Here is a 143008-nt window from a genome sequence, read left to right on the forward strand (position 1 = left end):
ATTCAGTGGCCGCTGGAGCCTCCTGCTTTATCCAGTGGACCCTGGTGCCTTCTGCTGTATCCAGTGGCCCCCGGAGCCTCCTGCTGTATTCAGTGGCCCCTGGAGCCTCCTGCTGTATCCAGTGGACCCTGGAGCCTCCTGCTGTATCCAGTGGCCCCTGGAGCCTCCTGCTTTATCCAGTGGCCGCTGGAACCTCCTGCGGTATCCAGTGGCCCCTGGAGCCCCCTGCGGTATCCAGTGGCCCCTGGAGCCCCCTGCTGTATCCAGTGGCCCTCAAAGCCTCCTTGTGTATCCAGTGGCCCCTGGAGCCTCCTGCTGTATCCAGTGCCCCCTGGAGCCCCCTGCTGTATCCAGTGGCCCTCAAAGCCTCCTTGTGTATCCAGTGGCCCCTGGAGCCTCCTGCTGTATCCAGTGCCCCCTGGAGCCGCCTGCTGTATCCAGTGGCTCCTGGAGCCTCCTGCTGTATCCAGTGGCCCCTGGAGCCTTCTGCTGTATCCAGTGGCCTCTGGAGCCTCCTGCTGTATCCAGTGGCCCCTGGAGCCTTCTGCTGTATCCAGTGGCTCCTGGAGCCTCCTGCTGTATCCAGTGGCCCCTGGAGCCTTCTGCTGTATCCAGTGGCTCCTGGAGCCTCCTGCTGTATCCAGTGGCCCCTGGAGCCTTCTGCTGTATCCAGTGGCCCCTGGAGCCTCCTGCTTTATCCTGTGGCCCCTGGAGCCTTCTGCTGTATCCAGTGGCCCCTGGAGCCTCCTGCTGTATCCAGTGGCCCCTGGAGCCCCCTGCTGTATCCAGTGGCCCCTGGAGCCCCATGCTGTATCCAGTGGCCCTTGGAGCCTCCTGCTTTATCCAGTGGCCCCATAGCCTACTGCGGTATCCAGTGGCCCCTGGAGCCCCCTGCGGTATCCAGTGGCCCCTGGAGCCCCCTGCTGTATCCTGTGGCCCCCGAAGCCTCCTGCTGTATCCAGTGGCCCCTGGAGCCTGCTGCTTTATCCAGTGGCCCCTGGAGCCTCCTGCTGTATCCAGTGGCCCCTGGAGCCTCCTGCTGTATCCAGTGGCCCCTGGAGCCCCTCTGCTGTATCCAGTGGCACCTGGAGCCTCCTGCTGTATCCAGTGGCCCCTGGAGCCCCCTGCTGTATCCAGTGGCCCCTGGAGCCCCCTGCTGTATCCAGTGGCCCTCAAAGCCTCCTTGTGTATCCAGTGGCCCCTGGAGCCCCCTGCTTTATCCAGTGGCCTCTGGAGCCTCCTGCTGTATCCAGTGGCCCCTGGAGCCTTCTGCTGTATCCAGTGGCTCCTGGAGCCTCCTGCTGTATCCAGTGGCCCCTGGAGCCTTCTGCTGTATCCAGTGGCTCCTGGAGCCTCCTGCTGTATCCAGTGGCCCCTGGAGCCTTCTGCTGTATCCAGTGGCCCCTGGAGCCTCCTGCTTTATCCTGTGGCCCCTGGAGCCTTCTGCTGTATCCAGTGGCCCCTGGAGCCTCCTGCTGTATCCAGTGGCCCCTGGAGCCCCCTGCTGTATCCAGTGGCCCCTGGAGCCCCATGCTGTATCCAGTGGCCCTTGGAGCCTCCTGCTTTATCCAGTGGCCCCATAGCCTACTGCGGTATCCAGTGGCCCCTGGAGCCCCCTGCGGTATCCAGTGGCCCCTGGAGCCCCCTGCTGTATCCTGTGGCCCCCGAAGCCTCCTGCTGTATCCAGTTGCCCCTGGAGCCTGCTGCTTTATCCAGTGGCCCCTGGAGCCTCCTGCTGTATCCAGTGGCCCCTGGAGCCTCCTGCTGTATCCAGTGGCCCCTGGAGCCCCTCTGCTGTATCCAGTGGCCCCTGGAGCCTCCTGCTGTATCCAGTCGCCCCTGGAGCCCCCTGCTGTATCCAGTGGCCCCTGGAGCCCCCTGCTGTATCCAGTGGCCCCTGGAGCCTCCTGCTGTATCCAGTGGCCCCTGGAGCCTTCTGCTGTATCCAGTGGTCCCTGGAGCCTCCTGCTGTATCCAGTGGCCCGTGGAGCCCCCTGCTTTATCCAGTGGCGCCGAAGGGGTACATACTTCATGATAAATGCCCCCATAGATGCAGAATCTCGCAGCATATAGAAGGACATCACTGTCCTGGATGTCAAGGTTGGTGCTAGTGTAAAACACTACAGATCTTCTGCCTGCAGCTACTTACTGGGAAATCTTCAATGTTTCTCAGGGGAAAATTCACAATAAAATGTAATAGTTTTGTAAAAGATGAAGGTAACAAAAGGCATAAAACTGAAGAGACTGCACAGTGCGCAGCCCTCTATGTGAGACTCCTGGTCGCTGATTGGCCGCTTCCCTCCTGTGCAGCAGACACAGGTAGTCTAGCGCACTTCCTCCTCACCTGCTGGCCTTCCCGGAATAGTCCATAGCCATGAACCAATCAGCCCGAGCTGTAGGTGGGGCGACACACTGTAGGTGACAGGAGAAGCCAATCGGAAACAAGTGGGCGTGGAAGAGGTGAGAGCCGGCAGAAGGTTGTGTGTAGTAGCCAGTGTTAGTTTTCCATAGACTGTTGTGAGGCTGCTGCAGCTCCTGTCACACGCGCCTGCTACTGCTGTGTCCAGAATGGAGCTGAGGGAAGCGGGGCTGCGCCGCCAGGCAGTCAAGAGGCATCTGCACAAGCACAACCTGAAGCACCGCTATGAGTTCCTGGAGACCCTGGGGAAGGGCACGTACGGCACCGTGAAGAGAGCTCGGGACAAGCAGGGGAAGGAGGTGAGAGCCGCACAATGTGAGCTGTATGTATGGAGAGCGCCATGTGTCCCTGTGGTGTGCCCACGCTGCCTTGTCACTGCTGCAGCCCTGGCACAATGTGTCATGTGCTCCCCTAGGAGTTATTCCTGCATACACTCAGTACCTGTACACAAAGGGAGTGATAGAGGGTAACCATAGCGCCCCATATGCCAGTACAGCAGTGCCCATCCTGCCTTGTCACTGCTGCAGCACTGGCACAATGTGTCATGTGCTCCCCTATGAGTTATTCCTGCATACACTCAGTACCTGTACACAGACAAAGAGAGTGATAAAAGGTAACCACAGAGCAGCCATATGCCAGTACGGCAGTGCCCATCCTGCCTTGTCACTGCTGCAGCCCTGGCACAATGTGTCATGTGTTACCCTATGAGTTATTCCTGCATACCCTCAGCACCTGTACACAGGCACCAGAACTGATATTGGGTAACCATAGAGCAGCCATATGCCGGTGCAGTGATGCCCATCCTGCCTTGTCACTGCTGCAGCCCTGGCACAATGTGATATGTGCTCCCCCATGAATTATTGCTGAATGCATTTAGCACCTTTTACACAAACACGGGGAGTGATATTAGGTAACCACAGGCCACCCATATGTCAGTACAGCAGGGCCCATCCTGCCATGTCACTGCTGCAGCCCTGGCACAATGTGATATATGATCTAGCAGTGTCATGTGCTCCCACATGAATTATTCCTAAATGCATTCAGGACCTGTACACAGACACAGGGCATGAGGCACGTTAATAAACTTTAGAGTGCCCATATGGCTATACTGCGATGCCCATGGCTGTTCATGTGTCCCCCACCATATACCCAAAGACCTACAACCTAAGGGTCAGAGCAAGTTTTAGCAGAGAATGGTGCATATTATATAACTGAAATGACCTGCTATCCAAGAAATGGTTGAATTTCCCTTTTTATATCTAGATGCTGGGGCATTGGCCCTGGTCATATATACTTGGGAATGCCCTCAGTTTCTGGACCGCACCACCCATATACAAGTCCCTTGCGCTGATCCACGCATTCCCAGGCATTACTATCTACTTGGCAATGCATGCACCTTGCCCTTTACACTTGTTGACAGGCGGATTCTGTGAGGGGATGTGATTCCAGAATTTCTACTTCCTTATTTCCAGAACTAACGATAATCTGGGGGTTACGTTAATGAACTATTATAGAGCCCTGTGTGACCTCTGTATGTGTAGTGGAGACGGGTGTTTGTTTCTGTCCATTCTCTGTATACATCTCTGTATTTTCTGGGGGGTTTTCTTTGTTTTTCTTGTAAGTTATAGTGGGGACATGTATCAATGGGCTGCCTATGAGCAACAGTTCTTAGACTGTATTTGGGGCTCTGCTGCCCCTCAGATTTATTAAAGTGTCTTTGGCCCTCTATTAAATCTGTCTGCAGTATTCTTTTGCTCTGCTGTGGAGTTTTTTTTTGGTGACTTTTTAAAAAGTCCCTGTTTGTAAATTGGGCAATGATACAGTAACGCGGCTCCTTTCCATGAGTATTGCCCCCGAGTAAGTGTGTATTTCAGATTCTCCTGAGTTTACTGTCTAGTGCGGGCACAGTACAAAGAGATGCCCACATGAATGTCTCCATAGAGAAGGTGACTTGTTACAGCTTGTTGTTTGCTACATTAAGTGACATTGCCTTGACTTGGAAACGTGTTGTGCTGTGTCATAGTGTTGGTTGATAACTGGATCCAGTGCCTGGTGATGGCGGCACTACAGATGGAAATGCTCTTTGCTGTTGCACGGTTACCCACAATAGCCGGTTGGCTTGCAAACATTTGCACTAGCCGCTAATCTGTGGATAAAGCCTCAGCCTCCTTTATGAAGCAAATTCCAGGCTGTGTCCTGGTCTACAGTCACACGCTCTCTGCTCTTAACCCCTTCCTGATACCACTCTACTTATGATATAAAATATAGCCATACTGGCTGTAAGACTGAGCTGATGGGCTACCTGTCAGTCATAAGCGATCATGCTTTGGGATATCCTCTGCATATAAAAGCCTCCTTTGTCATTTGCCCCTATCTGTCTCCTGATCGTGCAGTTGTGTCCTTTCTATCAACACAATGACACATTGCAGAGCTGGGAACGGGCCAACTTGTGGCAAGTGAGCAGAGCGTGGGCGCAGCAGACTTGTTAAAAATAGCCGGCCAGTTTCGTCACTCCTGTTTTTCTTTGGGGTATTTCTCTTTTACAACTGTTGACTTTTCCACATTGGATGAACTCACAAATTCACGACTGTTTTAGGAGCAGTGACAACAGGTGCTGCTCACATTGGCCGCCCCTGGAAACTACTGACAACTATACTTAGAGGCTTTAGCTGTTCTGTTGGTTTTTATTTATTTGGTGGTTATTGTCTGTACAAAACCAAGTTTCTCTTCTGACATCATAAGAGGAACAGATGACACCCAAACATTTATAAAGGACAAACAAGACATTCATTGACACAAATAGTTTTTCATGTTAAAGCCAGTCTGATGTATCTGGCCTCAAAAGAATTTCCAAGTAGAGAGCCACACAGTTTTGCAGACTATTTCTGGTATGGCAGCTCTACCAGTTCCAAATTCAGTACATCCCTCCATACCCCTTGTTTAGTATGGTGTAACATCTTGAGGTAGTTATATTACATTTATCATTCTTCTGTACTAATCCACATTCTTGGGTGAAAACCTGGTGCAATGTTCCCATTCTTCTACCTTATAATGGTTATTATATGGTCAGCTGCAGGGGAGTCAGCTTCTATAGAGGACCCCATATATACACCCATCCATTGTTCATCCATTATATGGATGAACCATCTGTACCCCATACAGCATACCCATACAAACTTTCCATTTTTATAAAAAATTATAATTTATTTCTAGTGATGGAAAAGGCCAGAATCTGTCATGGACTGCTTTTCTTTTACTTGACAGTACTTATATTAAAGGGAACCTGTCCTAATAAACCACTACCAGTATGTTGTCAAGCAGCTGACACTCCTTCTAGATCATGTTTCTTTCATGACCCAATGTGGTGGCATCATCCAGAAAATCTGCTTTGAAGATGATGTAAATTTGTTGTATAAATTCAAGAGATTTTAACACTGAAGTCAAGGTCTCTTTCTCAGAACAACCCCTTCACTGTAATTGATGGTCCTGCGTCCAGAGACATTGCTAACCAGATCTCTATGATTTCTGTGACAGAGCGGGAGGCGGTCAGAGCTCCCCACCTTGACTTCAGTGTTGAACTCTCCTCCTCCATGACTCCGTACAACCAATATACAGCTCACTTCAAAGTTGATTTTCTGGAAAATATTACCACACTGGGTCACGAAAAAAAAAATTAGATGGTGTCATGCTGCTTGGGAATATTCTAGTGGTTTGTTGATGACAGGTTCCCTTTAAGGTCCTTTAACATTCCTCTAGAAGTGTGTTATATTAATAGAAGTGCTTGGTATCATCCATAAACATAATAATCCACCATAATTTATAGTCGTGTCTGTCAGACCCTGACCATACTATTCTTTGATAATAACCCGGTAATGATGACCCAGTGGACAGATCTATTTGGTGCAGTATTGAGGATACATGGTCCGCAGACCACATAAATGAGATATCCTTGTGTGTGTAATTCTGGGGAGGGTACGACATGTCTCTCCATCCCTCCACTACTTAGAATAGAATGCGGATGAAACCTCAACATGACCGATTTTCCCAGCCACATAAACAAAGCCAGTAATTGAATCCAGTGAGTGATGTAAGACATTTTCCACTCCTGAGCACCCAGGGTGTTCCCACCTGCAACAACAAGAAGCATTTCTTCACCAAACGTTGTCACAGCCCTACATGATGTGAGCACCCTGTGACAACAGTCGTCTTGGAAATAGGGAAATTTGAGGTTAGAATGGCCCCCACCCCCATGTATGACACACATCCTCTGTCCTTGTCTGTCTGTCTGTGGGACTCTGTTACTTCCGCATTCCTGCTCCTACAATAGATTCGGAGCTTCTTTGTTTTCCCTTTGTTTTGTTTTCATTTATAACTTACCCCCCCCCCCCCCCCCCCAGCCTAAGACTCCAGAAGCAGATGAAGAAGGAAGTCTAAGATTAGGCTGCAGAGCATCTCACTAAAACTGAATGTGCTGCTCCTGGCACCTGTAATGCTTTATGAATAGAAAACCTATTAACCAGGTTTGTTTCTATAGAATTAGCTGTCTCGCCCTGCTTCACAGTCTATTAAAAGGTGCTTATTGTAAACTTGTAACAGACAGGTGCAAGGTGTAAATATCCTTCTTATACACTCACAAACTACTCTCCGTCTGTGCGCTGCTAAATTGAAAACTTTTGTGCTTCCAGTAAACATCGCTTGTTCTGAAAGGATAAAGCTCCTTTCTTGGCAGCCTGACACAGTCTCGCCTTCCAGTGCCATGACCCTTACTGTGGAGAGCTGTGAAGATCAGGTTCTGTCTTACCTGCCAGACGATGAAAACTGAGAGCAAAAAATATGTACAAAAAATGCTAAAGAGAATCAGTCTTTTAATTAGCAGATGGAGTTCTGCAGACATTGGGAGCTGTTGTGTCATACATTTAAGTGTGAATTTAGTAGAAGCAATCCTGTGAAAAATGGATTTATATTCCAGACTTGTAGCAGGACTTGATGCACTTCTTTGTGACATTTCTGCACTAAACTGCTCTATAACTGCTCTCACTCATAGCAGAGGGGAGGGACTGTGCTGTGTTCAGTGAAGCGATCTCGCACACCATTGCATCAGAGTGCTGCAATCCTGGATTATAAATCCATTTCTCACAGTCCTGCTGCTACTAAGTATATGTAAGTGAACATTGAGCACCAGAGGTGTCGCTCATATGACCGGACTAGCACTACAGAATGGCTCTCCTGCAGGGGGAAGAAATCAGTTTCTCTTATTGGAGGTTGCTACCCTACAAGGCACACTAATGATTTAGCATTGTGCCGTGATTTTGGTTTATTACAAAACCCATAATACAGATGTGTGCAGACTAAGGCCTCGGGCTGATGACTGTTCGCTTTTCCCTCAAGCTACCTGCACAAACTGTGGCTAACACCTAGTCCGTTGCTTGCGTTTGTGTACATGAGGCCTAACAGAAGGTCAATAAATAGGTAAAATAGGCTCCCTGTTAGATGGATCATGGTTTACCTTTGTATATATAACCTTAGATAATATAATGGGGAAACTCGAAGTGTTGTAGATGGTCATAAAAATGTACACTACAGTTAACTTAAACTATTCTTTCTTACTTTTCATTACCAGGTGGCTATTAAATCAATTCGCAAGGACCGGATAAAAGATGAGCAGGATATGCTACATATTCGAAGAGAGACGGAGATTATGAGTTCGCTGTGCCATCCTCATATCATTTCTATATATGAAGGTAAGAAGAACAAAACAAATATCCACACTAGGAATATTCATAATTCCACCAAGAGTAAATGTAACTGAATACAGGATGAGTAATAAAAGCCATGTGAGCTTTCCGAATGTTGCTATAATAATACTGATGCCCCGTGGCCTCACATGGACAATATAAAGTAACATAATTGTCCTATGAGTAACGATCTCAGAAAAAACATCCACACCTCTCCCACACACATTGCCTGCATGCTAGCACAGGTAGAGTAGCTGCAGGGTACGTGGCAGGCCTGTGCCGGTGTACTGCATCATCTCCTCCCAGCGGGTCTATGCGGGGGAGTAACGTGAAGACTGGATACAGAGACGAACAAATGACTTGCACATTACTCATCAGGGCTCTTACCAAGTAAATGGGACTTTTATATGTGACTTCAGCGCTGCCTTCTAGAAAGTGAAAATAATGGTAATACACACCAGCAATTCTGAAACTAGATGCTAGTTATTACACATGTCAGTTCTATACCTCTAATAATAGTTGTACTTTAGATCAACCTAACCTTGTTTTTTATGTGGCGGTTCCTGGTACGGAACTTTGCATCATTCGCTCTTTTTCAGTAGGCCACATAGTCTAATCACTATATAATAGAGTGACTTGAGCATGCTGATACCAGCTGTGGAGTTTCTGTTACCTTTCTGTACCAGAGCGAAAGTGCAGGTCATAGAAAGAATATAGAACAGCTGCTTATCAGGCTAGGAAGATAACAAGGCTATAAAGATATAAAGATGGCCAGCCACCTGGAACTAGTACACAAAGGGCAGCTTCTTACTCTCTATGATATTCCTGATCTTGAGCCTTTCCTGCAGACTGCACGCCCTACATTGCACAATGGCTTTGTGAAGATTAATTTGGGTTCTCCTTATGGAGAGTTTGCCAATTAAGGCGTGTGAGACCTGTAACCATTGATACTCCACCAAGGGATTCTGGGAAATATGAAAATATGTTTTCCAAGGTATGAAATGTAAAACGGTGCCTCTTTTTTTCTACCTTGAAAAGGCAGCCCCCTTGACACCAAGCATGATTTATAAGAAATTTTATTAAATTGATGTGGGCTTTAGCCAAACCAGTATATCTATTCCAGAAGGAACAGACTCCCAACTGTAGACAGAACAGTTTCGACCTGGTTGGGTCTCCTCAGTTACATGGCCACATTATACCTTGATCAAAAGGGAACCTAAAGGACATCTAGCACGAAGATCAAAGATTGTAAACCAAGCACACTGACATAATGGTTGTGCTCCCTGTGTCAGGATCTGCTGCTCTTCTTTTAGCTTCTTGTTTACTGTTTTTCTTACAAAAAAGGGATTAAGAATAAAAGGCTTTAAAAATTATGCAAATGAGCCTTGGGCTCCGTGCCACATAGGTTTTAATTGAGTCTGGAACCCCTCAGGCTCATTTGCATAATTTTTAAAGCATTTTATTGTTAAAACCAAGGGCATAAGAAGCTTAAAGAAAAATGAATGCTGTCAGACAGGGCATACACCAGTATGGTTTACAATCCTTGATCCTGGTGGTAGATGTCCTTTAAATTAGGAACATGTATATCAATTCATTTACATCTATTATTCTGATAATACAGCCACTTATGATATAGATTCCCTGTAAGCACAGGGTACATGCTTAAGGTGCTAAAGTACATGAATAAGGTGACTTCTTGTATACAGTATGGGTGGATACGTGTGTAATATTGGAGCAGGCTAGATATAAGGTGGAGCAGACATTTTATTAGTTTTTCTTTTAAGTCGTACTGTACATGTTGCCGCTGGTGCGATATCACGTGGTCTGGCATTAAAAATCCTTCCATGTGATGGCACACCCATTGCAGGTACAGTAGATCCGCCTTTGCATCTGTGCTTTCTCTAAACGTGTTATTGGGAAATCGGGAATAATTACACCCTGAACTTTTGGCTCTTTGTGGAAGCCACGTGTTTCTGCTCCACCCTCATTTTCTATCTTTAGCTTCTTAGTCTCCATAGAATATTCTATATTTTCTTATAGAAAGTGTAAGGACCTCTATTTAATCCGGAAATACTTTACATTTCGGAGAATTAATTTCTGCAAGTTATGGGTGGAAAATCTGGCTAAAGGTGGTCATGGGTGTGATTTTTAAAAAGTAATGCTTGTTAAAGGGACTTTCCGGGAACACTGATTCATCCACAGGAATACCCCCCAAAAACAAGAAAAAACACAGTGGCACAAATTGTCCTATGACCGCTTATTAAATCTTGTTGTTTTCCTGCTATTGTTATTCTCTTTCAGTATTATAACCTCTGGCACACTGGGAAACTATTCTCAACAATAAAGTTTATCACATTGTGGTAGATACTCTTTAGTTTTTGTATGTTATTGAATCTTCTATAAATAAAAATCGGTGAACAAAATGTAAAACATACTTTGGGCACCCATAACAGAACATTGACATGTTCTCTTGAGGGATTTTCCACAAATCTGCCTGCTTGTTTTTATTTGTTATCCGAGTCCAAAATCTGTAAATTTTTATTATTTGTTTTCCTTTATCTTCTGCTACAGTGTTTGAGAACAGCAGCAAGATTGTCATTGTGATGGAGTATGCCAGCCAAGGTGACCTCTATGATTATATCAGTGAACGGCAGCGGCTCAGTGAGCAGGAGGCGAGGAGATTCTTCCGGCAGATTGTATCTGCTGTTCAATACTGTCATGCGGTATGTTTTAGGCTAGAATTGAACATAAGAAAGCTGTGTCGCTTCTTCTGTGGTCAATCGCTCATTTGTGAATCTGTATGTCTCTTTTCAGAATGGTATTGTGCATCGTGACCTCAAGCTAGAAAATATTCTTCTGGATGAAAATAGAAATGTGAAGGTGAGCAATGCTTATAACTTTTCAGCATTTATGCATTTGTTTCATTAGGAAGCATGTGATTATCCACATTGATACAAGGCTGCAGTGCTTCCCTGTTCCCAAAATCGCAAGCGGTCGACAGAAAGACCTAGTGCACCAGATTTATGAAGTGTCTAATTCTCATTAAGTACTTTAGGCTAACTTTGCATTTTCCATTATTTGTCTTATGCAAACATAATTTTTGCTGCATTTGTATAATTATTGGTTAATGCTCCTTTCTAAAAACTGTCTAAAACCCTTGATACATTTTTTGGACAAATGAAGCGAATTCTTTTGTAAATCTGTCACACTGTATGTATTTTGTATTTGACTGTACAGTTTAAAAATAACATCTTCCCATCATATACTTGACCTTGAAAAAACACAGCAAAACAATGTTATTTCACCCATTCAAAGTGTTTAAAAGAATGGCTAACGCGTGTGTAACCTAACCCTGCTGACCTTGCTTATTTGGTTGAACTTGCTTTGACAACACTGAGCAGCGATCTCACACCCATTATATTGCTGCAGTAATAACTACTCCCAGAAGGAATAATCAGGGACAGCACATCGCTGGCTCTGCTGGAAGGCCCGGAAAAAAATGCCATTAGCTTTAAACCGGGAATTCCCCTCTGGAACTGCTAAGTCACTTTATCGCTGTTACTTGCTGAACCTATGATAATATACCAAGGTCATTCAAGACAGAGGTAAGGCAGTACATAACTTATTGTACTTGGCACGCTTGGTTATTGGGGCCTATAGCCGTTAAGGCTTCAGCCACAGATATTTAAATTGGCGGAAGAACAGGAATGAAATCTTATATTGTTCATGTTAACGTGTGTCCCCACTGGTTACATTATTTGAAAAAGGCTCATAAGTTGTTTGTCCTGAGAAATCAGGAGCCAGATGGACCGATGCTGTAAGGGGATTGGTAAATGAGTGTGGATTATTTTAATATTTTAAACTATTTTAGAAATAGTTATATATTTTGTTAATGGACAGACAACCCTTTCAGAAAAATAATAATCATTGCTTATGTATGCTGGATACAAATGTCCAACATTTCTTCAGTTCTCACTTCATGTGTTTTTCTTCTGACATCTATTCATGGTGCAAGAGAAATGGCCTTTAACCAAAATTCAGCATCTTTCAAATGAACTTGTTTTTGTGCCGTTTGTGGACTTTATCCTCCTGCAGGAGAGCTGCTTGAATGTTCCATGTTGGCAGAAGTCCAGTATGTCTATGCAAACATAGGAGGGAGGGGAGCGAGAAAGAATGTTCCTAATTCATTTACATACAGGATCCTGAATGCTGTAAATGATCACCTCATCCTAGTATGTGCCTGCAGCACCGAACTATTTAACCTTTTCTTTCTTAATAATATGTCATTTATGTTTTGTTTTTAGATTGCAGATTTTGGTCTTTCCAACATTTACCACTCGGACAGCTATCTTCAGACTTACTGTGGCAGCCCGCTGTATGCATCCCCTGAAATAGTTAATGGAAGACCATATGTAGGACCTGAGGTGAGATTACAAATCTTGTGTGCTCTTAATGACACTTCTGCATTAACTTATTCTTGGTTCTCCAGTTGTCACCCAAACTCCTATAAAATTGATTCAGATATGTGATGGGAGAATAAGGGACAGGTATTTTAAATGATATAAATGATGAAAATAAACTTGTATACCATGCTAATTTTAAGGCTGGCCATTACAACCACAACAAGACTATACTTCGGTTTTATTTAATCACCTAGTTCCCCAATCACTATCTCTTTTATATGAATGTGCAAAACCTACCTGAAGGCTATCCCTTGCTGCCGCAAAATATAAATGCATTCTTGCTTTGGACTAGTATGCAGTTATTCACAATAGGAAAAGGGAAATCCAACAGCTTGGTACTTTTCAAAATATAGTAGTGTTTGCCATATGTATATCTGCATGCCTTTTATTTGGTAGGGTTGGCCTTTTCAACAACTTCTTTTCATACGTAAATCTGAATCTTTTGGTAAAATATTAAAGGGTAAATGTTACTACTGTAAACCTGATTCTGCTTTTTTTCAGTCTGGGGGATTAGAGATGGACCATTGTATTTTCTATTGGTGTGGATGGGCCTGCTTCTGTTGTCAAAGATGTGTTGTGTATATAATCGAGTATAAGCCGAGGTTCCTAATTTTACCACGAAAAACTGTGACTCGAGTCAATACGAGAAATGTAGCCGCTACTCTCTAATAAAATGTCCAGCAGAGTGCCCCCTTAAAAAAAAAAAAAAAAATGTTATTACTCACCCTCTGGCGCTGACCCCCGGCGTCCTGTTCTCCCTGCACAACCTTTTCATCATAGTTTCTGTGCTGGCAGATCACATAGACGTTTATCTGCCGGGCCCGGACGGGAACCCAAAGAGGATGAGTGTTTATTAGCGATTTGATTATATGGCTCCTATTAAGTCCTATTTATGCTGGAGTAAGACCTGTTGGGATATGTTTTGTATGTAAATGTACAAATAACGCTTGTCCTGTTTTGTAGGTAGACAGCTGGTCCTTAGGAGTTCTACTCTACATTCTGGTCCATGGTTGCATGCCATTTGATGGGCAGGATTACAAGAAGCTGGTGACACAAATCAGCTGTGGTGCCTATAAAGAGCCAAGCCAGCCCTCTGGTAAGTAACCTGGGTACTCTGGAGGAACGTCTGAGCTTGTTTGTACGTATGCATTGAGTTTGTGTGATCTGCAAATAATGCTGTATTGACATTTCAGGTGTTGCTCTTGTGTTGTTTACACTGTTCTATTGTTACTAATTCCTGTTTGTAACTGTACTCCTGTTTGCAGATGCTTGCGGGCTGATTCGTTGGCTTTTAATGGTAAATCCTGAGAGGAGGGCTACCCTGGCTGATGTTGCTTCTCACTGGTGGGTGAACTGGGGATACCAACAGCCACTTAGTGAACCAGAAGCAACCAAAGACTCTCCATTTTCAATAGTTGGTGGATGGCTTCGCAAATCCTCACGACCTTTGTGGGATAATGGCTCTAAGATGCGTTCATTTTTACGTCAACATCTTCCAGGAGCCACTGTTACCCGCCAGCGCTCTTTAAAGCGATCCAAGAGAGAAAATATGAGTCAGGTAATGGCACCTCAAAACTCCCAGGAACAGCCAACTACTGTGCCACCTGCCCCTAAAAAAGGTATTTTAAAGAAGCCTCCTCAGCGAGAATCTGGGTACTACTCTTCGCCGGAGCACAATGAGAGCTCACCAATGGAAGAAAATGATGCCACTCCTGTATTTACTGTGCCAACAGGTAATGAAGCCTTAAATGCCAGAAGCAATGGGCAACAAGAACCAGCCACCAATGTGGTGAGGAAAGGAATTCTCAAGCGTAACGGAAAGTTTTCTTCTCCAGGGGCAGCACCTGAATTGACTTTTGATGCTGTAGACTGTTCTTTAGGGAATCAAAAATTACCCATGGGCATGTTAACACGTGTAAAAGTGCCAACTACTGTTAGCCAAGAAAGCATTCTCTCCACTGAGTCTTTTGAACTGCTTGACTTTCCTACTCGATACAGAGACCATTCAAAAGGCAAAAACAGATCTATGAGGGTTAGTGTCTCTGCAGAAGATCTTCTGAAATTGGACTTGGATGAGGACAATGAAAAGGATGGTTCTAGACTATGGGATATGGGGTGCTATCGGGCACGGGTAGCAGAGAGCTGCCTGACTTTAGGTGTGGCAGAAGAAGAAGCAATGCAGGTTTACAGGACCGCGGTGCTCATTGGTCGAGAACTGAGCTAACCTACCTACTGTGTATACTTGCTGTTGAAAAGCGTTGTCTGACATTAAAAGGAGAGAGGTCACAGACACAGAGGTTTTACCTGAAAATCTAAGTGTTGCCTTACAGTTGATGGAAGGGTGTTTTAGTAGGCTCATTGTTGAAATCATTCTGTAATCAAAGTTAAAACCAGACTTGGCAACGAAGGTGACTCCTCCAGGTTTTGCACTAAGAGTCAGGGCATGTGATGTACTGCACAGTTCAGGTTAAGCTGCTGCCCTATTGTAAGCATACAATACAAGATACATATTGTATCAGCTTGCACTTTGTACATCCATATACTGCTGTATACTACACTATGGTTATGAATCCTTAGAATTGGATGACGGTAACTTGAATATTCAATATGCTGTGGATGAATCTTTCCATTCTACTTGAAAATATTGCAGTTGTCGTGTAATACCCCAGTCTACATCCAAAGCCAAGGTTACACAGGCTAAGGATTGCAACAAAAATAACTTGATCGCACTAAAAGTTTTGAGGTTGGAGAAAACAAGGTGATCAGTCCAAGAATCTCTGTGGGAGGTGTTCTATGGGAAAATGAGTAATTGAATTTGCACAGTGTTTGGTCTCGAGCAGTAATCCAGTGCAAACATTTTTCTATGGGTAAACATGAATATGCGTGTGATTTATATTTATAGCTGTGCACACCCACATGATCTTGAGACTTTATGTGGAATTTTTTTTTTTTTTTTTTTTTAGGAATGAATAAAAATTTACCTAAAACAAATTAGCAGTAGAAATATGCACATGTCATGAGCGAAAAAACTAAAATGTACCCCTTTTTTAACTTAATGCTATTATATTTATTTTTTATTACTTTCTAGTAAATATTTTTGGCAATATTTTTGTGCCTTTTAACCTAAATCTTAATAGTTAATACATCACTTTCATCCCACAAGTCTTTTCAGGATAAAATTTGTATCAAAGAGTAGATCAAGAGCGTTTTCCTCTTTCTCAAGTTGCATTTTTGATACCTCCCCTTTAAAATGTAGTGGGGAAGAAAAGAATTTCCATATTTAATGTAAAAGACGCCTTACACTTAGAAAAAAAAAAATGGTTTGGGATTGGTGTATATTAAAAAGCGGGAGAGTCGTCATTGTCTTTTTGTATTTAATTTTATTTTTTCTTTTGGTCCAGATATTTTCAGCAAATATAAACCAAAATTAAACCAAATGATAAAATCCTATTATAGTGCATTGTGTTTATTTAGTAGGATTGATGAAGGTAAAACGCAGGGATCAATAAAGGTGTCACCATGGAGCTCCTGGGTCTCCTAACCCAAAAAAAGGCCACAATCCGTATTTGTAAGACAAAGCTAAGGGTTATTTTACCGAATACAGTAATATTTTTATGTGCCAGACTATCTATTCCATAAGAAATGGAACAGCCTGTCAAATATATGTATCATATTATAGATGGATGGTTACAATCTCTATTAAATATGTGGTTCTTTCCATTCAGAGTGACCCACATAAGTAAGACAAGATGAGATAAATGTAACAAACATGGAGAATATGCTGCACCAGCTATGTTTACTATAGATTTAGCATATCAGTCACCTTAGCATCATCGGGGTCTTTGGCATAATTTTAACCCCTTAAGGACACAGCCCATTTATGTTTTTACGATCCATTTTTTACTCCCCACATTCAAAATTCCGTAACTTTTTTTACATTTTTCTATATGCAGATTGTACTTCCTTGTGATGGTATTGAATATTCCATACCACATACTGGAAAACAAAAAATTCCAAATCCGATGAAAATGATGAATAAACACATTTGTGCAGGTGTTTTTTTTCCTTCTATTTTTTTGTTTATGGCATTCATTGTGTGATCCAAATTGCCCATGGACTCTCTGTATTATATTGCCCTCTTTTGCATTTGTCTTTTGGGGGCGACCAGCCTTCTTGGGGGACTTGATTGAGTTTGTGATGTTGTAAAGATGCAATATGCAGGAAATGACAAACCTGGAATTGACCAACTTCTCTTGCTATGGTTGATGGTGTTGACCCTTTGGCCTTTATCTGGACAACCTGCTGACAGAGGGTTTCAGTTACTTTAGAACAGAACACCATTTTTGCAAAGTCCATGACAACTGGAAAGTTAGGCTGCCTGTTAAATATGATTTGTCAGATTACCGAAATTAGTACCAGGTGCCAGATTAACACAAATAACATGCAGGTATCTGAAAGTGTTCTATAATTTTGATTAGTTTTCTTTTACAATTTATAATTTGCATTTTTATTCTTTGCTTTAGAATATATACAAATTATGACGTAAGTTTTTAAAGGAAATCTACCATTTGATGCATTATGAAGCAAACATTCCTTGAGAATTCTGTGGCTACACTGATGCAGCAACATATCTTGTTTAATTCCTCAGTTTAGTGGTTTTGCTAGAAAAACAATGATAAAATTCAGGATAATGAGGCTAATTTACTCATGTTAGGATATATTCACATAGGACTACACAATGACATTTTAGGAAACTGTGTGGTATTCTCTTATTTTGATCTCCAGTGTATGTATATAAAACAGGCCAATATAGTGTGTCAGTGAATCCTGGACTACACAGATCGAACACTGGCAAAGACAGGACTCCAATGCCTAGTAATATATAATGCAAGGGGTCCCGTGTTCATATATGACTAAGATGCTTGTCCTTGGCACAATGATCGGCCAGTGTAATCTGGTCAGTGCAAGGTCCACGAGTTATGGACTGACCACAGTTGTGTGTTTTTTAGCCATAATTTGTAGTTTGAATAATTCCTAATAGATCTTGTCCTGTAAAGTAAATCACCTGGCACATCTATAACAGTGATCCTCTATAACAGTGATGGCGAACCTTTTAGAGACTGAGTGCCCAAACTACAACAGAAAGCCACATATTTTTCACAAAGTGCCAAATGCAAATTTAAAGTAGCTTATTGCTCCCTGCTGTGTCACAGATTCAAGTGTATTGGAGCCCTAAAGACACCAAATACAGTAGAATGATGGAGAAATTCGGATTATAATTTTAGCTTCCCTCTAAGGTCCCCTTAACAGGATGAATCGCAGGCCCTGAGAAGGGGCTTCAATGATAATCCAGCGCTGCCCACTCCTCCTTGCTCCTCCCTTACTCTTCAAGTCACTTTAAAATTGTGCTGAACATGGCACGTTCTGGGGTGCCTGTGACTGCAGGAGGTGGAGTCCTGAATGGTGACCTTTGTGCTGGGTGATGGCCTGGGTGCCCACAGAGAGGGCTCCGAGTGCCACCTCTGGCACCCGTGCCATAGGTTCGCCACCACTGCTCTATAACCTAGTGAATACACGTCAGTATATTGATGGATTATTACAAAGGATTTAATTGAACCAGAAAGCGTAGACAATCAGCTTTTGCACAATATTAGGTACACTTTGATATACATCATGTTACAGGACAACTTTTATACTTGCATTGTAATGACCACACCATAGTTAATTTACTTGAAGTTCTAATTAACATGCTTTGGATCTCTAGAGAAAGCCTACACATTTATTAGTCTGCATAGTTGGCTCCATGTGCCGTGTTTTAGACACACATTGGATTTTGCATGCCAGTACTTGTTCATTTGCCATTTTATAGTTTGGTTTTGTATAATGTTGTTTTTGTTGGCTAAAGACAAATATTTCGGCTGGCCAAACTGAATAGGTGAGCCTAAAGATGTTCTACTTATATTATTCAACATTAAACGCTGATTCATCTTTTTTGGGTATGGTAGTGATGATACTAGAATAAGAAGTTAAAAGAAGGTACAGTATATGAGCTCTGCCTTACACAATTTGCTTGGGGGGGGGTCAGAAAAACTTTTATATATTTTCCAAACTATGCCAATGAATTTGTGGAATAGAAGAGGAGTAAGTAATTTTACATTGCTACAGGTCCCTAGAAACCCCAGCATTCTTTAGCTCAACATTGCGGCAGGCACAATTACAAATAGGTAATCTTTCGGTATTCCCCAACCATGTGATTGCCTTAAGAGAAATCTACCACTTAAAAAAAAAAAAAAAAAACACTCACACATACTCACCTTCCCTCCTCCGTATCCCAATGTCAGCGCTTGTATTCGCTAATCGTGACATGCTGGGATCACCTAAAATAGATCACTCCGGACTTCTTATTACTCACGCCTCTTCCACCTCCCTTTCCTCCTGTTACTGGTAGGTTTTGTTGATGTGTGGCCCATATTAGGATGTCCCGCATACCTTCCAGCAGGTTCAAGGAAACACTTGAAAGTACTAACACTACATAAAGCAGTTCCCACCTTAGCCTGAAGGTGTCACTGTTTCCAGTATGTCTGTGTGTAGTGTTTCAATGTAGCCAACTATCTGCCTACCAATTACAGTGGTTCAACGTAGTAGAGCCTGCTCTTGTGGCTCCTGAACGGCTCCCTATTAAATATATAATAGGGACCCGCAAGCCAGTCAGTCACCCTACACCACTTTTAACCCGATTTTATCGGGTTAAAGGGGGCCTGGTGAGCCATTTAGGGGCGGGGTTTAGTGAGCCATCGGCCTCGAATGGCCCATCACTAGTTCAAGGAATACAAAACACAGTTTACATAAGAACATGTTACCTCATAAAATAATACTTGAGCACAGGTGCCATCCTAGGCACAGCTGCAGGAATTGCTCTCTGGTACATTGCAGAGAGAGGGTAGGGTCAGATGGGAGAAGGAGGAGAGGTCCCAGTAAAGGTCATATGCTCTCCCCTCTTGGCTGGTCTGCCCCACTGTAGTGTAATCTGAAGTAAAAGGCTCACTGACTCTCATTGTTCACTGCAAAGAGCTGTCTATTAGTGTCTCTGCTCAGTAATTGTAAGAAGCAGCTCTGCTCTGTCTACACTCTGTTCTCATGTTTCCACAGCAGTCCACCTCCTCACCCTGCAGCTGCTCAATTTTATAAAGAATCTATTATCATCCATAAGCTTTTCCTGCACACAACCAACTTCTCTCTAGGCTTTGACAAGGCTATAGTCAGCAGGGGATTATATCTGCACAGAACTGTAAGTGCTATAGAGGAGAGCTCAGCATTAAGGGAAGTGAGGGAAGTTGCTCTGGTCTCAGTGGCCTTAGCTGATGTCATAACCAGGAAGTGCCACCTACTTCAGAAGAAGCTGTAGAGGATTTTATAACTAATTTTGATGGATATACCAGGATGAAACTTGTGCTAGGAGGAAAACCGCAGAATGATTTTAATTGTTGTCATCGGCTCTCCAGTTCTACAACTATTTTTGGCCAGGTAAGTTCAGGGTTAAGCTTTAAGTTTCTTCTTTGTACTAACCAGTACATATCCTTGCATTGTATTCTTGGCCTTGTGACAGCCCTATATTTCAGTTCTAGCCTATCTACCTCCATCATAGGGGGTAGCAATAGATCCTGTAGCCAGGTATGTCGTGTAATGTTTTAGGAAAGCCTTGGTGTAAGGTTGGCATTTTATCTATTGCAGCCCATCATCCTTGTTCATCTAGTAACATCTTCCAGTAAAGTACAATCAATTCATTCTAAACCCTTAGTATCACATGATGGAAGGCAGAATTCATTTCCCATGCTATATTCTCTTTATTTTTGTGTTACTATGGAGTCGTCAATCTAAAGACTGGAAATGTCAAAGCAGGCTTTATTCACCAACAGGCAAAGGTCACTGAGCACACCCATAGCACGTCTAATCCCATTATTGCAGATGTTTAAGAGCAGCCTCAGCAGTAATGTATTCATTCTTCACTAGGATGTAGGGCTATATGGCTATTCATTCACAGCTCTGGATATTTTAAGGCAGCTTGGAAATTTCACAGAACATTTTTAGGAACATCTGTGTGTCAATCCACAAAAATAACTGTATAGCTGCATTACATAATATAAATTCTAAATGGAGTACGGCCGCATTGCAAATTGCGGAACCCTGAGTGGGGTGGCAGATCGCCAGCAGTATGGACTTGCCAAGTGCTGGCAAGTCCATACAAACTGAAAAATAAATCAACATTGTCATTGTTAAGACACTGATGTAATTGTCCGGCAGAGTGGTGCAGCACAGACTCTCTTGTATGCACTGCTCAGTACAACACCGGTCAGCACGTCATCATGAACGCCAGCCTCTGTCATGGCAGAGAAGATGTGGCTGCTGGCAGGAGAAGAGGATGAGACGACAGCAGTGGGTAGTGCTGAGGCTGGAACCCGAAGATAAGTACGGTATAAGATTTTCACTTGCCATATGGGAGGTTACTTGCAGTCTCTATGAAGTCTATGGGGGTCTGGTTGTATGTATTATGTATATTCCATATATGGGGGTGTCTGTCTCTATATTTTATCTATGGGAGGTACTTGCAGTATACTATCTAATTTATGGTGAGGTGGTCTGGCAGTATATACCATCTACTGGGAGTGACTGACTGTATAATTTCTACAGAGGAAAAACAACAAAAACTGAAAATAAGAAATACAAGAAAATATCAAGAAAAGTATTTAGACCCTTTACTGTGACACTCATATTTAACTCAAATGCTGTCCATTTTCTTCTGATCCTCTGTGAGGTGGTTCTACTCCTCTATTGGAGCAGTGTTTTATTAAACTAATTGGACTTGATTAGGAAAGGTACACACCTGTCTAATACAATCTCACAGCTCACAGTGCATTTTATAGCACATAAGAATCATGAGGTCTAAGGAACTGTCCAGGGAGTCCAGAGACAGAATTGTGACAAGGCACAGATCTGGCCAAGATTACATAAGAATTTCAGCAGCATTTAAGGTTCCTAAGAGCGCAGTGACCTCCATAACCCTTAAATGGAAAAAGTTTGAGATGCCCACAACTATTCCTCGACCTGACCATCCAGCCAAACTAAGCAATTGTGGGAGAAGAGCCTTGGTGAGAGAAGAACCCCAAGATCACTGTGGCTTAGCTTCAGAGATGTAGTAGGAGATGGGAGAAAGTTCCACAAAGTTAACTATCACTGCAGCCCTCCACCCTTCAGGGCTTTATGGCAGAGTGGAAGTCTCTCCTAGTGCAAGACATATGAAAGCCTGCATACAGTTTGCAAAAAAGCACATGAAGGACTCCCAGACTGAAAGAAATAAGATTCTCTGATAAGACGAAGATTGAAAATTTTGTGCTAATTCTAAGCGGTATGTGTGGAGAAAAGCAGGCACTGCTCATCACCTGCCAAATACAATCACAACAGTGACACATGGCAGGGACAGCATCATGATATGGGAGTGTTTTTCAGCTGCAGGGTCAGGATGACTGGTTGCAATTGAAGGAAAGATGAATGCGGCAAAGTACAGAGATATCCTGGATGAAAACCGCTTCCAGAGTGCTCTGGACCTCAGACTGGGCCCCAGGTTCACCTTCCAACAAGACAACGATCCTAAGCACACAGTTTAAATAACAAAGCAGTGTATTCAGAACAACTCTCTGACCATTCTTATCTGGCCCAGCCAGAGCCCTGACCTAAACCCAATTGAGCATCTCTGGAAATACTTGAAAATGACAGTTCGCCAACGTTCATGATCCAATCTGAGGGAACTGAAGAGTACCTGTAAGGAAGAATGGGAAAAAACTTGTTGCATCATTCCCAAGAAGACTCATGGCTGTACTCACTCAAAAGTTGCTTCAACTCAATACTGAGCAAAGGGTCTGAATACTTATGACCACATGATATTTCAGTTTTTCTTGATTAAAAAAATTAGCAAAAATAACTACATTTTTGGTAAGGAATAATTTTCTGTACCCAATGTATTTTAATTATGGGGTTCTGTATGTAATCAGTTCAGGGGATCTGGTATATATAATAAATTGTGGGTGCTGTACATACTATAATTTATTTGGAGGACTATGTTAACAATGTTTTATGTGAGGAATAGTGTATTAATTCGTGTTGTAAGGATAATATATATTTAGGAACACAATTCATTATAACGTAAGGCACTATGGTTTTTTTGGAGCGCAGTGTGGAGATGTACTGCATTGCCATCTGGAGGGGAATTTAACAGTGATAAAGCAAGTTTGGAGTAGATTGTGTCCTGTTAGGTACTAGATCCCACTAATGCCTGTGTCACTAACTGACCTACTAATGTGTGAAGCAGCTCTCAGCATGTATTGTGTCAGCGAGCTGGTGATGCTGTTTGATCATGTTATCAATTGTTATTAATGTTGTCAGCATACACTAAAATGGTTGTATATGCTTTTTTAAAGATTTCCCTAAAGATGTGTCTGCAATCTCCCCCTAACATTGTGGCCCCCACATATTGTGTCCCCTCGGTCCCCCTGATACTGTGCCTCCCCCAAGCTTTACTTCATATTGTTTCCTACCTGGCTCCTCCTTGTTGCTGCTTAATAAAAAAGAATAACAAATGAGACTGTGGCCGCTCAAGTGCTATTCAAATGGGTAAAACAAATTCCAATGATAGCTGCATCTTTCAGATACAGTAGTCATTGATGATCACCGTGACATCATATGGGTGTTTGGGATGGCTGCCTGGGACCCAATGGCCCTGATGGGCTCATCTCTGCCTGAATTGCCCATATTATAATCCGGGCTTTCTCTGGATTGGCTCAGTCTCCCCGCCTCTGCTTAACCGTCCAGTACGTTACACACTGCATTGGTGTCTATGGCAGAGCAAGGGAGTAATAAATTCCCTGCCCTGTGGCACAGTGATATTACACACAGCGACGCCTGCGCCAGACATCTGAGTGATAAAAGAGCAGAAGGCCGCGCTGCACTCCAGGGGAGCTGGGTAAGGTAAGTACAGTTTTATTTTTTGTTATTGCTGCACTGAAGATCTATATTGGGGGCCTGGAGCTATATACTTGGAGCAAGAACTATACTGGGGGTCTGGAGCTATATACTTGTGGGCTGAAGCTATATGCTGGGGGCTGGAGCTATATACTGGGGAAAAGATATAGTATATACTGGGGGCTGGAACTATATACTAGAGGGCTGGAGCTATATACTGGGGGATGGATATAGTATACACTAGGGGTGTTGGTTCTATATTTCGGGGGGGGCTGGCTATGGTAATTAGGGGGGAAAATTGGTAGACATGTGCAACATCCCCCACCGGGGCCTAGCCCTTGAGGTGAGGCCTGGGGACAGCCGGGGCCCGCGGTACCGGAGTGGCTGGCGGTTGCGGCCTAAGCACGCTATTGTCACGGTGCTTGGTACGGGGGAACCGGAGGGCTGTCCTACAGCCTGGCAGGTCTCCAGCAGGGTGGTGTTGGCAAGAAATGATGAGGGAGCGGCTGCTATAGCGGATCTCCCTGGGGCAACCCCTTAATGTCCCGAGTGTGAGTCTCTGGGTGATGGACAGGGTGCCGGTGATGATGGTAGTTGTAGTAGCAGGGACCAGACGGAGACAGAAGTTGAAGAAAACAACTTACAGTTCGTTTATTGCAACCGGCAGGAACTGCAGAAAACGTGTCTTTAACAGGTGGAGTACTGGAGAGGTATTTGGAGGTAGCCACAGGATGTAGTTCACCAGCCTGGATGTATAGGGCAGGCTGGGAGGCAGCTGTGTCCTTAGAGGAGGCTTCAGCTCGGTCCTGGATCTCTTCAGGTATCACCCTTGAAGGTAGGAATGATACCCCTTTCCTCACTACACTAACTCTAGTCTTATTGCTCCACTTCAGGCAGGGGCTAGGCTCTTCCTGCACTGGTCTGGTGTGCTAGAGACTCTGAGCTACTGCTCAGCTACCTACTCTCTGCTTGTGTCCTGCAGACCCAGAGGGCCTGACTAGGACCGGTCTCTTCTCCCTTCTGGGAGAGACTGCTCTCTTCTCTCTCTCTGGGGAGAGACTCCTCTAGAACATTCTTGGCTAGGGGGTTTTATTACCTCCCTTAGGTCAGGTGGTGGCTGCTCCTCCAATTACCTCTCAGTGCACAGTGACAGGATGTAACACAGACATTGGTCAATAGCATCTTGCATTATACAAAATACTTAACCTCTGCCTTGCCAGGCAGGATTAACCACTGCAATTTCCCCTTGATCCTATAAGGACCATGTAGTGTAATGCGATGTTACCTACAGGTGGGACGTATTCGCAAGCACTACCTCGCCATTGCATCGGCGAGGGTGTTGCATACCCCGGGGGCAATTGAAAGAGCCGCCCTCGGCTCGACTACAGATGTTTTGGGGCACAGAGGGGGCTAAGGGCACTTCTAGGAAGTGCAGGCTGTGTGAGGTGTAGGGACAAACCGCCCATGGTCCTGGAGACAGGCACCTGGGTTGGTGTCGGACTAAGACAAAAATATATGTAGCTGTATGACAGTTGGTCGCTGACGCCATTAAACCGAACTGTACAGTAGGAAAGGTGTGGTGTCATGTCCTGTAATCCACTCCTTGCACCAAGGCCTGTATATTTGTTTTATCAACACTTCTTCCCTGGCGGCAATTATATGGTGTCTATCTGCATTGCATGAGCATATGCGACACGAGTACCTCCTGACTGACAACCTTACCCATGTATGAGTGGCATCCAGGTGCTATCTGTGTAACACCCCCGGTCCCCTAAAGACCCGCAGTTTACGGACTACCCCCATGTGCAAACCTCAGTTTGAGGGATCAGGTAGCGGTCAGTGTTTTACACAAAAAGACGGTCCGACACAGCCACACTACAACCTGAAAAGCCTATGAAAGGGTTAATGCAGACTACTGGCAGATATGACAGTGTGCAAATATTTGGCAAAATCACATTGGCTTAGGAGCCCAATGGGTACATATCTTATAACATTACAAACGTTACAGATAGATAGGCTACTCAGAGTAGCATGGTAGCAAATGTCTCTTTACCTAAAAAGGAAAGGCATAAAAAAGTGCAAGCAGAATGTCCATACCTAGAAAGGAAGGCATTAAGTGCAAAATGATAATAGATTACATTGCAACTTTTCCTGGAGGTTGGCAAAAGTCTCTCAGAAGGTCTCTAGTAACAAAGTCCATCTTCTGGGTACAGCCCTTGATGTGGGGAAAAGTACAATGAAGAAACAAAGGGTCTCCTCTATTTGGAGAGGGACAGAGTCCTTTGAAGAAATCTCTGCTGCGACAGAGGAAGGGTGCTATCATAGCACATAATCTCTTGACTGAGATAAATAAGGGTAAGAGTCTCAGGAAAGTCTCTGGCTCTTTGGGGTAAATGGAGATAAATACACATATATTTACAATGGACAAAGTACCTGGAGAAGGCTTTCAGCCCTTCAGGGATTAGTCAGCATCTTCGCTGGGTTCCACAGGGACAGGATCCAGAGTCAATAAGGAATCCTGTGCTTCCTCAGCGGGAGTAGGTGCCGGCTGGGGACACCCGGTGGCAGCAGTGGGTACTGCAGGTGCAGCAACATCCTCCGAACCTTCAGGGGGAGGAGCACTGTCGCCCGGGGTGTCGGCTGTTCCAGCCGGGGGCTCAACTGAGCCAGGGACCACAGAGGGGTCCATGAAGACATAAATGGGAACCTGCGGCAGCGCCGCGGCTCCTTCCGGCTCCGGTTCTTCTGGGACCGGGTCATCACCCCACTGGTAGGTGACAACTGGAGAAGAGGGCCTAGTGGAAGCCTCCGGACAAGGCTCACCAGCCGGGATGTCCTCACCCACGGAGGAGCCGTGGGACCTGACAATGCTCCCAGCAGGGGAACCGGTGGGGGTGGCACCCTGTATCATGCCCGGCCCATGGATGGCAATGGGACCCGTACTCACGATTACCGTGGATGGGGCATTCACATGGGTCACCGCCCGGGGACTCGCAGCCGAGGAAGAGGAGGTGTTCGGGGACTCCGGCCACTCGTCGTCCTCATACCAGTCATCCTGCGGGTAGTAGCGGTCCTCATCGGAGTCGGGGATCCGGATCACACCAGCCGCCCAGGGTCCACGCGGTCCTTCCTGCAGGGAGAACTCTATGCACTCGCCTGGCTTGAGGTTGTGCTGGCTCTCCGGCAGATCAGGCCTCTTGACGGACCGGCGGGGTATAAATACTTCCCGTCCGGTATAGTCCTGTGTAGCGAAACCATAGCCCTTTCGCTTGTCGAAGAACCTGACCATGCCGGTGGTGCGGTTCTTCTCGACCCAAGCTCCCGCTGTGGATCTGCCGGCCATATACCGCTGGGCCTCCTTCTCTCGGCGTCGCTGCTCCGAGACAGCGTCTCGGAGTCGCCGGCGGGTGGCCTCACCTCGGCCTCGAGGCTGCGGAGGTTCCGGTGCTGGGGCTCGAGGCTCCGGTTCGGGTTCGGATCTCCTTGGGCGACAGGTAGGTGCCGGAACAGGAGCAGGAACCACCGGAGGGTCAGGAACCACCATAGCGGGGCTAGCAGGCCGCGTAGCCGGAGGGGTTGGCCTCGGAGCAGGTGGGACGGCCATACCAGGCCCAGGCGTTGGCTCCGCAGGAGTCGGGGCCTCTCCACGTGGCACCTCCACGTGGGCCCGCGCTACCGGAATGGCAGCCGGGATAGGGACGAGGATCCGCCCGGGTGGAATCGGGTACTGCGTCACCGTGTGGTAGCAGGTCCGGGTGACGAAAGCCCGAGTAATTCCTCGGTGCAGCCGATGTCCCGCGGAAGGTCTTCGGACGGGCTGCGCGGAGACTACCACCATCGTCTCTAGGACTTCATAAAACTCAGGACGCTCCACAGGAGGGAAGAGCGGAGGACCCCACATGATGTAGTCCTCTCTGCTCAACATCCACTTGAGGTCTGGCGCTTCTCTGAGGCAGGGCAGGACGTCCGCCTCGGGCCAGGGGGTGGAGTCTGAGTCCTTCCCGCCAAGAGCTGTGGCGGGCTCTAATTTTTCCTGCGCCACAGGAGGCGGGGTTCGCGCCATTCGCGCGTGGGTGGAGTTTTGTGCGTCATCTGGATTTCCCGCCAGGGAAGGTTTTGGCGGGCTGGAATTATTTGCTGCGCCACAGTTTCTGAGGTAAAAATCTTCAGGCGCGGCAGCGCCGGATGTAGCAGAGCTGGTACAGTTCTTGCCAGGATTAACCTCTGGAGTGCGGGAGCGGCGCTCGACAGCACGTGGCAGCAGTATAACACAGTTCATTCCAGAAGCACACAAAGTCTTGGGCCTAAACCCGGATGGCAGCAGGGTTAGGCAGCACAGTCTTTTTCTTAATAAAGTACAGTCTTTAGTGCCAGGATAAGGCACAGAAGTATATATCCTGTTCGTGACGCCACTTGCAACATCCCCCACCGGGGCCTAGCCCTTGAGGTGAGGCCTGGAGACAGCCGGGGCCCGCGGTACCGGAGTGGCTGGCGGTTGCGGCCTAAGCACGCTATTGTCACGGTGCTTGGTACGGGGGAACCAGAGGGCTGTCCTACAGCCTGGCAGGTCTCCAGCAGGGTGGTGTTGGCAAGAAATGATGAGGGAGCGGCTGCTATAGCGGATCTCCCTGGGGCAACCCCTTAATGTCCCGAGTGTGAGTCTCTGGGTGATGGACAGGGTGCCGGTGATGATGGTAGTTGTAGTAGCAGGGACCAGACGGAGACAGAAGTTGAAGAAAACAACTTACAGTTCGTTTATTGCAACCGGCAGGAACTGCAGAAAACGTGTCTTTAACAGGTGGAGTACTGGAGAGGTATTTGGAGGTAGCCACAGGATGTAGTTCACCAGCCTGGATGTATAGGGCAGGCTGGGAGGCAGCTGTGTCCTTAGAGGAGGCTTCAGCTCGGTCCTGGATCTCTTCAGGTATCACCCTTGAAGGTAGGAATGATACCCCTTTCCTCACTACACTAACTCTAGTCTTATTGCTCCACTTCAGGCAGGGGCTAGGCTCTTCCTGCACTGGTCTGGTGTGCTAGAGACTCTGAGCTACTGCTCAGCTACCTACTCTCTGCTTGTGTCCTGCAGACCCAGAGGGCCTGACTAGGACCGGTCTCTTCTCCCTTCTGGGAGAGACTGCTCTCTTCTCTCTCTCTGGGGAGAGACTCCTCTAGAACATTCTTGGCTAGGGGGTTTTATTACCTCCCTTAGGTCAGGTGGTGGCTGCTCCTCCAATTACCTCTCAGTGCACAGTGACAGGATGTAACACAGACATTGGTCAATAGCATCTTGCATTATACAAAATACTTAACCTCTGCCTTGCCAGGCAGGATTAACCACTGCAATTTCCCCTTGATCCTATAAGGACCATGTAGTGTAATGCGATGTTACCTACAGGTGGGACGTATTCGCAAGCACTACCTCGCCATTGCATCGGCGAGGGTGTTGCACATGTTGTAAGGTTATAGGTAGCAGGCTACATTTGTGTATTTGAAAACTGTATTTAAATTTTTGTATTTAAAAACAGGTAGGGGGCCCATGGTAGTCTTAATCAACCACTGCTTGGCCCTAGGCTTCCCGCCACATGTCACACTCTGACCCCGGATGTGCGGCACGTGATGACAGCATCACAGGGCCGCACATCCTGTTCCAGTGTGTTGTGACTCCCACCACAGGGAGACCCAACAAGTCCTGCACAGAAAAGTGATTTTTTCTTCACTAGAGTCCAAGGTGGGGGGGGGGGGCAATATTTATAACAAGAATGTAAAGAGGAAGTATGTATATAATGAGGTGGGAAATATTTATAATGGCAGAAGGGGTGGCTGTATTCATAACATGAAAGGGGTATGTATAAAATGGAAGAAGGGGGCTGTATATATAAAATGAAAGGAGTGGAGTGAGTATAGTACTGTATTGTTAATTTAGAGCTGATGTTTAGGGATGTAATTTGATGTAATTCATTGTAATTTTTATGTGTTCAGGGGTACAGCATGATTTTATTATGGGGGAGTATATTTGATAAATGTGCGGGGTACAGTCTAGTCAGTTGTGTTGTTAAGATTAAATATTCTTTAGGAGCACAATGTGGGACATTGTTAAGCAGGTGACATTATAGGTAATCTTAAGGACACATTGCTGAGGTGCACTGCATGGAGAGTAAGATATCTGGGGGAAAACTCTGCAACGATAATTACGTCTGGAAGATGTCATCATGCATATCTGAACCCAAAGGAGAAGACAGGTCATCTGTGAGGTACAAGATCTAGATCTGCCAGTGGTACACTGAAATAGATGATTTGTCCCCAATTCCCATATAGGGCTGTACTGTAGTAAAGTACTTTAGGGGTTCTGAAAAATAGTAAAGGAAAAAAAAAATAATAATTCAAATCACCATACTTTTCCTAGAACTGATATAACAAAAAACAGTAAAATCATAAACATGTTAGGTATCTCTGCAGCCCAAAATGTCTGATTTGTTAAAATATCAAAGATATTATTAAATATAAATTTGCAACACGTAATAAAAAGTGATCAAAAGGTCGTACTGTCCCCAAAATAGTAGCAAAGAAAATTGTCAACTTATACTGTAAAAAAATGACACACACATCTACGTACACTGAAGTATGAAAAAATTATTAGTGCCAGAAGGTGGCAAAATGAAGAAATTTTTTTCGTATGGAAGGTTTTCATTTTTTTTATGTATTCAGACACAATAAAACCTATTTAAATTTGGCATTCCTGTTTTCGTTCCGAACCAAAGAATAAAGGAGACATGTGATTAAGGGCGCACAGACTAGACACAACTAGACGGTTGGGAGGTATGAACAGAATATTTATATTAAATATCATATGCTAACATGGCCATAGACTGAAGTTTGGGGCTGTTTATTTAGGTTTATGGGAGAGTGTTTTAGACATGCTCTGTGGCCTGTGTAGGGAGATGTGGTATGTGATGTGTGACAATAATCTGTTGTAAATAGTAGATTCTATAATAGAGGTGTTATTCTTATATAGGTATATACCTAAAAAGACAAATATGTATGAAATAGTAGTAAATATCTACTTAAAGGAAATTCATCAGCATTTTTCATCAGTATTTATGAGCAAAAACTAAATATGAAAACTACAGAGTGAAAAACTATCTTACTAGATTGCAAGATTAAAAAATACTGATACAAAATACCAACTGCAATTATAAAAGGTTGGCCACTATTACAAACCCTTACTAGTAAGTATGAGACCTCAATAGGGTCACCATTATCTTATATACCAGGTAAAGGTTGCTCCATCATAACAACTCCTATATCAGTGGTTGGATACATCTGCCCCTCCTACCAATGATATGGGTTTTGTGACCAGGTGTGCATTCAGTAATGATAACACAAACCCCGCCAACTGCCAGAAACCAGCAGGACACAGGATGTCACAGGAAGTCCTGCTGCCAGAGGGTCATGTGATCTATGTCCCATGGTGTCTACCAACAAACTTTACCAGGTTAAATATGATATGGGTGACACTATTTGGGTCTTATACTTACCCTGGTAAAGTTTAGCATAAGTGGCCAACCACTTTTAGGCAGAAGCAAACAACGTAAAAATGACATGCCATGTACCATCCATCCATTTTTAGAACAAGTAGCACATGGCTGAACTATATGCAATATAATTAGTGGATCAGTGCCCATTGCAAATATTTTAAAGGACTGTTTGGACACTCTGTTAAAAGTAGTGCATCTCCTAGTCAGAACTGTAGACAATAGTTCATGAAGATCCATAAAAAATGTCAATGTCCTTTTTTATGGACAATCTTTACAATATTTGTGTGCTGGTAGCCTTAAAGAGGACCTGTCACCCACATTTTCGGCACTAGGAGCTGCTTACTAAAGTAAGCAGCTCCTAGTGCTTGAACAAACGCCGCAGGGGAACAGTGTAATCATCGGACCGCTCGCAAAGCAGTCTGATGTATTCATGAGGGGGTGGTCTGAGGCGCTGCCTCTTCCCCGGACCGCCCCTCTCGCACCAGGCGGCAGTCACCGCCCCTAGCCACGACCAAACCCCGCCCCAACCCAGCCCCTTCTTGAATACGTCGGACAGCTTTGCCAGCTGTCCGACAATTACACTGTAGTGTTTGATAGTGTTACTGGAGGTTTCCGGTAACGCTATCACTCTAACACTGCGGTGTTTGTTCAAGCACTAGGAGCTGCTTACTTTACCATAGTTTAATTAGCTAATATGCTAATTAGACTCTCTACTGTCAGGTGGGTCGTCCAGTGGGGTGGAGCTGACCAACATTTTGACATTGATTGCTGGGGAAAGGTGTTTGCTAGAGAGATATTTCCAGCTACACTGGAAGTATAGTGGTGTAGCACCTGCTAAAGGGTAGGTTTAGGCAACAAGTAAGAGCCCATCACCAATAATTGTTGTGCTTGACTGGTGTATGCCAGGAATGTTGGTCAGACTGGTTCAATGCACAGCTGCTACAGGTTGTGCAAACAAAAGCCTACCCATACACTGATGTCATGACCATGGCTTAACCTGTATGAACATACCGGTCCCTAATACCATGGTTTTCTTTGTGACACAATGAGAATTTCTGTAGAACAGCAATAGAATAGGATATCTCACCACTCCACATAAACTCTCATGCCCGGACTGATTCACTGATTCTAGTACCACTAAATGTACAGAGGGAAAGATACTACTTATTAGCTACTTAGCTACCTGTTCTTAGACAGTGTGTTTAGGCGGTACTCTACGCTGGGTTATTTTTAACATAGGTGTCATTTCTCCTGAGTCACAGATTGAGTCACAACTACTAAAAAGAATAACAGACAGGTGGAATGAGCTTGTGTTAAAGGATTTTTTGGCCTTTTCTTCCAGGTGACTAAGAGGGAAAAGTTTTAAGTTTGTGGTGTTTTTACATACAATCAGTGATGAGTTTATATGCGATAATAGAATAAACATTTTAGGGAGATTTATTTAATCTGCTAAAGTTACCTAAATAATTGTTTCATTTGAAAACGAAAGAAAACTGGGTCACAACTTGTGTATTAACTATGTGATTCATCTACAAAGAAGGCAAATATTTTCAACAATTTTGAAACAAATTTCTGGTACATAGCAATAGATAGTACAAATGTGGAACAGGCAGTCTGAAGAGATACCTAATATCCTAACCAACAGTAAGCCTCTGCTAAATCTGGCACTTTGTCTGGCTACACTTTAGATGAGAAAATTAATTTTGCCCCATTCATTAAAGATTTTGAACAATATTTAGGAGCAGATTTATCAAGGGCTGGAGCTCTGTGTGTCTTGATGTATGCAGCCACTTCATATATCTGGCGAGGTGGAAGCCCTGCATAGTTCTATGCTAAGTCCTGCCTGGCGTAGAATTGCACTATGGACCTTGTGGGGGTAAAAGGGAAATAGTCGTAATTCCTGGCTGTATGCCAGAAATTTAGTCTGTATTCTGGCATACATGCCTAAATGTTTACATAAATTTCCAAAAACGTTACCCATTTGTTTCCATCCAAGTTCTTTGCTAATCGCTGATTCAGCTTTTATCGTCCTGTGATCCGGTTGTGGGCCATCTGAAGGCAGCTTACCATTACACTCAACACTGACCTGAATCGGGGTGTGGGGGGATGGGTGTTATTTATCATTAGTTTTTGCTTGACTTTTTTTTGCCACTTTTCCCTGCTAAAATGCCGCACGGGACTATTCTCGCCGCTTCACTATTCTGGTGTAAGCAAAGCCAGATTCATGACTTTTTTAAAAAGTCACAAAAAGTCTCATAGTTACTCCAGTCCCCTGCTGGCATCAATGTTAAAAAATAAATTCTTATATAGAAATATATTATACGAAGTTATGCATATAAGGTGCCACCCTATATTGAGCCGAGTCCAGCTAAACTAGTGTGTCTTTACAATCTTAAACAGTTTTTTAACAGGATAAGGCAGTTCACTTCTCTTCACATGTCAAGGTTGTTCTCTGTTTAGCAGTTTTAATATTGTGACACGCTATTATTATTATTATTATTATTATCTCAAATTACATTTCTTTAATCTCTGGCTTAAAACATTGTCATTGGAATCTGCTCATCTTTTGAATGTGTCATTCATCGAGACTTGGGAGGAACAATGTAATGAAATAGGCAGTAAGTTATGCTGGAAATGTAAGTTATCTGCCCTGGCAAGGAGACAATTCTGCCTAATTACCAATAAAGTAAATGAAAAGAGATGACTTTTCATGTAATTATATCACATATTCTGCAATGCTGTCCTATTAACTGGACAAACAGTACTAGAGTGTAGTTCAGAGTAGCAGACCCGCTTCTTTGACTCGGCAGGGCGCGCACCAGCAAAAAAAAGATAACAGCAGTACTCACCTCCCATTGCTCTGGGGACAGTGTGCAAATGGTAGTACCCCCACCACTCATGCCATTTCCTCCACTGGGTGGTGCCCTGTAAGTACAGTTATTCTTTTTTTTATGTGCTGGGGTCAGTGTGCTGGCTGCCTATATACCGGGTGGGGGTGGGGGGGCGGTACAGTGTGCTGGCTATCTATATACTTGGGGGTGGAGGTGGGGCAGTGTGCTGGCCAACTATATACTGGGGGGAGGGGGTTGTGTGCTGGCTATCTATACACTGGGGTTTCAGTGTGCCAGCTATCTATATACCTGGGGGAAAAGTGCAGTATGCTGGATACCTATATATTGGGGGTGCAGTGTTCTGGGCTACCTATATATTGGGGGGCAGTGTGTTGGCTTCCTATATACTGGGGAAAAGGGGGCAGTGTTCTGGCTACCTATATACTGGGGGGCAGTGTTCTGGCTACCTATATACCGGAGGGGTAGGGCATTGTTCTGGCTACCTATACACTGGGGGGAGGGTACAGTGTACTGGATACCTATATACTGGGGGGGCAGTGTGCTTCATAACTATATACTGCAGCGGGCAGTGGTGCAGTGTGCTTCATACCTATATACTGGGGAGGAGGGGGCAGTGTGCTGACTACCTATATACTGGGGGGGGGGTGACAGTGTTCTGGCTACCTATATACTAGAGGGGTGCAGTGTGCTGGCTACCTATCTAATATATAAAGCTGAGTGTATGTGTGTGTGTGTATGTTTGTATGTATGTCCGCTAAAGGAATCTGCACCATCGCATTTACAATCGCAAAATTTTGCAGAGCCGCTCACTGTGACTCAGGGACTACGTTTTGAGCTGAAATTTTCACCCCACACTTTCCAGAATTCACTTTTTAACCACCATGTACAGGAGCCATTGTCTGCTGCTGCTGTGGCAGTTAGAAGCTGAGCCGTGATTGGTTGCTATTCTGCTCCAGGTCATTAATGTGAGCTCTGAGCTTTGATTGGCTACTATAGGCAATGAGTATAAGCCAGCTCATCTGTGAGGTAAGATGGTTAGAGACAGAGAGACAGGCAGGGAGATTGAGTGTAACACAGACAGGGAGAATGAGTGACAAAGAGACAGACAGGGAGAATGAGTGACAGAGAGACAGACAGGGAGAATGAGTGACAGAGAGACAGAAAGGGAGAATGAGTGACAGATAGACAGAAAGGGAGAATGAGTGACAGAGAGACAGGCAGGGATAGTGAGTGACAGAGAGACAGACAGGGAGAACGAGTGAAAGAGAGACAGATAGGGAGTGTGAGTGACAGAGAAAAAGACAGGGATAGTAAGTGACAGAGAGACAGACAGGGAGAATGAGTGACAGAAAGACAGATAGGGAGTGTGAGTGACAAAGAAAAAGACAGGGAGAGTGAGTGAATGAAAAACAGACAGAGAGACGGGCAGGGATAGTGAGTGAGTGACAGAGAGAAAGCCAGTGAGTGAGAGACAGGGAGAGTAACTTAGAGACAGGCAGGGAAAGTGAGTGAGAGACAGAGAGACAGGCAGGGATAGTGAGTAAGTGACAGACACAGAGAGATAGATAGATGCATGGATAGATATATATTATTTTTTGTAAAAGGGGTGTTCCCATGAAGACAAGTTTCTTAAATGTACTCAGACTAACAAAATAACACTTTCTGTTATTCACTGTAATTAACGAAAATACAGCATTTCACAGATATATGCCAACTTGTCTCTATCAGTCCTGATGTATACAATTTCAGTTGCCTCTAGACACGACCAATTAACTTCCGACTTAAGGTCAGGCCACCATCTTGAATTCCTGTGAGATTTCTGTCTCTTTGTGATCAGTGCCTGTAGCCATAGCCCCTGCAGTCCTAGCAAGGATCTCAAAGACACTCACTTCTTCACCAGCACATTGTGAGAGGGGCACGGGGGCACCGGTGACACTCTATATGGAGTTTTGCTGCTAAACACCAAACTAGCCATGCATCAAAAATAACCATGTTTTCCGCATTTAAGAAAAGTAAAGACAAAAATACTGGCATATGGGTGTGACTGGTAATCCACACATTAGAATGATGGTAAAGTAAAATTAAAATATTTTTAATAATTTAAAATATATCTTATAATATCTTGTTTCAAAATTCGGACAGTTTTCGGGATTAAAAATTAACTGGGAAAAAACAGTACTACTCCCGTTTTACGGAGAAATAACTGACTTGGGAATGCAAGTAGAGGTACTGCATAAAGAAGATGCCATTAAATATCTAGGGGTTATGGTTACATCTGATTTGAACAAATACATGGAATTGAATATCACCCCAATATTGGAAAAAATGTGGCATAATATTACCAATTGGCTTAGAATGCTCTTTTCGAGAGCTGACAGGGTTGGACTGATAAAGATGCTTTTACTACCACAATTACTATATCCACTAATGGTCTGCCCAGTATGGATCCCCAAAAAATTGTTCAAAGTAATAGACTCTATTTTGAGTGAACTGATTTGGGAAAAAAAAGGGCTAGGATGAAATTCACTAATACGTGCAGGACAGTAGAACAAGGGGGAATGGGAATCCCATGGATTTTTGGTTACTATATAGCAGCCCAATTGAAATTTCTAGTTAGCAGACGCAATTGCGATGCGTATCATAGGTTAGTTAGTTTAAGTGTAGGAAGTAGGGACTCAATTTTCACGTTATTAGAGAGTGGGGAACTCACACAGGGACGATATAGAGGTATGCATATTGCAAGGTTGTTGAATAAAGTTTTGAAGGCACTGAAAGAGTTGTTAAATTTGAAGGGGATTTTCCCGTTCTCACCAATATGGGATAATTTCAATTTTGAAAAATTTAGATTGATCACTGAGAAGGATGTTTTGAGACAGAGGGGATTGAATTCATTGGCACAAATATGTTCAGAAACCCGTATGTTAAGTTTAGAAGAAATGCAAATACAATTTGGGAATAGGGATTATAGCTTTTTTTAAAAATATCTTCAATTATATTATGCCTATATAAGATCCGATGATAGGAGTATGTTTAAAGTAGAGACAAATCAGTGTATTGAGTTTCTGACAAACTCTTTAGTCACTATCACGTCACATTTATATAAAATGATACTGCATGTATGGGCTGGAAGGGAAATAATACCCTCGAGTAAAAAATGGGAAAAGGTAATTGGTAGCATGTCTAAGGAATTTTGGAAACAATGTTATAAAGGAATTACACTTTCATCTATGTCATGGAATCATAGAATGACTCAGTTTAACTTCGTACATCAACTATATTACACCCCTAAGGCATTATACGATATGAATTTGAGGGAAAATTCTACTTTTCAACGTTGTTTGGAAGAGGAAGCAGATTTCATACATGTAGCCTGGCCCTGCCCTGAATTAGGGAATTTTTGGAGGCAAGTTTTTCAATTTGTGGAAAAAGAATTGCTGATATCTCTCCCCTGCTCATCCCAAGTTGCTATTTTGGGGGTCTATGCATTAAATCGGCAGGAAACGGGCAAAAACCGCGTGATTAGTAAGATCTTGCTGTTAGCAAGATTGGGAATAGCCAAAAAATGGGGTAGCACGCAATCTCCCACCTTTATGGAATGGATTGAAATGATCAGAAAAGTTGATTGAAAAACTATGTTATTAAGATTTTAAAAGAGTTGTAAATAGAGATGAGCGAGCACTAAAATGCTCGGGTACTCGTTATTCGAGACGAACTTTTCCCGATGCTCGAGTGCTCGTTTCGAGTAACGAGCCCCATTGAAGTCAATGGGAGACTCGAGCATTTTTCAAGGGGACCAAGGCTCTGCACAGGGAAGCTTGGCCAAACACCTGGGAACCTCAGAAAAGGATGGAAACACCACGGAAATGGACAGGAAACAGCAGGGGCAGCATGCATGGATGCCTCTGAGGCTGCTTAAATGCACCATTATGCCAAAATTATGGGCAACAGCATGGCCATGACAGAGTGACAGAATGAAGCTAGATAGCATCTAAAACATCCAATAATTGACCCTGACACTATAGGGGACGGCATGCAGAGGCAGCGGCAGCAGCGGAAGGCTAGAGAGTGGCATGGCGACATACCCTAAATGGACTCAGGCTTCAAACCAATGGGTAGCAGAGAGGAACCAAAGGAGGTGAGCAAGAAGCGCTCAAATAATATCGGTACATGATAAAAGTTTGCCAGTATATTTTGTGGATTACACAGCAGGGTGGCGACAAAGTTAACATGGAAGCCATGAAAACAATCCAAAATTCTGCCTGACACAGCTCGTTTGATAAGGGGACTAGTAGTAGATTAAAGGTGCTGCAGTTAAAACTATGTTAGTTGTTTCTTGGCATGGAGCTGGCGCTCCGCTGCCAGGCGAGCTTTCGCCAATCCAAGCCCCTGTCTCTAGGCTACTCCCCAAACAGCACTTCTAAGAACCTTTCGGATAAGATCAAGTGTAGTAGCGTTCTTATAAGTTTGGGATATGGCGGGTGAGGGGAATGTAAACATCTGCGCAAGAAGCGCTGAAATAATATCCGTAAATGAAAAAAGTTTTCCAGTATATTTTGTGGCTTACACAGCAGGGTGGCGACAAAGTTAACAAGTTTGATGTGGAATGCCCTGCAATAGCTCTTGGGCGGTGTGCCTTTTATCACCTAGGCTCAGCAGTCTGAGCACCGCCTGCTGTCGCTTAGCGACGGCACTGCTGCTGTGCCTAGAGCTACCGACTGATGGCGCCATGCCCACGGATGGTAATTCGGAGGAGGTGGAGGAGGGGTGGGAGGATTTGGAGGTATTGTAGGCCTTTGAGACCTGGACCGAGGTAGGCCCCGCAATCCTCTGCGTCGGCAGTATATGACCAGCCCCAGGGTCAGACTCGGTCCCAGCCTGCACCAAGTTAAGTGTAGTAGCGTTCTTATAAGTTTGGGATATGGCGGGTGAGGGGAATGTAAACAGATGCGCAAGAAGCGCTGAAATAATATCCGTAAATGGTAAAAGTTTGCCAGTATATTTTGTGGATTACACAGCAGGGTGGCGACAAAGTTAACAAGTTTGTTGTGGAAGCCATGAAAACAACCCAAAATTCTGCCTGACACAGCACGTTTGATAAGGCGGGCATGTATGGAGGCAGTGAACTAGTAGTAGATTAAAGGTGCTGCAGTTAAAACTATGTTAGTTGGATCTTGGCATGGAGCTGGCGCTCCGCTGCCAGGCGAGCTTTCGCCAATCCAAGCCCCTGTCTCTAGGCTACTCCCCAAACAGCACTTCTAAGAACCTTTTGTATAAGATCAAGTGTAGTAGCGTTCTTATAAGTTTGGGATATGGCGGGTGAGGGGAATGTAAACAGATGCGCAAGAAGCGCTGGAATAATATCCGTAAATGGTAAAAGTTTGCCAGTGTATTTTGTGGATAACACAGCAGGGTGGCGACAAAGTTAACAACTTTGATGTGGAATCCATGAAAACAACCCAAATTTCGGCCTGACACAGCACGTTTGATAAGGCGGGCATGTATGGAGGCAGTGAACTAGTAGTAGATTAAAGGTGCTGCAGTTAAAACTATGTTAGTTGGATCTTGGCATGGAGCTGGCGCTCCGCTGCCAGGCGAGCTTTCGCCAATCCAAGCCCCTGTCTCTAGGCTACTCCCCAAACAGCACTTCTAAGAACCTTTTGTATAAGATCAAGTGTAGTAGCGTTCTTATAAGTTTGGGATATGGCGGGTGAGGGGAATGTAAACAGATGCGCAAGAAGCGCTGAAATAATATCCGTAAATGGTAAAAGTTTGCCAGTGTATTTTGTGGATAACACAGCAGGGTGGCGACAAAGTTAACAACTTTGATGTGGAATCCATGAAAACAACCCAAATTTCGGCCTGACAAACCTCGTTTGATAAAGGGACGATGTATGGAGGCAGCTATATGGACGACTTTTGGAGGTAGCAATGGAGACAACGTGTGGAGGCTGCTATGGAGACAATTCAATTTGGATAGTGCCTGTATGTGGCAGTCCAAAAAATTTTTCAAACCAGAGGAGCAGGTAGGTGGCCCTCCAGAAAAATGGAATAGATTGAGTGCCTGTATGTGGCAGTCCAAAAAAGTTTTTAAACCAGAGGAGCAGGTAGGTGGCCCTCCAGAAAAATGGAATAGATTGAGTGCCTGTATGTGGCAGTCCAAAAAAGTTTTTAAACCAGAGGAGCAGGTAGGTGGCCCTCCAGAAAAATGGAATAGATTGAGTGCCTGTATGTGTCAGTCCAAAAAAGTTTTTAAACCAGAGGAGCAGGTAGGTGGCCCTCCAGAAAAAATTGAATAGATTGAGTGCCTGTATGTGGCAGTCCAAAAAAGTTTTTAAACCAGAGGAGCAGGTAGGTGGCCCTCCAGAAAAATGGAATAGATTGAGTGCCTGTATGTGGCAGTCCAAAAAAATTTTCAAACCAGAGGAGCAGGTAGGTGGAGCTCCAGAAAAATTGAATAGATTGAGTGCCTGTATGTGGCACTCCCAAAAATTGTTTAAAACAGAGGACCGGGTCGGTGGCCCTCCAGAAAAATTAAATGCATAAAGTACTATAGCTAGAGCCAGTGGGCCCTGTCAAAAAATAGCCAGTTTCCTCTGCTTTACTGTACAAAGAGCAGGAGAAGGAGGAAAATGAGGAGGAGGAGGAGGAGTGGATAAATTATTCAGTTTGAGCTTCCTTCACCTGCTGGAGATTGGAAATTAGGAGAAATCCATGCTTTATTCATCTTGATAAGCGTCAGCCTGTCAGCGCTGTCAGTCGACAGGCGTGTACGCTTATCGGTGATGATGCCACCAGCTGCACTGAAAACCCGCTCGGACAAGACGCTAGCGGCAGGGCAGGCAAGAACCTCCAAGGCGTACAGCGCCAGTTCGTGCCACATGTCCAGCTTTGAAACCCAGTAGTTGTAGGGAGCTGTGTGATCATTTAGGACGATGGTATGGTCAGCTACGTACTCCCTCACCATCTTTCTGTAAAGATCAGCCCTACTCTGCCGAGACTGGGGACAGGTGACAGTGTCTTGCTGGGGTGACATAAAGCTGGCAAAAGCCTTGTAAAGCGTACCCTTGCCAGTGCTGGACAAGCTGCCTGCTCGCCTACTCTCCCTCGCTACTTGTCCCGCAGAACTACGCACTTTGCCGCTAGCGCTGTCAGAAGGGAAATACTGTTTCAGCTTGTGCACCAGGGCCTGCTGGTATTCATGCATTCTCACACTCCTTTCCTCTCCAGGGATGAGAGTGGAAAGATTTTGCTTGTACCGTGGGTCCAGGAGAGTGAACACCCAGTAATCGGTGCTGGAATAAATTCTTTGAACGCGAGGGTCACGGGATAGGCAGCCTAGCATGAAATCTGCCATATGCGCCAGAGTACCAACGCGTAAGAATTCGCTCCCCTCACTGGCCTGACTGTCCATTTCCTCCTCCTCCAACTCCTCCAATTCCTCTTCTTCTGCCCATACACGCTCAACAGTGAAGGACTCAACAATGGTCCCCTCTTGTGTCTCGCCAACATTCTCCTCCTCTTCCTCCTCATCCTCCTCCACCTCCACCTCCTCCGATATGCGCTGAGAAACAGACCTAAGGGTGCTTTGGCTATCAACAAGGGAATCTTCTTCCCCTGTCTCTTGTGAGGAGCGCAAAGCTTCCGACTTCATGCTGACCAGAGAGTTTTTCAACAGGCCAAGCAGCGGGATGGTGAGGCTGATGATGGCGGCATCGCCACTGACCATCTGTGTTGACTCCTCAAAGTTACTCAGCACCTGACAGATATCAGACATCCACGTCCACTCCTCATTGTAGACTTGAGGAAGCTGACTGACCTGACTACCAGTTCTGGTGGAAGTTGACATCTGGCAGTCTACAATCGCTCGGCGCTGCTGGTAAACTCTGGATAACATGGTCAGTGTTGAATTCCACCTCGTGGGCACGTCGCACAACAGTCGGTGAGCGGGCAGTTGGAGGCGGCGCTGCGCTGCTCTGAGAGTGGCAGCATCTGTGCTGGACTTCCTGAAATGCGCACAGATGCGGCGCACCTTCGTGAGCAAATCAGACAGATTGGGGTATGTCTTGAGGAAACGCTGAACTATCAGATTTAACACATGGGCCAGGCATGGCACATGTGTCAGTCTGCCGAGTTGCAGAGCCGCCACCAGGTTACGGCCGTTGTCACACACAACCATGCCTGGCTTCAGGTTCAGCGGTGCCAGCCACAGATCAGTCTGCGCCGTGATGCCCTGTAATAGTTCTTGGGCGGTGTGCCTTTTATCGCCTAGGCTCAGCAGTTTGAGCACCGCCTGCTGTCGCTTAGCGACGGCACTGCTGCTGTGCCTAGAGCTACCGACTGATGGCGCCATGCCCACGGATGGTCGTTCGGAGGAGGAGGTGGAGGAGGGGTGGGAGGAGGAGGAGGCATAGTAGGCCTGAAACACCTGGACCGAGGTAGGCCCCGCAATCCTCGGCGTCGGCAGTATATGACCAGCCGCAGGGTCAGACTCGGTCCCAGCCTCCACCAAGTTAACCCAATGTGCCGTCAGCGATATATAGTGGCCCTGCCCGGCAGCACTCGTCCACGTGTCCGTGGTCAGGTGGACCTTGTCAGAAACGGCGTTGGTCAGGGCACGGATTATGTTGTCTGACACGTGCTGGTGCAGGGCTGGGACGGCACATCGGGAAAAGTAGTGGCGGCTGGGGACCGAATACCGAGGGGCGGCCGCCGCCATGAGGCTGCGAAAGGCCTCGGTCTCTACTAGCCTATAGGGCAGCATCTCCAGGCTTAGCAATCTGGAGATGTGCACATTAAGGGCTTGGGCGTGCGGGTGGGTTGCACTATATTTGCGTTTCCGCTCCAGCGTCTGGGGTATGGAGAGCTGAACGCTGGTGGATGCTGTGGAGGATCGTGGAGCTGACTATAAGCTGACACAGGGGAAGGAGCAGTGGTGTGCACGGCCGGAGGTGAACGCGCTTGTTGCCACTGAGTGGGGTGTTTAGCATTCATATGCCTGCGCATACTGGTGGTAGTTAAGCTATTAGTGGTGGAACCCCTGCTGATCCTGGTTTGGCAAATGTGGCACACCACAGTCCGTCGGTCATCCGGTGTTTCCTTAAAGAACCTCCAGACTTCTGAAAATCTAGCCCTCGCCGCAGGAGCCCTCGCCACGGGAGCTTCACTAGTTGACACATTTGGCGCTGATGCACCAGCTCTGGCCCTGCCTCTCCGTCTGGCCCCACCACTGCCTCTTCCAACCTGTTCTGGTCGAGGACTCTCCTCCGTCTCAGAAGCACTGTGTTCACCCGGCCTCTCAACCCAGCTTGGGTCTGTCACCTCATCATCCTCCGATCCCTCAGTCTGCTCCCCCCTCGGACTTCCTGTCCTGACAACAACTTCCCCACTGTCTGACAACCGTGTCTCCTCATCGTCGGACACCTCTTTACACACTTCTTCCAGTACGTCAACAAGGTCATCATCACCCACAGACTGCGACTGGTGGAAAACCTGGGCATCGGAAAATTGCTCATCAGCAACCGGACAAGTGGTTTGTGACTGTGGGAAGGGTCCAGAAAACAGTTCCTCAGAGTATGCCGGTTCAAATGGCAAATTTTGCTGGGAGGGGGCAGACTGGGGGGGAGGAGGCTGAGGTGCAGGAGCTGGAGGAGTGCCGATTTCGGTGACATGGGTGGACTGCGTGGAAGACTGACTGGTGGACAAATTGCTCGAAGCATTGTCGGCAATCCACGACATCACCTGTTCGCACTGTTCTGGCCTCAACAGTGCTCTACCACGAGTCCCAGTAACTTCAGACATGAACCTAGGGAGTGTAGCTCTGCGGCGTTCCCCTGCTCCCTCATATGCAGGTGGTGTCTCACCCCGCCCAGGACCACGGCCTCTGACCCCTGCAGTAGTTGGACGCCCACGTCCCCGCCCTCATCCTCTACCCCTAGCCCTCGGGTTAAACATTTTGAAAATGAGAGTTATAACTTTTTTTTTTTTTTTTAAACTTTTTTTTGTTTTTTTTTGTTTTTTTGTGTTTTTTAGTTTTTAAAACCAAACGATGCTATCCTATTGCTATGGCTATTTTCTAGCCAAGTATGAAAGCACACTGCTATGCCAGATGAGATGACGCTGAGTAATGAAAAAAATAAAGGTAAAATAAAAAAGGAAATGGCAGACTGTGCCTAATTGAAATACAACCCCGGGCCCTAATAAATTTTCCCACTTCGGTCTTTGCGATGGATATGTGCGTCACTAAGCGCAAAACACAGTGGTCGCAAGTCTCACTACAAATTGCTCACAATTTGATAGTAGATGCACTGCAGCAACTACAGCCACCAGCAGATCAACCAGAAATCAAATATATATAACGCTACTGTAGGCATAAGTAAGACGTTTGGATTCTCCTATGGCTATTTTCTAGCCAAGTATTAAAGCACACTACTATGCCAGATGAGATGACGCTGAGTAATGAAAAAAATAAAGGTAAAATAAAAAAGGAAATGGCAGACTGTGCCTAATTGAAATACAACCCCGGCCCTAATAAATTTTCCCACTTCGGTCTTTGCGATGGATATGTGCGTCACTAAGCGCAAAACACAGTGGTCGCAAGTCTCACTACAAATTGCTCACAATTTGCTAGTAGATGCACTGCAGCAACTACAGCCACCAGCAGATCAACCAGAAATCAAATATATATAACGCTACTGTAGGCGTAAGTAAGACGTTTGGATTCTCCTATGGCTATTTTCTAGCCAAGTATTAAAGCACACTACTATGCCAGATGAGATGACGCTGAGTAATGAAAAAAATAAAGGTAAAATAAAAAAGGAAATGGCAGACTGTGCCTAATTGAAATACAACCCCGGGCCCTAATAAATTTTCCCACTTCGGTCTTTGCGATGGATATGTGCGTCACTAAGCGCAAAACACAGTGGTCGCAAGTCTCACTACAAATTGCTCACAATTTGCTAGTAGATGCACTGCAGCAACTACAGCCACCAGCAGATCAACCAGAAATCAAATATATATAACGCTACTGTAGGCGTAAGTAAGACGTTTGGATTCTCCTATGGCTATTTTCTAGCCAAGTATTAAAGCACACTACTATGCCAGATGAGATGACGCTGAGTAATGAAAAAAATAAACGTAAAATAAAAAAGGAAATGGCAGACTGTGCCTAATTGAAATACAACCCCGGGCCCTAATAAATTTTCCCACTTCGGTCTTTGCGATGGATATGTGCGTCACTAAGCGCAAAACACAGTGGTCGCAAGTCTCACTACAAATTGCTCACAATTTGCTAGTAGATGCACTGCAGCAACTACAGCCACCAGCAGATCAACCAGAAATCAAATATATATAACGCTACTGTAGGCGTAAGTAAGACGTTTGGATTCTCCTATGGCTATTTTCTAGCCAAGTATTAAAGCACACTACTATGCCAGATGAGATGACGCTGAGTAATGAAAAAAATAAACGTAAAATAAAAAAGGAAATGGCAGACTGTGCCTAATTGAAATACAACCCCGGGCCCTAATAAATTTTCCCACTTCGGTCTTTGCGATGGATATGTGCGTCACTAAGCGCAAAACACAGTGGTCGCAAGTCTCACTACAAATTGCTCACAATTTGCTAGTAGATGCACTGCAGCAACTACAGCCACCAGCAGATCAACCAGAAATCAAATATATATAACGCTACTGTAGGCGTAAGTAAGACGTTTGGATTCTCCTATGGCTATTTTCTAGCCAAGTATGAAAGCACACTACTATGCAAGATGAGATGACACTGAGTTATTAAAAAAATAAACCTAAAATAAAAAGAAACTGGCAGACTGTGCCTAATTGAAATCAAACCCCTAATAAATTTTCCCACTTTGGTGTTTGAGGTGGATATGTGTGTCACTAAGAGCTAAACACAACGGTAGCAAGTCCCCCTGCTAATTCCTCACAATATGGTACTAGCTGCAAATAAATAAAAAAAAAATGTATAACGTTATTGTAGCCCTAAGAAGGGCTGTTGGGTTCTTGTTGGAGAATCACTCCTGCCTAACAGTAAGCTAATAGAACAGCCTAACGCTTTCCCTGACCAGCAGCAGCTCTCTCCCTAGCGGCATCCAGACAGAGAATGATCCGAGCAGCGCGGGCAGCGGCTAGTCTATCCCAGGGTCACCTGATCTGGCCAGCCAACCACTGCTATCTACGTGTAAGGGTACCACGTCATGCTGGGTGGAGTGCAGAGTCTCCTGGCTTGTGATTGGCTCTGTTTCTGGCCGCCAAAAAGCAAAACGGCGGGAGCTGCCATTTTCTCGAGCGGGCAAAATACTCGTCCGAGCAACGAGCAGTTACGAGTACACTAATGCTCGATCGAGCATCAAGCTCGGACGAGTATGTTCGCTCATCTCTAGTTGTAAACTCTAGATTTGTATGTTCTATTTTTGTATATTGAAGAAAAATTAAAAAAAAAAAAATATGATCTAATATCTAATATGATACATATTTTAATATTTCAAACCCAATTAAAAAATAAATAAAAAATAACCATCACAGTCAATAAAAATATCATCACAATCAATACGAATGGTAGTACAGTTAACCAGAGAATAGCTCTGTTTTTTATTATCTTTGTATTGAGCCTTGTTCACATTTCAAATGTAAAGAAGACTCAAAGATACACAAAGAACCAGAGTTATTATCTGTTTATTGACTATAGGGAATAGGGATGGATGGGCTAAACACATTGCAGCTTCCATGCATGCACCTGTTTGTTTACAGGGGCACAGACCGGAGAGATGGCAGCGCAGGACCCTGGGAAGGACAGCGGAAGTAAGTAAATGTTTCTTTTCTTTTAAAGGACACCTGTCATCAGGTCTGTGTCACTTGTCCTGTCACCACTACCTGTTGGAGCAGCTCACAAGGATCCCATCACAGCCTTTATCTAGTTATTTCATACATGAATCATTATAAAATAATCTATTCTTTATTATGTAAATGAGCCTGGTCACATGGTCAGAGGCAGTGATGTCACCCATGTTACCACTCCCCTCTCCTCCCCCTGCTCATGTCTGCGTGCAATGTATAGTAAATCATTGCTAATGTCTGTGCTGCATCTGCTGACATGCTGCATCCTCCTAATACACAGAGACACTGACATCAGCTACACAAGTACCTGACATGTTCTGCTATAACATGGCTACCTGGAGCTGTATCTCTCCTATACACACACAGGATGCAGGGGCCGCCAGCACCAGGAAGCACATCATTATACAGCCTCACATCATTATACAGGCTGTCAGTCAAGCACTGGGGGTGTGTCTGTACCGCCCACTCATGAATAAGCTGGACAGCTTGAATATGCTAATGACTCATTGGACATTGCACAGGTCATTTGCATACAGCTTTAGGACCTCATTGCTTGGGTTTACAGGCATATAGAGGGGCAATGAAGAGATAGAGGCAATGCTTTCTAATGGCAGTTTATGAAAATATATTTAGGGGGGTTATTTTGCATGACGGGTTCTCTTTAAGCAGCCCCCTCCTGGCCTCCCAGACAACCCCTTTAATAAATTTCCATTGTGATATCTGATGGATGACTGTCTGACTTCCTTCTTTCAGACACCAGATACAAAATATACCCATCAGTATAGAATGGAAAGGTGCTCTGCAAAGTTTGCCAATCTTTTTACACTTTACCATTTGTCTAGGCTACTCTGTCAGAGCACTTTATTAAGCACTATATATATGTCAGTTAGATGAGCCTTATCAAATAGCTGATAATCTGTATGCACTGCCTAGCCATATTTAGCTTTAGTCATATAGTAATAAATAGCAGCCATATCTAATATTGGTTTTACACAGTGACATCTTTAGGAGGAGTGCCCTAGTTTTAATATGCCACATTTTCACCAGTTTAACCAGTTCAGGACCAGGATAATTAGTGCCTTCAGGACCAGACACAATTTTTCTTTTTTTGCACGTGTTATTAAAATGGCTCTAACTTTTCTGGCGTTTTTTTTCTTGAATAACACAGGATACTTATTTTATTTCTTTCTATAGATTTTTACTTTTTAGTACAAAATGTCATGCTTAAAAGCTCATAAAATAGTAAAAATTTGCATTTTTGTCTGACTGTAACAAATTGTTAACGTAAAACAGACATTATTATTGTTTAGTGCTTTGTGCCAAACTTTTTTATATAGCACATATATGTTTTAGGGTAAGTGGGTGTTGTATAGCGTGACATTAGTGACTGGAGGTCACAAGGTTTTTGTGGTATATTAATTTTTTAAATATATTTTTGATCTTTTATTTATACTTTAGCCATGTTGTCATTTAGAACTGAGATACCTGTCCATGAATACAACCACCGCTGCTGGCGTGATTCCACAACAAAACAAATTTTTTTTCCCATATGAAATGGCCGGTAATTACTGTATGTCTCATAGCCGTCCTGTGGTCAGGTACTTCAATAGTGCATATGTGGTAACCTCTGCCAGTCTGTACGGTGGTCACATCCAAGGACAGCTACCCGAATCCTCATCGGACATTACGGATCGGTGGAATCAACGGGAGAGGTAAGTAAATGTGCCCCATAATCTTCACACAGGTTCCTTTAAAAAAAAAATAATCTACTTAAAAAGAAATCCCATGGAAAACAGAAGTGATGTCCTATGGTCCGAGGTTGCCATTCATTGGATGAAGCTGGTCCTGTGACTCAGCAGAACCTCCACACAGGCAAAAGCCTGACAAAGCACAGCTTTAGCAGGACATGAATGCATACTTTCTTTTTCCTTACCACAACCCCTTGGGGGTTTCCATATTCCTGTAAAAGCCCTTTAAATTAAAGTCAAGTTTGACTCCATTCAGCACTTCATTCCGGAACAGCTATATCCCTCTGTCCCAAAAAAGTCAATAGAGTGCACCAACATGAGCATCAACTTTCCATTCTGCAACACTTGCCACTCCTCCTGCTTGCTGGAGACCCAAATAGTCCAACCCCTAAACAGGCAGTGAAGTGAAGGATCTTCCATAAATAAATATTGCTGCAACAGGTTAACAAATGTTCCTTATGGACTGAAAAAGTGTGCTGAGTGGGCGGTGAAGTAAATGACAGGTGGCTAAGCTGTTGGAAACATTCTTGCATTAAGCAAACATATGTGAAAATAGTAGTTCTGAATCTATACACTGGGAACGCAATTCATGATACACTGCACACACTCAAAAGAAAATTGCACATACAGGCAGTCCTCAGGTTACATACAAGATAGTGTCTGTAGATTTGTTCTTAAGTTGAATTTGTATGTAAGTCGGAACTGTATACTTTACACCAGTCAATTTTTTTTGGTCTCTGTGACAATTGGATTTTAAAAATGTTGGATTGTCATAAGAACCAGGATTAATAATAAAGCTTCATTGCAGACACCTGTGATAACTGTTATAGCTGTTTATTGTGGCCTAAGGCTAAAGTACAGTAAATTGCCAAAATCCAGAGGTCCGTTTGTAACTAGGGGTCGTATATAAGTCAGGTGTTCTTAAGTAGGGGACCGTCTGTATATAGCGATCTTTGAAGATTTTGTGACAAACTAGATCTTACATTTTGCTGGATACGTCACCTTGATAGATCCCTGGCTATAGCAGATGGTTTCACAACCTGGATAGAATGGAGTGCTCTATGGAGAGGTTAAAGGCCATGTTTTATTTGAACAGTGATACTTTGATGTGTGCTTTTTTTATATATGCAGGCTAATAATAATAAACTTAAAGGGGTATCCTGGGAATATGAACATCTGATACAAAAATCCATAATGCTATAAATAAATGAATTATAACACAACTAAATGTCATTAGTCAGAAATTGCAGCTTTAATAGTTTAATTTTATGATTCACTAAATGTTGTGGGCTTTCAAAAGTAGGCAGAGTTATCTTCAAGATGGCCACCACTGGAAACTACAAGTCCCATGATCCATTAGTTCTCAGTAACTCATCCTCCCTCTTATGCTCTGCTCCCAGTGATGATGTAACAGACTGTCCTGCTCTGTTGTCATGGTAATGATGTGTGTAACTGCCATCACTGCACATTACCTCACTGAGATGACGCCTCACCACAACACTGGCCATACTGCATGCACTGCAGCCAATGCACCACAGCCAAACATAGTGATGACCACATGCAGGTGCAGGACGTGTGATGTGGACACAGCGGCCATCTTCTGTCCTGTGTCTGTTCCACGCAGAGAAAATAAACGGACTGATTAACCCCATAGCACAATAAGACGTACCCTTAAGTCTTGCTGCGCATGGGGGAGTATGAAGAGGGCTCACGGGCGGAGCCCTCTTCATACTCAACGGGTATTTGCTTCATAATGAAGCAAACGCCCGTCGCTAACACCCGCGATCGGTGCTTGCACCATTCGCGGGTGTTAACCCTTTGATCGCCGGCGGCATTAAAGAGTCGGTGGCACATGGGCCACACCGGGGAGCTGCGATCTGTTGTCATGACAGACTCGGATCACACAAAGATCCGAGGCTATCATGATCGAGGCTCTCTATTACAATGTGCGATCTGCACACTGTAATAGATGGTATGCAAAATCCCCATATACTGCCATACTGTAGTATGGCAGTGTATGGTAGGATCAATCAGACAACCTAGGGTTAAAGTACCCTAGGGAGTCTGAAAAATAGTAAAAAAAAAACTAAAAAAAAGTTAAAAAAAAATTATATTAAAAAAACATAAAAATCCCCCCCTTTCCCTAGAACTGATATAAATATAAATAAAGAGTAAAAATCATAAACACATTAGGTATTGCCGTGTCCGAAAATGCCCGATCTATCAAAATATAATAACCGTTTTTCACTGTGTTTAACCCCGTAGTGGAAAATAGCTCCCGAAGTCACAAATGGCATTTTTTGCCATTTTGAAAAATAGAAAAAATTCTCTAAAAAGTGATCAAAAGGTCGCACAGTCCTAAAAATAGAAGCATTGAAAACTTCATCAAAATTCGCAAAAAATGACACCACTCACAGCTCTGTACACTAAAGTATGAAAAAGTTATTAGCGCAAGAACACGGCAAAATGAAGAATTTTTTTTCTGTACAGGAGGTTTTAATTTTTGTAAATGTATGAAAACATTATAAAACCTATACAAATTTGGTATCCCCGTGATCGTATTGACCCAATGAATGACAGGTCATTTGGGGAGCACAGTGAAAGCTGTAAAAACCAAGCCCACAAAAAATGCCGCAAATGTGTTTTTTCATCATTTTCACTGCATTTAGAATTTTTTTCCTGCTTCCCAGTACACGGCATGGAATATTTAATACCATCACTACGAAGTGCAATTTGTTACGCAGAAAATAAGCCATCACACATGTACATGGAAAAATAAAAAAGTAATAGATTTTTGAAGGTGGGGAGTGAAAAATAAAAACGCAAAAACAAAAAAGGGCCTGGTCCTTAAGGGGTTAAAGGGCCATTAGCATTTTAATTCTTCATTATAGTCTATGTCAACAACATTTTTCTGCTAAGAGGAGCAACATTTTTAATAACAACAAATTACATATAAGCTCATATTTCAATGATCAATTTGTATATGAATTATGCTGATTCCTGGAATACCCCTTTAACCCCCAATATACCAAGATATTTTATGCATAACAGTCCAAATAATTTTAACATTTTTATTTTTACATGCAAGAGTTATAACCTAATTATATTATATATATAGCTATATGCGGTTTTGTTTAAATGGAATGAGTTGTATTTTTAAATTGTTCCAATTTGGGCTACATATAATGTATTGATTAACTATTGCAAGCCTTTTTCTGAGTGGTGTATTTTTGTTTTACCAGTATTCAAAGTGAAAAATCCTTTTTTGTGTGCCATATATGAATAGCACATTACATATATAGCCAATTAGCATTTTACACTACACAGGCCTTTTTTAGTCCCATAAATGGACTCAAATAACCATTGCTAAAATAATATACTGCTGTACTTCTGTATTGCTCTGTAATATGTGTCAGTTTTACACTCCTAGGCCCTAAGCCGGAACCTGGACTCATATGTAATTATCTGAACATTATTGAGTTCCTTATATTACAAAAAAATGTTTACAATGCTATAGCAGTTCAAATATTTATGTGCTGCAGGTATAGTGCATAAGCCTCCTGGATTTCGATCCACCCATTTGTTTACAACTATTGTGCAATTGTTGTGCACCTATTTTTATGAATGTGTAAGCATTTTTCTATTTTTTTATTAAGCTTTTTTCTTTATTTTTATTTTTTTTACAATTTTGAGCATTATTACTCATAATACAGAGAAAAATATTGTGTGACTTTATAACTGTTGACAGTGAAAATTACCACATAATTATAATAATTATCATAATAATACTGCAGATAGAGATTTTCTATAACAATAACTTTCTGCAACTTTTTGTGCTCTGTATCATAAGTACAATATAGAATATATTCTGGTTATTTTATGAATTTTGTATGAATTTTATATATTTAAATGGGTAATAAGATTAAATAACTTTAATGTTTGTATACAATGACTAATAATTTATTGGAATCACTTGATTCTGGTACATTTATGTTTAAGGACCATACATAATCCCAAATCTTCTATATCTAGTTATGTTCAGTCCAACCCTGTATTATTGTGTATTTACTGTATTTTTGGGACAACAGGAAAGTGACTTTTTTAATTTGGTCAAATAAAATATTGGGAAACGGACAGATGTAAAGTCACTCTGTAATGTAGAACTGCAGAGGTGTGGAGTGAAGTGCTTGGGGTGCCTTCTGTAGGTGTAGTTGTGTTTTGGGATAGGTTTAATAAACATGCCTGGTGTGAGGACTGGATTTAGCATGTTTGATCGGGGTGGAGTAGAGAGCTAGTACATCAACAGTATGAAGAAAGACAAAGGAAAGAATTTTGATGCATAGAAAATAGCAAGATGGTTAGATCTTGGAAACCTAAACATTGGTCATAACAAAACAGAACATGACCATACCTCCAAGGCATAGACACATAAAGTATGGTTAACCCAACAAACAACTTGCAAACCTACTTGAGTAAGATGAAAAGAATGAAAAGTGCCTACAGTAGAAGTCTGACAGCTGTGACCCCAACAACCTGTAGCAGATTAAAGCAGAATCACTCGTGCATGAACCCTTTCCTTTGTACTGAGGAGTTGTGGAAAACTATAAATAGTTTCAGTTCCTTTCATTTTATACATTTATTTGTAATTTGCTATGCAATATAATATGTATGTATCAAAAACTGCCCCATGAAGGCCCAAATAAGGCAAAAATGAGGGTCTAAATTCTTCCCCAGAATACTCCTCTAAAGGGTTTTCACATAGTTGATATTGAGGATTTATCCTTAGGGGTTTAACATATTATACTTTTTGCAGATAACATTAAAATTTGTCATCCATATAGATTTCAAGTTTCTACTGTTCTTAATAGTCTTTATTTTTTATAGGTAACTTATATTCCATTAGAAATGAGGGCCCTGCTCACAAGAACTTTCAGTCTACAAGCAAATAGGAGCAATTATAAGATAAACTGTACAAAAATAAAATATAATACAGTGATCCCACATTTAAAGGACGAGTAAGCCCCAGTTCACATGAGCGGATTACGGTTACATTAAAGCAAAACACAAACTAAATACTGAAGGTGAACTGGAAGGTCCTCTGTTCACCTTATCTTCTCTTTAGGAAGGGAACCTTCCTTTATGCTCCCATTATTTATAATAAGTGATGTGCATAAAGGAAAGGGGCGAAATGATGATGTGAACTTAGCCAAATAATAGTCTAAGCTTAGCATAATAGCACAGACTAATGCATACTGATGCCTCAATCAAGATAAGAAGCACAGCATAAAAATACAGTTAGCCATTATGTGGCAATATGGCTGTTCAGACCCTTAGCCCCAGGTTTCACTGCAACCTCAGCAACCCCTATATTTCCCCCTTTCTATATAGATAATGGGGGAGATTTATCAAGCTACCTAAGAGTAAGAATGTGCTTAGTTTCCCCTGGCAACTAATTACAGCTCCCCTTTAACATATTCATGAGCAATGAAAGCTGAGCTGTGATTGGTTGCCATGGGCAACTAGAAAAGTTCTGCTTTAAAAGATAAATCTCCCCCATTGAGTGGTGACAATGAGTGAGTTTTATCTAAATTGTGAACTTTTCCAGTGCTCAAGGATAGTAGAATTGCTAAATGAGACTATATTGTCTTGTGTAACGTATTTGGTAGATAGCATGAATTATTTATATGTATACGTTGTTCATTTGAGGCAGATTACTATCGGAAAATATTTTCTGTGAGAGAGGTGATACTGATTTGTAATTTTTCCTGTTAAGCTTGCTTCTTAATATTTATGGAACAATTCCCAAACCTTCACTGAAATAAATATGACTCCAGTACTTCCTTGACTGATCAGTTTAAAGCACCAAATGAAATACCAACTTTCAACATGTTGTGCTGTATAGTGCTAAACTTCCTGCCTAAAGAAGGGGTTAAGTATCTGCCATTTCAGGACAGAGGAGGAGTATACTACTATTGTTATGATGGTGAGTCAGCACCGCACCTCAGCTACTCTCTCAGTATGTTGAAAACAAAATTAGCTTAACATTAGAAGAGAAAGGACTTACACAGAAAGCTTACATTACTTTAAATATATAATAAAGAGATAATTATGTATTAAAAATGGGGCATTACACTGCATATAAAACTTACTATAAAACTAGTATAAGTTACATACACTATTAAAGAATATGGAGGGCACTATACATGAAATCAATCTGAAATTATTTATAGGGGTAATATATATCAAAGGTGGTCACTTTAAACAGACAGTCCCCTACTTAAGAACATCTGACTAACAGACGACGGCCCTCTGGATGTTGGTAATTTACTGTACTTTAGTCCCAGGATACAATAAACAGTTCTAACAGTTATCAAAGATGTCTGAAATAAAAGGGCTTTTCCCAGGAACAAAAGTTAGGCCTTATCCAGGTTCTACAGGTTTGTTCTTAAAGGAGTTGTCTAAGAATAATACAAATAACTTACAAATAATAGCAAGGTGGCCAGGGTGTAAGTGGGGGCTGCATAAATAAATAAATGTGTACTTACCTACTTCTTCCCTCCCAGGGTCCCACACATTGGACCCTCCATGCTGTGCCCCTGTCTGTTTGCTTTACAGGGGCAGGGAAGCTCTACTCCAACAGCTTCCAGGTGGCCAGGCACGCCCAATCCAACCCTGTGCCAGAGTTTTTTTGGTGCCTGTAACAATTAGATTTGAAACATTTTTGGTTGACAAGGGAACAAGGATCAACTATAAAGAATCAATGCAGAGACCTTACAGTTGTTCATTGCAGCCTGGGACTAAAGTAAAAGCTGCCGGAGAGCTTCACCAGAGGTCACAGTGGGTAGAGAGGTTCTGTTTGTAACTAGGGGTGGTCTGTTTATCGGATGTTTATCGAGACTGCCTGTACTGGTATTTGGACTCAAAGGCACGGTCATTCAGGGTCAAATCAAGACCAAAACTAAAAATGGCAACACACTCTATGGGGCAAATACTGCAGCATCAGTTGGGGTATGTTCATTACTGTTCAAGTTGGAGGCACATAGATTTAGTGTTTTGGGTGTATATGTGTCTTTGTTTTGGATATATCGTATATACTCGAGTATAAGCCAAGTTTTTCAGCACAATTTTTGTGATGAAATTTCCCCATTCGGCTTATACTCAGGTATATAAAAAAAATAATAAACTCAGTACTTAACATTCCTATGGCCCGGGCCGCCCAGCTTCCATCTGCATGCCCGCGGCAGGTCCGTCTGCAGCGCCTCTTCTTTCTTCAGGTGGCACCAGGACTTCGACGCCTCCGTCCACACGGCCTGGCCAGCGCACTCTGTGATGTCAGCAGTGGCTGTGTACTTGACTTGACTGACAAATAATGAACAACAGTTGATGACACTGTCCTAGCATTGTCCTTGTACAGTAGTAAGGGGCAGTATTTGGAGTGTCCTGTAATTATATGGTAGACAGCAATGTACACATTGTCCCTCAGGCAAACATATTACTTGTGAGCTAATCTTGTTCTTGTCTTATGTAATACATATGAATGTTATTGCACAAAGTACTATGTCCTTACATCCTATATAATGTTTCCTCACAGTCATTTTCTCAGCTTCATATATTGTAGTGGATTGTGAAATACATGTTATATATTACAGTTAGAGGTGTAGCTAGGGTTGAGCATGAGGAGGGAACAAAACCCACCCAAGTGGGCCCCCAAGTGATAGATAGTGGTAATCCTCAACCCTCCTTATTAACAGGATATAACATTGTGGTGACTTATAGGAGACATTTCTGTACTATATACGTTTCATGTCTCTTGCGCTTGACCAGTGCCGCTTTGACATCTACCAGGTTAGGTTACTAAACACATCCTTATGGGGCAATTATACTTAGCTAGATGTAAGTCCGATGAGACATATCAATTTATGTAGAATACACATCACTCCTAGTGGTTAAGAGGTGCCTGAGTAGGATATCACTGCAGAAATTCAGCATTCAGGTTCAATGAATGTGATAATTACTTTATTCACAAATTGTGAATTCCATAGTAAATTATGAGACGCCAGGGACATCTGGAGCTCCCGGTGCCTCCGCTTTCAATGCCTCAATGACTCATACTGGCTTCATTGTGCACGCTGCATACTGTTACAAGTGCTCCTGCGACCCAAACCTCGGGTCACAGGCGCACCCATGTCCCTCCGTGCAACGGCACCCCAGCGCGGCAGCCATTTTTATCTATCCAAGCTCCATCGACGGCTCCTGTGCTGTGGCACGTGTGTCCCGCCCCCTAGGGCACGTGCGCGGTGGCTCTGTGAAATTTAAAGGGACAGCGCGCTGATAATTGGCGGTGGCCGATTGCTGCCTTGATATATTGCCTGCCTTTTCCTGTGACCCCTGCCGACTCTTTGTGCCTTGATGCTTGAGAGAAAGCTTGTTTTGAGACAAAACAAGAAGAAATGTACAAGAAACGCTACAATCAGCTGCTCAAAGTTACCCTCAAATAACAGCTAAAGTGGTGGACACATTCACACCATTCAAACTTTATGAAGACTGGCCCCATGTCCAGTAAGTTCCAATGGATGTTGGCATGGTTTGTCTTCTGTTTCTCAATAAGTATTAGTGCTTTGCTCAAACATACTGTACCTCTTATTCCAGTCCCTTTGAAAGGATACTTTCCCAAATGTTCTTTACCTGCATTGTGATGTCTGGGTATAGTGAGCTGTCACATCTAATACTGCAGCAAGCATATGCAAAGCACAGTGAATTAACAGCAAACAATAGGGCCTGCAGACTATGATTCCTTCAATAACTGGGTGTTGGTGTTATATGGTATCCTGTTTACTTCCTATAAGGGAGGAATGGGACACAGTGTACCGGCAGAGTCTACAAGCCTGAGCTTTCCTCTCTTTTTGTGAATTCCAGATACTATAGGGGTTTTCCAAGACTATAATTAAGCATTAAGTGCCAGAGAACAAAACAAAAACATACATTCCTTAATGATTTGGTGATGTCTACATAGCTTAATGTCAGGTCTTATTGTTATGTGATGTCCAGTAAAGAATGTCTGCCATTATGTTATATCCATTTCTGGCTTCCTGTGATGACATAATGAGATGTGACATACATGTGACATCATCATATACAGTCGATAAACAAGGCAGACTGGAGAACATCCTCTAGTGTCGGAATCAACAAAAAGAAATACTTTATGGGAGAAAATGGAAAAAAACAATGGCGCTCAGAATCCATTATAAGTAAAATGTTAAATTCAATTAAGGCTCCATTCGCACGTCTGTATATGGGCTCCCTCTGGAGAGGAGATGGATGTTACATGAGTGGCAGCATATGAAACATAAATTTACACATTATTCTTTAAAGGAAACCTACCACTTGAAGTGGCAGGTTTCCGATGGCAATACCGGGCACCAGCTCAGGGTGAGCTGGTGCCGGAGCTTATTTTAGTTAGTGTTTTAAACCGCGGTATCGCGGTTTAAAACACTTTTTAAACTTTATAGCCAGCGCAGGCAGGTACGCGCTCGGCGCTTGCCATGCGCGCGGCTCTCATTCACTTCCTATGTAGCCGCGCGCACGGTAAGTGCCGAGCGCGTACCTGCCTGCGCCGGCTATAAAGTTTAAAAAGTGTTTTAAACCGCGATACCGCGGTTTAAAACACTAACTAAAATAAGCTCCGGCACCAGCTCACCCTGAGCTGGTGCCCGGTATTGCCATCGGAAACCTGCCACTTCAAGTGGTAGGTTTCCTTTAAGTCAGTATGAGTATGGAGATACCAAATGTATGTCATTTTCTATTGTTTTAGTACGTTTGGGAAAAAATAGTATATCATGCCTTGCCAATACCTTTATAAACTTTGGTGTACAAACCTGGGTGCTTAAACTCTGGAAGGTCTGTGTCTCCATCTTCCAAAGGGCATAACATTTTACCTTTTGAGGTTGTTTGAGTGCTGGGAGGTCTGCTTGTTCATACAATATACTGCTTCTTTATTCAACAATACCACTGCTTCTGGCATGGTCTATTATAGATTTGTCTATTACAAATAGCCCTATAGTCTATAGCCCTATATCTATACTGGGCTAAGGGGAGGCCCTATATCTATACTGGGCTAAGGGGAGACCCTGTATCTATACTGGGGTGAGGGGATTACCTATATCTATACTGGGGTGAGGGGAGGCCCGGGACTATGCTGGCTACTGGGGGGGAGGCCCGGGATTATGCTGGCTACTGGGGGGAGGCTCGGTGGACTATACTGGCTACTGGGGGGAGGCCCGGTGACTATGCTGGCTACTGGGGGGAGGCCCGGTGACTATTCTGGCCATGATAACAATACTGGCTACAGTGGGGTCATCATTGTAAAATTGCCCACTTTGGGACACTGTTTATGAAGTGAGGAGCCTAAAATGTTTTTGTGTTCTACAGAATCTACAGAAAAAAAGCTTGGGGGCTTCATGAAGCTGACACAGCAGGCTATGTCATAGAAGAAGATGAAAGCTAGATTTATAGTAAGTGTTGGTGTTACCCCTAAACTCACAATGCTGCCGCATCTCTCCTGTGCTGTGTTATTTTCTCCTAAGAGGTGAAAATCAGCTCTTTTTACTCAAAGAGCTACAGCCGCAGTACACAGCCACACATGGAGCTACAGCCGCAGTACACAGCCACACGTGGAGCTACAGCCGCAGTACACAGCCACACATGGTGCTACAGCCGCAGTACACAGCCATACATGGAGCTACAGCCACAGTACACAGCCACACATGGAGCTACAGCCGCAGTACACAGCCACACATGGAGCTACAGCCGCAGTGCACAGCCACACATGGAGCTACAGCCGCAGTACACAGCCACACATGGAGCTACAGCCGCAGTACACAGCCACACATGGTGCTACAGCCGCAGTACACAGCCACACATGGAGCTACAGCCGCAGTGCACACTCACACATGGAGCTACAGCCGCAGTACACAGCCACACATGGAGCTACAGCCGCAGTACACAGCCACACATGGAGCTACTGCCGCAGTACACAGCCATACATGGAGCTACAGCCGCAGTACACAGCCACACATGGTGCTACAGCCGCAGTACACAGCCACACATGGTGCTACAGCCGCAGTACACAGCCACACATGGTGCTACAGCCGCAGTACACAGCCACACATGGTGCTACAGCCGCAGTACACAGCCACATATGGAGCTACAGCCGCAGTACACAGCCACACATGGAGCTACAGCCGCAGTACACAGCCATACATGGAGCTACAGCCGCAGTACACAGCACCGCTCCTCACTTCTAATAAATTTGCCAGAACGTGTTTAACACTTCAATTACGAGAAGTCTGGTAGTCTTTCTTTTTACATGAAGGGTGGGCCCCCCCAAAAAATTTTCTCTGGTGGGCCCAAGGTACTCCAGTCCGACACTGTAAGCAAGTGATGCCCCCTCCCCATATATGTAATATATCAGGGAGTGTCAGGACCAGATCCATCATTTTGGTTTGGTGTAAAAATAAAGCAATGCAAAATGCATACAGCGTGCCGCCATATAGTATAAGATAGATAAAGTGTACCGCCATGTAGTATAAAATGCATACAGCGTGCTGCCATGTAGTATAAAGTGCATACAGCGTATCACCATGAAGCGTATCAATCCGGGAGCGGGTGTCGGGCCAGGAGCGGGGGCCATTGCCGGGAGAGGGGAGCGGAGGTATGCGGGGAATGGGAACACAGTGCCGGACAGAGTACTGAAACGTGCGGGCGGGAGTTCATTGCAGCACGGTGCCAGACCGAGTACTGAAACGGCGGCCGGGAGTTCAATGTCGGCCAGCGGGACTGGCAGGGAACATAATGCCGGACGGAGGGTGGGTTGAGCTGGGAGCATGGTGCTGGACGGGAGACAGGAGCGGAGGGGGGTTGAACCTGGAGTAGGGGTATGCAGGAAGTGGGGGTGGGAGCACAGTGTCGGCCACCGGACAGAGCGTGAGAGTTCTATGCCGGCTGGCGGGGGGGAGGAGAGTGGAAGCACTGTGGAGGTGGGGGGCCGGTGCACGGCAAGATGCTCAACTTGCCTCATGGCAGGTGTGCGCCCCTCGAAGAGCAGATGAGCCACAATATGAGGGGAATATGAGAGGACCATAGTATGAAGGGGAGATGAGAGGCTACAACATGAGGGGGAGATGTGAAGGGGCCATAAGAGGAGCTGGCATAGGCACTGATTATACCGATAGGTCCTACCTAATGCTGGAGCTTACATCCATCTTCACAAGATTGAATTACATTTTAGGTGCATCTGGAGAATCTCCTCCCTGAATACAGATCTATTTAGACTTTACGTCTAAACTCAGATGCTCTTAAAAAGCATTTTAAAACACAATTCAATTGCATCTTGTGCACATGGTCTTAAGTTTAAGCTGCGCCCGATCATGTGCCTGATATCCTGCATGTGTCGCTCTCCGCTCAGGAGTTCACCATCTTCTTCCCGGTGCATGTAAGTGCTTGGCTTGCGACACAATTTTAAAGTTAAATCCTGCACACTGTCCCAATCAGTCGGATTGTCCGACGGCCCACCCCTCGATTTCTGTGGCATGAAAGCTAGCGCCACTACGCCAAAATCCAATTGTGTGCGACACAATCCCCTTCTATATCCCTGTGCCAGCGGCGCAATCCCCGAAAACGTCAGAAAACCAGACGGAAATGCGGCCGCGGAACCCTTAGTAAATAAGCCCCTATGTGTTTGGTTTGTGTTTTAAACACATTGCAAACAACACACTTCAAAATACATTCATGTTTTTACGATCATTAATACTGATGTGTTTTGAGATGCGTTTTGCCTGATGCATTTGCTGTCCCTTTCAAAACCTAATAAAAATGGATTCTGTAAATGCACCCTAAGAATATACAGGTAAAATTTCCATGTAGCAGTAGTTGGGACTCCAGAATCAATTTCACTGTCAATTTCACAGTCCAACCCTGTTTGCGACCCAAGTAAAGTTGTGTGGGAAGGTTTATTCTGTGGAACTAGAATTCATGGCATGCCAGTTATTGCTTTGAATTCAATTTGATGAGTAGGGCAGCACGGTGGCTTAGTGGGTAGCACTTCTGCATTGTAGCATTGGGGACCTGGGTTCAAGTCCCAGGGTCAACATCTGTAAAGAGTTTGTATGTTCTCTCTGTGTTTGCATGGGTTTCCTCCAGGTCCTCTGGCTTCCCCCCACACTCCAAAACATACTAGTAGGTTGATTAGATTGTGAGCCCCATTTGGGGGCAGGGGACAATTTGACAAGCTCTGTGAAGTGCTGCATAAGGAATTATTATAAATCATTGTACTCTGTAGGTTTTTATACACAGCATGTGGATGGGATTTATATGGGTGCTATCCGCTATGCTGCTAGTGGCCGCAGATTCCAATGCAGCTAACGTGCAGGAACTTCAGTACCTCTGTCCCTGGCCTCTATTTTGAGCTCCAAGTGTTAATGACTTTGTTTGTGACAATGAACACTGTGGTGACACATTTACAAGCTGGGGGCTATTTGGCTGTGGGGTCAGGAGGTGTAGCTGAATAGTCCCACTTGAAAGCCTATTAAGAATCTAAGGAATGTGCAAACAGGACAGTTCTATGCCCCCTGCAGGCACAGACTATGAGTGAGCACATCACTCTCACCTGAGTGCAGGGACATTGAGTCACCAGGTAGAACAATGGTCTGGATGAGGGGTAGCATAGGCTTTCATGGTGGGTGTACAGTATGATGCTTACTAACCCACAGCAGATGGGAAAAGAAAAAAGCATCAGTTCTAACATTTGGACATTTTTTTTCATTGATTGGGTTAATTACTGACATATTTTGACGGATCATGAATTTTGGCATGTAGAGCTCCCTAACATGTTTATGATTTCGGACATCCTTTTTGTGTTTCCATTTTTAACTCCCCACCAAAAAACTTTTTTATTTTTCCATGCACAGAGCTCTATGAGGGCTTGTTTTCTGTGTAACAAATTGTACTTCATAGTGATGGTATTTAATATTCCAGGCTGTGTATTAGGAAGTGGGAAAAAATTATTAGGTTTAACACCGGGAAAGGAAAGGTGGGGATTTGAACTTTTAGGGGTTTTTTTTATTTTATTTTAAAAAAAAAAAAAATTCTTTTTACTATTTTCAGACCCCCTAGGGCAGTGATGGCGAACCTTTAAGAGGCCGAGTGCCCAAACTGCAAACCAAAGGTGAAGTTTCTAGTGCAAGGTGCCAACACAGCAATTTAGCCCAATAGCGCCACATTACCACTATACAAGAGACAAATAACACTTTGACATCATGAGGCCACCATTACAACCACATAAATAGCATAATTCTGGTTATAAAGACCACTATAGAAAGGCCAACATTACCAATAATAACACTATACTAGAAGCTAATATAGTGATGAATACTGTATTACTGCCATCAGTGTCAAACTGGTGTACCTTGGGCCCACCAGAGAAAAATTTTGGGGGGCTCCTGTAGCCTCATGTATGGCTGTGTACTGCGGCTGTAGCTCCATGTATGGCTGTGTACTGCGCCTGTAGCTCCATGTATGGCTGTGTACTGCGCCTGTAGCTCCATGTATGGCTGTGTACTGCGGCTGTAGCACCATGTGTGGCTGTGTACTGCGCCTGTAGCTCCATGTATGGCTGTGTACTTTGGCTGTAGCTCCGTGTATGGCTGTGTACTGTGGCTGTAGCTCCGTGTATGGCTGTGTACTGTGGCTGTAGCTCCGTGTATGGCTGTGTACTGTGGCTGTAGCTCCGTGTATGGCTGTGTACTGTGGCTGTAGCTCCGTGTATGGCTGTGTACTGCGGCTATAGCTCCATGTATGGCTGTGTACTGCGGCTGTAGCTCCATGTATGGCTGTGTACTGCGGCTGTAGCTTCATGTATGGCTGTGTACTGCGGCTGTAGCTTCATGTATGGCTGTGTACTGCGCCTGTAGCTCCATGTATGGCTGTGTACTGTGGCTGTAGCTCCATGTATGGCTATGTACTGCGGCTGTAGCTCCATGTATAGCTGTGTACTGCGGCTGTAGCTCCATGTATGGCTGTGTACTGCGGCTGTAGCTTCATGTATGGCTGTGTACTGCGCCTGTAGCTCCATGTATGGCTGTGTACTGTGGCTGTAGCTCCGTGTATGGCTGTGTAATGTGGCTGTAGCTCCGTGTATGGCTGTGTACTGCGGCTGTAGCTCTTTAAGTAAAAGTTTTATTTTCTCCGAAAATAACATACACAACACAGGAGAAATGCTGCAGCATTGCGAGTTTAGGGGTAATACCCAGTCCCTCCAGTAGCCAGTATATAGACAGGGCCTCACCCCCACTTCAGTATAGAAATAGGGCCTCACCCCCCCCACCCCAGTATAGAAATAGGGCCTCACCCCCCACCCCAGGATAGAAATAGGGCCTCACCCCCCACCCCAATATAGACAGACAAACACAGAGGGCCTTACCAAGTGCCGGCGCGGATGCGGTGACATCACCGCCAAAGCATAGGAGCAGGCATCGGGCGCCGGGACCCCGCAGGCAGCAGGACGGGGCTAAGTAGATGTTGGCGCGCTGAGCCCCCGCGTCTCCGCATGCAGTGGGACGGGGCTGCGCAGACATCAGCGCAAGGGGACCCCGCGACCCTGCAGGCAGCAGGACGGGGCTAAGTAGATGTTGGCACGCTGAGCCCCCGCGACTCCGCATGCAGTGGGACGGGGCTGCGCAGACATCAGCGCACTGGGACCCCGCAGGCAGCGGGCCGGGGCCGTGCAGACATCGGCGCTCTGGGACCACGGGACTCCACAGGCAGCGCGCAGCGTGAACGAGCAGGCAGCAGGATGCCGGGGCCGCGCAGGCAGTAGAGCGCTGTGACCCGGCAGGCATCGGAGTTCAACGGGGCCGCGCAGGTTTCGGAGCGCAGGTACCCAGCAGGTGTCGGTGCCCACTTTGATGGGATTGGGGAGATGGTACGCGTGCCAGCAGAGAGGGCTCTGCGTGCCCTCTCTGGCACGCGTGCAATAGGTTCGCCACCACTGCCCTAGGGTAACCCTAGCGATTCTACAGTATGTGTGCATTTTGCACATAATGGGGCAGATTTATCAAGTGTCTGAAAGTCAGAATATTTCTAGTTTCCCATGGCAACCAGTCACAGCTCCCCTTTAAAATATTCATGAGCACTGGTAAAATGAAAGCTGAGTTGTGATTGGTTGTCATGGGCAACTAGAAATATTCTGACTTTCAGACACTTGATAAATCTGCCCCAATCTGTTACAATGTGCCACTGGCCAGTTCTGTCCCTATGCCCCAGTATTCACAATGCTGCTCCCAGTAGCCAATATTTAAAAAACATACCTGCTCTTAAAATACCTCACGCTATGAAACACTTCTTGGGTTAAAATCCTGATGTGCTTGGCAATTTCCATCGGCTCCATTGAGATGTATAGAGCAGAGTGGTCATGCACGGCCGTCTGCTCCATGACTCTCATGGAGAGACGAGGGTTCCGACTGAGTTACATGGGACCCCATCGGACCCCTCGTTTTCGTGATCTGTGAGGGTCTCATCACTGAGACCCCCACTGATTAGCAAGTTAGGTCCTATCCTGTGGACAGGGCCTAACTTGTATTCGTGGGAAAACCCCTTTAATAAATTATTTGAGAGGTTTGGTTCACAATTTTAACAAAAATGAAAGTGGAAGCCGTCCTAAAACGGTTATATTAAGGCTACATTCACACTGCCATATGGAGGACCTATATACGGCCGATGTATATTTGGCCGATATACGTCCCCCATAGACGGCAATGGCCGCACAACGCCCAACGGGAGCGGTACGGTGCAGCACATGTGCGGCACCGTACCGCTCCGTACCCCGGAAAAAGATAGGACACGTCCTATCTTTTTCCGTAGTACGGCGCCGTGCGCCTTAACTTCCTATGGAGAGGGGCGGGGGTGAGCTGCGCTCACCTCCTCCTCCTCTGCCCGTGCGCTGACGTGCCCGCTACGGTACGGTATGGCGGGCAACGGCAGTGTGAATGCAGCCTAACTCTACATATATTTAGTGTATATAGGCAGACCCACTCAATGATTCACACCCTCTTTGTATAAATAGTAATATGGGAAGGGCTGAATGACAACAACCACTAGACTCCAAAGAACAGAAACATTAGAGTTTTATATAAATAAAATCATATTCAATATTTTCCTTGCCTTTACAAAGGGTTATCATGAGCTTAACCAGAATACACATTTGGTCCTAAAAGCAACACAATATCCAATAACACTTATACAATAGACTATGAATTTCCAATATTTACACACCTCAAAGTTTCCACCACTAAATTACCCAGTGTTCAATTTTGTTTTGTAATTGTTTGTAATTTGATGCTATTTTCTTTCTTTTAGCAGGAAAGCCAACCACGCCTGTGTATGAATTGGTTCAGACAGGTAAAAGTATTTAATGTACATTATAGAAACACTTCCTGAGAATTGTCCCCTCTGTGCAGCTCATAGCGCAGTAATGCCAATGTGGTTTGTTATCTTTTATACACCCAGTGTCATAATTGCAGTGGTGTATTGTTATGTAACCCAGTTAATTGAACACACAAAGAATAAAACATTCCATCGCTTAATAAAAGTTGGTGACATACAATTCTTATTTGCTAAATATTCAATTCAACCATCTCTAGTGTACCTTAACTAATGCTCCTTGATTTGCAATGTTGTTCTGTTTTATGCATGTGTCAATGAAGCGATTATTAAAAAAAAAATTTTCATTTATAGCCAAGACCAATATAAACCTTACCCCTATAAACCTTACCACAAATCTTGGTGTAGACTATTGGACTAGGGTTTCTTTGGCCTACTTGCTATAATAATTCAGGGGACCATCCTAGATAAACACCTAGATAAAAACATCTAAATTCTGCTTGTCTTCTTCTGGACTTGTGTTAAAGCCTATACACTATGGGGCACATTTACTTACCCATCCCGCCGTGATCCCCGAGGTGCGTTGTCCGTCAAGGATTTCTAGCTGCCGCGATTCACTAAGATTGTGCGTCCAATTTCCTGCATGTGCCGCTTCCCCTGCTCAGGTCCGCCGGAATTCAACTTCTTCTTCCCGCTGCATGTAAGTGCATGGTTTTTGAATGTTAAATCCTGCGCGTTGTCCGAATCCGTCGGATTGTCCGACGACGCCCTCCCCCCCCCCGTTTTTGTGTCATGTGAAAGCCGGCTGGCATGATGCGCCAAAATCTGATCGCGTGCGACAAAAAGTGGGCTTTTGATTCGGACAGTGCACGGGATTTAAAATCTCAAATTGTGTCACATGCCATGCACTCACATACACCAGGAAGAAGAAGGTGAACTCTGACGGACCTCAGCAGGGAAGCGACTCATGCAGGATCTCGGGCGCACGATCTTGGTGAATCGCCCCGGACTTCATCTTCGTTAGACCGGGAATCGCCACAGGACCGGGTAAGTAAATGTGCCCCAATGTATCTAATTTGTATCTGGTGCGCTCAGGAAACCCCAGTATAATACCCAAGATAAACAATTTAGATCTGGTTTGACCCTAGTTTCAACTATATTGCGAAGTGTAGGTAAGAACATTCCTGGTGGTTGTCTAGATGTTCAGGAATAGAGTTTAGTTTTGATGTTGTCTTTGTAAAGCAAAAGTGTTCCTGGGTGTAACATGGACTTTTCCACATCTCTTCTGCTCTCAGGCTAACATTTCTGGGATCCACACCATTAGATTAGAAAGCTTCACAAGCACACCTCTAACTTCTAGACCTCAAATGCTCTTTGGATCTAGGCCTGGTGATATCTCACTTTGAATCTTATCTGGATACTTATTTATGGTTGTGACCTTTATATATGACAGATACTAATATGTTACATTCTACTTTATAAGTAAACAGGTAAGCAGCAAAGACTATAGACAACTAAAGCCATTGCAGTACAAAAGAAGCATATTAGTAATTTGTCCATCTAAACCGTGCGTGCAGAAGGCTGATCTAAGCGCACAATATAAACCATTAACTTGTGCCTATGGGTTCTAGAAAGAGAGGGGCCATCCCTAATTTAATAGCCGGACAACCATTGAAAATATTGAAGAAAAGCATCATGGATAGAACATGAAATGAGATTTGTTCTCCATGTTGGTAAAGTAGACTAAGTAATTCTTAGTCTAAGTTACACCTGTTTTGTTGACATAGGGTTTACAACATGAGGGTGGCTAGCTGGTTGGCATAGACACTTGGCACAGCATCAGCTAAAAGTTATTTTTTAATCCAATTTTTGTTTGCATTTGTTTTAATGTCCATTATGTGCAACATCTTCTCTGTCTTCAAGTATAGTATTACCTTATGTACAACACACTTAAGGCTTTTACATTATACATCTATTATATTTGTTATTATACAGTGTTGTACATTGGATGGCCACTTCAAATACCATTGTGATTATGTGAAAGGTATCTGTCAGTAGTTCTGAGCATATAAAGCCTCAGACAGTGTTAGGTAGCAGTCCAGGATATCTGATCTTTGTGTGTGTTGTTACCAGCAGCAGTATTGTGTCACATGGATTATTATATATCAGGATTGTGGATCTCGCTGGTGCACTTCTGTGTGAGATATCTTCACTTAACAAAGCACAGTCCCTCCCTTCTGCTATAAGTCACTGCTGTAACATTTCTTTCCAAGGCTGTTACCCAAGACCATGTGCATTTTAACATGGTGAATACGGATGACAGATTCGATTTAATCAGTTTTGTCCAGGAAGGTATGGCTTATACACTTCAAGGAAAATTAATATACACTGGGTTGCAGAAGTATACACCTTTGAACATTTCCTACAGTCACAATTTAATTATACTGTCATTGCAAATTGCAAACACAATGGATCACATTTATTAAGGGCTTTGCGCCGCATTTTTGTCGGACCGCGCACATTCTTCTAGGCTAAAACGTCATGCACAGGTATTTAAGAAGTGTCTGCGCCGCTATTGTGTCACACACGACCCTTTCGTGGTGCAGCTGCGGTAGCTTCCATGCGACACAAATTAGGGGGCTTGCCGTCTGTCGGTCAGACCGAGTGTCGTATTTAACTTCCAGATTGTGTCGCACTCCGTATGTTAAAGGTGCAGCACAAAAAACATGGTGAACTCTGTCAGGCCAGTGCGGGGAAGCGACACTTTCAAGATTTCTGTTGCACAATCTTCTTGAATTGCCGTACCCAGCATTATACACGGTGCAGTTTCCGACATTCTAAGTAGATGTCCACACCATGAGGCATAGTGGTGGCTTTGCTTCAGCAAGGACGGGAAAGTTGCTCAGAATTCATTGGAAGAAGGATGGAGCTAAATACAGGGCAAACTTGAATATCCTTGAATATCCATTGTCTGCATCACCTCCTTTACTTACCACCATAATAAAACAAAACATATATATTGAGGAATAATTGAGAAACAAAATAATTATACCACTTGACAGGATCTTCCTAATAGCAAATAATGTGTCATGGGACTAATGCCACATTTACATGCTGCACATAATGAAATATGTCAGCACTACATTAACAAAGTAAGTAAATAAATACTATGTGCTATACATTTGGATTTGGCAAGTATGTAAATTTAGTGGCGCTAACGAGGCTGCCTGCTGAGATGGATTCTGATAGACTTGAGAGCTGCTCTGAGAACACCTCACATTATGGGGGAGATTTATTAATCTGTCGTAGTTTCCTAAAAAACTGTCTGCACCACATTTATAAGGGGTTTTAGATAGTTTTCTGGCTCTCCTACGACAAGCTCAACAAAAGGGACGTGACCTAAGAAAGGGGGCGTGGGCCACGCACAAAAAAGGTCAGTGTACCAGAAATACTTCTGACCGGACAGAATTGTGTCCTAACTTTCTAGCGTAAAGTAAGGCAACTAATAGGAGGTGGAGAGTACAACTAGACAGTCTTATACTAGGACAGATTTATCAGCCGGCACCAGACACTTATATGAATCTGGTGCAGAATAAGTCTAACTCTGCACTGTCTAACCTTAGGACACTTTTTATAAATCTGCTCCTATATTTGTTACTTCTAGTGAATGTAAAAGAACAAAGCCAGACCAAGCTGCAAGACTATGAAAAAGGCGGATTGACAATGGATGTGGGGAATGGAGTGAGTTAAAGGGGAGCTTCAGGAAGAGTGGGTCCAGAGACAGCAGGATGGACAGTTGTTGGGTTACTAGAGCAGTTAGGGGTCACAATCCATCAAGTTTCCTGGGGGTTGAGGCCTTTATGATTTGGTGCACTTTGAGTGAATGAGATAATCTCCCTTAAAGGAAACCTACCACTTGTAGTGGCAGGTTTCCGATGGAAATACCGGGCGCCAGCTCAGGGTGAGCTGGTGCCGGAGCTTATTTTAGTTAGTGTTTTAAACCGCGGTATGGCGGTTTAAAACACTTTTTAAACGTTATAGCCGGCGCAGGCAGGTACGCGCTCGGCGCTTACCGTGCACGCGGCTCTCATTCACTTCCTATGTAGCCGCGTGCACGGTAAGCGCCGAGCGCGTACCTGCCTGCGCCGGCTATAAAGTTTAAAAAGTGTTTTAAACCGCGATACCGCGGTTTAAAACACTAACTAAAATAAGCTCCGGCACCAGCTCACCCTGAGCTGGTGCCCGGTATTGCCATTGGAAACCTGCCACTACAAGTGGTAGGTTTCCTTTAATTCAGGGCACATTTTCCTCAAGGGGCTATTTAGGCTCTGGATGTTCTGTTGTCAGAAGATCTGTGGATATTTAGATAAATTGGTCCAAGATGGACAAGAGGGAGAGGGGGAGGAGGTTGGTTTTCAGAAGGGTACCAGGGCAGGTATGTAGTAATCTGCTGTTAGGGGGACTTGGCCCACTTTTGTGCCTTGAAGATACTTATATTTGTGTGTAGTATATGCAACAGTGATGTTCTCAGAATCCTTGGGCACATGGTGGGTTGATATGCATCTGAAATGGAAACAGCTTGGGTTCCTATAGAAGGAAGTTATCAGGTGGGTGAGTATGAGGAGCATACTGTGGCATCAGGAATTTCACCCGTGGAACAGGCTTGACGGGGTATCTGATGTTAAGATTCCAAATACAAGAAGATAGTCCAGCTCGACTTCCACGAGCGCAGTAAAAACGGGAAAGCTTTATTTCATGTTCGTCTTAAAATGACACCACCAGTAGAAAGATAAAAAGCATCACATTTCAAGTCACCACAGACACAGCGGACCTTGCACCAACAGGTGAGCTGGATTATGTGCAATATGTTACCCTACATGCAGATAACAATGGCCAGGAGATTCTTGATATCTGGTGTGACTTGCTTAACATGTGGACATTATTTTCTCCAGTTTTATTGTGGTTGAATATTATTCCCACACAAAATATAGCGCTTGAGGTGGTCAGTTGACTCAGGTGGTCAATTGTGGATAATGGCAGGGGAGACCTTTGTTTTCTACAATGTGTGTGGCGCTCTGAGTTGAAGGATCAGGACAGTTGAGAATAGCACCATATTGGGGCTCAATTACTAAGGGTCCGCGGAGCGCAATCTCGTAGGGTTTCCCGACGATTTCTAGTTTGCGGCACATTTAACAGGGGATTTTGGCGCATCAACGCCGGTTTGCTCGCGACACAAATCGGGGGCGTGGCCGTCGAACAACCCAGCGGATTCGGATTACGCGCAGGATTTAACATTTCGAATTGTGTCCCAAGACACGCACTTACAAGAACCGGGAAGAAGAAGGTGAACTACAGCAGACCTCGGCTGGGAAGCGACGGATGCAGGAACTCGGGCGCATGAGCTACGTGAATCGCGCCGGACTTAATCTTCGTTGGACCATCCGAATCAGGGATCGTGACAGAACCAGGTAAGTAAATTTGCCCCATTGAGTACCTACAATGTTGCTGAGAGCACTGCAAACATTAACACTGCAGATCTTTTCTTCATGAGTAATGGGTGCGACTAATCCGTCACCAGGGCCCCCTGACACCTTGGGCCGCACAGTAGCTGCTATACTACTGGTAGTTATATCCATGCAAGGCCCTGTTATAAATCGTTAACAATGCCTCCAGCCACCCTGTACAATTTATAATATTAATATCTACTTAAGTGGTAGCAGAGGGTAATTGCAATGTCTGCAGCCCCCCATAGATCCACAAAAGGGCAGATATGAAGTAAATACACATTAGGTTCTACTGCAACTGACAATTAGATCAATTTCAGGGCCTGTGCCTTTTACATTGTGTATTGTCGCCATCTAATGGTAGCAGTGAGAATTACCATAGGAAATATGATGTGTGAAGGTGAAAAGTGGGGCTCATTGTATTGAAAGAAAAAAATGACAGTACTTGTCCGAAACATGCCTTGAAAGTACAAATAAAGGCTTGGTAAAGGATATAATATAGTGGAAACTGGTTCAGGAAAGCATGATCGTTACAAATAGTTTATATTATATAACACTGTGACATTACCATAGTGGACTGGAAGTGTTGGAGGTCACGGTAGCAGTGACAGTTCTAACCATCTGAATGGCAACAAATGGACCAGGAGCCACACTGCAATAACAGTGAGCTGGAGGAGGGTAAATACACAATTTTCTGTTCTTATCCCAGCCCTCTGGTGGTTTTTATAACAATAACAGAAAAACATTTCAAGAATTGCCATTAAGTTTATGTACATTTATTGCATTTTGCTGAGCATAATAAACAACACCTATCACAATGCAGGCCTCAGGGTATCTTACATTTTATAATAGCTTGTAATTGTTCCTCCCTGTTGCCTGTCTGTATTACTGACTTAAAAGGGGCTGTCCATTTATGAAAAATAATTGGAATTGTTAGTGTAAAAGTTATTCTATTTCCTAATACAGGCGGTCCCCTTCTTAAGGACACCTGACTTACAGACAACCCATAGTTACAGACGGACACCTCTGCCCACTGTGACTTCTGGTGAAGCTCTCTGAATGCTTTTCTTTAGTCCCAGGCTGCAATGATCAGCTGTAAGGTGTCCGTAATGAAGTTTTATTATTATCCATGGTCTCATTACAGCAAAAAATTCAGAAAATCCAATTGTCACTGGGACAAAAAAAACATTTTTGTCTTGAGCAACAATTATAAGATATACAGATCCGACTTACATACCAATTAAACTTAAGTACAAACCTATGGAACCTATCTTGTACGTAACCCGGGAAATGCCTGTACACTTTTTGTATCAATTTCTAACTGCGTTTAGATCTCTACTTGCAAGAACAGGAAACTTCATTGTTACATCCTGTGGATAAACACTGGTCCCTGGTCATGTGATGTCACACAGGTGCATTGCTTGTTAAATACAGAGAGCAATCAGAGTTGTTCCCTTGTATGACATCACACGATCACGGACTTGGTCTATCCATAGGAAGTAAGCTTCCCATTGAATTACACTTCTTATATGAAATTATCCAAATCTGGCTCTACTTTCATTATTTAGGTCTGCTTCTGGACATAGGTTCTAGGGGTCACAGGACCCACTTCATCCAATAAGTAACTTCCATTCTCCAGGGGACTTCACTTCCTGTATTGTCCACTGATCTGAGAAGCTCATTCATTGGATGAAGCGGTCTGTTGACCCCCTGAACTTCCAGTAGGGCCAGGAGCTAAGCTGGAAATGCTGGAGAGACTTGGAAACCGGAAGTGGGGTACACAGGTGTTCTTTTTTCCCCCCACTCTGGGGGTTTCCATATTCCTCCAACTTAAATCCATCCACTAATGTAGAGCCTGAATCTAACAACAAAGTGACCAGCAAGTGGTCCCCCCTTCCTATTCCAGCTCATGAGCCACCTGTTTATCTCACATGTGTTGTAGTCTTTAAAAGAAAACTACATATTGGGGGTCATTTACTAAGGGCCCGATTCGCGTTTTCCCGACGTGTTACCCGAATATTTCCGATTTGCGCCGATTTCCCCTGAATTGCCCCGGGATTTTGGCGCACGCGATTGGATTGTGACGCATCGGCGCTGGCATACATGCAACGGAAATGGGGGGGGCGTGGCCGAACGAAAACCCGCATTTAAAAAAAAATGTGTTGCGGAGCTTGCACTTACCTTTACTAGGAATAGGCCGGTGAACTTGAGTGCGTTCCGATGCTCTCCAGCGCAGCAGCGCCACCTGGAGGACGTCGGAGGAACTGCCTTAATGAATCCCGGCCGGACCCGAATCCACCACAGGGAACGCGCCGCTGGATCGCGCATGGACCAGGTAAGTAAATCTGCCCCATTAAGTCTTTGCCCTGAGCTTTCATCCCAAGCCCCTAAAATAAACCATGAAGACCTTCAACCCCCCTCTGAATGAATCGGATTGGAGATAATATATAAACCCCATAAATTCAACTTTCTAAAAACCTCTCATAAACTCCATCAGCACATGCCTTATTAAGACTCAGACACCAATTTAAATGTGTAAATTTTATTTTCACACAGAAGCAAGAGAATGTCACAAACCTTGCCTTGTGGTAGCGCTGTTACATGAAACAGTAGAAGGGACAAGGGAAAAAGGAAAAGTTTTGTCCCAAATGTTACCAAAACGCACAAATAAAATGTCTCCATGTTGCCAGAGACAGTGAAATTCATGATATGTACACATAACTTAAAGGGGAAGACCTCTAAATATGTACATGTAATACTTCTGGTAAAAAATAGAATCTAAAACACATGAAATAAAAACTCAAACATGTGACGTGGATTTTGTTTTGCAGGTATTTGGCTCCAAGTTTGAAACCCTTTTCCACTTGTTAATGGATTGCAGTAAAACTAGCAAATAAAACCATAAAAACCCACAAATAAATCTGTAACATAGTCCTACAAAGGCTATTCATAAAGGACCAAGCATCTAGTGATGACACTGTGTGCTGAAGCAGATGTATAGGGATGAAAACTGCCTATAGACTGCCTCGCCTCCATGTATAGGATGTAAGTACACTTTGACCTGCAATAAATAAATAAATATACAATATTCTTTATAAATGCAAATCAGAGATAAATAAATACAAGAAATGCAACTTAATTCATGGGCCTCCCCAGAAATACTGTCCGTCTTGCGTTACGGCCAGGCTGCTAAATCATGAAGAGAACATAACCCACTATGTCAGCTGTTCTGTGTTTGCAGAGTGCACTACAGCACTAGCCAATGTGACCTGGCTGGCATGTCAAGTTATTGCCTTACAATTAGAATACTTCTGAAATAAAATGTACCTCCTCCATGTAAACAGATGTTGGTACTGCTGGCCTTACAGCACCTACCCCCAAGATGGTTCCTGTAAAAGAAGGAACTCTAGTGGGGTAAAAAGAAGAGAAGGGTAAACCAATACTACCCTGCTCTTTATACTACCTATAAGTCTATGTCCACCAATGGTCTAGTACGTAGTTATAAATAAACCTATAGAAGCCTTCTGTATGAAAATCCACAGAAGTGTATCCCTCAAACTCACAATACATGACTATTCCATGTATCCAGCTTGGACTTTCCAGACAGAACACAAATAATTTGTCCTTATTTGTATTGCCTTCCGTTCTTATGTAGCGTATGTGCTCATCCATTAGCTTGTATCTTCCATGTGGTAGCGATGCAGAACATTCTCTTCACATCTTTTATAGATGAATAACCTGTCACATACATTCACCACTGACCCTCCATGTTCAGTGTAGCCCAGTTTCACCACTGGTATTCCATGGTCTGCGAAGCTCATTTACCAGTGACCCTTCCATCCACATCAGGGGGTATAAGAGGCAAACAAATGCCAATGAAAAAAGAAAAGCTTTATATAGGTATATCAATATATGCATAAACACATCCATCCAGATAAATATGTGTATAGAAGGAACTGGGCATCACCTTCTGCCAAGGACAGTCTCCCTCTCGATGTGTAGAAAGGGGACAAAGATGCAGGTTGGAGATACAGAGGGCAAGGAATCAACTGGGGAGGAGGACATGTTCCAGACAGTAAGTAACAAAATCCCAGTGTCTCCACAGCGTGAGCAAGGAGAGGAGAAAAAGCAGGGAGGACAGAAGGCGGAGACGTGTTTTAACCAGTGGAGTTATAAAACTGGCGGCTGTAGAAACAAAAACTAAGAGAACAGCCATGAGGGCTAGCAGGACGTTGATGAACTTGCCCAGCAATGCCCGAGCGTTGGCATTTTCCACCCCTTCTAGCTGAACAACCTGTTGCTGCTGTTGCTGTAACTCCAGCTTTGTGATACGGGTAAGACAAGACTCCACGGCTTCCTGAAATGAAATGACAATTTGAAACACAAGTGAAATTAGGAAGAGAATGGACTGTGTGCTTCTTCACAAACCATGAACCCACTATTACAGAGACCGATCTGTGCCCTCTTTATTACAGTAAGGATATTTCATGAAATTAAAATTCTGCATAAAAGCAATGAATGGACACCACTGATCTATGTGAACTAAGCCGTACACTAAAAATATCAAGAAATAAATTGACAACTGGCACAGTTCATCGAGACGGTGTGTGTGAGGACACACCCCTTTGACAAGAGGAATGGTAATACCCAGGAGTCCATTTATTTAAATATATTCAGTAAGACTAACAGAGGAATGGCAAAAGGGCCTGTATTGTTATTTCTGGAAGAAGAACTCTCAATGTTTCTCCTAGGAGTCCAGTTTGTACACATAGCAAAAGGGATGTCTTTAACTTCTATAAGAGAAGAGGTTGTTCTGCAGAACCAATTTCTTATTCCATTACATAGGGTCACACATATATGTACCTGAATGTCCCTAGCACGCTCATACGACTGATACGCAACTTTCTCCTCCATGCTGGCCAGCTCCTGCTTAAGCAATGTCATTTCATTTTGATGAAGCTCTGTAAGGTCATTCAACTGCTCTTCCAAGCGTTCATACCTAGGTGGAATGAAATAAAAATGGACATTTCTTATTTCCATAAAGCCATGTACAGCTTCCTCTCTCTTTCCACTGTGATGGGAACAGGAGATGTCTTCTTTCATGGGAAATAATAGGGAAGTTGCAAAATATAACTATTTTACAGTAAAACAGTACAGTATTTCCAGTATTTGTTTTTAGTAAACAGCTTTGCTGGGAAAAATGATTTACAATAGATCAGATACCTGTATAGTATCGGGCACAAGTGCCCCCCACCATGTCATGTACTACTCATAATAGTGGTGCACATTAATGTAATGTAATTTTTGGTGAATTTATGCTTCCATAAAGGCTGCAGAGTTCAGAGTATGACAGCTCATTTTTCAGCCCTTCTTGGACCTTCTGAACAAGCTTCTAAGTGTGACTTTCTTCTGACCACACAATGGGGGAGATTTATCAGAAGTGTTTGAGGTAAACCTGTTCTAGTTGCCCATGGAAACCAATCAGAGCTCAGCTTAAATTTTAGAAGCAGCTGTGGGGAAATTAAAGTTGAGCTGTGAATGGCCATGAGCAACTAGAACAGTTCTGCTCTAAGAGACTTCTGATAAATCTCCCCCACTAACTTTATGCAGCAAAATTATAAAAAATATGAAATTTCCAAATGTTCATTTTCATGTTCATGAACAATAAATTTCTCTTTTTAAAAGATTTTTATATATAAAAAGAAATTCTGAAATATATACTGGATATTCTGAAAGCCACAACTTTCTTATTTTCCAATTGATGATGTAGTTGTTATTTTTGCACAGGACAGGCTATTTTCATTGGAATCTAAAAAGGGTATAAAAAGGTTAATTGTTTGTGAGCCAAAAAACTTTGTTTTTGATATTTTCTTTATGTTTGGTATGAGGTACATGTTAGTTTTAACCCTTAGAGAACATTTTTTTTTATTTTTGCAATTCTGTTTTTAACTCCCCTTCCAAAAGCCATAACTTTTTTCCTTTTACAGAGATGTATGAGGGATCGTTTTCTGTATGGCAAATTGCATTTAATATTCCACAAAATGTACGGAAAATCAGGAAAACAAAATGTGAAATGTTATATGCACTTTGTCTATACGGCTTTCAATATAAGATTCATACAGCACATTTAGTCTTTGTTAGAACGCTCGTGCAGAACATTTATACGGTTTTGCTATATGGCCTTTTAAAAGAAAGTTAAAAACTTAGCAAAAGCTAAATTTCTCTGTATTGCCATTTCTGATACTTTTTCCTTTGTCATTTTCATACAGCAGCGGCCTCCCCTTATTAATAACATGTCCAGCAGCGGCCTCCCCTTATTAATAACATGTCCAGCAGCGGCCTCCCTTTACTATTAAAATACCCCTAGCGGCCTCCCTTTACTACTAAAATACCCCTAGCGGCCTCCCTTTACTACTAAAATACCCCTAGCGGCCTCCCTTTACTACTAAAATACCCCTAGCGGCCTCCCTTTACTACTAAAATACCCCTAGCGGCCTGCCTTTACTACTAAAATACCCCTAGCGGCCTGCCTTTACTACTAAAATACCCCTAGCGCCCTCCCTTTACTACTAAAATACCCCTAGCGGCCTCCCTTTACTACTAAAATACCCCTAGCGGCCTCCCTTTACTACTAAAATACCCCTAGCGGCCTGCCTTTACTACTAAAATACCCCTAGCGGCTTCCCTTTACTACTAAAATACCCCTAGCAGCCTCCCTTTACTACTAAAATACCCCTAGCGCCCTCCCTTTACTACTAAAATACCCCTAGCGGCCTCCCTTTACAACTAAAATACCCCTAGCGGCCTCCCTTTACTACTAAAATACCCCTAGCAGCCTCCCTTTACTACTAAAATACCCCTAGCACCCTCCCTTTACTACTAAAATACCCCTAGCCGCCTCCCTTTACTACTAAAATACCCCTAGCACCCTCCCTTTACTACTAAATTACCCCTAGAACCCTCCCTTACTACTAAAATACCCCTAGCGGCCTCCCTTTAAATATAATATAATAATAAACTTACATACTTACCCAGTGATGTCTTCTTCCCTGTAGCTTTACTGCAGGTCTGACGATAACGGCGGCTCGGCTCCTCAAGGTTGCACCGCGCGCCTCGGGTCACGTGACTGATGTGACCTGACGTCAGGTCGCCTCAGTCACGTGACGAGCAGCACGCATTGCAGCCTGGAGGAGCCGGAGGAGTTGCAGAAGGTGGGCGGACCAACGCGGCGCCGGACAGGTAAGCAGGGGGCAGAAACACAGGGACGGGGGCGGGACATTAACACAGGGGCAGCATATTACACAGGGACATTAACACAGGGGGAGCACATTACACAGGGACAGAAACACAAGGACGGGGGCGGGACATTAACATAGGGGTAGCACATTACACAGGGAGGGGGGCGGACAGCGGGCGCTGGGCGGCCGCGTGTCAGCAAAAATGACTACGCGTGTCAGTGCTGACACGTGTGTCACAGGTTCACCATCACTGCCTTATGGGATAGTTACCGGGCATTTTCCGTCAAGGGCATACCTAACATGTTCAGGGTTTGTTTGTTTTTTATTTATATTTTTAAAATGTTTTATGTCTATTTTCTTATTGCTTTTTTCAGGCCCCATAATGTTTCTTTTAACGAAGCTGCGTGGAGGTATTTAAAAATAGTTGTCCTCCAAAGAATGACAGGGCACTACACCACATTGTACACACAGACTGTCCTGTAATGATATAGGAGGGGATGGGTCACCATTTGGAGGACAAATTCATTGTAAATCCAAAGTCCTATCCTCACGCCTTCTTGGGCATCACATTAAACTTGCCTGGGTGTCATAAGTGCAAATTTTGTATATCTTTGCAACTTATGAGGAAATATGATGGGACACCGTTTACCTTGATATCATTTGTGAAGATGGAACGTTAGATCAATTTTTGATCGATATGTCCTTTATGTGAGATAAATGGAATGAATTGCATTTGAAGGGGATGGCCACTTAAAGTTTTTTGTAATGTATTTGTAGGGGATTAGGTAATTACCAATATACATCTATAAAAAGCTCTGCATTGCTTTTTTGTTTAAAATTGTAAATTTGTAAAGTAAAGCCCCTGGTTCAGCAATTCATTTTACCTCATCAGCTTCTATTTCTGTCCATAAAATGTCAGCCGGGTCATATGATCCTAACTCTCCGTGACCAATCTACCTTCCAAGAAGCTGAGGTAAAAACATTTTTGAAGGGGCTTCACTTTACATTTAAATAAAGTGATGCAGAACTATTAATAGATGTATAATGGTAAATTACCTAATATCCTGCCCCCAACACTTATACACATACTACAAAAAGCATGAATTTGAGTGACCAACCTCTTTAAGCAGCACCACAGCACACTACTCATACTCACTGCATCAGATTATAAATCAAAGAGGACCTGTCACCTGTAAAAACTGCACTAGGAGCTGCCTACTAAAGTAAGCAGCTCCTAGTGCTACAACAGATGTAGCAGTGTTACACTGCTAGCGTTATCAGAAACCACCGAAAAACACTAGCAGACACTGCCTTGCTGTACAATAAAAAACGCTGGCGTATTCATGAGGGGGTGGTCTGAGGTGATGCTTCAACCCCCGAACCTCCCCTCCTACTCCATAGGCCTGTGGTGACTGCCGTGTGTCATGTGGCAGTCACCGCCCCTAATCCCGCCCCCCCTCATGAATACGCCTGACCGCTTAAAGCACGGTCCAGCGTTTTCTATTTACATGACAGTAAAAGATGATTTTTGAGAGGTGCTGGCACATAGAAATATTCAAAAAGGACCTCCAGGGATATTCATTATACAATACTAGGTACTAATGGTGGGTTTAGGGGATGACAGGTTCCCTTTAAGTGTTTCATTGTGTAGATCAAATAATAATGTTTATAAATATTTAAATCATTGGGGAAAAAATTCCTTGTATTGTGATATTCTGATTGGATTGTGGCTGTTAGTGGCAGATATCTGCTGTATAATATATCGGCCATGTATGGAGTGGGATTAGCTCCTCAGACTTCTCCATACCTACTAATACGACAGAATGACATTATAATATGACTTGCCTTTAAGAGGGGATATGTATTGTGGTGCATATACAAGTAACTTTAGATAACTAAAAATAATGTTTAAACAAAATACATGCAATTCAATAATTAAAGTAGATGTAAATGTGTAAGTACTATATACATTCTAACTTTAAAAAGTGAAGACGTTCAGAAGGTCATCGCTACATTTTGTTATCCATACATTCCCTGTATTTTAATGATTTATATTTATACAAAACCAAGTCTAAAGGTCCGTCATGAAACATGATTTCATGAACAAATCCATTTCCAATCCAGCACTAACCTGTATCGTTCCTCTTGAAGACACTGTGTCATATAACTATAATCTCTCTGTAGCTGTGATTTCAAGTCTTCCATTGTATCTTCAAGGTGGCTCTGTCCTTCCTTAATTTCACACAACTCCTCCAGAATAGCATCAAAGCCTCCATGGTGACTATGATGATGTCCATCTAGAGTGTTTGATCTTGGGCTGCCAGGTCCTGCAGGTCCAGCACCAGAATTACTTCCTGCTCCAGCTGACCCAGAAGTAGCACTGGAGCATTCATCATCGCTTCCATATTTGGGGCTGGGTGCCAAAGTTGCACTACCACTTAGTGCCCTTGAGCCCCCCTGACCCTCCCCATCTTCTTCCATACCATCTTTTAGGTGTGGGATATTGTCAGCACTCCCAAATTTATTTCGGATAAGACTGGCAAATTCTCTTGGCTTGGACACTACAGCAGTATGGGTGACCTGAGATAGTCCAGAAAGGCCTCCCTTGACACCTTCCACTACTCCGCCACCAAAGCCACTTATTCCTGCTCTCACATTTGCCCCCACATCTTTTAGCCCTTGTTGCATGTCCCTCAAGACATCCTTTGGCTGTCGTGATATGCCATTTTGTTCAATCTCCTTAAGTTTCTTGTGATAATGTTCTAACTTCTTGTGCAACTGAGCAATGGTCTGTGCAGATTTCTGATTCTTTTTCTCAAAAACCTATGGTGGAAGATACAAAGAATGAATAAAAGCAGCATCGATACATAGTAACACAATAAAAACACCAGAAAGTGATTTTATAATGACTACCAGAATCGACCCCAACAAACTGCACAGAGTACAGGAAAAAGTCATAACAATTCAATAAATCTCTTGAAAATTTTAATGAGATGGGCAATTACATGATCTGATGGCTGTCCTGTTGTTTTTGGCTTGAATGTCATTTTTGTATAGTCACATCAGCAATGTACAAGACATTGCATCTGGAGAAAACGAGGTTTAATCAGCAGAGGCGACAGGGCTTTTTTGACAGAGCTGTCAATCTGTGAAATAGCCTTCCTAGGGCGCTGGTCATTTTAGGAACAGCAGAGAGCTTCAAAAAAGGCCTAAATAACATTGATGGTTAAAAAGCCTACTTAAATGAGAAATATTTTTTACTAAAAATTTCATGATAACTGACTGCATAAGGAGGGTGTGAGAGGTGACGACTGTTGCCTCAAATGTGGATTAAAAGGTACTCATATAATGTACGTTGTGGGAATGCCGTAAATTGGGGCATTTTTAGAAGGGAGTGCTGGGCCTGATATCTAGAGTATTTGAAGTATTTGGACTGGATGACGTGGATGAAGGGGTGGTTATTGGAGTCAACAATATGTTCTATCAAGCCAGAAAGCTGATGTCCATGTCCTGGTTGGTTGCTCCCTCTGCAGATATGTACACTAAAACTCTTTAGTGCTCCGTGTCCAATATATCGGATGCTGAGTGCAGTGACTTTAGCGATCCGTGTCCGATATATAGGGTGGAGTTCTTCCTGGTTCTCTGCCGTCAGGGTGACGAGTGTTAGGGGCAGGTAGGGATAGCAAGTCGATGCCCAACTACTGACATCACAGGTCCTGCAATGTCCATCGCTGCAACTGGGCAGTCAATGCAGACTGGCCAGTTACAGTGATGTAAGTCATGACAGATCGTGTCATGACTGATCTATGTCATGACAGATTGTGTCATGACATAATGTAAGTCAGGACAGATCCACCGCTCTCCAACACCATCATTCTGCATTTGGTGGTGTTGGAGAGATACCTGTGATCTATCCCAGTGATTTTCAACCAGTGTGCCGCGACACATGGTCGGGTGTGCCGCGGGGGAAAGTTCCCCAAACTATGGTGCCCCCTGTGTTTTGTTTCCCGGCAATGCGCAGCGATGCGCAGTCACGGCTTCTTACAATGTAGGAGACGTGCACAATAACACATGCACAAGCTTTGAACCTCGTGCGACAAAATGACGTCACCGAGGCCGGCGCATCATCCTGAGAGCTGAGAGACTCCCGCATTTGCCCACCGCCAAGGTAATGCCCACCAATAATGCTGACTATATGAGCTTTTGCCTGAGTATATGAACTGTTGGCAGAATACTCAGCATATGAGCTGGTACTTTTAGACCTGAGTGAAGTTGGCCCCCCCACCTTGTTCAAATCAAACAAAATTGGTGTCAAGCGTTTGTGCTACGTTTGTGCTGGTTTGTGCAGCAGAAATTTTTGTTTGTGCCGCCATCATTTTGAGATTTTAATGAAAGTTTCCAGAGGTCATCAGAGGTCAACCAGCCCCCCCACATTGCCCAAATCAAACAAAACTGGTGCCGAACAATTCTGCTACGTTTGTGCTGGTTTGTGCTGCGCAAATTTTTGTTTGTGCTGCTTTTGTTTTGAATATGTGAACAAAAAATTAAAGTTCAAAAGTTCAAGCAGCCCCCCCACATTAGGGTGGTTGAGGTGTTTGAGGTGTTTAGGATGAACTGGTAAAAAACAAACCTAGTGACACTTCCCTGGTTTGATCACCAGGGGGAGCTAGCAAACACATTGTACTTTGGAAGAAATGAACTCTGATGACCTCTGCAAAAAAGTATGAATATATTAAAAATGATAGCGGCACAAATGAAAATTTTTGCTGCACAAACCAGCACAAATGTAGCACTAACGTTTGATACCAGTTTTGTGTGATTTGGTTAATGTGGGGGGGCTGGCTGAACTTTTGAACTTTAATTTTTTGTTCATATATTCAAAACAATAGCAGCACCAACAAAAATTTGAGCAGCACAAACCAGCACATACGTAGCAGAATTGTTCGGTCCCAGTTTTGTTTGATTTGGGCAACGTGGGGGGGTTGGTTGACCTCTGATGACCTCTGGAAACTTTCATTAAAATCTTAAAAACGATAGCGGCACAAACGAAAATTTCTGCTGCACAAACCAGCACAAACGTAGCACAAACGTTTGACACCAATTTTGTTTGATTTGAGCAAGGTGGGGGGGCCAACTTCACTCAGGTTACTTTTAGTACTCCAGCAGTATACTGCATATAACAATGAGAAATGTAAAATGAGAAATACTATAGTCATGAGGCTGGAGTACTACAAGTACCAGCTCATATGCTGAGTATATGAGCTGGCACTTGTACTCTGGCCTCATGGCCATAGTACTTCTCATTGTACCCCTTTATTTTGCAGTATATGAGCCACATAATAATCAGCACCATATACTAAAAACAGGGAGCAACTGAGAACTGTTGAGGAAGAGCTTTGTGTGTGTCTTTCCACCATTCCTGCCAGGATATCCCTTTTGTGTTTATCGAAACAGGCCCAGGTTTCACACTGAGTAAAATAAATTTAGAATCTATATTATTAACTATATGTATAATATGACTGTTTTAGTGTCATTTTGTGCTATTTTGGTTGGTGGTGTGTCCCAGGATTTTCTAAGTATAAAAAGTGTGCCGCGGCTCAAAAAAGGTTGAAAATCACTGATCTATCCTACAGGTGCTGTTACACAATCACTATTACACCCCCCCATCATCCGTTTTTCCTTGCGTTATTACCAACATTGTCCATTTTTCCTTGCGTTATGCCCCCTCTTGTCTATTTTCCTTTCTCCCCCAACTGAACTTGTAAGATTCGTAACAAATAAGCAAACGTAAAAAAAGTATGGAAATAGAAATAAGACAAATGGCAAGTTTTCTACAAAAAAAAATCGTGGTATGACCTTTTTGTCAAAAAACTAGAACATTTGAAAGTTAGAAAATTGTAATTTTTTTCATATTTCCTAAAAAGTTTAATTTTTACCCCCCAAAAACCTGACCAATCAGCAAAATTATGCTACCAATATAAACTACAATGTGTCATTAGAAAACAATCTCAAAATCATTAAAAGTTTTAAAAAGTTATTATGACCTTAATGTACAAACTTGCTGTGTCCTTAAGGTGTTAATAAAATGAATAGCATGATTCTTGTAGAGAAAGCAGTTTATGGCAAAAGAAAGTCAAATGCTAAATTTGAATGAATATGGGGTCCATGGCTAGATAGTGCTGGTTTACCTGCGTATTTATCCCTTGTCAGTATTTTTGTGAGCTCTTATATGATGGTACTATGTGCCCGCTGTATCTCATGCCATATACTATACCTGTACATGTCTTCTTATGCGCTTTGCTGTGCAACATTGTAAACTCCGGTTTGTTGGGGGAGAGGGGTGTTTGTGTATGTGGGTGGGGGTACTGTTTGTAACTGAAAAATTGTTCAATAAAAAGGATTTGATTTAAAAAACAAATCATAATAATATGCCTCATAACAAAAAAATATATAAAAGTACAATATGTATAAAGTAAGCTGCTGTTAATACAATAAAAAATGTTGATCAGCCGTTTCCGGCAGCCCTCCCACCCTGGAATAATAACAGACCGCTCCGACCCCATTCCCTGCAACTTAGCTTCAGGAGTTTGTCTATCCTTTTTAGGTGGACAGTTGAAGAAGATTAAATACCTGTTTGATGCGGGAAGCTTGTTGTCGGTCTGCGTTATTCGCCAGCTTTAAATACTCTGCAACATTGTCATCTCTTGCTTCCTGCTCAATCTTTATCTGTTCTGTTATCTTCAGGATTTTTTGATGTAAATGGTCCATTGCGGCTTTGGTGCGCTGTGGATCTGGTGCCCCTTCAGGGACTTCCAGGCTGATGTTCCCCTCTGAACCGCCATGAAGTGCACTTGGGGGGAGACTCAGGCTACTCAAATCACCCTTGTCAGGCTGCTGAAGGATCAGAAGACAGGAAGAATATAAAGTTGTAGTTAGCTTTGACAACTCTGAACGTATGAACAATAATAATACAATAACTTTGATTACATTCAAACAAACAATGGCAAATGTCCATGTCCCCATCAAGACATCTCATGCCGCAGTTCAGACTTGAGAAGATCCTGGTCCATGTAAATTGGAAAGGTGATTGTGGAGCTCATGGTAAATAAAAGCATCTCATGCATATGTTTTATGGACTCACAATTCATCGATCAATATCAGTAAGAAAGCAGGACAAGACTGGTACCTGACTGAGCTTTTTCCTCATGCCTCATTCATAGACTAGCAGAAAACAGTACAGAAGAGAGCACTGGCGCTGATGTCAGAGGCTGTAAGCAAGAACTGCTGAGGCAAGGAGAGAATATCAGCTGAGAGGGGAAATATTGTAATGATCTGGACCACAGGAAATGAACTGGGTACAACATTGCTAACTTCCTCTTTTTATTTAAGTGACAGATGGAAAACAGAGGAAAGGGCAGACCAGTGTTTAAGCAATCTACTACATCACACACCATGCAAAAATAGGATTTGGAGGTCAACCTCTTATAGATGATGTCAGAGCAGAGAGTGCAATAAGGAAACCCCCCTTTCTTGCCAGGGTATAAGGGCATCCATCCAGGTATGCCACAGCCTTTCAGAGGCAATTGCCATCCATGTAATACAATGCCTGCGTGCCAAAGTATTAGCCACTATTTCAAAGTAGGTTCAGTAGATGGAGGAGATTATTGAGAGGGGATGTGCCATAATGGGGCTTATGGGCAAGGTCTGTCTTATCGTTGTCTTTAATTCTCCTTCTGTATCAGTCTTTCCTTCTGTCATTAAGCCATTGGGGCAACGGAGGAATATTTTTATTATTATTTATTTATAGAGCATCAGAAAGGTGTTGTACATTAAGTTCACATATATTACATTAAGATGAGAACAAATGGAAGTAGAAATACTGTGCATAAACTACAGTGATCAGGAACCAAATGGAACGAGGACCCTGCCTGTGAGGAATCACAATCTATATGGGAAGGTAGATGGGGACATGAAGTGAGGGAGCAGAGCTCATACATTTATAGTGATCTAAACCCAGGCTCACTAAAATCTGAGTAACATTCAGATGGTCAACAATCCCTCTCTACTACTCAACTGAAAGCTATCTCACAGCAGGCAGCCCAGTTTGATACAGCTCATTCAGTCTTCCCTCCCAGAATCACACCCCATCCCTTAGCCAGGACTCCCACATGACTGTGTAAATTACACTCACTCCTCAGTTTTTGCTGTCCACAACATCTAGTAGTGTCAATAGATAAAGATAAAAATCTTGTGAATAACTTCTCTCTCAGTCTCTGTATAGCAGTATGACAAGAGGAGTAGGGCAGAATTTCCTTGCATTATCTGCTGGTTTAGTAGCTGTTCAGTGTGAATGGAGAAAGGAGGGGGAGCAAAGGCTTGTACATCTGAGATTCAGGCAGCACATAACAAGTGACCAATGGCGGGGAACGCTCAACAGCCAAACTCTGTATATACAAGAATCTGTAATATGGAAATGATGTAGAAGCAGGACAAAAATAGCCAAGTGCATCTTATTTTACTACAGGAACCTTGTACTATATGTGGTTATTGATTCCTCACAAGCAAAGTTGTTCATACCCTTAAAAATAAATATAACCTATAATAGGTGAAAAGCCCTTCAAATACAGCATTCAACTCACACACAAATATCAGGTGAACATAAAGGTAAAAAAAGGATATTCCATCTATTAATGTAAACATAAAAGTAAACCTCTCCGAAAGACAACTTTACCGAAACTCCAGACGATATTATTTATAAGCATATCCATTATATATAACACTGTATATGGTATATAGTCTGAGCAAAACTGAGCCTCGTATCAACACTAAATCCTTCCACTGGCCACTTAAAGGACCCCCTATAGAGACTACCTTATAAGGCACGTATGAACAATTATGGTATACTGCTATAAGTTCTGCATTATTATGTTATTATCTCATGAATATTTATTTCTTACTGTAGTAGCTTCCTCCGCAGGCTGGAAAACACAAGGACTGTAGCAGGCAAGCTCAGCATGCCTGAAAATGTCAGAGCAATGGAAGGGTTTTCCACTGAAATTCCACAAAACCGGAGGGCAATTTATCTGCATCTCCCAAACATTATCCAGCAGTCCATGAGCTGATCATACTCATGAGATAACCATCATATGTAAATCTACACCCATTGGGGGTCATTTACTAAGGGCCCGATTCGCGGTTTCCCGAAGTGTTACCTGAATATTTCCGATTTGCGGCGATTTTCCCTGAATTGCCCCAGGATTTTGGCGCACGCGATCGGATTGTGGCGCATCGGCGCTGGCATGCACGCGATGGAAATCAGGGGGGCGTGGCCGAACGAAAACCCGACGGATTCGGGAAAACCCGCCACATTTAAAAAAAAAAAAAAAAGTGTTGCGGGACTCGCGCTTACCTTCACTAGGAATAGGCCGGTGAACTTCAGTGCATTCCGGCGGGCCTCGGGGAACTTCAGCGTAGCAGCGCCACCTGGTGGACGTCGGAGGAACATCCCGGCCGGACCCGAATCCACCGCAGAGAACGCGCCGCTGGATCGCGAATGGACCAGGTAAGTAAATCTGCCCCACTATGTTATCTTCTGTAGGTAAATGGAGACCAGTCTCTGCACTCCAAAATATTTCCAGAATCCATCCTTTTCTTATAAATGAAACCACTAAAACTGTGGCTCTGAGTCAATCCTGTCTCTACTCTTGCAACTCCCTACTAATCAGCCTTCCATTTACTAAACTCTCTCTCCTCTACAATCTACCATTAAAGAACTGTAAAGTTTTTTTCCCCACAAATCAATAACTCTTGGGATGTAGAACAACTTTGCCTATTATCTCTGTTAACTATATCCCGCAGTTTCTTTGCTATATCTCAGATTATCTCAATGGTGAAGTAGCTCATTCCTCTCCCTGTGCTTACAAGCCCTGGAGTCTGTCCTGTAAACAAACCCTACGATTTCATGGGAAGAGAGAGGATGCTACACCCTGCTTACAGAGGAGGAGGTCATGTGACAGAGCTCTCTGTGTATGTAGCAGGCTGGATGTGTTCAGGACTGTGGATACAGATGTCTCCTACAAAATAGTGCAGTACAAGATCTTCCCTGTTCCCTATCAGTTCCTCCATCCCAGTCTGTGACAGGCTATACACTGCAAGTAACTGTTTTACTTATGATTCTTCCACTTATTACATGTTCCATGCTGTAAGGCTAGTCACCATATCCTCTATGTGCAATGTGCATATTCAACTCTTTCTTTACTAATCAACCCTGTGCACTCCTCCTCTCTGTTACACTAGGTACCAAAATACAGGCGTTCTCCCGTCCTGAAAGACACTAAGTGGTTCTGAAACATGAAAGCAAACTATATAAAATAATACAATATAGTAGAAAACATTTTTCACATGATGGAGGCGGCCAAGCTGACATGCTCCATGTCTCTCCCACCTCCAGGGAAATCAGGATTTATTTTAATTTTTAAGTCTTTGTTATTTTTCTCCTTTTTTTATTTTGTAACTTTTTAACATCTTTTTGGAAGCACTGAACTACTTTTTGTATTAAAGCTTTTTACTTTAATTTTGGTCCCTGTATGCTCTGTGAATCCATAGTCTTGTAAAGTGTGGTTGGCTGTGTGCTAATAGTGCAAGTGACTGCTTGAGAGACAAGAGCAGATGTAGAGTGGTATAGGTGGTGGCAGTATATATTCATATATGGAGTGTGAGGACTGTCCAGGGTGTGATTTATGCTTAATATGGGTCCTGGCTGAAAGGTGACCACAATATTGAACAAGCTAAATAAATAAACTCTGTGCCCCCCCAAGTCATGTGACAAGGCAGCGTGTCTCCGTGACATTCAACAGGTCATATTAATCAAATATACAATCATTGTGAGTATTGTCACTTAGAAAAGATCACTTCAATTCACTTAAAAGCAGAGATTGTTGCTAGATGACAGCAGTAATAAGATCATGTGCGATGTGGCAGTATGTAGACACCTATCTTTACTGTCTGACAATACTGCTATGGGTAGCACCTATTGTCAGTGTAGTTCTAATGGCATACATGTAATCAATAACAAACTACTTTTGCTATACAAATATATAAACAACGGTTAACAAGAGTATTCAAATAATATATCAAGATAACAAAACAATATTTCTGCTACATGCAAACCATGCCATTGTTGTTCACCAAGATAATGAATATGAACACACAAGCCTTTACAAAAATGGTGTCTTCTCTTTTAAGGTATGGAAAGTCTACCATATATCCTCCAGTGATGACCTCACTAACCCTAATATGGCAAACAATACAATCTTGACCTGAGTCTAGAAAAAGAGCTGCAGAACGTGGCCTAGCTTTAGATATATTTACGTCAGCCACCCGCATTTTCCTTGGTCTCATAAACATTTTAAACTTATTACGTATTATACTTACACCAACTGCGATAAGAGGACCCACAAGCTGCATCTTCACAGGTCCAGGCTCAGCAGGGAATATTTCCGGCAACAGAAGACCCAAAGGACTTGTGCACAGAGCCTGTCCCAGTGCTCCCACAAAAGGCAATTCCTCTTCTCCCTCCCTCATGATGACCCCAAGTTAAGGAACAACCAGACGTAAAAGATGGACAAAGATGATGCAGGCAAGAAGGAAAATATATCAGTAAGAACCTGGGTTAGTAGAAATGTGGGCTTCTAACACCAGATCAGGTTGGAGCAGACGAAGAGAATAAAAGAGGGAACACAAATTGCCTTTATCTGCAATCTAGTATTCTGTCCCCGGACCTGGCTGGACGGCTCATTTCCCAGCATACATTGCCAATCGATGGTCATCGCATGAGTGATTTATTAGCCTTCAGGGGACACTTGGACATAAGGACACAAATGTTCCCTCATATTGATCTAAATCAGACACATCAGCTGAAAGAATTTTCAGGACAAACAAAACCAAAGTGGTGCCAACATGGAAATACAATGTACTGCCATTTAGCTGCTGGGAAAGTTCATGTATGAAGTGGACTGCAGCCAAGAATGGAGAAATATAACACAAGAAGACTCTTAAAGGGAAGCTGCAAGGCCACTTAACTAATATGCCAGGGAAAAGCGTGAATAGAAAGGCCTCAAAAGCTAGAGATCTGCATTAGCCCTGCAGGTAGTACTGGATGAAGCTCTCAATGTCAGGCTTCTTCTGCCCTAAAGAAACAATATCACGTCTTCACGGCCAAAAATAAATGAAAACATAAAATACATCCAAGCTTTTCTGGAGAAAGCTGCTTGTGATAGAATTATGGATGGCTGAGAAGGATGTTACGGTTCAAGAATGTCTTTGCAGGTTGTGTAGTGAGGCTGCAGTAGATTGTGTACTCAATTTACAGCCATGGCAAGGACTGCTGGTAAGCACTGCTGTCAAGTAGCCATATCCTTGGTTTTTTGCCCCATAAGAGTAACTGTAATATGCACTTTTTCTATAGGCTCCATGTAATCAACTCTGCAAGTCTCATAAAATAGGGAGATTTTTTTTTGTAGAGGAAGTGCTCACTGCACAAGTGCTGAGGGAGCAGGGAGAGCGTGAGACAGTGTTACAGTCTGCAAAGCCAGATCACAGAGCTGCTTAGGTAGCTCCTCGGGCTCATTAGCATAATTAAACATTGAGGGTACAAACGTTAACATCAATCTAATTAGGTAAATCTCTCTTCACCTGTTTCATTGCATTTTGAAATGCATCTGTTAAACGCCACGTGTGAATGCACCCTGATTTCAGAAGTAAGTAATGGATAAATATACACCACAGTCACGGTGCCTGGATCTATAAGTAAGTGTCTCTGGTTTATCTTGCTTGATTTTGATGAAAGATTTCCTTTAAGGAGCAGGACATTTTAGGTTTTTTATTGCATTTTTAACTCCCCATCTTAAACCTCTTACCGATGTGTGATGTATCTGGCTGCGGGTGTATGGAAAGGGCTCATGGGCTGTTTTAGGTGAAGCAAGTTGTACTTCCTATAGCCAGTATTTTGTATTCCTTGCTGTGTACGGGGAAGGGGGGAATTTAGAATTCTGTAAAATTGACAAAAATAAAAGCATTTACACTATTTTCATGTGGGCTATGTTTTTACGCTTCTCCACATGACACCTCTCATTATTCTTTAAGTCAGTACAATCACGGAGATAGCACATTATAGTTTTTATTAGATTTTAATAGATTTTTTTTTAAAAAAATCAGTTTCACCATCTTCTTATGCTTTTTCAAAATTCATAATGGACCTGTATAATGCGTTCTTTTTGGGGACTGTGCATCTTTTTGATCACTTAAATTTTTATGAATTTCAAAATGCGAAAAAAGGGGTTTAGGAGATTTAAGCTCTATTTTCTGTTACAAGGTTCACCACTGGGAATAACCAAGTGAGTAGTGAGTGGATTTTAGGAGATTCCTAAATAATGGCACTGAATAAATGTCGCATCTGGTATTATATGAGCCGCCCTAGCTCATAAATATCTTCAGGACACTTAAAATGAATATACAACTATACCTGCGTTGACTATAAAGGATAAGAACAATTGGTTGTTGTAATTAAGACTGCAGTAGATAAACGAGTGACTGACCTAGTTTATCCGTAGTTCCAATGTTGGAAGTGGAGTATCCCAAAAAACTTTCCCATGAGTGTCCTCTGTGGTAAATTCCCCTTCTGTGCTTCGTGTGGTTTGCTTAAAGTCAATCAGAAAGAAGCGGTTTGCGGTGTGAGCCCCGGCCGCTGGCTAGACCACACACTGGATCAGAAGTTGATAGTGATGTCACTATGATGGGCCAAAGGGACACAGGTGAACTTGCACCAAATGCGTTTTCGAGAGCAACAGCTCTCTTCCTCAGGGTAGAGTTCTACCTTCTCTGCTATTGCCGCGATTTATCAACTTTCCGTCAATCTCCGCCTACCACATCTTCATTCAATGGCTCTTCTGGATACTGTTGGGAAGTGGCTGTACTAATCATGTTTATGATTTTCTTTATTTTTATAACAGCTCCAGGTACAAGGGGTTATTTAAATTATTAGTTTTTTTTTCTTTCTGTACTTGCAGATCCCATAGGGTACTTTAACCCTTGGGGGTCTGACTGTACCTACCATATACTGCAATATGGCTGTATTGCATCTGAAAAATTATCTATTAAGGAAACAGGTTAAGAGGGTTGTCCAACAAATGATGGTAAGTATTTCGGAAACCCCATGGAGAGACACGTGGGATCAGAAGGACTGTCGTGCACAAATTCCCATTTGAACAAAGCAATGGTGTGCATGTGTGTGGTCACCACTCTGAACTGTAATAGCTTTCAGAGTGGAGCAGGAGTCACTCTCATGGGGCACTTAGAGAAAGGACCCACAGCTTTCAGACACATATTCTGTAGAGGGGTTCCTCCATTTAAGTTATTGAATTGATCAGCTGTAGAGAGCAAGTAAAAATGTTTCTGTGGAGAACCCAGCCTGTCCATTCAGTACAATGACAGCACAGTACATGCGACTGGAATCCTGGGGATGACAACTGTGATACTCCCTCTGATCTGGATATATTAGTAATTGCTAATATATAGATATTAAGTATTTTTTACTAAATAGGAATCTTCTAAACATTGATAGGTAAAAGTATAAGTAAACAACATGTAAACGATTATATTGTGGTTAGTCCAGAGGTAACCTACAGGAAGAATTATGCAGAGTAATGGAAAATATGAAACAGGATATTACATTCCACTCAGTATGTGGCAACACAGACAGCAGCTAACCCCATCTCATAAAACTACTCCAGAAAAGAGATCAGGCATATCATATTCATTTCTACAGCACTAATAAACGTGTATGGAAGAAAAACAACAATAAATTGTCCCTAAAAGATCCAATAGTCTGAGAACTTACTGCTGACACATAGGGTCTGGGCATCTATGGCATCCGTCATCTACACAGCGCAACCATGTTATAAAGAAGAACGCTGAAAAAGGTAAAGGTAGACATCACCAAATCCTTGCTCCCAACTTCCAAAATACAGTAGCTCATGTACCAAACATCCTAACAATGGAAGGATACTGGATGACAATTGCTTCACAGGGTCCGCACAGGTACAGCTGGCAGCAAGATAAGTTTTGCAAAAATCAACTATCATCTCGCACATTTAGCCTCGCCCAGAGGAGGGAAGGCAACAGCTGGTATAATGGTGACAAGTGCTTGTAACACTATCCCATGTCTCACATGCCAATGCTTGACTGCATCACATAACCCATTCAACACTCATCTTGGTGTCATAAAAAAGCAGATATCAGACTCGGGCCACCTTTCACCTCAATGCTTCAGATTCTTCTTAAGATATGTAGGTCTTGTTGCTATTAAATATGTATAACTGACAGGTCTGATGGTGGGAATAGGATTCTTATTAGGGTTTATAACATTTTACTTGTCCTTGGAAGATACTTTGATACACACCGATCCCTACTATTTGAGCCATGTCTTGGGATAAAAATCTTACATTTAAAGGCGCATTACGGGAATATGAACGTCTGATACAAAATAGATGCTAATGCTAAAAATAGATAACTACAGCAAAACTCAGTGGCCCAATTTATTAAAGCCCCTGCGCCTTTCTGACTTTGCACAATGTTTTAGTGCACACTGCTTGCACATGTAGTTATAAAGTGCCCACAACACATTTGTGTCGCAGCTGTACTATACCCGAAGAAACAGAAAGTTCTGCAGAGGCGTTCCGGTGCACAGTTGGACTGGGCGCCACATTTATCATGCAGTTTCTGACAAATTTGTGTTGCACTCTACATTATAGGTGCACTCTGTTGGAGCAGTGCAAAGTGCGCCACATTCATGTTCCACCTCACTTTGCACTGTATTTGATAAATGTGGGTGAATGTTTTTATGATCCTCCAAATTTGATGGGCTTTCTAACATAGACAGAGTTATCACAGAGATGGCTGCCATCTATAACTCCCATGATCCTTTAGTTCTCTGTAACTCCTCCTCCCTCTTATGTTCTGCTCCCAGTGATGATCTTTCTTGCTCTGTTACTATAGTAATGATATGCAACTGCCATCACTGCACATTACCTCACTGAGATGACATCTCACCACAGCACTGGCCATACTGCATGCACTGCAACCAACCGACTACAGCCAAACTAGTGATGATCACATGACCTGCCTAGGCAGGTGTGGACATGTGACCAGCGGCCATCTTCTGTCCTGTGTCTTCTCCACAGCGACAAAATCAATGGAGTGATTAAAGGACCAGTAGCATTTTAATTCTTCAGTGTAGTTCAAGTCCACTACATTTTTATGCTATCCGCACCACCACTGCGGCTCTAGTATTTATAGAATCTAATTAAGAAGAAGGGGTAAAATCAAAAACAGATCAAGACTGCCATAACCCAGGGCTGTAGGAATATTATTACAATCAAGCTTCTTGGGGAATGGAAGATGCTTCCCCTGTGCCTGATTTCAATCTGCAGTTTCAGGACCTTTGGAGGACTTTGTGTACGTGGATTTCATTTGTGCAGGACCTCCTAAGTATAAAATTCTGTGGGTGGTTTGGATAGCCTAAAAGGGCCCTGGGCTATAGCCCAAACCACCTATGTTACAATCCACTACTGGGTAAAATGATCTTATGTACATTGTATTAGAGAACATAATATTTTTTTGATTCTCACATATGGAGAAAGGGGGTCTGTAAGAATAAGAGGAAGGTAATCGCCCCTTTGTACCTAATGCACGGATGCCACAAAGCAGACATTTGTCCTGACAGTGTCCAGATCATGGAGATACACAAACATGAACCATACATACAAAAATCACTAAAGAGCTGTAAGCCACACTCAGCATGTATAGTAAATTCTATGGGGACAAACGTATGGGGGATGTATATACGGACAACATATATACGTGTATATACGTCCCCCATACACGGCAATGGGCGCAGGGCGCCCTATGGGAGCGGTATGGTGCAGCACACATACGGCACTCTACCATAGCCGGTACCATTACCATGCGCCATACATCACTATGTAGAGGGGCTATCACTACGGTACAGCGGGCACACGTCAATGTGAATGTAGCCTAAATATGATGAATATGCTTTGCCAAACTCCTTAGTATTGTTGATGAGAGACTTTAGACCTTTTTTATTTTTTAAACCAAGAACAATTTGTTAATAAATTATTTAACATAAATGTCTTCAACGACGATAGCCCTGTCAGTTTACTGCCCGGCAAGAAGAATTTCACACACAAATTGTTCAGATGAAGGTAGAAAGTGGTACAGTAAGAGGAAAGAAGAAAGAGTACAAAGATGTAACACTAGCATACACTTAATACAATCCACTGACTGGCTATACTTTACACTGATATAACCCATTAATTCACATAAAAAATAAGGTGGAAAGACAGGGCTTTGGTGAATCTGTGGTATAGCCTGCCTCAGGTGCTGGTCATAGTAAGGACAGCAGGGAGCTTCAAAAATGGTCTAGATGCCTTTACATCAAAATAACACTGGTTATTATGTTATTATATGTAATTTTGTTCCCTTACATCATTTCCCTTTCCTGCCTTGGCTGAACTTGCTGGAATTTTTAAAACATATTAAGTAACTATGTACTGCTTTATGAGTAAGGGAGGTCTCTCCATGCCTATAGTCATAAATAGTCATCTAAATAGATATCACCTACTTCAATCTTAGTCAGCATAGACACTAAGCCATGTGGTATTTCTGAATCAGTGGCACAGAATGGCATAATACTGCCTTCCCTGACTCATAAATGTAACCTTTGGAAGTTTTTACCACAGAGCCTTCACACCATGGCCAACGTAAATACTGCACATATAATTCCCCATGTACACGGACATGTCCTATCTTTCGCCGGAATACGGCACCGTACGCCATATATTACTATGGAGAGGGGTGGGGGTGAGCGACGCTCATCCCCTCCTCCTATCCCCGGCACCGACGTGTGCGCGCCGTGATATGGTACCGCGGGCACACATTAATGTGAATGTAGGAGATTGGCTTGTTTCTTTCCTTGATTGCTTGGTTCTACCTTCTCTTTCCTTGTGTCTCCCTTTCGTGCCTCACGTACTCTCCCTAGTGTATCCTCTCGTTCTTTGTCTTATGCCTCAACACTGTGTATTTGTTTGCTCCAACTTAATTTCATGTATGAGTTGGCATTAGTTACCGTTTGGGACTACCAACACCCAATTTTAAGATTTGACATTTAGACTAGAACTCATCAATGTTGGAAATAACCTACATTGCCTTCTCACTTACCGATTCACTGTTAACTGTATGGTCTGTTATCTGTTATCATAAGTGTATTTGTGCTCATTCTTACTTCACAACATTGAATAAAACTTCTTCTTTCCATTAATCCAGTAAAAGCATAAACCCTTTGAACATGTCAATCGGCCGCTTAGTTGCTTCTCAGACATAGAGTGAAATGATATATCATAGTTTCCAAATTTAATGAAAAAAATGAGAATAATACATCCTATAACTCCGTGTGCACCCTTGTAAGCAAAAGTAGTAAATAATAATAATCTTGATTTATATAGCAACATCAAATTCCGTAGCGCTTTACAAATCATAGGGAACATATACAAATATAATAATAATATATTACAGAGTACAAATAGTCATATGGAACAACCGGAGTGTGGTCCCTGTTTGCAAGAGATTACAGTCTATGAGGATGAAAGGGGAACACAAGAGCTTACAGTCTATGAGGATGAAAGGGAAACACAAGAGCTTACAGTCTATGAGGATGAAGGGGTGACACAAGAGCTTACAGTCTATGAGGATGAAGGGGTGACACAAGAGCTTACAGTCTATGAGGATGAAAGGGGAACACAGGAGCTTACAGTCTATGAGGATGAAAGGGGAACACAAGAGCTTACATTCTATGAGGAAGAAAGGGGTGACACAAGAGGTAAAAGAGCTTGTATAATGGCCCTGCCATTATTTATAAAGGAACAGTATAAAATAATTTAATAGATAAAAATTCTGCTGTTTGAACCAGACATCAGCCGCCATCTTAAATACACGGTCCAAGGTGAAAGTGACTGCAGAGAAGCCTGGAGCTTGGTATATATGTGGTGTTTCTGGATAACAGACGGGAGATAGGACATAGGATGGATTAGTAAAGGGAGAGTTGACATTTCATGCAGTTAGTGAGTGTGATTGGCCTGCCTAAAAACATGGGTTTTAAGAGCATGTTTGAAGCTTTGGAGGGTGGGTATTAGTCAGACAGTCCGAGGAAGGTCAATCCAGAGAATTGGTGCAGCTCGAAAGAAGTCCTAGAGACATAGGTGTCATGCAGGTCATTATAGCCTTGTAAGTGTACGAGGTATTAGTATACTATTCCTACTCAATAAAATGTAGAATGTGGCGAAGAGGGTCTGAAAAAGAGGAGCATGCGTTTCCTGGATTCATTTATTCCGGAAGAGAACAAACACTGTAAAGGGAAATTCCCAAAAAAATTGTAAATCCCACCCTAGGTTCATATCTCAACACTTCCTCCTACACCACACTTTTTTTGTAGCCAACTTCCATTAAGTCACAGCTGAACTACCCAATAAGCATTACACTATATAGGCAATAGCCATAGTATGGTGCTGTATAATGCCACCATATGGCAGCATGTGCACTTCCTACGATTCAAAGGTCTTCAGAGGAGTATTCTCATCTGGGCATTCACATTTAATTTTAAGTGTAACTCCAAAAGTATAATTATTTTACCCAAATATAATATGTGATTCCACTTTCAAAATCAGAATCAGAATGATGCCCATGTTGTTCTTCTCACCCTTTTCTTACCAAAGTTATGGCATTTATTGTTCTGAAAGTGTCTGGAAAAAAAAGAGCACTTTGGAAGAGGTTCTCATCCAGGATATCTCTGTACTTTGCCGCAATAATTTTTCCTTCAATTGCAACCAGTTGTCCTGTCCCTGCAGCTGAAAAACATCCCCATAGCATGATGCTGCCACCACCATGTGTCACTGTTGGGATTGTATTTGGCAGGTGATGAGCAGTGACTGGTTTTCTCCAAACATACCGCTTAGAATTAAAGGGGTTTTCCCAGTCAGACCCCTCATCGCTCCATCAGAGTAATATAGCAGATGGCCACGCATGAGCGTTCTACTCCATAGTTCTCAATGGAGCCGACGGAAATTGCAGAGTGCAGCGCTCAGCAATCTCCATTAGCTCCATAGAGATGAATGGAGCGGAACAGTCATTGCTGGTACGTGGAACCCCATAGGACCCCTTGTTTTCGTGATCTGTGGGGGTCTCATCACTGATCATGGGAAAACCCCTTTAACACCAAAAATTTAAATCTTCAACTCATTAGGGAATCTTATTCTCATAGCATGTGTTGTTTTTTGAAAACTGTACTAAGGCTTTCATTTGTCTTGCACTGAGGAGAGACTTCCGTCGGCACACTCTGCCATAAAGCCATGACTGGTGGAGCGGTGCAGTGATAGTTGACTTTGTGGAACTTACACCCTTCTCCTTTCGGCATCTCTGGAGCTCATCCATAGTGATCTGGGGTTCTTCTTTACTTCTCTCACCAAGGCTCGTCTCCCACAGTTGCTTAGTTTGACTGGACGGCCAGGCCAAGGAAGTTGTGGTCGTCCCAAACTTCTTTCCTTTAAGGATAATGGAGGTCACCGTGCTCTTAGGAACCTTGAGTGCTGCAGAAATTCTTGGCCAGATCTCATGATTCTCATGTGCTTTGACATGCACTGTGAGCTATAAGGTCTTATGTAGACAGGTGTGTGCCTTTCCTTATCAAGTCCAGTCAATTTCATTAAACATAGCTGGACTACAATGAAGGAGATGAACCATCTCTAGGAGGATGACTAGGAAATGAATAGCATTTGGGTCTGAATCTTTATGACCATTTGATATTTCAGTTTTTTTTGTTTAATAAATTAGCAAACATATCTATGTTTCTGTTTTTTAATGGGGTGCAAAGTGTACAATAATTAGCAAAAAAAAAATACTTTTTTGATCTCACCAATTTGATGCAATGAAAAAAGAGGGAAACATTTAAAGGAATCTGAATACTTTTTTTTTCTTCTGAAGATAGAAAGCAGAACATGCAGCCAGGAAGATACCTAAGTCCCTAGTTACATAGTTACCAAAAGGGTAAAGTTATCTCTCAATCGAAACCAGAGCCAAACTAAGGTATATTCAATTTTTAAAAATCCATAGGAGTGAAAATATACAATTATATCTTATGAACTAATCCATGAATTGGAAAGGTTGAGGAAAGGTATCGCCAATAACACAATAATCCCACATTACCACAGTAGGAATTCCTTATAATGTGGACGGATTACAGAGGCCTGCCATAAATCCAATACATTTCATTGCCGTTTTATTTTTAGTCCATCATCTCAATGTCCAAGAACTTTCCACCGTCAATCACAGACAAGTTGTGACATACCCTAGGGTATCAGATGAGCACTCGATCTAGACACCACCAATGGTACTCATTCATATTTTGTGCCAAAAAGATCACTTGTATTTTATGCATTTCAATTAATGCTCATATAGAACCGTGACCGGTCCTTCCTTAAAAGTATTTACACAGAAACAGCAGTCAATCATAAAATAGGACCACCCACTGGACTCCTAAGCCCAGGATGAGACGGAATTAACATAAAATAAAAGAAATACAAGTTAAACTGAATTTTTTCCTAGAACACAATACATATCCGTCTGAAGTAGGAGTCCCCTATTCCATGTACTAGACTTAAGCGTCCCGTATTTAATAATACTTAAGCGTCCCGTATTGGTGTCATGTATTCCACATACTAGACATTGGTATCCTGTTCACATAGAAATCCCATAAGGGCCTAAGAACAGTAAAAACAACTGTGTTGCTGAGCTGTAGTTGCAGTAGTCCTAGCTACATAACACCAACACTGTGTCATACAAGATAAGCTCTATGCAACAGGTGTGGGCTATAGGGGCCCTCCAGAAATATTACATTTTGAGGATTTTTTTGAAAAACAAAAACACTCACCAGGATATGTACCATGGTTCCTGTGGACGCAGCTTCATCTGCTTCTCCACAACGAGTATACCGTCTCTCTCACCTCCCTATGTGGAGTCACACCACAATCCTGTCTCCTCCTCGTAGACAGTCACCCAGCTCAGGAACCTTTAATCCCCACTGTAGACTCATGGGAAGCGACTGGCAGGTCACCAAGGCTGGATTAGTGTTGAGAGAACTGTATCCTCGTTTCAAGAGCACATAATATTACTGTTGTAGTAACTATTTCACCCCAGCAGGTGGCAAAATTATCCATGAATTGAATAAAAAGCAGAATTGAAAAAAATGTATGTATCCATGTATTGCATGGATGTTTTTTTAAGAAGATGGAATAAAGAAAAATTGTTTAAATACGTGGTGAGTGGCAACTGTTCTTTTCTTATTTAAATTTAAAAAAATAAAACCTTCCTATAATACCTCAAAGCTTCTGGCATCTGTATGAGTAACAAATATCCTACATTTATTGGAGAAGTGATGTTTTATTCGGATAGATCATTCACAGCTTTTTTTTCTACTTGGTCAAGATTTGTATCATTTTCTCATTTTAATTGACTATTTCATAGACAGACCAGCCCTTCAACATTAGCTGGGGATTTCGGAGGAACATGACAGGCCCATTACTACTCGTAAACGTGTCTCCCATTTCTTCACAAGACTGATAGACCATGATAACAGCTATACCATGTCATTATGCGTATAGTTATTACTTTGATGGACATAGTTTTGGAAGAATCAGTTGTTTCTGGAGATTCTACTGCATATATTATGAATTCTGGCCTGGTGCCCCTGTTCATCCACACTGGCAACACTGACCCCCATATGTAGGACATCACTGTGACATGTATAAATGTGCCTAAGGGTCATGTGAAGAGACATCACTTTAGATGTCACTACTTTCCAGTAAAGAGAGATTAGGATATGACATTCAGAAGGAAGGATTATTTAATCATTTTTAATTTTACATTGCCAGTAGCAGAGTGCTTTCAGTTTACATCAACTGCTCAGTAATAACTAAAGAGGTCAGTGACTGCTGTCCACGGACACTATGGTCTCCTCAATGTCCTCACTCGTATTTTATAGTTTTAATGTTTGATTGGATTAACACTACAGCCAATCATGATCTCGGTGGAAACCCCTACACTCCCAAAACAACACTTCTGAGGTCAACCAGTGGTGTGTCATTTGTGTAGATGTCAATGCAGAAGCCACCGATCATCTCAAACCTAGTATGACCTTTCAAGGACATAAAGTAAAAATACCATAAATAATAATTGAATACATTTTAAAAAATTACATTGAAAATAAACCGCACCAAAAAAACATTTACATTTGTTATCCATGGCTTCTAAACATTCAGAAGGATGTTACTGAGCCTGAGAGGCTCTGGTGGGTGTTTCCAGAGCCCCTCAGTGATGTCTTTTCACTTGGTGTTACAATGAGTAAGCCAGGTCTTTTTTCCACCTGCACCTCCTGCTGCTGCATTACACAGACAGAGGAGGGAGAAAGCAGTGGGAGGGGGAGACATGTTCTGCTCATTGTAACACAAGTTAAAAGACATCACTGAGGGGCTCTGGTAACTTCCAGCAGAGCCCGTCAGGCTCTTTAGAATAATTTTTAAAGTTTATATTAGAAGGAAAGAGACCATGGATAACAAATATAAGAATATTACCATAGTCACAGTGCCTGGGTCTATGAGTAATGCTTGATTATCATGCTTGATTTTGAGGGTAGATTTCCTTTAACCATCCTTGGATGGACACACTGGTAAAACATAGATTTTTTTTTTGTAGAAATAACTGAGGATCAACACAAAGCTATAACAGTCTCATACTGTCCTATTAGTGCTTCCAGGGCCAGATTGTATACTCACGCACTCAGGTTAAAGTACCCAAAGTAAAAGTAAAGAAAAAAATGAAAAGTCCATATCACTTCCCTTACCCTGGAACCGATATAAAATATAAACTATATAAATTATAAACAAATTAGGCAACAGAGAAAAATGTGCCCAAATGTCAGAAATGCCACTTTTCGGCCATTTTGCGACATAAAAAAATTGAATAAAAAGTGATCAAAAGGTCGTACAGTTCACAAAATGAGGCCTTTTTGAGAAAAATTGGTAAAACAAGCTCTCATACAGCTCTGCACTTGGCAAAAAAGATATAGATTTTGAAGATGGGGAGCGAAAAAATGGAATGTACTAGTACTGTAAGTTCATAATTGTGATGCATCCTCTAACAGAAAAATAAAAGATGTACAGGCGGTCCCCTACTTAAGGACACCCGACTTACAGACAACCCATAGTTACAGACGGACCCCTCTGCCCACTGTGACCTCTGGTGAAGCTCTCTGGATGCTTTACTACAGTCCCAGACTGCAATGATCAGCTGTAAGATGTCTGTAATGAAGCTTTATTGATAATTCTTGGTCCAATTACACCAAAAATTTGGAAACTCCAATTGTCACTGGGGCAAAAGAAAAAAAATTGTCTAGAAATTCCATTATAAAATATACAGTTTCGACTTACATACAAATTCAACTTAAGAACAAACCTCCAGACCCTATCTTGTATGTAACCCGGGGACTGCCTGTAGTATACATTTGTTAAGGTCTGACCCCATTAATGCTATAATAATGCTTACATGATAAAAGGTTAAGGCTGGTAAACATGCTACAGCGACAAGTTTACACAACTAAATAATTCATTGGTAATTAGTCTAGTAGCAGTAAAAATACTCTTCTTCACGTCTGTATGTAATCTCATATCCTATGTACAACACAGGCAGACACCATACATTACAAGATTCCACGTGTATGTTAATTACTGTACACAACGTGTCCCACATTTATACCTGTATAACAAAGAAATCCAAATAAATTTATAACAGGAAGAAACCTATAGGCTTCAATTCTATCACATGACAAAAGGTAACAAGTTTGGGGCACATTTACTAAGGACCTTGGCCAGTTTTCTGTTGGGCTTTACAGATCTATTTCAGAGGTGCCCACGTCACATATATGTTGCACGTGACACTTTTGTGGCGCGGCTGCACTATTTTTCAAACAACACAAATTTCATCACTGAAATGGCCGTTCCAGTGCACAGTTGGACCCTGCGCCACATTTAACATGCAAAGTATGACAGAAGTGTGTTGCATGCCCTATGTTAAAGATGCACCAAAAAAAGTTGGTGCACTCTGTCAGGGCAGTGCAGCAGTTGCCAGATTAATGAAGAACGGGCGACATATTTCCTGAATCTGGCGCCAATTGTACACTACACAGGCAACCTGCACATACTGTAGCTTGCCCTATTTTTTAGTAAATCTGCCCCGATATATTTCACTTGCACATCTTTTCAGCACAAAAAGATTGCCAACATAAAGATACCCGCCATACCTTCTCCGCTGCTCTTTCTTGGTCCTCATGTGAAAATCCTGCAGCTCCGGCAACATCCCCTCCAGCTAACATTGCAGCATCGGTGGTGGAAGAAGATCTAGGGCGACCTTGGTGATGGTGTAAAACTGCTGCTAGACCACCATCCATTGGTGGGGGACGTCGTGGAAGATGAGGACTTCCTCCACGCAACTGCTGATGATGATGATGGTGAGCAGTATCCCCCGGGCCACTCTTGCTTCGTCGACCACCACTATGCTGACCAGAACCTCTCTTGACAGATGGACGAGAGCGGATTTGTTGTAGGACACGGTTAAAGGCAGTTGGACGTGCTGGTAAATCATGCAAAGAAACAGCATAAGACACTCGATGCATTTCTGGAGATCGCTCTTTTTCATCTGCAGAGTCATGGTCTGAGGAGGACAGGGGGGCAGTTATGGATGTTTGCGGAGTTTGGGGTCCAGATACTGAGCACGCCGCAGAGGGGTCTAAAGCTGCTTGGTGGTCACGCTCTTTAGAACGCCTCCGGCTATGGAAGAGGTGCTTCAGTCCGTGTCCAAACATGGATCCTTCAGAAAGCTGTTGGATTTTCTGTAGGGAAACATGGTTTATTACATAATTAGGGTTTCATCAGATACATTATTATGATAATCAACCAGAACTAATAAACGTTTCACATGATACAAAGATACATATAAACTACTTGAGCAACAACACAGTGCCACTGCCACAGCCGTACAAACTATATATATTAAAAGCCTGTTACTTCCACAATGGACCATTAACTTCCAAAACTGCACATTGGTTCAATCCATAACTAGCAGAGTTTATAATTTCACCCAATAATTTCACTGCATCATTTTGCCCAATCTGAAAGATAAACTATAGGATTTAGGCTAAGCTGTGTTGTACTGTATACCGTGCCCTATTCACTAGGCCTAGTTCTTGCAAGTCCGTGTAATCTCCATACACACTGAGGCTTGTCTAGTAATCCTGCAGTCTGACAGTTTACAACTGGTCAGAGTCAGCAAGAGAATGTCACGTTACATCCATGAAAAATTTACAGTCTCCACATCAGCTATCAGGTTCCCAGACTGGTGTCTAAGCTCTGGGCTAACCTGCGATGCCAACAGGAGAGGACAGCAAAGATGTAAGGCAAGGTGTGACAGTCTGTGATACCGTGGTGGAAAAAACTGCACGCAAGAGAGATAGACAGGAACATATAGCACTCCAGGCCGAGAAAGTAGGTGTGAAAAAGTGTGTGAGCAAAGATGAGAAAGTGAGAGAAGAGATTAAGTGTATGACAAAGGAACACAGGATTGTGTGACAGCAGGGGGAAAAAAACACAGACAAGCGCACATACATTATTAATACATCATGATGGCTTGGTCAAGAAAGCAGCAGTTCAACAGGATCCACGCTCCCCAGCGCTCAGGTTTTAAAGGTCATGATGAATTTCTATTAATTCTTACAAATAATAAAATATATATGTGCATACATTAATATAATCCTGTCCCCTTTCATCTATCTCATCCAGCCTTGCTCTTTCAGAAAGTAAGAAAAAGGAGAGGAGCTATAGAAGAAATTCCGCTAGATGGAGATGGCAAAGCAGAAAACATTTAAGGAAAAAGTAATGTTCAGTAATGTTCAGTACCTATGGATCCATAGAAGGAGTAGGCAATAAACAAAATCAAGCATGATGAACCAGGGACACTTACTCATAGATCAACGGACTGTGAATGTGTTATCCATGACCTCCTTCCTTCTAAAATCAAATTGTGCTAATGAGTGCTCTGTGGAGCATTACCAGTCTCAGTGCTGCAGATTCACAGGCTGTTACAGTGTGCAAGGAGCACTTTCCTCTTACACTGTGTGCTGAAACATCCTGTGCTGCAGCGAGATTACATCAGGCAGAGGGAGGGGGGGGGGATACTGAGGGAGCAGAGGGGGAGGGGGAGACAGCCTGTGAATTTGCAGCATGGAGGGACGCTGAAAACACTCCCAGAGCCCTTCAGGATCATTATCATAATTATAAAAAGTTGATTTTAGAAGCAAGGAGGTCTAGGATAACAATTAAAAGAAAATGAACACAGTCACAGTGCCTGGATCTATGAATTGGTATCCCAGGTTTATCAAGTTTGATTTTCATGGTAGATTTTCTTCAGTGGTTTTTTAGATGATCTCTCCATTTGTATTTTTAATTATAATTATCAAAGTACAGTAAGTAGCTTTTGGCAGTGTTGCCTGCTACCGCTCAAGCATCAAGTCGAGCAGCGTTCATATGTGGTATTGGCATTGCATTTTTTAATTGAATACAAAAGCTGAATACAACAGCCTAATTACATGGCTGTTAACATTTGCATTTACAAATCGCAATGTTAATGCACTGATAATGCATGTGTTAACATCACATTAACGTTTGCTATTTATTAACATCATGTTTACTAATTCATTAACACATTGCATTTTGTAAACGCAAGCATTAACAGCAATTTATTTGAGCAAATTTCCTCTACTCAGCTGTTATATTGTATTTCAGAACACAATATAAACATCAGGTATGAACATAGCCTGATTAGTCCATCAAAATAAGATATAGGAGGCATCTTCAGCTGGCGCTCAATAAAGGAGTTTTCTAGCATTTTTGACTGATCTTTCATACATACATCACACAGTCAAATGATATGTATGAGAAGGGCAATGTCACTGCAAGTCATGGCTTCTAAACCCTAGCATTATAATAAATGACCTTCTCTAGTCAAGTGTGAAAATAGTATGGATACCAAGCAGTTACTGAAACGGTTTAGATTTCTCTGTGACAAATAGCAGAAGATTGCTCAGAGCCCCGGAAATTTACAATAAAGCTCTTATTATACATCTTATGGGTGCAGAAGTCTGTGAAGTTGTTTAAGACACAATTTGAAAAGTTTCATCGAAAAAGATTATAACTAACATAAGATTTTGGCCCGTAATATTGATATGAACATATTTACCAACATTTTGTGCATTTTTGTAAGATGATGATAATTCAATATAATCTATTATTTACTATTATGAACATTACAAATCTATATTTACAGACTGTCCAGGAATTTAAAGGGAAAGCGTAAGCAGAAATTGACCAAATAAACCCTTACCGTTATGTTGTGACACAGATAATCACCTTTCAGTTCATGTCTCTTTCATGACCCAGTGTGGTGGCATCATCCAGAACATCAACTTTAAAGTGATATTGGAAACTGGTTATACAAAGTTATGGAGACAGATAGCTCAGCACTGAAGTCTAGCTCTCACTGTCTCAGAATGCCCCATCCGCTGTGATAGACATCATGCTACAGACTTCGGGCTGTCAATTACAGTGGACATTATGAGGAGGAGAGCTTGACTTCAGTGCTAAACTCTCACTTCTTTACCTCATACAACCAATTTACGTCTCACTTTAAAGTTGATTTTCTGGATGTTGCCACCACACTGGGTCATGATAGAAACATGATCTGGAAGTTGTTAAACTGCTTGACAACATAGAGGTAGTGGATTCTTAGGTCAATTTCTGCTGACAGCTTCTCTTTAAAGGAAACATACCACTTGAAGTGGCAGGTTTCAGATGGAAATACCGAGCACCAGCTCAGGGTGAGCTGGTGCCGGAGCTTATTTTTGTTAGTGTTTTAAACCGCTGCATCACTTACCATGCGGCTCTCCTTCACTTCCTATGTAGCCCTGCGCACGGTCGCGCGCATGGTAAGTGCCGAGCGCGTACCTCCCTGCGCCGGCTATAAAGTTTAAAAAGTGTTTTAAACCGCGATACTGCGGTTTAAAACACTAACAAAAATAAGCTCCGGCACCAGCTCACCCTGAGCTGGTGCCCGGTATTTCCATCTGAAACCTGCCACTTCACGTGGTAGGTTTCCTTTAAAGAAAGTTGCCATCCCCACTGTTCCAGTTAGTTGTGTGTAGCTCTTCTCCTCAATTTTGCGTTCCATATTCTAAGTGTTACAGTGTAGTTCCTATACTTGAGCAGTTCATTGACACACTTTTCCCCACACAAGATGTTATTCAACGCTTCTTAGCATTTTTTTCTTACAGCTGTCACTGTCGCTCATGTGATAAATTAGCGGCACTAAGGTTAATAAATCTTGCTAGAATTTATGCATCCAGGGGATTTGGTTATTAATTGAACAACAAATAATGAACACATATCTTTGTATCATCACGTTCAGTAATAATAGAGTCATTTTAATTGTATAAAAAGCTCTAGATTATAAAAAAGTGTAATTGTGGGGAGGCATACAACATGTATGTTAAGCTATAATGTGAAGTCCTTACACATTTAAAAGGGGATTCCCACGAAGACAAGTTTCTTATATATAATCAGGATAGCAAAATAACACATTGGGGCACATTTACTTACCCGGTCCTGTCGCGATCCCCGAGGTGCGTTCTCTGATGAGGATGAAGTCTGGCGCGATTCTTCAAGATTGTGCATCCATTTTCCTGCTTCTGTCGCTTCCCTGCTGAACTCCGGAGTTCACCTTCTTCTTCCTGGTGTATGTGAGTGCATTGCTTTGCGACACAATTTGAATTGTAAATCCTGAGCTTAGTCCGAATCAGTTGGGTTGTCCGATTTGTTTGGCATGCAAGTCGGCGCGATTGCACCAAAATCTGATCGCATGCTCCAAAAACCCCACTTACATGCGGTGCAAATCGGAAATAGTCGGGAAACCCGATGAAAATGCGCCGTGCGGACCCTTAGTAAATGTGCCCCATTCTCTAATTCACTGTTATTAACAAAAATGCAGCATTTATAATAAGTCTAACCTGTCTCGCAGTCCTGCTGTACACAATTTCAGTTGCCCCCAGACATGACTTCTGACTTAGGCCCCTTCTACACTTGCGTTTTTGCATGCGCTTGTTCTGTGTATGCTTTTGACACATTGCACTCTGACCCATTGTAATCAATGGGCTCTTTTAAGACTTTTTTTTCAGTCGAGGACGAAACTCTCACTGATATACAGACACTGACTTCCTGCCGACAGCAGCGTGAGGAGAACTAAAAGCTTCAGACAGATCAGTTCTTTTTCTGGGGAGGCACAGCAGATCTAGTGTGTTGTGGAATAGGAAAGACGTTGGAGAGCCAACATTATGTGTACTAGGCATCTCAACATCTCTGATCTGTCTCATCTCTTTTTCTATGTGTCAGATACTAGTGCAATGTTCAGAAGCTAAATTCTATAAGCTTAAAGTATATAAACCTGTACCCTGATGATCTAACCACATTGTCACCCCTCAGAACTAGATGTATCATAATATAGCTGCTTAAAGAGTGAGTGATAGTAGCTAAAACAGCATTAAAATTGAGTAAAATTGTGAAGTAAAGGGTTAAAATGATCTTTATTGTGATAACATCACTAGGGGATTGAAATTTAAGAAGTTTTTTTTCATGGGAATTAAATCCATTCCCTAGTTTAAAGTGAACCTGTCACCAGGAATATGATTTTTAGCTGGTGACAGGTTCCAATAGCCTCTCCTATGCCGATTTCTAAAATACCTCTGCCAGAATTTTGAATCATTTCAGTAGTTTATAATAGTTTGATTTACATTACCTGGCAGCAGCATGTGGTGTGTCCTGTGGGAGGGGCAGCTGCAGCCTGTGTGTGTCTGTGTCTTCTCATGAATTCCTCCACACCATCCCCCTCTCCTATCTGCTCAATGCACATGACAGGAATTGGGGAGGGGTAAGCGAGCTGGATGAGATGAGACTGACACAGACATACTGCAGCTGCCTCCCACTCCAGGACACACCACAGGCTGCTGGCAGGGAGCCAGGTTATGTAAAATTAACTTATATAAACTGCTGAAATTATACAGAATGCTGACAAAGGCAGTGTAAAAATCAGCATAGCATAAGCTATGTCACTTACATTTGTCACTCACATTTCTGGTGACAGGTTCCTTTTAAGTACTTAAGGGGGAATGCGTGTGACTCTGTAAGAAGGCCTCTCATCAACCATGAGTATGCAATATTATACATGAACATTCTCCAAGGAAATGGAAAGAAAAACATGTGCTGGCATTGGCAAGTCACAAAAGTAAATTGTTGGAATTAGAATCAATATATATGCGGGTGAAATATGTCATGTATATGGCAGCTTTAAAAGAAGTCATGTTACATAGTAAGAACAGTTACAAAAAGGCATATTTCCATCAAGGGATGGAAAAGATAAAAGACAATTAAGTGACAAAGTGACAATATGACTTTGCAGTAATAAAGGTATCTATGACGCTTTGCAACCCTCTGCTGTTTTTGCTTTGAATGGCTATGGGGGGTAGGCTATTCCAGAGATTGATATAGTGAAGAAGCTTTGTTACCCCCTTAGATGAAAATATTTTAGGAAGTTTTTACGCAGAACACCTTTCATTTTTTTGAGGTGAGACGTATTGAAACAATGCTATTAGAGGGGTTGTCCGGGTTTTTTAAAAATGTATAAAAGGTCGGGGGGAGGGGGTCAATAAAAACAACAAAAAGCGTATACTTACCTCTTCCGATGCTCTGGTTTTATTTGCAGTTCTTGGTGCTCCCATCCGTCCACTAGCGCTTCTAATACAGTATCATTTTTAATGTCTACCAGACATGCGATTAGTCCGATTGGAGCCTCTGTGAACAAACAAGGGCAAGGCAGGACAACGGGAGTGCCAGAGGAGGAGAGTATACTTTTTATTGTTTTTGTAGCGCTCCCAGCCAGATAATCATTTCTGTAAAGGTGATCTGTAATACCAGCACCACCCATGGTCAGATGTGGCATGGTTGTTGGACTAAAGCAGCCGTGTTTTTCACCCTTTGGACAACCCCTTTGACGCAACCTTGCATAGCAGTAGGCCAGTACTGAACCACAAGTACATTACTTATAACTGAGGACCAATCTAGGAATCAATTCTTTACAATGGGTTTGAAAGTGGACTTCACATCCTAGTGATACACAGATCTTAAATAACAGACCACAGATACATTGTTTGCATTCATGTACATGTAGTATGGCAACTCCTGCTGTCATCAATAGCATTCATTAGAGCAAACCCTAGGCTTCATTTCCAGTTCGGACACGTGACCAAACAGCCAAATGGATGCCCGTTGCTACTAGCCATGGCCATGACTTGGGATCACAAATTCATGAGTCTTAGATTTAAGGCTACAAACAAATATGTCTTGATAAATGTGCAAGGGTATAAAACCATGTTTTTTTGTAGTCGTTCCTAAGGATAGGTTCATATTGGTGGGTGTCAATGGTTCTGTCGGTGCTCTGGACGTGGGTGATGCCACAAGGAGAAATTTTTGGACCGTTTAAAAACATGCGTTTTCAGTCAGTTTAAAAACGCAACAGTTTTTTACCGTTTACCATGCGTTTCGCTGCTTTGAACCTGTTTATCTATTAAGATCTCCCTTGGCAACCTGCTAAAAATAACACATCAACATGGAGGCCATTGTTGGAGGCCATTTTTTCACATTTCCTAGTTAATGGAATATTAGCCTTCTCTTTTAGCACATATTCTGTCTCCTAACAAGAAAATAAACTGAAGCTAAATAAATGCATGATATTCAATAACTTCATTTCCATAACACACATCTTGCTAACAGCCCACTCCACAGCTCTCACACCATAGACAGCCAGCAAAACTTTCCTCTCTTTCCAGCGTCTCTATGGAAACAGAAAGAGAGCCAAATAAGTTCAACACTCTCCACCTTGCGATGCTCGGCATGGGAATGCATTTGCTGACAACTGTCTATAATACTGGTGAAATGATAACTTTATGATTAGTATTACATTTCAATACTGCATGTGAATATAATGAAAGAGTATACAAGTGAAAGAAAAGGGACTCAATCTACAGCTGGGCTTCCCAATGGGTTTGGGGGTAAAAGTACCCAGTAAATCCACTTAGACATTAAGATGATAACATTTTGATTGTCTGACAAATAAAGAAACAAATCTCTGCTATCCCGGATTTTTTAGTGCATTACATACTATGCAAGACTGTCTGCCATGAAAAATGGACCATACAATAACTAGATTCCACAGTCCAACCACAGTACCAAGGCTGGGACTCTTTGCATCATAGTTGTAAAATATACATGGAGTCCCTTGTTCCCTGTAGAACAACACCAAATGGTTATTATGATAACAGTGGGGAAGGAGAGACTCCTTACATGCACATCCTTATGATGCACTATGGTCAGTTCATGATATCCGGCTAGCACACGGTCCGATTTTCACGACCAACCATGGTTGTGTGCAGCCGGCCTCACTCATAGCATCTGACTACAGAGACTATATATCACACCCGCAAGAAAGTGGAGAAACATCTTCGGATAAAACGAAAAAAAAAAAAAATACAAAAATTCAGAAACCACTTACAAAAACTTTTAGGGTCAATGCAGATGGCAGAGAATTCAATGCACATCCAAATTGCGGACATATATGTGCAGCGACTGCATTGACTACATAAGGATCCACGGTGGATATTCATCTGGATTTAGCTGCAGATTCCGCAGTGGATTTCCATTGAAAATCCACATATATATTCCACATGCAGACACATACTATGGTGATAATAAATGTCATACTATAACGAATACACATGACAGGCCCTAGCTGATTTTGTAGCTAATATACCAGGAGATATTAGAATGTGTCATTATTACATAGATTAATCTCTCCTTATAACAAGGTCACATGAAGATCCTTACTCTACCTTGAGGTCTGGAGGCTTGTTCCTAGTGATGGCAGGGGGTGCTGGATCCCCAGGCACTGGGCTGTCTGAACTTCGCACTTCCATGACAGTAGGTGGCAGAAGAGCATCTTGTGCAGACACCTGGTCAGGGTGCAGCTCGTCTGACTGGCTGCGCTTCATGTATCCGGAGGGGCACAGGGCAGAGGGGTGGTGGGGGCAGCAGCAGTGATCAGGTAGACTGCTGACCAAGGCGGGAGAGAAGGTCACTGCTGGGGGGGACACAACTTCCCATCAGGGCCCGGGTGTGCAGTCCGCAGCCCAGTGCCCCAGCTGCCAGCAGTAACACACGTCCGCTCCGTGCACTGCAATGTGCTCCGCTGCATCCACACATCACACAGATGCTCCGCACACAGACCGCTGCAGCCGGCCCGGGAAATGACAGAGGCCCCGCCGCCTACTCCATCCACCCCCAGGCCCTTCTTCCTCCAGGTCCCGGGGGCCCCGGCTCCTACGTCCGCACTTCTCCCTGCAGAGCCTGGGGTGACCAGCGCTCAACCTAACCTCGACCAGTGAGCGACGCTACGTCTGTCCAATCCGGAGAGAACGCTTGACGAAGGGGATCCAATCAGAAATGGGGGGCGGAATCTTAGGCCATTTCAAGGTGGGTTGAGATGCGGGAGCTGTCACAAGAAGGTGGTGCTGTAGGGTCTTTAGTGAGGAGGATTGTGAGCACTGAGCGAGGGGTCATCAGGGGGATCCAGGGCGTGACTAGGAATCATGGAGCCCCATAGCCAGGGCCGGACCTGCACTAATGCACACAGCAGCACAATTCCTTGTTAGTGAGGAGCTCCCAAATGATGGGTGGTAGTGCCACCTAGTAGAAGAAACCACATGGTGGCGCTAGAGAGCACTATGGATTTCCACAAAGAATTGTGGTGCGGGCCCTGCAGAGGTGCCCCTGATGCACAGTGCTGCTCCAGTCTGCCATAGGTTTACACAGGGCTATGGAGACCTGACAAAATGAACCGGACTCCAACTCCACTGATATGTAATAAACTATAAACATTTCAAAATTTCCTTTAAATGTCTCTTCTATTCTTGATCTTAGGATTTAGACAGAGGGGAGCAACATTTATTGGTCTATGGGCCATACTGTCACACTGCTCAACTTTAAAGGAAACCTACCATTTGATTTGATGCATTATGAAGCAAACATACCTTGAGAATGCTGTTGCTTCACTGATGCAGGACCATATCTTGGTTAATCCCTGAGCTGAGTGGTTTTGCAGATAAATTATAATTATAAAATTATGATAATGAACTGTCTCGCTTCGACGGCTGGTTCAGTGCATCTCCTAGCATGTTAGTTATTCACTGGTTTACAGGATAATGTAATCCCTGGGTTGTGCCTGAAGGCAGAATAATCAATTGCTGCACCATCCCCAGCTGCTGTGTATGTGTGATCCAGTTCATGTAGTCATGTCTTCACTAAGCTCCATCTGTAATGAAAAGCTCTGTGTGTAATGTGTTTATGTAGGCAGCCAGCCTCACCCAGCTTTCCCAAGGTCCTGAATGTTATAATTGTTTTTTCAGCAAAACCCCTCAACTCAGCTATTAAAGGAAACCTACCACTTGAAGTGGCAGGTTTCAGAAGAAAACACCGAGCACCAGCTCAGGCTGAGCTGGTGCCGGTGCTTATTTTTGTTAGTGTTTTAAACCGCGGTATCGCGGTTTAAAACACTTTTTAAACTGTATAGCCGGCGCAGGGAGGTACGCGCTCGGCGCTTCACATGCTACATAGGAAGTGAAGGAGAGCCGCGCGCATGGTAAGCGCCGAGCGCGTACCTCCCTGCGCCGGCTATACAGTTTAAAAAGTGTTTTAAACCGCGATACCGCGGTTTAAAACACTAACAAAAATAAGCTCCGGCACCAGCTCAGCCTGAGCTGGTGCTCTGTGTTTTCTTCTGAAACCTGCCACTTCAAGTGGTAGGTTTCCTTTAACCAAGATATGATCCTGCATCAGTGTAGCTACAGGATTCCCAAGGTATATTTGCTTCATAATGCATCAAATCAAATTCCTTTAAGGGACCACATCAGTAACCAGCACCATTGATGCACCAGCAACCACAGTACAGCACAAAATGCCAACCCAGAAATTATAAATACCACAGAACAGAAAAAAATATCACCCCAGAATCCAAATACTACATTCAGAGCAAACAATAATAGTGAAGACCCCAGAGAAAATAATACACCAGGGTCCTCTCCTGCAGGTTCTCTGCTCTGGGTCCAGAACTAGGCCAGTGTCAGAACGGAGCAGGAGAGGACCCTGGAGCAGTGAGAACTTCTCAGCTGCACTCACTGCTACATGGCCTCATGCTCATGCATGGAAGTGCTCATTGGACTCTGACTGTCAGCAGGGTCTGCAACTCATGGCCTTACAGTCTGCATGTGGCCTGTTGGCAGAGCTTCGCCCATTTTTGTTGAGATAATTGTGGCTGCACTTTATGTACATATTCAAGAGTGAAGCTCCGCTGCTATAGACTTAAGGAATAAGACACTGCAAAGCATTTATCTTTGCTAGAGTGACCAGGAAAACAGGACTGTGGAGTCGGAGTCAATCACCATTTTGGTGTCGGAGGAGCGCGGAGGCGGAGGTTTAGCTTACAGACTCCAAAGCCCTGGTTTACACTATAACCTGATACTTTTGAAGCGGATGTAAATCACACATGGAGATCATGAAGCTCCATGCTGGTCTGGTGGAATCAGGTGTTTCTCACCATTGTGTGACCCCTTCATCTATGGGTGGCTTTATTGGTTAATCCAGATTTATTGGTTAATCTAGATTTTACCATCAACACTCTTCTGGTTATGGTGGTCCAATGATGACATTTTTAATCTTTCGGCAGTAAATGTAATGTAGCACTTCAGGAATGTTGCCTAATCTGTATTTCCATGGTTGAAAAAATGTAGTCTATGGAAAATGTAATGGTGCTAAGAGTAATCCACTAACAGATGGTTCACATTGGGCACAAGCCTATAATTTGAGGGGGGTGAAGAGGTATCGGTAGCTGCTTTTTCTGTTGATTTCTTTGTTCATTCATTTATTTCATAACTGTTGAGAATTACTCTTGTTGCCAAATTTATACTGCATCTGGTTATATTAAACGGTTTGTCCACTTTACTTCATGTTGTTTGTAATGCGTGTGCGGTGGGATATATTGGGTGTATACCAATATACATCTATTACAAGTTCTTGATATGCAATATAAAGTTCCATGGTTCAGGAATGTTTTTTACCTCAATTAGTTAGCTGTCATTCCTGTCCATAAAATGGCTGGGGACCAAGGGTCATAAGACCCTAACCATCCATGACCAAACTTCCTTCCAGGACCTTATGATAGTATTTGTGAGAATTATCATAAGGTTTTAAAGATTTTATTTTTCATTTTTAAAAATTACAACAATGCACAAAAGGCAACAAAACATCCGCCTCAGGGAAGTATAAGGCACAATCATAAGGTTAAGGTTAGAAGTACAAAGAAATCAATATTGGAAAAATACATCGGTCAGTAATGCAATACCAAGCCCGTATATTGCCTCGCAGAAGGCATCGCACTTCCCAAGACGGGGAAACTCATTCACTCTTCCATTCACACATCACACACACAGAGCTATCCCTCCTCCTCTCCCGAAGCAGTCTGAGCGGTCACCCACACATCCCAAATCAAGGAAAAGCGGTCGGGAGCACCTCTAGCAGTGTGAGTTTGTACATTGGAAGTTCTGCATTAATAAGCGATACCCATTTGGCCAATGTGGGAAGCTTAGGAGGCTTCCAATTTATCAGGATAACCTTCCTACCATAAAACATTAGTAGCCGGAACAAAACCCTCTCAAATTTTGCTTGGAAGACGTCTCCTACTAGGCCCAGGAGACACACCCGAGGGGAGCAAACAACCGGAAGACCCAGACGCCCATTAATGTAAGAATGAATGCCCCTTCAATAGTCCTGAATAGACGGGCATTCCCAAACCATGTGGAAGAAGGTACCCGTATCCTCTCCACACCTGGAACACACAGCTGAGGGGAGTCTATGCATCTGACGTAGCCGCAAAGGGGTCAAGTACACTCGGTGTAACCACTTAAAGAGAACCCGTCATGCAAAATAACCCCCCTAAACTAAATATATTTTCATAAACTGCCATTAGAGAGCATTGCCTCTATCCCTTCATTGTCCCTCTACATGCCTGTAAACCTAAGCAATGAGGTCCTAAAGCTGTATGCAAATGACCTGTGAAATGTCCAATGAAGCATTAGCATATTCAAGCTGTCCACCTTATTCATGAGTGGGAGGCACAGCCACACCCCCAGTGCATGACTGACAGCCTGTATAATGGTGTGAGGCTGTATAATGATGTGCTTCCTGGTGCTGGTGGCCACGCCCCCTGCAGCCTGTGTGTGCATGTGTGTGTATAGGAGAGATACAGCAGCTCCAGGCAGCCATGTTACAGCAGAACATGTCAGATTCATGTGTAGCTGATGTCTGTGTCTCTCACCTGTATATTAGGAGGATGCAGCATGTCAGCAGATGCAGCACACACACTAGCAATGCTTTACTATACATTACACACAGACATGAGCAGGGGGAGGAGAGGGGAGGGGTAACAGGGGTGACATCACTGCCTCTGACCATGTGACCAGCCTCATTTACATAATAAAAAATAGATGATTTTACAATGAATAATGTATGAAATAACTAGATAAAGGCTGGGATGGGATCCTTGTGAGCTGCTCCAACAGGTAGTAGTGACAGGACTAGTGACACAGACCTGATGACAGATGTCCTTTAACTTGTATCAACTGGTCTCGGGCACTAATAACTGTTGAGCACAATTATCATAAGGTCCTAGAAGGAAGATTGGTCAAATCTATCCAAGAAAAGGCCAGAATTTTGTTAAAATATAAAATTTTTATTGAAAACTTTCAATAAATTACAGTAGAACTGACTTTTTACAGAAATTCCAGCTTATGCTGGAAACACAACTTAAACATCAGGGGGGCGTGATTTGTAATCAGAATAGTATATAAAAAAAGTATTTTTTTTTAATTTATCTAAATTCCAGGCGAATGCCAGTAAGGCCAGTAAACACCTAGTCGTGTATACAAATGGACATTAGGGATTCAATATGGTGATTACCTGGCACAGGAATTCTCACGTCCTCCCGGATGACTGACACCCCGACACACGTTTCGGCACACTGCCTTCGTCACCGCTTGTGATGTGTATATGTTTTATATATGTGTTTGTATATGTGATCTGTACAGTGTCTATTTGTGTGTACATGTGATCTGTACATTGTCTATTTATTTGTGTATTTATGTGATGTATATATGCTGTATGTGTTTGTATATGGTATATGATGTATGTGTTTGTATATGGTATATGATGTGTATATAATGTATTTGTGTATATATGTTCTATGTCTGTATATGATACTCTATGTATGCGTGTATATGATGTATGTGTATATATATATATATACATATGTGATGTGTATATGTTGTATGCGTATATGGTGTGTATGTGCTGTATGTGTGTATATGATGTAAGGTGTGTATACATTGTCATTGTATGTCTGCATTTTTATATGCTGTACGTCTGTATATACTACTGTATATTTATGTGTGTATATATGGTGCATAAACTGTATGTATGTGTGCTATATGTATGTCTATCTTGTGTTAATACTGTGTATAAATGTATATATTGTATATGTGTATATATGTATGTGTATATACTATATGTGTGCATATGATGTATATAAAGTATGTATAAGTGTATAAATGCATTCAGAAGTCTGCTATGGGGCCCAGCCTCTCTCCATTACACCCCTGTTTACGCTCATGTTAGCCAATTCAATGCTGGAAGGAAACCTCTGGAAAGAATCATTGTAAGGCCTGTTATACACCAATGTGTGCAGCTCGTTTTGCGTGCTGTATGTGTGGCAGGATTATAATGGAGGCCACTGATGGACCGATCTAGTCAAATGTCCCTCTATCAGCAGCAATTGTGCGACTAGACCAGAAGTAAAACAGGGGAGCACCTGTATAACACATAAGGGTGATGCTGCTGGGCGCTGCTTATACCTGCGATTGGGATTGTATTTATGCTTGTATTTATGATAAATTGTTCATGACACAGGTTTTCTCTTTTTAATACTTTTCTATTCCTAAAAAAAAAAACCTTAATACATATTGACCCTGCAACTTATACTCCAAGTATGGTAGGGACAATAATAGTAAGATTAATAGTGTGTCTATAAGCAGGGGTTATCTGCGTATTAGGCGGTGCAAACTAAACACTGAACTTAAAGAGTAACTGTTTTTTTTTCAACAAATCAGTAGCTCTTGGAATGTAAAACGACTATTATCTTTGTTACCTATATCCAGTATTTTTTTTTTGCTATGCCCCTCAGATTACCTCATTGCTGCAGTGGCTGCTTGCTCTGCCTATGCAGATAAGCCATGTGAGTCAGTAGTTTGTTTATCTGTTGGTTTCATGGGAGGGGAGGGGCTGATGCTCCCTGCTCACAGAGGAAGAGGTCATGTGACAGAGCTGGATGTGTTCTGGTCTGTGGACACTGATGTCTTCTGCACAGAATAGTGAGGTACATGATCTCCCCTGTTCCCTTTTAATCCGTTCATCCCAGCCTGTGATTCTACAGAACTTTCTCTGTCTCTCTCTGCACTTAATGCTACACCCCTCCCCCACCTTGTCATCGGCACTTTGTACACTGTGCAGATAAGCTTTTAACCCTTAGTGCTCACACAGCACAGGCTAACAGACTTTGCTTAACTGGTTTACTTATCATTTCTACCACTTATTACATGTTCTTTGCTCCTCCATGTGATGGAAGCTGCCAGGTTAGTCACCATATACATCCTGAATGTGCACTGTTCAGTGGATTTACTTGAGGGAAACTGAAGAGATTTGCAACACCCATGCCAGTACATAGTCTAGGTGGTTGTTGCGAATAGCACCCTCTCCATGTGAGGAGCTGTTAGGGAAACTGGTCATCTGATCATCAGGACAGTGGTGGCGAACCTACGGCACGGGTGCCAGAGATGGCACTCAGAGCCATTTCTGTGGGCACTCAGACCATCACTCCAGGACAGAGTTCACCAGGACCAAATCCTGCAGTCCCAGGCAACTTAAGAGATAATGGGGCACATTTACTTACCCGTTTCCTCAGAGTTCCCAAAAGTGCATTGTCCGTCCGGAATGCACTGTGCCGTGATTCACTTAGATCGTGAGCCTGCATGTGTCGGTTCCCTGCTCAGGTCCCAGGAGTTCACCCTCTCCCTCCCGGTGCATGTCAGTGTTTGGCTTGCAACACAATTTTGAAGTTAAATTCCACAGTTAGTCTGAATCCATCGGAATTATCCGATGGCCCGACCAGGAAGAACAGGTAGCAATAAGTTACTCCTTAAAATGCCATGTTGGCACTTCACGGTAAGTAAGTGGATTTTAGTTGTAGCTTGGGCACTTGGTCTGTAAAAGGTTCGCCATCACTGCTCTAGGAGATCTCCAAAAGTGGAGAACTTAGTAATTGCAGCTGAAACCACTGTCTGGTAAAGCAAGAGTTAACATGTAAAATGTTATTATCCAATGATATTATTTGTGCCATTGTAAAGCAAACTGGAAGCTGGTTGGAGGGTGCTGCCACCTAACCAGGGAAGTCTGAAAAACCTTGGTGGGCGAGACACATGGTGGGACGTCATTTTCAGAGTCAGAGACTCCATCTTAAGCACATGTCAGCAAAGTAAGCAGGTAGTGTACCAGCCAGTGTCATTATACCAGAAAGCAGAGGTGTCTCAGGCCACTGCCTGACACCCTTAGCAAGTCAGGAGACTAAGCCCCAGAGCAGAGGTCCACTGTCCAAACTCGGCTCCATCTTTTCCAGCCCAGCCAGAAGTTAGCTAGCAATAGGCTAGCATTTCCAATTATTTCAGGGCTCCTGCAGAGCTGCCATCAAGGCACACTACCAAGTGTGACATGCCACAGGCCACCTGGGGGCAGTAAGGAGACTAAGCCCCAGAGCAGAGGTCCCCTGTCTGGACTCGGCTCCACTTACCAGCCCAGCTTTAAGCTATTACCAGGCTGTGAGTCACCCTTCCTGCAGACTAGCTATCTCCTTACAGCTTGTCAGCTTGCAGGCCTTTGCCTGCTGTTGAAGCTCAGTAGACTGCTGAGTTGATTTGCACTTTGTGCCTCTGTGTGATCCCTGGATCAGTCTGTTCACCATCACAGTCTACCCATCCTGCATCACCCAGGGATCCTATATACACCTCAGGGGTTGCCCCAGGGAAAAACTGATTCCACCAGCCTTTCCCTGCGTTTTTTTTGCATGCACCCCCTTATGGATACTGGCTAGGCTGTAGACCCGTCGTCCAGTCCCAATACCAAGTACCGTGACCATGCCATGCCAAAGGACACACCAGCTGGTCACTTCGGTATTCTGGGCCCCAGCTGTCCCCAGCCAACGAAGAAAGGCTTGGCCCCGGTGGGGAATGTTGCACATGTTTCCCACATCTGTCCCTTTGGAGTCTCTTACGCCATTCTCAGAGTCTTCACCCTCTTTAGAGAAGAAAAGAGACAAAACATCATATTACATACATTAGTACAATCCTGTTACATATTTGGCAATAAAGACCTATAGTATGGTCTGTTACCACTTATAGAGGTAAAGAGATATTGCATACTATACATTGCATGGGATGTGGTGCGTTGCTGGCGGGGAACTAACGCCCAGAAGCAATGGGTGCTAGGCCTTCCAGGATAGGTGCTGGAGGGGGCAACTTTATCCCTGCTGGTACTGTGTTGGAGTGTCAGTGGATGTCATGTGGTGTCACACCTTACTAGTGTAGGGACCCACTAGAATTATGTCACCATCAAGTGGTTAGTGGGCTTATGCAACTTCATCAAAATGTAACTAAGAACTTCGAGTTTGTTTTGTCAATATAGCCTAGTGGCAATAGATCATGATTAGAGATGGGCGAATCGATTCTAACTAATGGAATCTGAAGATTACGGTGATTCGTGGGAACAATTTTTTTCCCCTTTATTAGCAAAATGGCCGCAAGCACAACATGTTACATGGGGCAGAGAACTCTGGGAAGAAGAAAGGAACACCCTTGATCACATGTGCAGACATGTAAGCCAATCAGCGACCGTCAGGCTTATGTGAGGTTGCAGCCCTATAAAAACAGACAACCATTTGCAATCCCGTCATTTCACACTGCATGTGCTGTCTGTAGCGTCTAGCTGCTTGTACTCAGTAGCTTATGGAGTGATTTTTGCTCAAAGTCCAGGGTGTCCTTTTTTGGGTTCTGTATTAGCCAAATTATAATTCTTTTTTGTTGCTAAAGTAGATATCAAGAAATCTGCATGAAATCCCCTTAGTTGGTGGAGTGTTTTTTTTCTCAAAGTCCAGGGTGTCTGTTTTTGGGTTCAGTATTAGCCAAATTTCAATTCTTTTTTTTGTTGCTAAAGTAGATATCAAGAAATCAATGTCAAATCCACATAGTTGGTGGAGTGATTTAATCGCTAAGTCCAGGATGTCAGTTTTTGGGGTTCTATATTCACTAAATTTCAATTCTTTTTTCTTCCTAAAGTAGATATCAAGAAATCCACATCAAATCCACATAGTTGGTGGAGTGATTTTTTTCTCAAAGTCCAGGGTGTCAGTTTTTGGGGTTCTGTGTTCTCCAAATTTCAATTCTTTTTTGTTGCTAAAGTAGATATCAAGAAATCCATGTCAAACCCTCATCGTTGGTGGAGTGATTTGTGTATATGGAGAATCTGTGGGCAGAAAGTGAACCGTGGCCAGGGAGCTAACGGCCACGCTAACGGCCCTGCGTCAACACATGCAGCGTCACCATCCATTGGCCTGGGAGAAACGTGTCTCAGATGTGGTGGTCCAGCAATAGCTGGTGTTCCAGGGCAGCAGCACCTAGTCAGTCACCAGGACAACGGGATGAATAACTTCATTCCACTTCTTTATGTCCTGGAACAGATGCTTCAAAATCTGTCTGGTCAGCGCACTGGAGAACTGGCGACTACATCTCATGACCACATGAGTCCAGTGGGGGCTGAACTGGAGGAGGAGGAGGACAATGGAGAACAAGCAGAGTCTGGTGAAATTCGTGGTTTTTCTACACAGGTGACAGGAGAGAAGGAGCAGGAGCATCCGGAGGAGGTAGAAGATTAGGCAGATGACCCAGAAGCACCGTGGTAGTATACAGTGGAGATGGAGGCTGGGAGTCCCTCAGAGTCACTTGCGAAGATGGCCCCCAGCATGCTGCTTTACCTAACTAGTGACAGCCAAATAATCAACATCCGCATAGGGATGACTTTTGGCTCTCCACCCTCTTGGACCCTCACTACCGGTCCAAAATGGGTGCCTTTTTTACTGCTACCGAGAGGGAGGAATAATTGTCATACTATAGAGAAAGCACGTGGTGGCCTACTTGGACAGCACTTTACCAACCCAGGTAGAGGATTCCCTGGACTACTGGGTAGCCAAACTTAATGTGTGGCCGCAACTTGCGGAGTTTGCAGTAGAGAATCTGTCTTGCCCGGCCAGTAGTGTGGCATCAGAGTGGGTGTTCAGTGCGGTATCCCAAGGAGAACCTGCTTGTCCACCATATGGAGAGACTGACCTTGGTCAAGATGAATCACTCGTGGATCGCCAAGGATTTCAACACACCAATGCCTTATGCATCAGATTAGATCAGCGATGACGCCTCCCCAATCGTTGAGAAAGGAGTCTGGATTCTACAGTAACTTATACACCTACAAACACAAACACTAAGCCAATTTTTAACCAAAAATATAAAAAATCTTTATTACACAATGTTTTTCATTAAGAAATACAAATTTCACAAAAAACAGGGGGGAATACAAGCGGATGGTGAGGGTGTCACACAGGAAATTTAAAAACATGAGCGACTGGGAGAGTAGTTGATATTCAAAAAATCATATCACATGGGATTAAGGTGGTAATACAATTCATGTAAAAATAGCATAAGACATGCACCAGATACTGACACAATTGTCTAACGATGGTAATACAATCTTAATGTAAAAAGTGCTCAGTGCATGTGCAAATATAGCAATATAAGCAACCCATATATAACCCATGTTGTATTGTATCTCCCGTCTGCCGTGGATGGGCTCCCCGACGCGCGTTTCGGCGCTAGCCTTCGTCTGGGGGACCACATGTGTATATTCAGTAGAATATGCAGCAAGGGGAACGTTTAATCCATTGGGGGTTGCCAAACCATTTTTGCACAAAATAGCGCTGAGTATCACACAGATATATTATTTTACATCCCCTTAATACAACTTTAACCCCTTAAAGACGCAGGGTTTTTTCGCTCATTTCTCGCTCTCCACCTTTAAAAATCGATAACTTTTTAATTTTTTCATGTACAGAGCTGTGTGAGGGCTTATTTTGTGTGCAACAAATTTTACTTTCCAGTGATGTTATTTACTATTCCATGCCGCGTACTGGGAAACTTTTCGCTCCAAATAACACCTCTAATTTATTTTTTGCTTCGGTATGATGACAGTGATACCAAATTTATACAGGTTTTATTGCATTTTAATACATTTTCAAAAAACGAATGTGTACTAAAAGGAAGAAAAAATGTTGCCATCTTCTGACGCTAATAATTTCATACTTTGGTGCACGGAGCTGTGTGAGGTGTAATTTTTTTGGACTGTGAGACATTTTGATCACTTTTCATTGCATTTTTTATGCCATGTAAAAAGGTGTAAAAGTCGCATTTCGGACATTTGGGCGCCATTTCCTGTCTCGGAGGTCACCGCCGTTAATAACCGTTTTTATATTTTGATAGATTGGGCATTTTGGGACGCAGCAATACCCAATGTGTTTGTGATTTTTACTGTTCATTATATTTTATATCAGTTCTAGGGAAAGGGGGGTGATTTGAACTTTTAATATTTTATTAATTAACTAATTTTTTACATTTTTAAAACTTTTTGTTCTTTTTTTTTTCTCTATTTCTTAGACCATCTAGGGTACATTAACCCTAGATAGTCAGATCGTTCCTACCATATACTGCAATACAACTGTATCGCAGTATATGGCATTTCTGCATCATATACGTTATGATTGTAACGAATATGCGGAAGCCGTTCAGCCTCGGGTCAGACGAAGACCCGAGGCTGTCATGGCAACCGATCGCCGCACAAGCGCCGCCATGCCTTCGGAGCGGCCCGCAACGTTGCCGGCGGCAAAGTAGAGGCTAACACCCGCAATCGGTGCAAGCACCGACCGCGAGTGTTAGCGATGGGTCTTTGCAGCAATATGCAGCAAAGCCCATCTCTGTATGAAGAGGGTTCATTCCATGAGCCCTCTTCATACACCCTTCATAGCTCTGTGGCGGATATAGACATAGAGGCATTTATTTAAAAAAATTAATAATGTAATTAGACTGGAAAAGGGTGTTTATTGTAAACAGAAAGCAAATACTGTATATACTCGAGCCGACCTGAACTAATTTTACCACCTAAAACTGGGAAAGCCTATTGACTCGAGTAGAAGCTGGGGGTGGGAAATGCATTGGTCACAGCCCCCCCAGTATATAGCCAGCCAGCTTTCGGTAGTATACAGCCAGCCCCCTTTAGTATATAACCTGCCAGCCCCTATAGTAAATAGCCTGCCAGCCCCCTTTAGTATATAGCCACCCCCTGTAGTATATAGCCAGCCCCATTTAGTATATAGCCAGCCAACCCCTTTAGTATACAGCCATCCCACAGTATTATATAGCCGGCCCCCTGCAGTATACAGCCAGCCAGCCCCCTGCAGTATACAGCCAGCCAGCATCCTGTAGTATACAGCCAGCCTGACCCCTGTAGTATACAGCCAGCCTGCCTCTTTAGTATACAGCCAGCCTGCCCCCTGTAGTATACAGCCAGCCAGCCCCCTGCAGTATACAGCCAGCCAGCACCCTGTAGCATACAGCCAACCTGCCCCCTGTAGTATACAGCCAGCCTGCCCCTGTAGTATACAGCCAGCCTGCCCCCTGTAGTATACAGCCAGCCTGCCCCATGTAGTATACATCCAGCTTGCCCCCTATAGTATACAGCCAGCTTGCCCCCTGTAGTATACAGTTAGCCTGCCCCCTACAGTATACAGCCAGCCTGCCCCCTGAAGTATACAGCCAGCAAGCCCCAGGTAGTATACAGCCAGCCAGCCCACAGCAGTATACAGCCAGCTTGCCCCCTGTAGTATACAGTCAGCCTGCCCCCAGTAGTATACTTAACCTCCCACGGTTCATAAAAATTAGAGTTAGAACACCATAACGTAGGTATTAGGGTACATTCACACACCGGTATGCCCGCCGTGTGCTGGAGAGGAGGAGGAGGCAGCCCTTCCTCCCTCCATAGAGAATAGCGGCGCACGGCCGCACACACGCCAAAAGATAGAGCATGCTCTATCTTTTTGCGGTGTGCGGGCCGGATCGGTGCCACACATGTGTGGCACCGCATGTGCGCCGCGCCGCTATTGCCGTCTATGGGGACGTACATGCGGCCGCAAATTTGCAGCCGCATGTACGTCCCCGCAGACGGCCATGTGAATGTGCCCTAAAAATGGAAGGACGATGTAAAATAAAAACTTTATTCAGAAATGTGTGCATTGTTTAAGTGTTACTTGCAACTTTTTGGACGTGTTCTCCATTATCCCTCCATTATTGAAAAATTAAAGAACACTGAATACTGAATATGACAACCACAAAGCTAGTGTACTCTCTGATTGCTCTGTGTGGGAGTGAGTTAAACACAAGAACATAAGTAAATAATAATCGGCGGGACACAATTCACAAAATTTTGGTGTCAGCTGAAAAGAAAGAGTCTCCTCTTTCATACGCCAGAGAACCCAAAATATTATTGGGGCACATTTACTAAAGGCTTTTAGACGGTTTTCTTTCGGACTTTTCTTTCTAATGAAAACTGCTTGCACAGGTAATAAAGAAGAAGTCTGTCTGCACCACAAATGTGTCGCATACGACCATTTTGTGGTGCAGCTTCACTAGTCTCCATGTGACACAAACTAGGGGGCGTCCCGACGCTCAGTCGAACCGTTGCACACCCTATGTTAAAGGTGCACAAGTTGGTGAACTCTGTCGGGCCAGTGCAGGGAAGTACCAGATTCATGATTTCTGCCCCACTGAGAATTATACACAGGCAGAGCACTTTTATTACAGTTTCCTACATTCTTAGTAAATGTGCCCCGTTATCTGTTAAAATGCAAGTTAGGAATGTGATCTGTATATGAAGATTGCATGCCCAATTTTCACTTTAAACATTAATATCTCTGGTTCTCTGGCAGCTAGAAACATGAAGTGGATATTCTCTTTTATCAGATGACACCAGGATTGTGATTCTGTGCCCATATGTACAGGATAGGAGTAGTAGTACTGTGCTGTGCCCATATAAATAGGATAAGACTAGTAGAACAGTGTGGTTTCCATATAAATAGGACAGGATTAGTAATACTATGTTGTGTCCATATACACAGGATAGTAGTAGTAGTACTGTACCGTGTACTGTGTACCGTATATACAGAATAGGAGAAGTAGTACTGTGCTTTGCCCATATAAACAGGATAAGACTAGTAGAACAGTGTGGTGTCCATATTAATAGGACAAGATTGGGGCGTGGCCTGACCAGGGATGTGAGTGGAAGCACGGCACGGAGCTCCTGCCACCCATACTGCAGAATCCTGTGTCCAGCTGGACAAATTATAGAGACACCTAACGGGGACGCTGCTCGATAGGCACAGTACACAGTGAGGAGGCTGTCAGCCGGTGAGCCAGCTGAGAGACGGAGACCGGAGCTGAAGAGAGGCGGCCGTGGAGTGGGAGGGATACCCGCAGCATACATGAGCTCCGGAGACGTGAGTCCCTGTTGGAACGGAGGGCTCCGAAGTACCGTAGGTGAAATACACCGGAGGGCTGCGGCGGTCCCAGCGGGAAGTACGCCGTATGTGTAATGCCTCGTGGCGCCCGCCATCTTGCAAAACGGGGGAGTAGCTGCGCGGCAACCTGGAAGCGCTGCAGACACTCGTAGCAGCATACATAGAACCGCGGAGGGGGTAAAGATCAGCTTCGGAGGCCCAAGGAAAGTAGAAGGACACTGGTGCCGGAGAGCTACAGAGATCCTGGGGTGAGAGACTACTCCTTCCTTCCTTGCCTCGTGGGGTCCGCCATTTTGCCACAGAGGCTGTCACGGAGGCCCAGTGATATAACACAGGCAAAAGGTGGCAGAATAAAGGAGAAGAATTGAGCAGATATGCCCCTTGCATTCTTCTGAAAAACGAACTGTGAGTACTTTCACTGGAGGTGCTATAATAACAACGTAAAGTCCTGCAATAGCCACCTTAATAAAGGCCTGGAAAGTAATACAGAAGCTCAGGACTTGAATAGTTAATCCACTGCAAAGTGCAGGTCTATCTGCAGTGAAGTGAATCACCGATTGCCAAGATCTATGTATGAGTGACCCAGTTCATTTGGTCTAGTGAGATCTGATTCCTAAGATATCTACAACATATTCCTGCATTTTTAAATTGGACTGTGCCTTGTCAAGTGCGCCTAAGTACACATTATTCACGGGAAGTGGCCTAAAGACCGTGTCCGTAGTTACCAGTATGACACGTTCGGGAGCTCGCAAAAAGGACGGTAAAAATAGCACCCTGAGCACTCCAGCTAAACAAGGAGGAGAAGGGTTTGCGACCAGATTCCAGGAGGTGGCAGCAAGATTGGAAAAATTTGCCTGGGAAGGGGCGAGTAAATCAGGAAGTAAATCTTCCAAGAAGACAATGGCTGCGAGTTCCCCGGAGGAATCAGAGGATGAGGGGATGGAAGAAATGGAGGAGTCGCAGCCACAACGACAAAAGAAAGGTCCAAAGACTCCCCTACAACCCACAACGGTTGCGGAAATGGCAGCATCTTTGCAGGTACCAGAAGAGCCAACACTTAAGGACGTATTCAAGGCAGTAGCGCACTGTGGTACGGCAATGTTAACAATGAACTCACATATTGGGGGCCTAACAGAAGATATCAATTTAATTAGGCATGACATGAAAAAAACCAACGATCGTGTGCATGCAGTGGAGGATAGAATGAGCGAAGTGGAAGATCAGATGGTTCCTATGCAAAAGGAGCTGAAGAGATTGAACCACAATGTATCCTTACTAATCTCCAAGTCTGATGATTTAGAAAACAGGCTGCGTAGAAACAATCTGAGGATTGTGGGAATCCCGGAGAAAGCAGAAGGTCAAGATCCGATGGGGTTCATGGATAGTTGGTTGAGAGATAAAATGGGCCAAGAGACTCTTACTCCGTTATTTGCTATAGAAAGGGCTCATAGAGTCCCATCCAGACCGCCACCACCAGGGGCCAGGCCGAGACCAATGCTTCTCAAACTACTGCACTATCGAGATCGGGACCAGATTCTGAAAAAGACAAGAGATCACCCGGACTTAACTGTGGAGGGCAAAGTTGTGGCCATATATCCGGATTTCTCCATGGAGGTACAGAAAAGACGCAGTAAATTCATGGATGTGAAGAGGCGATTAAGGGGACTACAAATTCCTTATTCTATGCTATACCCGGCCAAGTTAAGAGTGGTAGCCTTTGACACCACCCACTTCTTTGAATCATCGGAGGCTGCAGCGCACTGGCTAGACGAAAATGAAGGGAGACTACGAGTTGGTGACAGAGAAGAGCAGTGAGATACGTCTATGTTGCATATGTTTCTAGACAGTTGATATAATTCCGTTATGGTGTTAAAATGTATGTTTTATAATTATATGCTGGAAGGTATATCTTAACTTTTGCCTTGCAACGCTGGGTAATTGTCGGCGGGCGGAGGCAGGAGCTCTGATATCGTTGAGATTATTCTATTCTGTAATACAAGGCAGAGATAGAGTTGTAGCTGGAAAAGTCGAGCATACTCACATAAAGGTACAGGAGGGACAACTTGGCTCCCATCTCCTGACCTTGGGAGAATGTCTTTTGTAAGTTTTGTTATAAGAGTTGTATGTTGGGGAAATGGGAAGGGAGGGGTGAGCCAGCTTCTAGTTAGGGATATATTGATTAAGTCCGTGTGTAGCAAAATGAGCACTGTATGTGATAATGACTAATAAGTATAATGTAATATTCTGGAATACCAGAGGATTAGGGGATGTCAGTAAAAGATTGGCAGTCTTTACTTCTCTACAACAACATAGACAGTCTATCATATGCTTAAATGAAACACACTTAACAAAAGAATCCACGCAGGTCCTACAAAAAGGGTGGGTTGCACATAGCTTCCACTCTACATTCTCTACGCATGCCAGAGGAGTCAGTGTATTGGTGCCTCGGACCATCCCATTCGAGTGTAACTCCTCTCTAATTGATGCAGATGGTAGATTTGTATGCTTACACTGCACCATATATAGAACCCCTCAAGTTTTGGTGGCGGTTTATGTTCCGCCTCCGTTTACATGTGAAGTGCTGAAACGTATAATGGCGTATATCAATTCCCTCCCTCAGCTGCCAGTGTTAATTGGAGGCGACTTCAACATGGTTTTGTTACCTAGTATAGACAGGTACAACTCGAGACAACAGACTAGAACAGATGAGCCCACAGTGCTGGCTAAGCTACTAGAAAAAGTGGGTTGGTACGATTGGTGGAGGAGCCGGAACCCAGACGTTAGACAGTTCTCTTGCTACTCCAGCTCATATGCAACGTTTTCAAGAATAGATATGGCGATAATATCTCCCCAAATGCATAATTATGTGCGGGAAGTCAGATACTTGCCCCGCAGTATCTCTGATCATTCCCCTATACTGGTTGAAATTGTAATCCCAACCTTACTAATTAGACCCGTGGGCTCCTGGAGACTAAACCCTTTTTGGCTGCAGTTAGTAGACAAAGGAAATGAGTTCCGGAATGAGATAGAGGAATTTCTTAGCACAAATGAGGTAGGAGTCACAGAAGGTGCCCTGTGGGACTCGGTCAAAATGTATATGAGAGGGATATACAAGGCGCGCATTAATTCACACAAATCAAAATCTAGGGAACTTACCACCCATTTGCAACAGAGGGTTATAACAACAGAGCAGGAATATATCAACTCCCCATCGCCGGAGAGGGAGGCTTGTTGGAAAGAGGCTCAGCAGTTACTAAAAGAACACACCCTTAAGGTAGCTGAGGATAAAAGACTTTTTCTACAGCAAAAATACTTTGTGCAGGGGGAGGCTGTAGGTCATCTTCTTGCCAATATAGTTAAGTCGCAAGAAGGGACAAATCATATCAAAGAAATATATGCCTCGACAGGTGCATTAGTTAATTCGGATAGTGACATTCTTAAAGTCTTCTCTGATTTTTATAGCGCCTTTTATTCCACCAAGCTGGTCAAGGACAAGGGAGAAATTACCAACTATGTCACCAAAATAGAGTTGCCTACCCTTAGCCAGGAACAGAAAAATCAGTTGGAAACCCCATTATCTGTGGAGGAATTAGAAAATGCCCTGGGCTCATTCCCTAATGAGAAGGCGCCGGGCATGGACGGCTTGCCAGCGGAATTTTTTAAGAAACATAGCGAAGTTTTGCTCCCTCGCCTGTTACAGGTTATTCAGGGTTCAGAGATTTCAGGAGTGCTCCCGGCATCTATGCGGGAGGCAATGATAGTATTACTCCCAAAAGCAGGCAAGGATACTAAGCAACCGGACTCGTATAGACCGATTTCATTGCTCCCAGTGGACGTCAAAATTATAGCCAAGGCCCTGGCTAATCGGCTGACAGGGGTAATCACTTCTCTGATCCACTTAGACCAATCAGGTTTCATGCCGGACAGGTCCACGGCCTTAAATATAAGACGGCTATATCTGAATATCCAATCTGAAAAGACAGGAGAAGGGGAGCGATCTGTCCTCTCACTCGACGCTGCCAAAGCATTTGACAGCGTCGAGTGGGAATATTTATGGACAGTCCTGGATAAAATGGGATTCGGGCCCAAATTTATTGGATGGGTAAAACTACTCTATTCCAGTCCTAAGGCACGCATTAAAGTTAATGGGGGGGTATCCAATGAGTTCGCACTCGAAAGGGGTACAAGACAAGGGTGTCCGCTGTCCCCTTACTTATTTGCCATTGCAATAGAACCACTGGCAGTCGCTATAAGAAAATCTGCAGAGATTTTGGGATTCCCAGGGAAGGGGGAGGAAGAAGGGGGGAGGAAGACGACATGTTGATATACATGGGAGATACGAACAAGTCCCTCCCGACAGTAATGTCAATCATACAAGAGTTTGGCACATATTCTGGATTTTCCATAAATTGGGATAAGTCTGTTTTAATGCCGCTATCGCCCAATCCAGTTATTGATATCCCGGCAGGGGTGCCGCTACAGGTGGTAAATAAGTTTAGATACCTTGGGGTGGAAGTGACACCAAATCCCAGGGATTTCATTAAGGACAACGTAGAACCGTTGCTGGCAAAATTTGCAAGTAAGATCAAATTATGGTGCAAACTCCCACTATCCCCGATCGGGAGAGGCAATCTTATCAAGATGGTGCTGATGCCTCAGTTGCTATATATAATTCACAATTTGCCAGTTTGGCTGTCGCAGAAGTATTTTCGGAGGATCAATGGCTTGTTTAGGAGGTTGATATGGAAAGGGCAACAAGCCAGGATAAGTTTAAGTACACTGCAAAGGGGAAAGACGGATGGTGGCTTGGCAATCCCAAATCCGTGGCTCTACTTTCTAGCGGCACAGATACAGCATTTCAAAGGATGGGGGGAAGATATTGTCGAGGGAAAGAGCACCTCCTCAGGCAGGCTAATAAGTCTATGGACAAAGCACACAACACCGGTGCACGCTTTAGAAGCAGCATTTGGCGGGGGGGATATGGGGAAAAAGCCGACCCTATCCCTTATGTATAAGGTGTGGCAGAAAGCTAAGGTAATTATGGGCATTCCCAAATATACCTCAGATACGCCACTATGGCGTAATCCGGCTTTACCAGAAATATTCAGGCTGGAGGGATTTACTCCGTGGGAAGCAAAAGGGGTGAAGACACTGAAACATCTATGCGTGGATGATAGCTGTAAAACTTTCGCCCAATTGCAAGAGGACTTTCAACTGCCACATGCCTGGTTTTACCAATATTTACAACTCTGCCATGCGTTTAACACACAGAATAGGGATGAGCCAATAGAGGTGGGTACTAGTGGGGCATTGCAGAGGATTTTAAAAGCAAATTCTACCAAAGGTTTAATTTCTTATATATATACAGTATTGCTTAGTGACTCCAATAAGGATATCCCGCTAAAATGCTTCACTAAGTGGAACAGGGATGTGGGCCCTATTTCAGAAGAACAATGGACCGAGGCCCTGGAATTGCTACCTACTCTTTCCCCTAGTGAAGCACGCAGAATGTCCCATTTGCGGCTCCTGCATAGAGCGTACAAGTCTCCCCAATTGCTGGGTCAAATAGGCGTTAGACCAAATTCTGAATGCCCCAGGTGTGGAGCGGAGGAGGCTGGGATACTCCATATGATGTGGGAGTGCAGGGAACTAGGAACTTTATGGAAGTCTGTCTTAGACATCATACGTAAAGTTTATTCCATTTCTGTTGAAGAGTCTCCTCTGGCATGTCTTTTGATGGTGCTAAATGTGCATAATGTGACTGAACCCATTAATGTTGCGATACAGCGATCGTTGTATCAGGCCAGAAAGGTAATAGCTGCCCATTGGATAAGGCCTCGGCCTCCAGACAAAAAGGAGTTTGTAGAACGTATGAATGCGGCTATACGGCTAGAATATAGTACATACTTAAAAAGGAATTGTATTCCTAAATTTGAAAAGATATGGGGTAGATGGTTCGATACTCCCGGTCTGCCCTCTACTGCTCTGGTTAGAATTAGAGCGAGTCTAGAATATCAGCTATCGTTAGCAAGATAAAGAATTACAAGGCACACACGTCTCAGTTGATTTGGGATCAGATGGCCCAAATAGGGAGCTGGCTCACGGAGAGGGGTTTGGGGGGGGGGCCTGTTGGGATTATGTTTGTGTTACGGGTAGATCAAAAACACAGAAACGGTACAGAAATGTGGTAACAATGTATAATTGATACTTTGCATGTGATAATATGTACTACTGTTGGCTGCCTGCGGCAGTTTTTTTTTCTGTGTTGATGTAAATTTTGTTCATGGATGTATGGAAAAAGGGGTAAAAACCTCTAATAAAAACTACCTGATTTAAAAAAAAATAGGACAAGATTAGTAATACTATGTTGTGTCCATATACACAGGATAGTAGTAGTAGTACTGTACCGTGTACTGTGTACCGTATATATAGAATAGGAGAAGTAGTACTGTGCTGTGCCCATATAAACAGGATAAGACTAGTAAAACAGTGTGGTGTCCATATTAATAGGACAAGATTAGTAATACTATGTTGTGTCCATATACACAGGATAGTAGTAGTAGTACTGTACTGTGTACTGTGTACCGTATATACAGAATAGGAGAAGTAGTACTGCGTTGTGCCCATATAAACAGGGCAAGACTAGTAGAACAGTGTGGTGTCCATACAAACAGGACAGGATAAGTAATCCTTTGTTGTGTCCATATGCACAGGATAGTAATAGTACAATACTTTGTACCGTATATACAGAATAAGAGAAGTAGTACAGTACTGTGTCCACATAAACACAATAGTGTACTCAGCCCATAAATTAAGGATAGTAGTAGTAGTAGTGCTGTACAGAGATTCCCTGCCTGCTTGGCACCCCCAAAGAGTTTTTTTCAGGGGGCACTGATCATTGCTTAAGCAACACTGGGGTCTGATCTAAGACATCAGGGCTGTCCATAGCAAATGTCTGTCAGCCACAACCGTAATGACCTGTACAATAAAACTAAATCATTGAACCCTCTAAATCCGAACAAGACAGAAAAAGGTTGCCTAGTTGGCTAACTCACTTTTCAAGTCAAGAAAAATACATCCATAAATTGATAAGAAATCCAGCAGAATGTACCATTACCATAAGTAAAACGTAACTTTTAATAATTACTGATAAAATAAGTTCACAGTGAACCACAATAGTATACGCATCAACCATCTAGTCAGCAAAAACAGAAAGGGAGCTCGTTCAGACCTCCAATATGTCTCGTCTGACACGGTCCCCAGTAATACCTCTCCATGCCTGTATAGCATATGACACGGTGCATCATCTCAAAACCACGGACCAACATTAATCCGGACTGTAAGGAATAATAGGGTGGATCTCACCAGTCTTCGATGCTCCGTCTCCTGGTCGAGCGGTACTGGTCCGGAGGTACAGGACCTATTAAGCCCTACAATCGCTTTGTATCCTGACCCCGCAATATTGCTCCCGTCCTGACAAGGACGGTCCCAGTTCTGTCCCTTTCAGACCCTGTTAGTTCCTAATATGTAATCCCTATGCGTTTCGTACGTCGTGTGACGCACTCATCAGGGGAATAAAGTAATGTAGTGGGCTATGCAGTCTTGATGCTAAGTATGGCTGCAAAAGCTCCACATCAAAGGGTTAAAATGAATCAAAAACGATGGGCCCATGCCACTACATCTAGCCACCATACTAGTATAATATTAGGGACTAACAGGGTCTGAAAGGGACAGAACTGGGACCGTCCTTGTCAGGGCGGGAGCAATATTGCGGGGACAGGATACAAAGCAATTGTAGGGCTTAATAGGTCCTGTACCTCCAGACCAGTACCGCTCGACCAGGAGACGGAGCATCGAAGACTGGTGAGATCCACCCTATTATTCCTTACTGTCCGGATTAATGTTGGTCCGTGGTTTTGAGATGATGCACCGTGTCATATGCTATACAGGAAAGCACTAAGGCATGGTGAGGTATTACTGGGGACCGTGTCAGAAGAGACATATTGGAGGTCTGAACGAGCTCCCTTTCTGATGTGTTTTTGCTGACTAGATGGTTGATGCGTATACTATTGTGGGTCACTGTGAACTTATTTTATCAGTAATTATTAAAAGTTACATTTTACTTATGGTACTGGTACATTCTGCTGGATTTCTTAAATCATTGAACCCACACAATGAACAGAGTAAAAAAGTTTTTTTAAAAACCCCACAAAAAATTATGATTTTTATCTATCACATAAAATGCAATAAAAAGTGATTGTAGTATTGTAGTAAAATACAACAAAAAACTAGTTCCCAACCAGCTGTATAGACCAAAGATTTAAAGTGTTATGCCACTTGGAAAATGTTGATGCAAAAATTATAGATTTTTTTCCCCCACATTAGGTTTTATTTTAAAAAATTAATAAAACATATAGAAATATTTTTTTAGAAATTTAGTTTTGCAATAATCAAACCGACCCATAGAATAAAGATAACATGATACTTAGGAAATACGGAGAACACCAAAAGAACTGTTAAAAATAAATTACAGAATTGATTTTTTTCTACAACTTTCCCCTACAAAAAAGTTTTAAAAAATTTTGATCAATAGGGCATAGACACCCCAAAATAGTATCACTGAAAAATGCACATGGCAGCATTAGCAGAAAAACAATTTACAGCACTTTCCTTTCTTAGTCTTGCTTTAGGCAAAGAAGTAATGTCCACATGTGGGGTGTTTTTGTACTCGGGAGAAATTGTAAAACAATTATAAGATGGGTTTTCTCTTTTTATCTTTTGTAAATGTGTAAATTTTAGGGCTAAATTAATGTTTTACTGACAAAATTGGACCATACTAAATTACTTTGAAGATCTCAAAGGGTTAACAATCTTCTAAAAACCTGTTTCTGTGTAGAATTCTGAACTATGTTCATGTAGACTGGATCCAAGAAAAAAGGGTGAAAATCCTTCATTCCAAACAAAAATGATCCCAAAAAAGTAAATCTTGAAATCTCCTTGACAATACGGAAAACTGATGCTTGAATTGGACGCCGTGTGACGTAAAAAAATATCCAGACATTTTAAAAATTATTAAGCTGACATTTGAGAAATGTTAGTTAGAAGCTAATTTGGGTTGAAAAACTATATGTGTGAAAACTAGATAATTTTTGAAAATGGCAAACTTATATACATACTGTAAGTAAACACAAAACATATCACCCAAGATTTACCACAAATGTGAAGTACAACATGTGACATCTCAAAATCACTTTGGTAAATTAAAGTGTTCAAAAGTTATAACCATATAAATCAACACATGTCACGTCAGATCACAAAAAATGCTTTCTGGTTAACAAGCTCTCATATAACCACTGTGATGGGGGGAAAAATTATGTCTTTTGAACAGAAAAATACATTACAAGAAGATTCATTGTCATTAAGGGGTTAAGGAGATTTGTTTTAGGCAGCTTTGAAATACAAATTTTAATTGAAATAATAGTAAACTAGTGACACATGACTAGTTAACTCTATCAGTTCTACGAGCTCTCCTGCTGTGATTTTAAACATGACTCCAAAAGTTATTCTGTAAAGCCCAATTTGTACAGGGAGGCACAACCATCTATGATGCATCAGAAGTTTGGAATGTTTTAAGGGACATTAAGGCTGTAGGAGGGGTTTCCATGGCAATAACATGTGTTATGTCATTCTATGGCAGTTGTGGAGCTGAACAGCTATGTGAGAAATCAGGGTGCTGTGGAGGAGGAGGGAATGGCAGGAGGGGACATGGGGGTGGAAGAATACTCTAAGTAATGGTGTTATCATTAGTGGAGATGTGGCAGTCAGCTTATACCAGTTACCCAGCATGAGGTTAGTTAGTAAAAATGTGATTTCTGCTTCTGATATTATATATATATATATATATATATATATATATATATATATATATATATATACCATGACAGTAAAGGGGCTGAACTATATTACAGTAGGTAGCAGGTAAACAGTAATTTTTGCAGTAGGTGTGTTGACAGTGGCGTATCTGGGGTTTCAGAACGGGGGAAGGTGTAACCCATCTCGGCAGACAAGCAAAATTGCGCCCAAACATCCCCCATGTAAAATTGCAGAAAAATGCAGCAGAATCAGGACAAAGAGAAAAATGAAATGCCCCCACCCAATTAGAAAAATCACATGAATCATCTGAGATCATCTACAATAAAGCCTATCAATAGTAAATAGAAAATCGGTTTGGACTTGCTGCTGCATGGTACCACCAGGCCGTTCCACAGGTACGACTTTCTCCGTGGTGGCAGCCAAGGCGAGGTGCAAAGACATTGTGCAAAATCGTAGTCGGGGACAGGCAGGAGGTCAGGACCAGAGTCGGGACGTAGCAAAAGGTCAAGGCAGGCCCTCCTGTAGTCAGGAACAGAACCGTGGGTCACAATAGGAAATCACAATAAGAGCAAAGGGCATGGAAAACAGCTTTCTCTAGGGCACAAAGACCCGGCAGAGGAAAAAGGAAAGGGCTGGAATTTAAATAGAACGGGCGGGCGGCCAGCACCAACTATTGGCACTGGACCAGAGCAGCAGAAAGGGGCACAGGTGCACCTCCAGCAATGAATATACCAAACACATAGATACCAATGACTAGGCTGCACATATAAATGTTTTCCAGGATTGAATAGACAGCAAATAATAATATCCTGCACATATAATTATATTCAAAAATGAAGAAACTGCAGCATAAATATGTATATCAGCAGTAAATAACCACACATAAATATATACCAGCATAAATGAACTGCATATCTTGGCTGCACAGACATTCCTTACTGTTAGGCTGGAGATGTTTCCTTCTATATCTGGTCTCATGCATCCCGCTCTTCTTCTTGTAGTCTCATCATTGTTGCCAATCCTTCTCCATTAGATAGAGAACATCATGGAAACTTCTCCTGGCCGTGACTTATCACTGAAGAATTTGTCACGCTTCTGACTGTGGCCTCTGGAGAACATCTCCACACTCCGTCCCTAAAAAAAGTCAATATAATGGGGAACATTTACTTACCCAGTCCTGTCGCGATCCCACGGTGCGTTGTCCGGTGAGGATTCGAGTCCGGCGCGATTCACTAAGGTCTGCAGGTGCCGCTTCCGCGCCGAGGTCCGACAGAGTTCACCTTCTTCTTCCTGGTGCATGTAAGTGCTGATCTTGCGACACATTTAGTTTTATAAATTCCGCGTTTTTTCCAAATCCGTCGAGCTGTCCGACGGCCACGCCCCCCCATTTCTGTTGCGTGCAAGCCAGCGCTGATGCGCCACAGTCCGATCATGTGCGTCAAACCGCCGGGGCAATTCAGCGTAAAACGGCGCAAAATGGAAATATTTGGGAACAATTGGTAAATGTGCCCCAATATCTGCTAGGTAACAACAAAGTGCTCCTCAATGTGTCCCCTGCATATACAGATAATATACTGCAAACCCTCAATATATTATAATATATACTATCGTATACTTCCCCTCATTAATCATATTTAACACCAGCAAATTTTAATTAATTTAGATAGCAGAGCACCCCCAGTATATATGTAGTCATGCACATGCCCCGAGTATATAAGCAGCTCCAGCACATGCCCCCCTTTATATGTAGCCTCAGGCTCTCAACACATGCCCCCAGTATATAGGTATATACCCATCACATGTCCTCGAGTATATATGTAGCCCCAGGCTGTCAGCACATGCCTTGCAGTAAACAGGTAGCCCCCACACATGCCCCAGCAGTATATAGTAGCCCCCACATGTGCCCAGCAGTATATTGGTAGCCCCCACAATTTCCCCAGCGGTATACAGTAGGCCCCACACATACCCAGCAGTATATAGGTAGCCACCACACATACCCAGCAGTTTAAAGTAGCCCCCACATATTTCCAGGACATATTTTTCTTACAAAACACAAAAGAAGACCAAAACCCAATCTATGTATATATCTGACAGCAGGCAGATACATTCAGTTTCCCATCTGTACAATCCTTCCAGCCTCTCCAGTTGGGGTATTGTTGCATTTCTCCACAAGGACATATCAACTATGTGTCTTTGAAGTAAGTTATAGATCTAGCTGCCTTCCAGAACTGAATTGCCAAAATGTGTCTTTTTGCTAAATTATTACCTCCAACCCGTTGGATTAAGCTGGACTGTCCTGGATTTTGGGTTCTCACAGTTTTAGCCAGTATGTACTAACTTCCGAGCTCTCAGAACACAGTCTCCGCCATTCAGCTTATAGTTAGTCATCTGGTAACAGGTTGGTGCAATTTAGTATTCATTTTTAGTGTTTCATGTTACTGTCAATAATATTACAGTCTAAGGGTCACAAGGGGCATTATAAAATTGGGAGCCTCATAGGCTATATAGTGTAGGCATCACAATATGAGTATGAGTATAGTGAGTATTAGAGAGGTTGGTTTAATGTATACGAATTTGTGCTACAGGTTTTGTCCATCCTAGAAGTTGGGAGGGATATGGTTACTTTAACGTGTATGCAAATCCTAATCTGGTTATACACTCAATTGACTTTCTTGCAGTGTATTGCTTAGCCTCGCATGTGGTGCTAGAGCAATACAAAGTGGAATAGACTGCCATAAGAAAGTGGCTATTGCTTTGCGGGTGCCAATTATCTCCCTAAGACACCTAAGAGACGGACTACATCCAGGTGAATTTAGGAGTGGCAGAGTGGTTTTGGAAAACTGTTTCAGTTCAATCCAGCCTAAGAGAAATTGTCTCCAGATGATGCCAAGCATTGATCTTACATAGGCAGGTCTGTTATAGAATACAATTATGATGATAGTGTGAAATCCAACTAACCTCCAACCGACTTAGACTGCCCGATATGGTGCGGATCACCCCTCTGTAAGGGCAGTCGTAGACTGCCAGGTCAGATCCAGCCAGGTCAAAGGCTAAATGTTATTAACTTTATTATCGTCTTCCTTCCTTGATTTTAATCATCACCAACATGTCTTTGATTTTCCTTCAGACATTTGAGGATTCCTTTTGGGTCATTGGGGAGACACTGGCTGTCTTTCTGTGTCTTTCTGGCTCATCTCTATGTCGGATCACGTGTACATGGGGACGTCCCTTTACCATATGACTGAGACACGCCATATCACTAAGTATACAATGTTCCCCCTGATTCCCCAAAAGAAGGTGACATATGCATGTATTTGTAGACTCTCTATTGAAATTACTATTTGTTCTTGCATTTACCTGATATGTGACAGTATTGCACATGAATCAGGGGCGTAACTTGAGGGGGTGCAGAGGGTGCGATCGCAACCGGGCCCTGGAGGCTTAGGGGCCCATAAGGAGTCACTTTCCCATATGAGAAGACTAGTACTATAAAGCATACATTATAGTCGGGGGCCTGGCACAGACTTTGGCCCTTCAGCTTCAAGTTACCCCACTGACATGAATGTTCGGTTTTGTGAATCCCAGAAATTCTATCTAATTGCGTCACGAATCGGGGGAGTGTCTGATTTTACATGTGTGTTTAAATGTTTAAAGAATATCTGTTACACTAGCCATGACTAAAAACGGTTTGTCTGTTTAAAACACGTTGGCAAAGACTCACGCTTTGGATTTTAATATTATGCTACAATTAAGAAAATGAATCCAGTTATCACATAAAGCATTGTAGATAAGCACAACTCTCTGTGCATCCCAAATTAAACTAATGTACTGTTGTACTGTGTTGTATAAGCTGTTGCATAAAACTATCAAACCTGAGTATATCTACAACATGGAGGAAAACCTACAAATTAATCTTACACTACCCTCTGTGTCCACAATCTTTTCCAAAGGGTTTCATCAAGCCCCACAACGCAATGCATTCCCATTGTATTCAAGTCTAATGTCTGAACTCTATTAAACCAATCTGTTCACTCTCCTTGGGAAAAATTAGAAACCCACATTGCAAGGGATTATTTCCAAGAACGTCCTGGATCAAATTATTTTTTGCCTTTAAGTAAATAAAATGACAGATGCTGAGTCTTTACACCAGAGCCAACTAACAGCCTGGCATCCATAAGGCAATGGTTAACCTCTTAAGTTCATGCTACAAGGACCCACATTTATTAAAAACCTTATGAAATTGGTTGCTCAAATTTGATGCTCATTAGATGCTCAAAACTATCAAACTGAATAAATGTTAGCGGCCAAAGTTGAGTCTCACCTTAAATGTGGGATACCTTAAATGAGTTGGATGCCATTAGGCTTTAAAAGTTAAAACATCCCATAGTCTTTATTAATAGTAATAAACAAAATATTATTCGATAAAACATGGTTTTCTGCTTGAAAGTTTACCTAGTTTCCTATATTAAAACAAGCTATGCCATCTAAATAAGCTTGAATGAGCTTGCACAGAGTATGCAGTAAAATAATAAATGAATTAATGTGACTGGCACTAGAGGGCACCAGTGTGTTAAATGTTAACAGGTAGAAAATGGGGGACATTTACTTACCGAGTCACTCCAGTTCACAGAAAGTGCATTGTCCGTCTATAATGCTGCGTGCAGCAATTCACTAAGATTGTGCACCTGAAATCATGAATGTGTTGTTTCCCCGCTCAGGTCCTCAAGAGTTCACCATCTTTTTTGTGGTGCATCTTTAACATACGGAGTGTGACACAATTTAAACGTAAATACGTAAAATCAGTCGGACTGTCTGAGGGTTTCCCCCCACCCTCAGGATACCGCTCCTCCATGTTCTTTACAAATATATAAAATGCCGATCACCCAGCTAGCGACACCCCCTGCAGTATTCCCCCTGCGGACGCCATCAAACGATGTTCTGCTAGCTGTCATCAACTCTTGCTGACCACATCAGCCATTCTCGTGCCTGCGCGGTCAGCATGCCTAGCAAGTGGCAGCGTAGAGTACGTACTGTGCTCTATGGGGACTGGAGGGAGGTGCTAAAATGGGTCTCCTGGTGACAGGTTCTCTTTAAATGTAAGGCTAGGTTTACATCTGTGTTTGGCTTTCATTATTGAGCTT

General features: G+C 43.2%; 2 protein-coding genes and 2 long non-coding RNA genes across 11 annotated transcripts; 2 read left to right on the plus strand and 2 right to left on the minus strand.

Annotated features, from left to right (window-relative positions):
- The first annotated feature begins 2372 nt into the window (after positions 1-2372).
- Positions 2373-16067, plus strand: NUAK2 (NUAK family kinase 2). The gene is made up of 7 exons (XM_072137520.1): positions 2373-2718; positions 8040-8160; positions 10726-10877; positions 10969-11034; positions 12459-12578; positions 13581-13713; positions 13883-16067. The coding sequence occupies exons 1-7, from the start codon at positions 2569-2571 to the stop codon at positions 14839-14841; spliced, it is 1701 nt and encodes a 566-aa protein (XP_071993621.1). The 5' UTR covers positions 2373-2568; the 3' UTR covers positions 14842-16067.
- Positions 16068-56612: 40545 nt separating this feature from the next.
- LOC140116669 (uncharacterized) lies at positions 56613-57668 on the minus strand. Its single transcript, XR_011852895.1, has 2 exons — positions 57251-57668; positions 56613-57037 (listed from the first exon to the last, which is right to left on the minus strand). It is a non-coding gene; the product is annotated as an uncharacterized lncRNA (long non-coding RNA).
- A 107-nt stretch (positions 57669-57775) lies between these two features.
- LOC140118991 (uncharacterized) lies at positions 57776-66239 on the plus strand. Of its 2 annotated transcripts, none has more exons than XR_011853300.1 (3): positions 57776-57861; positions 59042-59124; positions 66023-66239. It is a non-coding gene; the product is annotated as an uncharacterized lncRNA (long non-coding RNA). The 2 variants fall into 2 exon arrangements; XR_011853301.1 differs by having other exon boundaries at positions 66026-66239.
- Positions 66240-74076: 7837 nt separating this feature from the next.
- On the minus strand, positions 74077-113574 carry TMCC2 (transmembrane and coiled-coil domain family 2). Of its 7 annotated transcripts, none has more exons than XM_072137522.1 (6): positions 113008-113574; positions 104266-104853; positions 85419-85679; positions 80920-81611; positions 76414-76549; positions 74077-75907 (listed from the first exon to the last, which is right to left on the minus strand). In XM_072137522.1, exons 1-6 carry the CDS (start codon positions 113164-113166, stop codon positions 75596-75598), a joined length of 2148 nt encoding a protein of 715 aa, XP_071993623.1. In that variant the 5' UTR covers positions 113167-113574; the 3' UTR covers positions 74077-75595. The 7 variants fall into 7 exon arrangements, with proteins under 7 accessions (XP_071993623.1, XP_071993622.1, XP_071993628.1 ...); XM_072137521.1 differs by having other exon boundaries at positions 85419-85682; XM_072137527.1 differs by lacking the exons at positions 104266-104853; positions 113008-113574 and adding an exon at positions 100843-100980 and having other exon boundaries at positions 85419-85682.
- Positions 113575-143008: the final 29434 nt, after the last annotated feature.

This window comes from Engystomops pustulosus, chromosome 2 (assembly GCF_040894005.1).
Source record: "Engystomops pustulosus chromosome 2, aEngPut4.maternal, whole genome shotgun sequence".
Lineage (NCBI taxonomy): Eukaryota > Metazoa > Chordata > Amphibia > Anura > Leptodactylidae > Engystomops > Engystomops pustulosus.

Bases quoted from the DNA above. Each gene is read 5' to 3' on its own strand.
- NUAK2 (XM_072137520.1), top strand. From the start codon at position 2,569: ATGGAGCTGAGGGAAGCGGGGCTGCGCCGCCAGGCAGTCAAGAGGCAT. The intron at 2,719-8,039 runs GTGAGAGCCGCA...TTTCATTACCAG, and splicing joins GGGACAAGCAGGGGAAGGAG to GTGGCTATTAAATCAATTCG. The intron at 13,714-13,882 runs GTAAGTAACCTG...TCCTGTTTGCAG, and splicing joins AGAGCCAAGCCAGCCCTCTG to ATGCTTGCGGGCTGATTCGT.
- TMCC2 (XM_072137521.1), bottom strand. From the start codon at position 113,166: ATGAAGCGCAGCCAGTCAGACGAGCTGCACCCTGACCAGGTGTCTGCA. The intron at 76,550-80,919 runs GTTAGTGCTGGA...CATTCCACCTAG, and splicing joins CTTCAAGAGGAACGATACAG to GTATGAACGCTTGGAAGAGC. The intron at 75,908-76,413 runs GTACATATATGT...ATTTCATTTCAG, and splicing joins AGCGTGCTAGGGACATTCAG to GAAGCCGTGGAGTCTTGTCT.